At 40.2% G+C, this 114796-nt stretch overlaps 9 protein-coding genes across 15 annotated transcripts; 1 reads left to right on the forward strand and 8 right to left on the reverse strand.

Moving 5' to 3' along the window:
- Positions 1 to 499: 499 nt before the first annotated feature.
- On the reverse strand, positions 500 to 23176 carry LOC138626009 (glutamate receptor ionotropic, kainate 1). 3 transcript variants are annotated; one of them, XM_069707379.1, is made up of 17 exons: positions 22732 to 23176; positions 13984 to 14151; positions 13598 to 13855; positions 11061 to 11242; positions 10516 to 10569; positions 9912 to 10085; positions 8921 to 9064; positions 5262 to 5369; positions 4686 to 4727; positions 4228 to 4341; positions 3935 to 4138; positions 3622 to 3845; positions 2860 to 2978; positions 2428 to 2645; positions 1668 to 1893; positions 1327 to 1577; positions 500 to 1218 (listed from the first exon to the last, which is right to left on the reverse strand). In XM_069707379.1, exons 1-17 carry the CDS (start codon positions 22820 to 22822, stop codon positions 1024 to 1026), a joined length of 2772 nt encoding a protein of 923 aa, XP_069563480.1. In that variant the 5' UTR covers positions 22823 to 23176; the 3' UTR covers positions 500 to 1023. The 3 variants fall into 3 exon arrangements, with proteins under 3 accessions (XP_069563480.1, XP_069563481.1, XP_069563484.1); XM_069707380.1 differs by lacking the exon at positions 4686 to 4727 and having other exon boundaries at positions 22732 to 23175; XM_069707383.1 differs by lacking the exon at positions 4686 to 4727 and having other exon boundaries at positions 1126 to 1577; positions 22732 to 23175.
- A 1098-nt stretch (positions 23177 to 24274) lies between these two features.
- On the reverse strand, positions 24275 to 26695 carry LOC138626010 (claudin-4-like). The gene has a single exon (XM_069707384.1). The coding sequence runs from the start codon at positions 26435 to 26437 to the stop codon at positions 25346 to 25348; it is 1092 nt and encodes a 363-aa protein (XP_069563485.1). The 5' UTR covers positions 26438 to 26695; the 3' UTR covers positions 24275 to 25345.
- Positions 26696 to 26783: 88 nt separating this feature from the next.
- On the reverse strand, positions 26784 to 29157 carry cldn8.1 (claudin 8.1). The gene has a single exon (XM_069707385.1). It carries the CDS (start codon positions 29080 to 29082, stop codon positions 28309 to 28311), a length of 774 nt encoding a protein of 257 aa, XP_069563486.1. The 5' UTR covers positions 29083 to 29157; the 3' UTR covers positions 26784 to 28308.
- Positions 29158 to 30195: 1038 nt separating this feature from the next.
- Positions 30196 to 31410, reverse strand: LOC138626013 (claudin-8-like). The gene has a single exon (XM_069707389.1). The coding sequence runs from the start codon at positions 31362 to 31364 to the stop codon at positions 30498 to 30500; it is 867 nt and encodes a 288-aa protein (XP_069563490.1). The 5' UTR covers positions 31365 to 31410; the 3' UTR covers positions 30196 to 30497.
- Positions 31411 to 32329: 919 nt separating this feature from the next.
- Positions 32330 to 33417, reverse strand: LOC138626016 (claudin-17-like). The gene has a single exon (XM_069707394.1). The coding sequence runs from the start codon at positions 33413 to 33415 to the stop codon at positions 32726 to 32728; it is 690 nt and encodes a 229-aa protein (XP_069563495.1). The 5' UTR covers positions 33416 to 33417; the 3' UTR covers positions 32330 to 32725.
- Positions 33418 to 36915: 3498 nt separating this feature from the next.
- LOC138626014 (rho guanine nucleotide exchange factor TIAM1-like) lies at positions 36916 to 77435 on the reverse strand. 4 transcript variants are annotated; one of them, XM_069707393.1, is made up of 28 exons: positions 77257 to 77435; positions 59572 to 59659; positions 58543 to 59461; positions 57193 to 57649; positions 56614 to 56786; positions 56150 to 56374; positions 55007 to 55192; positions 53482 to 53628; positions 53244 to 53318; positions 52880 to 53050; positions 52104 to 52208; positions 51559 to 51640; positions 51243 to 51329; positions 50163 to 50375; positions 49562 to 49662; positions 46735 to 46788; positions 44101 to 44286; positions 42880 to 42948; positions 42466 to 42591; positions 42263 to 42371; positions 41337 to 41516; positions 41110 to 41228; positions 40920 to 41028; positions 40114 to 40172; positions 39861 to 39966; positions 39640 to 39727; positions 39343 to 39515; positions 36916 to 38620 (listed from the first exon to the last, which is right to left on the reverse strand). In XM_069707393.1, the coding sequence occupies exons 3-28, from the start codon at positions 59449 to 59451 to the stop codon at positions 38067 to 38069; spliced, it is 4863 nt and encodes a 1620-aa protein (XP_069563494.1). In that variant the 5' UTR covers positions 59452 to 59461; positions 59572 to 59659; positions 77257 to 77435; the 3' UTR covers positions 36916 to 38066. The 4 variants fall into 4 exon arrangements, with proteins under 4 accessions (XP_069563494.1, XP_069563491.1, XP_069563492.1 ...); XM_069707390.1 differs by lacking the exon at positions 46735 to 46788 and having other exon boundaries at positions 77257 to 77434; XM_069707391.1 differs by lacking the exons at positions 46735 to 46788; positions 77257 to 77435 and adding an exon at positions 68968 to 69081.
- Positions 77436 to 78082: 647 nt separating this feature from the next.
- LOC138626017 (SR-related and CTD-associated factor 4-like) lies at positions 78083 to 97123 on the reverse strand. Its single transcript, XM_069707396.1, has 18 exons — positions 96927 to 97123; positions 95854 to 95937; positions 94904 to 94948; positions 94648 to 94809; positions 94438 to 94555; positions 94210 to 94343; positions 93976 to 94122; positions 93804 to 93877; positions 93341 to 93434; positions 92963 to 93046; positions 92692 to 92771; positions 92169 to 92356; positions 91182 to 91282; positions 90967 to 91080; positions 90733 to 90889; positions 90537 to 90628; positions 79303 to 79441; positions 78083 to 79130 (listed from the first exon to the last, which is right to left on the reverse strand). The coding sequence occupies exons 1-18, from the start codon at positions 96954 to 96956 to the stop codon at positions 78697 to 78699; spliced, it is 2277 nt and encodes a 758-aa protein (XP_069563497.1). The 5' UTR covers positions 96957 to 97123; the 3' UTR covers positions 78083 to 78696.
- Positions 97124 to 98249: 1126 nt separating this feature from the next.
- mrap (melanocortin 2 receptor accessory protein) lies at positions 98250 to 99318 on the forward strand. 2 transcript variants are annotated; one of them, XM_069707398.1, is made up of 4 exons: positions 98250 to 98323; positions 98531 to 98646; positions 98725 to 98821; positions 98974 to 99318. In XM_069707398.1, exons 2-4 carry the CDS (start codon positions 98535 to 98537, stop codon positions 99020 to 99022), a joined length of 258 nt encoding a protein of 85 aa, XP_069563499.1. In that variant the 5' UTR covers positions 98250 to 98323; positions 98531 to 98534; the 3' UTR covers positions 99023 to 99318. The 2 variants fall into 2 exon arrangements, with proteins under 2 accessions (XP_069563499.1, XP_069563500.1); XM_069707399.1 differs by having other exon boundaries at positions 98310 to 98319.
- Positions 99316 to 112245, reverse strand: urb1 (URB1 ribosome biogenesis homolog). The gene is made up of 39 exons (XM_069707397.1): positions 112041 to 112245; positions 111780 to 111919; positions 111528 to 111679; positions 111298 to 111427; positions 111113 to 111209; positions 110945 to 111030; positions 110734 to 110859; positions 110497 to 110627; positions 110220 to 110415; positions 109974 to 110111; positions 109713 to 109886; positions 109525 to 109636; positions 109311 to 109433; positions 109106 to 109218; positions 108863 to 108976; positions 108245 to 108361; positions 107968 to 108106; positions 107723 to 107881; positions 107289 to 107488; positions 106958 to 107176; positions 106692 to 106877; positions 105750 to 106587; positions 105431 to 105635; positions 105169 to 105355; positions 105030 to 105088; positions 104755 to 104942; positions 104536 to 104646; positions 104397 to 104460; positions 104140 to 104308; positions 103712 to 103814; positions 103459 to 103619; positions 103208 to 103319; positions 102877 to 102983; positions 102532 to 102675; positions 102170 to 102279; positions 101829 to 102035; positions 101379 to 101620; positions 100477 to 101055; positions 99316 to 99794 (listed from the first exon to the last, which is right to left on the reverse strand). The coding sequence occupies exons 1-39, from the start codon at positions 112165 to 112167 to the stop codon at positions 99604 to 99606; spliced, it is 6756 nt and encodes a 2251-aa protein (XP_069563498.1). The 5' UTR covers positions 112168 to 112245; the 3' UTR covers positions 99316 to 99603.
- Between the last annotated feature and the right edge of the window lie 2551 nt (positions 112246 to 114796).

Raw genomic sequence — 114796 nt, forward strand, 5'->3', positions numbered from 1 at the left:
TTTAAACCAATGTTTTTAAATGCACGACTCATTACACTGCTTTACACCAAAGTTAAATTAATGCAAGCAAAGTGATTTGCAAATGTATAAAAGTTTGTTAGTCTGAAGTACTTAACAATGCAACAACAGGTACAGTTTGTTTGCCAAAATTACAACCCTGGAGATATACAGTTTAGTGCATTAGCATATAAAAATAATATGTGTAATAAAGTCGGTTTTCTAGAGTACAAGCCAACAACAATGACAAGATGACCTGAAGTTACTAAACTCAAAACGCCTTGTCTCTGATAACATGAATGTATAATCTTATGAAAATTGTTCCCGAGAAAAAAACAATCAGTCAGTTACAATATGAAAGAAACTAATTTTACAAAATCTTGACGCAACCCCAACATTTTATAGATGAAATCAAAAGTGCAAGACCTTGTCTCCATCCAATAAAGGAAACGACTGTGCATGCGGAGGGAGGAGCGATCAAAACCAAAACAAGCAAAAATGAAAGGTTAAAGGATGTAATGTTCTCACATAACTTTAGTCATTCTGAAACAATTCCAACATGACGGAACTTATACATGCATGTTCATTAACTTCATATGATACAAAAAGCAAAGCAAAAAAAAAAAAAAGTACAGCCATTAAGCAACTTGATGAATAAAATCTTGAGGGAGCACTCAGTCAAAAGCAAATTGGAAACAATCGTCAGTGAATAAATGAAGATATTTTTTTTTGAAATACATGACTACATACAAAAGTGGTAAGTAGTGCAGTTATGTCAAAGTTTCTGTGCGCTGTAAGTTTGAAAATGACAAATATTCCATGACAGAGTCCTCTCAAACCTACTGTATTGCAGTTATTGAAGTTAACGGCAATCGTGCCCGACAAGACACCACTTACCAACACTTACCCACAACATCATGGCATGAAAATGACATTTCTCTCACACAAAACAATCTTACAATGTTTTTGCCAAAAAGAAAAAAAAAACAGCAAGGCCAAGATGGTCAAGTGTCATGATGTCAGAAGTCAACAACCATCTGCCATCATAAAAAGGGTTTCTAATGTATTCTTCCAATCAAGACTAAAAGGTTTTGTGTGCTCTACATAAAAACTACTGAAAACACAAAACTCTGAGTTAAAAACATGTTTGTTTTGATTGTAACAAAGCAGTTCCACACATTCAGACTTCACATTTTTACTGGCCCAGTGATTACTGTAGTCCTGCAGAGACAAAGACAACACAAACGTGTGGTAGGTTCATAACAATCTCTGTTGGAGTCCCCCAATTCGTTAATACTTGTTGTGCCATTCGCACTGGCCGACACTCACCTCCTCGACGTCCAAGTTTTTTCTGGATTTGTAAATAAACTCTCCAATTGCTACAAAAACTGAGAGGACAAGTCCAGCTGCCAACACAATAAAGATCCCCCCTATGTTCTCCACACCCAGGGCACTGGCCTCTTTGCTGTCCTCTTCTGGACAGCCATTCCCTCGCCACCATTTCTCCTTCATCATGTGCAGCTTCCCTTCCTCCTGAAGCTGCAAGATGGCGATGGTGACTTTGTCTCTGTAAGGGGAGCCTACAGCAGGAAACACCAGGATTATGGTGACATCTTATAGACAGATAGGGACCATCTTTTGGTTAATAGTTTGTTACTCATCTCTCTTACCAATTGGGGTTCCCACACCATAGCCCTTTGAATCTATCAAGCCTCCAATCTGTGTGAGGTTGCAGTTGCGCTGGCTGATGTACTCGATGCTGGTGGACTCCATCAGAAGAGCATAATCTGTGGTGAGGACCCTCTGAATCCCCTCCCGGTTGTTTTTCACCAGTGCTGTGTTTTTCCTGCTGCTCATGAAGGCCCACATTTTCTCATAAGTGGAGATCTTAGATTTCTGTTGAGTCAGAATTAGGATTTATGGAGGATTAAAACAATGTGTCTTGATGGTCAACACAACAAACAACAACACAGAGTCATAAACATAACAGATAATGTTGATACATGGTCGGCACTTGTATCTAATATTTAAAATGAAACCGTATTTGCAGACTATCTAGAGCTATTGCTGTGATGCATGGCACAAATGGGATGTGACAAGAGAGAACAAATCTTAAGGTTATTCAGTTTGCACCAAACATTCAGATAAACTGCTGGCAGTGCTGCAGACAAAACAATAAATCCTTGAGATCTTTGTGGAACACTTGCTCTTGTTAAACTGATGTATGAGGAAGTTCCTAAGATAATCACTCTTTTTTTTTTTTAACCCAGCTCAATCTTCTGCCAACCCATCAAGGCTGAAAATCACTGAGGACAGATGACTCAGGGGTAAAACTTGTCAGGCAAATTGAAATGTAAAGTGGTATTTACATCCCTTCTCCACTGCTGGACTTTTACGTTCCCATTTCCTGTAGAATGGAAAGAAGGTTACCTTAAAAAAGGTCATTGTGGAGCCATCTCTTACGGCGCCGTACTCTATTTTGGTCTGCTTGGCCAGGTCATCTGCAGAGTCGATGGGTGAGTCCATTCTCTCCACAGTGAGGAAGGCAGCCAGGTTGGCAGTGTATGAGGAGATTATGATCAGTGTAAAGAACCACCATATTCCACCAACTATCCTTGTAGAGAGGGCTTTAGGCATCAGTTCGGATCCTGTAAGGAAACAGCAGAAGGTACGTTATCAATTCTATAATCATATATATCACGAGACAATGACGTCTACAGCGTTTGACTACTTTGTCTTTTTTTTTCCAGGCACACTTCAGACACTACTCTATACATGGATGGTTAAAGGAGCTCCACCCAAGGGAAACTCCTGCCAGGTATGAAAATAGCATTATACAATTACAATAGCAGTGAGCATTACCTTGCTGCATAAGTGCTCCAACTCCAAACCAGACACTATTTATCAGAGTGAAGTTGTTTTCAACTACATCTGAGTCTGGGTTGCAGGGGTGAGGGTTGTACCATTCATAGGGAGTGAATCTGAGGGAGATGAATTAAACAGAGTTACTCAGGAAATATTATACAAAGACTATTATAATACCATATTTAGATCCTTGGAAACAGCTGATTCATTAAAATGTACATTTAGCCTCTTTTTTCAGCTCTTGGTTATGAAACTAACGCAAACAGGGAAAACTCATTCTGACTCAGGGGAGCCCGCTGGTCTGAGTGGTAAGGCCCGTACCACATCGGCAAAAATGTCCCGAGTGGCAGAAGCCAGCTGGTCAAAAGAAGGTCATTCTGACACAGTGGTTATACTGCAGCATGTATAGATGCTTGTTGCAGTCCAAATTAATGGGTGACTATTCATGAATCCAAATGGCCTTTTACATACAGGAAGTCAAAAGGGTCAAACAATATGAAATTTTGCCTTTAGCTAAACAATATTGTTTGATGTGCAACCAACCAATTCATTGGCATCTGCTATTTATCCATAAAAACAGAATTATAACTACACATCCTAAACCAGCTTTCAACCTGTATGGTAACTGATATTCAGTATAATGTCGCTTTTTTGATACTAAGTGGCCAATCTGTCAAGTTTTAGAGAGCGAATAACATTTAACACGTGTAAGACAAATCAAATTATTTCTCTTTTTTCCCCATTCCTGTACAAGTTTACCTGGCAATGACAAACAGTACACAGCTGACACCAAGGCATGCCAGCAACACATACATCCAGATGTCAGGAGAGAGTGGGTTGAGGAAGGAGAACACTCCTGGATTGGTGCCGTTGGGTTTGTGGTAGAGGATGCTGATTCCCAGCGTCATGAAGGGCTTGGAGAAATCGATCACCTTTTCCCTCACGTACGTGATAGTGAGAGGAGCCACGGCGAGGTCAGCCACCTGGTCCAAACAAAAAGCACACTCAGCTGACCCTGTGGATCACATGAAGGTCTTCTCCCTTACAGTCAGATTGATTGATCAGTACTCACGTGATCAATGAGTTCTCGCACCATACCGTTCCACTCCCCCTTGTCATTCTGAGCTCCATATTTGCCATCTGACACCAGCTTTACCTCGTAGGAGAAGCCCAAAATGTTGGAGAGCTCTTTGAGCAGGTCGAGGCAGTAACCCTCAAAGCGGTCATTTCCATACAGCGGCTTGTCAGATTTCTTGTACATGACGTAAGGATTTTCCTGGTAGAAGACAAAGGACTCATCAGATTAGTTTATTAGTATTAAGACATGTCTCATCAAATGCTCACTAATGATTTTTCTGTCCCTACCAGAATAGTAGTGACAATGAGCGTCCTATTGGCCATTGAGTCTGTGATATTTGCAGATGAGTCCTTGTTGATTTCTGTTAAATTCAAGCCTGTCTGGGAATTCCAAACACCAATCTGAAAAGAGTAAAACATCCAAATAACAACACTGACTGTACATCAAAGATCTGTTGCCCCGAGTAACCTTCAAATGATCAAGGAAAATAATGTAAATAAGGGAAAAGAAACAAGAACTGGGAAGCAGGAAAATTACAATTGAAGAGCCGACAGAGATGAAAGAGTCGTGAAGGGAAAAAAAAGGAAAGGAACACGAAACTTGAATTGCCACATGAAATGCAACATTTCTTCTCTGTACCTGAACCTTTTTTTTTTTATGAAGGGCACACATCACAGAGAGCATCAGGTAGGGTAAATTAGTGTCAACGTTCCTTTAGTGTGCCGGGGGCAGCTAAAGTACCGACCTTTTTCCACACTTTATTCAGGCGGTTGTTGCCCGTGATTGTCTTGCAAAAATAATAAAGAGAGAGCATTTTAATCACAGAGCCCTGAACTTAATAACTACAACAGTGATGGTGACTTAAGGCAAAGTGGAAGATAACTCCTCAGGTAACATCTCGTATCGAGTGTTAGTTTCAGTTATTATTTGAGTATAATTTCTTTGTAGTGATGATAACATTAACAGATAACAGGTTTCTTAATGACCTGCCAAAATTGAGAGCAGCATTGTCAACGTGATTAAAGGATCATCTACAAACCTATGAGGGTTAAAAAGACAGCAGCGACTTACTTGAAAAAGTAATGTGTCAAAGCAGCTCAAGAAGTTCCTTTTTGAGGCCTAATTAGGACACCAGATTTCTGTATTTTTCTCAAAATTATTCTGTATATTCTTTTATCTTTCAGCCACCTGAGGTAAAAATTAGGTTTCAGTGAAAAGCGATGGCTTTGTTTGCCTATAATCATCCTATTCTACTTTGCTACGCTTCAATATCTACGAAACAGCCTGTTCTGTCAGTATAAACATGGGTCACATAATTCACCTTCTCCAAGCCATCCTCCTTGAGGCTGATGACATCTAAATCAAATTCTTTTCGCAGGCCGTCCGTCTTGTTTATGGTGATTTGTCCCGTCAAGCCGTTCCATTGTGCCTGTGGCAAAGAGAGGAAAAAATGTAAACAAACAAGTTTTTATTGTCATATACATGAATGCAAGATCAAGCAGAGGCCTGGAAAAATTACAACTGTTCCGAAGAAAATGAATAATTGATGAGTTCTCCATTAAGCAAAGAACGCTGGCAGAGGCTAACTGCATTGTAATGGACATTTTTGCATTGGCTGGATCCTCGATGAAAATATTAAGTGTCTCTGAGTCTGTAACATGGTGGACCGTGATGTAAATGGAGCAGGCAGGCATGGCCTCTGTCTGAACGGAGAGCAGCGGGTAGGCAGTAGTGCTCAGAGAAATCAGTTGATAATGAAGTGAGCTCAGTGGAATAACAGACAGGTTTTATCTCTATTACAGAGGCTTCATAGAAATGAGCTGCATCTCAGTTCTGCTCTGACAGAGGACAAAACCTTTTTTTGTTTTTTTGTTATATCCACAACTCAATTCACTGAATTTAGCTCTTTGGACATCCAGGACATAGTGTGTCATGGTTTGCTATTTTTCTGGCTGTAAGTAAAAGTGTACTGAAAAGGACTTCCAAACTAATTCTTTGTCTGTCAAACCTAAGAGATTAGTGAGCGGGGTAGACCTGAAACAGTTGCATTACAAATCTAATCATAGATTGATGAAAAGGCTTCAACTGCTCTTTATTTACATATTATCTCTGAAAAACCAGGTTACTTATGATATTCCATTTAAATTGCTTCTGCACTTCATGAGACAGTTTAGCTGGTGTTCTTTGGTATGCAGTTGTAGTTCCCAATAAAAGTGATCACAAAGAGGCTCGTGGATTATCGTGAGGAAGCATAACAGCGATAAACTGTTATGTTTTTGAATGGACGTGGCATTTTTCCCAGAGAACAGAACATTTATATAACAGGCAAACATGGGAAATAAAGTGTGGTTTGTAAGAGAAAAACGATGTGTTTTTTAGAGACTTCTATCGATGCTCACAGTGATGCACGTCACTGTGTGTTTGCGCTCAGAGACAGAAATTATCGGGGGCACCTTGAGTAACGCAAAAAGCTCTAAACCGCTACCAATCCTACAGAAACTCTAAAATCAAGGTGATTATGCTGATTTAGTGTTATGCTACGCCGTGTATTAGATATTACAAAATACAGCATTCTCAATATCATTAAATTAGCAATACATTTCATGTGTATTTTAGTGACGCCAAACAACACCAAGCCTGTGTGTTGCATCATCTTTTTCTTTCAGCTTTTAAACAGGAATTCAAATGAGCGAGCTTGTAAGTGAAAATAATTCCTTTCAGTTCAATGGAACTGAAACAAATGTTTCCTGTGCCATTAGTATGTGCAGCAAAAATAAAAAATAAAAAACAGACAGAATGTAATCTAACGTCGTCCTTCTGAAGCGCTACACTGCTTCACTTGCTTTACGCCCTGATTTAAATTCAAAAGAAAATTCATGTGGGCAAAGAGAAATGTATGGTGACGGTAGAAAGCACACATAAGATTCATGATGACTCTTCATCACACTTCAACAGCCCTCAATTTCAAATGCAAAGATCTTTAACATGTGTAGGAGGTTACAGGGTATCATTGGATGAAGTGGCACTTTGATGAGATCACTTCACACGATCTTATTGCTTACATCTATGAGACCTACTTGACAGCTAAATCCAGATTTATTCTTGTCATTAAGTCTCTTTTTAAATCCTCACCAATCAAAAGTGTCTCTGTCCCGGCTGACCATGTGTCGGTGTCATTACTGTACGTGTGGTGATGGCATGGATCTTCTCGGATTGGAGACACCAGATGATATTCAGGATAAGAATGAGATTTAAGCATTTATGCCAGCATCTCAAACAAACATGTTGTGCACAACCATTCGTCTGTTTTAGGAAAACAGTCGAAGTTCACCAAATTTTCTTGAACTTTGAGTTCTTCATAAAACTGTCTTTAAAGAACTAAACTTTCCCTGTTAAGCACAGCATTCATTACTGCAGGCAAAATTGTCATTTTACTGTCTCACCCACACAAGTGCAGAGTTCAGGCTGAGCTACAGAGCAGCACCCCGGATTCAGTGTCTTGCTCAAAGGCACAACGGATAACACTGGCTGTTAGTTCAGAACACAGTCTTAAAGGACCGTACCAGTACTTCTGCATGTTTTTACCTATTTAGATTCAATTCAGTAAGTAAGCTACTTCTGACAGTTTTTCAAAAACATACCGCAGTGTGTTTGTGAGGGAGTCATTGCAAAATAAAGAAATCAAATGGATAAAATTCTGAAATTGTCAGATCGAGCTTTGTCAGAATAAACGGACCACTTTCAGTTCCGACACAAACACAGTCAGTCTTTTTCATTGAACTACATTGTGATGCACAATTTGGGAGTGAGATACACAACAACATGATTCTTAGGTCAACGGATTTACTACTCAATGTTAACTGATTAAAATAAAAACCAACAATACATCTGAGAAGGTTTCAAACCTCTTAACTTGATTTTGCTAATGAATGGACACCAATTATTGAGATTTGTATGTGTTCTTAATATCAATTTTAATCATGCCAGACAATATTATTGCTCCACTGTCCAGCAGCTTTTAAAGCCATTCAGCTAGTCACCTGATTTTCACCTGCCCACACACACCAGCACCTCCTTCCTCTAATCAACTTCCAAGTACCAAAACCACATTTGAAACCCCCGTGTGTTTATGTGAAATACTGATCACAAGTCTAATGACGGATTCATGACGCTCATAAAAAGCTCATTTATTCACACTCTCCAGTCTTCGGGCTTGTGACTCTCAATATTCTGTCCCCACTTACGATGTAAAGCTCATTGGTCAAAGAAACATTTAATTAGAGAGTACAATATTACAAGAGAGTCAATCCAATTCAAATTCAAATGTCTTAGCCGAGATGAGAAAATCCGCTCCCACAATTAAACTGGGATAATTACAACCAACTGTCAGTGGTAGTGCTATTGGGCTTTTGTCTCATCTGCTGCTACATCAATAATTAATTCAGACATATATATATATATGTATATATATATGTGTGTGTTTTAAACAGAGTAAGAACCACACTACAGGATTCTTAGTGTGGAATTCTTCAAACAGAGAGGATGTAGAGTAAAATTGTGATCAAATCTGATTTCATTTTATTGGTCCGTTTTAATACATTCTCTCAAACCTTTAATAACCTGCCTGCATTAAGCATTCATACAAAGAGCAGCATCCAACAGCTCTCATCCATAGCCGTTTGACAAACCTTTAATCTGAGAAAGCTCAAACATGCAGGCACATGATGTCCAACCTTCTGAGAAAAATGATTTTGAACATAATGGTCAAACACACTCCTCATTCAGCAGATCTCATCTTCTGACTGTGTTTCTGCTCTTGCACCAAAGGAAACAGCACAGAGGCGGATGGATGGATGGATGGATGGATGGATGGATGGATGGATGGATGGATGGATGGATGGATGGATGGATGGATGGATGGATGGATGGATGGATGGATGGATGGAGGAAGACTGCCACACTTTCATAAACCAAACTCACGTCTTTAAGCAAGTTCATGAAGCGCGATCCAAAGCGCCAGGGTTTGTGTCGGTGGCACTGAAGGGAGCTGACAGTGATCTGGGAGGTGCGTTGCGAGGCAGCAGCCACCATGTAGACGGCATCGTACATCAGAGCTGCTTCAGTCTGAAAGGGAAACACGGCCGCTGTTAACTTCGTTCAGCGGGGATCAAAAAACCACGTCAATCCTATCTGGACTGTGGAGGTAAATGCACAGCAGCACCAAAACATACAAGCAAACCCCACAGAGAGCAATCAAACAAGCACCCATCATCAGCCACTATGAGCACAGTCATTTTACAATACAAGTAGAATACAATCAGAAAACAGCGTGGTGGATTCTGACTCATGTGTATGCGGTGTTGTGCTGCTTACCAAAACAGGCTTGAGTCAATACATATATCTATAATTACTAGTGTTTTAGAAAGGCATTTTGGCCAGCAAAAATACAACATACAAAGAAAGAAAATCACATTTGAATTCAACTTCATTTACTTCCTGTGCCTAACGACAAACTGTTTTCTGTGTAAACACTTACAGGCTGTCCATATACAGTATGTTCAATCCATCATTTAGCTGTGAGGACCTGTTGAGCATGTTGCTGTTGCTGTGTTTCCACCGAGAGGACATTGTCATATATTTATGTTTACCTTCAATAATTTGGTAATTTTGTCTGGACTGTAAATCATCTATGCTGCAACATCTATTAAATCTCCGTCCATCCAGAGAGAGGGCTGCTTCCTTTTTTCTCTCCCTGAGGTTTCTCCCATTTTTCTTCCCATTTTAATGGTTTTCTGCGGGATTCTTTTCCTTAATCCAAACTGAAAGTATGTTCTAAAATCTGTTGGGGGAAATTTGGGCTTTGCCACATGAGGCTTTATAAGTCAAATTGGCTTGACTTGTTTACCCTTGTTAGCCTTTCGACTTGGAAGACATTTTGTAATGAAGGGAAGAAGGTGTAAAGTAAACTCACTGTCATCATCCCCTCCATCATTCCAGTCTCAGCTTTGGAGGGAGCCTGCAGTCGCTCCATGGTCCACCTCTCCACCGCCGACGCCACCTGAGGATTGTCTATGTTGAGCAGCCTGAACCCCGTCATGTTGACCCCACTGTAGCGGTACGGCTCCAGGTCAAGGGCGAACAGGTCCTGTGGAGGAACAACGACATCGCTGCAGAATTAATGTGATTCTGCTTAAAAAAGACCTCACAGCAAAGGTAAAGTAACACTCGATTAAAGCAGGGGAACAACAGAAACTGTAATACCATGGAATTATGCCAAGGGCACCGAAACAACATCCAGCAATCTCATTATAAAACAAACCACAGATGTTTGAGTTCATCTGCATAATCTTTGCTTAACAGAATCTCCAGGTGAACACAGACATCTAAACTTGTGAAGGATAAAAGCACACTTAATTAAAGGAAAGGACAGTGTGCAATTATGTTGCCGTGGTTACCATCATACTTATCAATCTTTTTTCCCTGGAAAAACCTCTGGAGTGAAAGTTCCTGTGCACACTTGTTTAAAATACAACATATCTTTCATGTGTCCTTGAGAATAGAGACACATTTCTTACCAGTGTGGTGAAGAAGAAGTGGTAATATTCAGTCATCATTCCCATGGACAAGATCTAAACAGGATGAGAGACAGTATTTCAGAGTTTTTCCTTTAACTCCAGCCAGAATAAATCATGTGCTTTTCCCCCTAAAACCAAGGCAAAACTAAGCATTACATCCAACAATTGTATGGTTTGCATGGTTCACATTCACAAGTATCCGAGTGAGTATGTGTCACAATTTGCTCATGTGAGCGTTGTGTCTCCAATTAATCTTCTGTGCAGCTGTTGCTTCTAAATGTGTATGTCTGGCTCAGAAATAGGCTCTGCTTGGATTTGAAAATGAACATAGGATTTCTGAAGGGGATAGAATTTGAATAATCTTTGCACGTAGTGAATATTAAACCAAAAGCAATGCAGACAAGCCAAACTCACACACAAACTATTCTCCATTGAAAAATCTAATTTGGGTTTCTGACAGAGCAATATACATTTTAGGTGAATGAAACCTCACTGACTTGTGTGCCCGGTGGTACTACAAGCTGGTAGATGTTTGTGTTATTCACCTGCTTGAGGACATCAGCAGATGTTTGGTAGGAGCAGTCAAAGATGACATAAAACTCCTTTCCTTTCTTCATCTCTTTCAGCAGGGGACGGGCATCTTTACTTCCTGTCGGCAGCTGGCGGATCTTGATTTTAATGCTGTATCTGGATGGAGCTTTGATCAACTCTTGCAAACGAATCAGTCCTAAAGTCAGGAGAAGACCGTTATATATCTCAACAACCACATGTTTTCAAGAAACATAGCCCATCTTTTGAAGGCATATTACATTCCAAATAAAAAGATTATTCATGGTGCAGATAAGAAAGACAATCACGGTTGGATTGTGCTTTTGAGTTATTTCATTGTATTGAATTTTTAAAAATACATCTGCTTCTTTAACGGCGAGTTAGTCTCAACTTCTATTTACCTTTGTCACAAGGTTTAGGTGGCTTTAATGAAGATAGTAAACAAGGTGATTACTGAGAAATACAAAACAGCTTCAGACCTGTCGTCAGTTATTTATAGTTCAAATTCACCATATTAACTTGTATTTCCTGTCACATCATAATAAAAATAGAGTCACTTTAATACATTTAAAAAAAATTCTGCAGGATCACTCAGTTTAATGGTAGCTTGTTTGATTATATGCAAACATTTACATTTTTACGTTCAAATGTCTAAAAAAAATAAATAATAATAATTGTACAATACGTAACCGACTGTAGGTGGTAGACTACTGTTGTCTCGAACAGTAGCAGTTAGCATTAGCCTTTGTCATAAAAACCCTCGTTTAGTTCACTTCCAGTTGTTTTGGTTTAGTCCCTTTATTTTGAAAGTATTTGCCGGAAGTGGTTGTTGTCTGCACTAACGCTAATTTGACTAATTTGCTTTTGCAGTTTTCACTCTGACCACTGGAGGGCAGTAAACATTCATAATCTCAGCGGTCGTCTTCGCTTGGAATAAAAGCAGATTTGTGTGGCTTCACTGTTTTGTTTGGTTTTATCCGGTTTTAGCCGACTAGTACAAGTCGTGCTCACTGCCCTCTAGTGGTCACCGTGAGAACTTGTAATATTGAATTAATCAAGTTAGCGTCAACATTGGGTTATAGCGTTTTATCTTTTCCGGTAAGATTTTAAAAATAAAACCTTAAACTTTAGACTTTAAACCAGTAAACCAGCTAAGTTTGTTAGTCAGACAGGAAATGAGGTTAAGGTGCCACGAAATAGACATGGCGCGGGAGTTTGAACGCTGCAGTGGTACAATCTATTTCCCGCGGTAGAAGGATTCATATTTTTTAATCAGATTCTTGCTCCCTCTACAAAAGACCTTTTACAGTAACACCGGACGACCGGATGACCCTCTTGACCCAGAACAGGTGCTGCTGTCGGGCCAGGTGAGGACACTTTACTGTGACTTTGCAAACAAAACGTTAAAAAAAAAAAGTAGGAAGTCCATGAAGCCCTTTGGTTCAGGACTGCAGTATTTAGCTGCACTCTGGTATGATGTTTTGGTACAGAACCCTTTTGTACTGTGGGCATTATTATTCATAGGTTTTTTTTTTAAATAAGAGTAATCAATTAACACAAATGAAATGAATTGTCTTTGTGTGCTTTGTTGACTGTTGGTTGACTGTGATGAAGGCCACAAGTCATAAGTTGGTCTAACCTTGTTGCTGGAATTTTGACCTCCTGCTTCCCTTGACTTTATAATTAGTCATATCATTTTAGAAGTGTGGTGTAATCCACATGATTTTAGCTATTTTCATTTGGAAGAAAGATTTCAAATAAGGTCCAGGGAAAGTTATTACGATATCGACTGAAGGAACATAGGGTCAACATTACCAGATCGTTTCTTTATATTATTCTGGGGAAAAAAATGGAATATTGGTTTTCTGAAAGTTTTAAAGGTCTTGAACGAGGAGGTTCAATTCTAGATTTTTTTGTTTCTGAAGAATCTTCTGCTCAGCTTCAGTTTAACAGTGTGTTGCCCCACTTCAAGGTCTCTTCCCATCATTGCTCCCTCTGAAAATCTGATGTATTGCAATTTTCTGGCCATATGAATATGTACTGTACTGGCAAGTAGGATTTGAGCACCTTGTTATTTTGATTATTTGTAATATTTAGCCATTTCAGCTGTCTTAAAGTTTTGATTGATGTACAGTCTTTCCTGTTAAAGTCTGCGCTTATTTGTGTCACACCTGTCTGCTTTTGTCTTATTTCTGTGTTTTGACCTCAAATTTACTGCTTAAAATAGTAAAAACAACAGTTTCACTCGACTGTAAACATATATTTTTTGAGAGTAGTGTACATTATAACTCATTCATTTCATTAATAGGTCATTTCATTCAGGGGTGCTACTGCAAAGACTCTTGCAGGGGTTTGTAATAAACTGGCAACTGAGTGAAACGTATGCACACATGCAAAAGTAAAGTGTGCTAAAGTCCTGCTGGCATCAAATCGCTGAAGACATTTACTGATGTCTGTTTTCTCTGCTGTTTTGATTTCTGAAACTGGGATCAACAGCATCTCCGTTTTGTCGGAGAATCTCGTCTCGACTCACCAGTTGCATCCTCGTAGACCACAGTGACCGTCTTCCACTTGTAGTACTGCACTATGTCCAACACAGCTCGGCTTATAGAGGCATATTCGGGGTAGAGGTTAATGTAGAAGCTGTCTTTGTTGTCCACTGAGGGATGTTTCCAGCGTGTCTGGATGTGAGGGACCTCCAGGGCGTTACAAATTGACTGGACCGCACTGACAGACGAGCTGTGGGACGGGCCAAATACAGCCCCAACGCCAAGCGCCAACTGGTCGCAGGCTGAAGTGATGAAACAGAAAGTGGTGAGAAAATAAGAAATCAGCAACAGGAGAGACACTGGAGTCAACGGCAGTCTCTTTTATTGATTCTGAAAAGGCTTTTTAAACGTGACCTGAGATGATCTTTACCTCTTCTTGAGGCCTCAAAACTGTCAAATAGGTTTATTCTCTGGATGTCGTAGGTCAATGTGGTGTTTGGCATTAAGGTCCGGTTCCTGTTTATGTTGGTTACAGCAAATTTAAAGGCCAGTTCTTCGACACTAATGGGCTCATTTTCAAGCGTCTCAAAGATGCCGCCTGGTAGGAGAGAAGAAACAGGGGTGGGGACAGTGTTAGTCGCACCACACTGAGGGGACAGCAGAACAAATATTGAACGTCTGACCTCACACAGCATAGACATTCACATCCAGTATAGAGTTGTTGTTGTTTTTTTGAAGGTCATAATTTCCTATGTACTTTTCCCGCATGAAGCTACTGAGGAACCAGGCTGACTTCTCTGACTTCAGCCTATCTACATGGCCTGAACTTCACAAGTTGACACAAAAACTTGTATTTAAGTGTGGGCTGATTTAGCTCAGAGGACCTCCCACACATTCAGTTCACAGATAACACATCTAGGAGGTTAACTTATCCAGCTTTATATAACCTTATTAAAACGCATCGCTTACCATCTCTGCTTCTTTTAAAGAAAAATAAAATATTTCTCTCAAATTTAATAGACATAGCTGCACTCTTTCACCTCATAAAGACATATTTGTAATCTTTATCAATTCTCTTGACAACTTTCACCTTCTGTGAAATCACACTTACACAGCAGCGTTATAGTATCACATAATCAATCCCACAAACTATATTCACAGTAAAGAGGGTAAAAGACTAAATGTTTCTGCTGCCAAACATGACTGCCTTACAATCTAACTCTGATACTTCACTCTGCTTTCTTACTTTTCCTGTCTATCGCCCAGGTTTCGTTTCAACTGATTAGTTGCTATTTTTAGTGTTTTCAAGTGGCAACACTTTAGGGTTAATAGTTGTGCTTGACTGTTTTTTTCCGCAGCATCTGTGATTTTTACTGTGAAGCGTGTTTCTGCTGCGTGAGATGACCAAAGGACCGTTGTGGTGGTAATTTAGCACGGCTTCAAACGAAAAGTATTATATGTAAAGATCGCAGCACATCGGTGACTTGTGAATACCACAATGAAAATGCAAAGCTAGCATCTGAGGTTTGACTCTTAATGAAGAGCTTCTTCGGTGAAGACTCTCAGAAGTTAGAAGATGCTGTCGTGGATTAGCGTCGACTACTGTTGTTGTGTTGAAAGTCTATATTCTAAGACTAAAACACTTTCCATTTACTCAAACAGTTTTTTTTTGTATATTACTTGTTTTGTCTCACATTTTAAAACCCAGATCATCAGTTTACAATGAAATAAAACAGGAAGTTTTCACATTTTGGAGGCTGAAAACAGGAAATGTTTTGCATATGTGCTTGAAAACATTCCAGAAGTTTACAAAGTTTGTCAATTATTTGTCTGTCTCTAATCAATTAGTCGGCTAATCGTTTCAACTGCCCTTGTGCACACAGATAAGGGTGCACGAGGGTTTCTAGTCTGCATTTACACATTTGATTATTTTATACTTATATATAGCACGTTGTTTTCATCTCTGCTTTGAATCAGGAGCAGAATTAACTATTAAGGTTGCTTCACACGCTTTGGAGGAGCCGTAGTCCACCATAATTATTGAAAAGGCACCACATAATAACCTAAAGTAATAACTAAGATGGGATGACAGACATGCACAAATATAATAAACCAACATGTGACACTGAAAACGTGTGCTGCCTTTAACAGCTCTTTAAACAGTCTGACTATACTATGCGATAAACTCTGACCAATGTTTTAAAATGAGGTGAGACCACAACTGTCAACATTTCCTATAGAGATACATTTCTTTTTGAAATTCCCTCTTCAGCTACAGTAGCTGCGTGTGCCAGTGCCACAGATGATGTTTCAGAGTTGAGAAGATCAAACTGAAAACCATCCAACTCTTAATCCATCGCGTTGCTCCAGAAAGATGGCAGGTCTAGCCCCAGCTGGCAATATTGACTTATATTACTCCAGCCAGGCACGAGCGCTGCATATAATGTTCTCTAAAGCGCCGCAATGAAAACCATTAGGATTTAGACCAGAAAAATGCAGGAGATTGTCACTGCATTGTCACCACCAGGGCATAGTGCAGATCCAGTGCCCTTATCCCTGTTCATCGGTTTCAACCCGAGCCTTTCAAATGTAAATCTTTAAAACGTTTCGGCCTTCAGCGATAGGATTTCTAACGTCCAGGGTTAAATGTTTGTTCTCACTACATTGACATTCACAAGTGTGACAGACTCGAATGCAGTGCTGAACCGTCAGAGTAAGCTGGTTTCTTTATCCTATAACAAATAACAAATAAGCTGTTTTGGTCACGTGATTTTTCTTACAACAGAAAAGGAAGGCATTTTAAAAGCTTTGGCATTTTCCAGAAATGATTATCAATCATTATATTAATCATCAAGTCATAAAGATGCCATTTAGATTCTGCAAGAGTTTGCAAATGACCTCACTTCAACACTGCGGCTACAGATGGTAATAGGTCATTGCACTCTGAAACAGTCTTTGAAGAATTTCCTGTGAAATTGTAATTGATTTGGAAGGAGAAAAGGCCTTTAAAAAGCTCCCCTTGACACCCTGATTGTGAATGACCTTTTTCTTTGGAGTAGCATAGCCTCAAACCCCAAACTGAGAGAGCCTTGTCTGGACTCCCTGGTCACTAAAAGCATGCTTGAAAGTGCCAATCCTAATTATGGTTAGCAAGCCTCAGTGAGCAGCTGCTGCGACCTGTTAAAGTCCTTAATTCTACTCACTGGAATATAAAATTCTCATGCAAAAATACAATTAGCATCCCCAAAATATACCAAGGAAATATATTCCGTTTCACAATCTTTAATGTGATTTTTTTTTTCCTGTCTATGACTTTTAAGTATAAAATGGGAAATTAAGATGTATTTTGGCCTGCCAGTCCTGAGGTTGGTTTGCTTAAAGTGCAGAGGCTGCAGCAAACGTCAGGCTTTGTTAAGGATTCGCCAACAAAATATTCCAAGTGGCAGCATCACAGCATTTTCAATCAGTGATTTTGTTTTTCTCATACTTCAACAAGGCTGTGAAAAATGAGAGTCTCATTGATGCGAGAAGAAACAATTGCTGCTGTTATTTTGATCTGATTAATATATTTTGTTTTTGTTGACCTGTAATTAACTGCATTGTCCCCTTTAATGCGAGAATTCGGCTGTACTTTATGCAGCTGTGTATTGATGAACAAATACAAATGAAATAAAAGTTAGTAATTAAAAAAGCATAACTTCATAGAGCTCTATACTGCTCTATGGAATTATTGTTAGCCAAAGATGCTTCAGGTAAATAACAAATTGTTCTATTTATGTCTATTATTACATTTTCAGTGAATAATACTATTCGGTGCACTGATGCCAGTGTGGACAATAAACTGTAGAATAACCTCCATTATGTAGCTTTTCTGTGTCACAAGCAGGGATGGGTATCGAAGTTCGATTACAATTGGAACCGGTTCCAAAAAGGCGTTGGCGCATCGTATTGATAATCTCCAATGTAAAGGATTCTGCTACCAATACTTGCACAATCAATTTAAAAAAAAAAAAAATCGTATTTATTATTGCCTCACATTCGTTATCCTGCACATTTTATCTCACCAACCCAGCTCTCTCCGTCACCTGCTGCAGCTCCAAACAGACACCCGCCTGCTTTGACTGACAACGGTGGAGAGAACAAACTTTAAAAGTGTGGTCGCTTTTCACTACAGTCGATGCAACGATTCTTTTGCATATGAGGGTTGAAACATGACAAATCTGTCAAGACATTCAGTAAAAATCATCACAAACAGGCAGAGAGATGCAAAGTTTCCAACAAGATTGAAGTTCATGTGTCGGTGCTCCAATATGAAGGCAGCATGCAGACCACACACAGAGTCAACTAAATTATACAAACATGGTTAAACAATTAATAGTAACCATTAACCAGCTGATAGTTGTGGGTACTTTCATGAATTTGGTCTAAAATGGTCAGAGCATCATTCGAGCTGTCGGTTAGAAACTCATAGTTTCCGTTTTATTTCACTCAGAGCAGGGGCAGATTAAAAGTGATGTGGGCGGGTCATTAGTGATGTGGACAGATCATTAGTGATGTGGGCAGATCAAAAGTGATGTGGGCGGGTCATTAGTGATGTGGGCGGATCATTAGTGATGTGGGCGGATCAAAAGTGACGTGGGCAGAACATTAGTGATGTGGGCGGATCATTAGTGGTGTGGGCGGATCATTAGTGATGTGGGCAGATCAAAAGTGACGTGGGCGGATCATTAGTGATGTGGGCGGATCATTAGTGATGTGGGCGGATCATTAGTGATGTGGGTGGAACATTAGTGATGTGGGCGGATCATCAGTGATGTGGGCGGATCATTAGTGATGTGGGTGGAACATTAGTGATGTGGGTGGATCATTAGTGATGTGGGCGGATCATTAGTGATGTGGGCGGATCATTAGTGATGTGGGCGGATCATCAGTGATGTGGGCGGATCATTAGTGATGTGGGTGGAACATTAGTGATGTGGGTGGATCATTAGTGATGTGGGCGGATCATTAGTGATGTGGGCGGATCATCAGTGATGTGGGCGGATCATTAGTGATGTGGGCGGAACATTAGTGATGTGGGTGGATCATTAGTGATGTGGGTGGAACATTAGTGATGTGGGTGGATCATTAGTGATGTGGGTGGGTCAAAAGTGATGTTGGGGCTGCAGGTAAACTACTGTACAGTAAAAACACTGTCAAAGAAAAAAGTACAGTTCTCGCTGCTGTTTGCTACTCAAGAATGTTAATTTAGATATACTACATGATGTGGTGCTTATCCTCCTTAAAAAAAAAAAAAAAAAAGAACCAACTTGTGTCAGAGTATTTAATCAATAAGCAATTTAACTCATTCGTGCCAAAAAAAAGTGATGATAAAATATTTGTTGAATCTTATATCTTTTATTGTTATGTTTAAATTTTTTGTACCAAACTATGCAGAGAAGTATCGATACGTAATGGTACCGATAAGCAGTATCGGTATCGATTAAATCTTAACAATACCCATCCCTAGTCACCATTGATGTTGCCTCTGTCTATTCGGAAAGTGGATCACACAGTCTAGAAGTTGTCTCAGGTATTTGGAAATCAAAAAGCTCTGAATGCAGCTCAGTACAATAACATCATAAGTGCTTGGAATTGGATACTGATGTTGATTTTTTTTTTTTTTTTTTTTTTTTTTTAGTTTCCTGTCTATTCATTCTTTTATAGTAATATACAACATAAACAATTTGATATAGATCTCTTGGTGATGAAAGAACTGTGACAAACATATGTCCCAACTGGGACATTTTATAGTTGAAAAAAAGAATGTGTCAGAGGTTCCTCTGGGTAATTTTGATGATTGACATTGTTTTTACGCCAATCAAGACTCAGGGCATGATGATACTATATCAATCCTTTGTGAAATGATTTTAAGTAAGATTTGGGTATATGTTTATAAAATAATATGGATCTTGCATGGCTTGTGCAAACCGATGCTGTGACGTGTAAATAAACCTGCCTCAACATAAGCCTCTGAGCCACGCTTGCTTTTTGAGTATCACTCCAAAACGGGGTCATGGGATCGTGGCTCACTGCATCTTTATATTTTGCTATATTTACATTTTACGGATTCAAACAAACCAATACTGTCAATGAGATCCATTTTCAATACTGATGCAGAGAAGAGTGAACAAGCATATCGTGCCATCTGTTTGCAGATGACACATGGATCAGTGCACTCCCTAAATAGGCTTTTGGCAAGAAAATGACCAAAGAGACATGAAGGTAAGAGATGCCAAGGATAATTTATACTTCAGTAATTACAAGTTTAAACTTGGAGACGCAGGCTAAACTGTAAAATTAAAGCAGACATTTTCTTCCCAGCAATTTATTGTCCATTGTAAATATCCAAGAATGTAAGCATTCAAATGCAAGTCCTCAAAAAAAAAAAAACTTCAATAATTTCTCTACATTAAAACTCCACTTCCCTACGAGGAGCAAACCTCCTTCGTCACTCATTATTAGAACTCTCCGGGTTACTGTTTTTTGTATTACTGCTTCATGATTAACGTTACTGAGAGGAGATGTCTGAGAATTCTTGCTATAGCTACCATTAATTAATTAACTATAATTTTCAGGATCACTGAGCTTCCATCTCATCTTTAATAGGCCAGACAATGCTGTGGGGCGATGCATCCTAGGAGGTCAGAAAAACAAAAGATTCTGTTGGTGCTGCAGGCAAATTCTGATAAACCCTCAGGCTGTGCTTTTTATAGACTTGTGTTCCTCCCTTCGGTGCAGAGAGAAATAAAAAAAACAACTTCTCACAGGTTGTGACAGGTGGATCAAACTTTCTTTAATCCAGAACCCCAAAGGTTAGCATCAAGAAACTCATCTTCAGCTCATGAATTTTAACCTGTGTTTGTGATTTTTGTGATTCTGTGTAATTAACACATGAAGGGGAGTCTTTTAAGGCAAAGGAACACAATGACGTAGTGTTGTGCTTTCTCCCTTCTCCCCATCCTGTGCCAGTACCCAATGAGACCTCCCACCCCCCACCCAACAACACCACCAGCAGCACTCCAACCTGGGCCCATGCCAGACTGTGAATGAATGAGGAGGTCCTAACCAGTCTACTATGTTCGTTTGATGTGGGGCACTGAGGTTTCTCTGTTAGTAGGAGAGCTGCTTGCAACCAACAAAACATTTAAACTAAGTAAAAATCAAGATTATATTTTGGATTAATACGTGCAAGTAATTTCCAAATCCACTGGATGAAAAACTATTAACCAGGGAGATGCGAAACATCAAGTATTATTATATTTAGTGGCTGACTTAACATCACATGAAGTAAACCGTTAATAAACAAATCAAATCATATATCACCAAAACAAAGTATGAAAACAAGAGCAAAAATGAATTCAACAAACAGGGAAATATTGTGAAAGCCAAGCTACAAGCTGTTGCTTCCTTGGTCTCCCCAATGATGAGAATTGGTCGCTGCCTAAGTACCATATTTGGGGAAGAGACTTTCTGCAAAAAGAAGATTAGTGTTAGTTGCTTAAGGGCTTGGGAGAGAAGATTTACCATTATTACCAACCCCAGTGAAAAGAGTGGAAGTCAGTCACAATCTGATGACAACACTTGCCAAGACAGAGAAATGTTAATTGAGCCAAGCCACACACCATATGGGAGAGATTAGGATGTGTGCGGGTCATGAAGAGAATGACAAAGATTAGGTGGCCTCGGAGGGTGATAGATGATTGAGAGAGATTAACAATATGGAGCACAGATCGGGACTGATGAAACCAGGAGGTGGCACCAGCCTATTAGCCTTTAAAGTTATGCAACGCTACATTAATCAAATTGTTAAAGTCTTTAGAAGTAAAGGAAATTCAGAGAAATGTTGTGTTGCTGCGGGCAGTAAGCGGAGCAGAGAGTCCGGAGGCCTTGATTTAAAAAGTCATTTTTGTGATGCAATCTTTCTTACCCATGAGAGGAGCAGCGGATAACCAATGGGAGAGGAGCTCATAGCCAGAAAGCAAGCCAACACCAGCTCATTGTTACCAACTTACATCAGACATCAAAGAGGGGTGGATTGAGAAAGGGCTCTGTTTGTTTAATTACAAGTGATTGAGGTTGAAAGTCAACTCTCAAAAGGTTTAACAGACAGCTTTGGTCTCAGATCCACATTCACAGATGTCATTAAACATCAGCGAGCACCAAGCTGATACATTGAGTATGTAAGAAAGTTTCACTGAGTGTGCCCACTCTTTTTTGCTTGTTCTTTAGCGCTGTTTCCTTCACAACTGTTGGTACAGTGCAACTGTGTGCCAAAGACACCATTATGCCAACACTACACGCTTTGCAGATGCAGCAGTAGGCCAACTTAATCACCAATCTCCTTCTGGTCTGTGCTGTCAACATGGAAGGAACAGAGAGAGAGACTCAGGCATTGGCCAACCAAAATGGATTAACATGATTTTGAAAAAAACAAAAAAACAATGCTGTTGTTTCATTTGAACAACCCACTACTGTCCTCGCTAAAAGAAAATAATCCAATCATGAAATTTGTAAGGAGACTGCGCAAACATCACAACAAATAGAAAAAGTCACTATTGCATAATACAATTTTTAATAACATACTGTATGTCTGCGAAACTACAAGACACCGATTATATGATCACACGATACAGCAACATGGATGTGAAAGTGACACAACAACAGATAAACATTCAACACCTAAAAACACTGTGTTTTAGGTCCTATTTACTCGGTATAGTAACAATGTAATAGTACGTTTTAGTTGAAGGTTAAAGGCTTTTTTTGCAGCCATCGAAACTGTACAATTGCTCTGAATAGATGTCCTTGCATGGCATTCACACGTATAATCATTTATCACCTTCATTGTCTTTCATTAAATTGGATAATTATTCATTGGTCTTTAGAAATGAGTAACACAACATGCGGCATAAGTACTGAGACAGATTAAAATGCCATGCATTATGATAAAGCCACACAAATATTTTGTTCTTCTAAATTGCAGGCTAGATCTACAATATAATTAATGGGAAATGAGATGCAACCCTGACTGCATAATCATGTGGTCAAATATTAAAACAGCTAATGCGCTGTTTTAATATGTACATCAACAGTTAAAAGGATTGACATAAAAAATGTTAACACTTTTACGACTTACCAATTCTCAGGACTTGCTGTGAAGTGAGCCAAAAGTCTGCCATAAAGTACAGCAGGGAAAATAACAGTCCCTTCCTTTTCACCATGGTCATTCCTCCAGAGTTGAATTTAACATTGATCTAAATTTTATTTGGGTTTTTTTTTTCCTCAGTAATTCATGCCGATAACTTGCCAGTCCTTGTATCTGTCACGAAAATAAACTGGCATCCGACCCACATCCATCCCTCACACATTGTGATGAGGAAAAAAAACAAAAACACACTCCACTTGCACTTGTCACTGATCAAAAGAGCTCCAGTTTTCCCATTTTAAAATCCTTTATATACCAGTAAGGTTCTGCTTCCCATATTCACTGTCCAGACATCCTTCTTAACATGTTTTTCCCGGTGCACACTTGAATTGTAGGTTGCAACTGAGGAGGAGGACTGTGAGCGCTGCTACTGCTGTCAAGTGTCCAGGGATAGAAAACAGTCTCAGGCTACGACCTTTCAAAATAAAAGAAGAATTGGCAATCATATAGCGGTATCAAATAAGCATGTTAAATGAGAAATACATTATATATTCCATTAATCACGTGATTTTTAAATAGACAACTTGTTATTGTAAAAGTCTGACCCTAAATTAGCTTGTTCCAAGTGCATACACAATATATATATATATATATTTTTTTTTTTTTAAGCACAGCTAATTCCCATGTTAAAACCAAGTTTGTGTTGTTTAGGATTTTAATTTCCTAGTCCGAGAGGCTTTAGTTACACAAACCCTCTGTTAGATATTAAAATTAATCCTTCTCTATCCACTGCTGCTTAAATAACCTTTTATGCGAATGCTTTTACTGTGAAATTAGGTTTGCCTTCTTCCCGCATCACTCTCTGTGTCTGCCGTTGACTTGACTCAGCTGAACGTCCATCCAGTACAGGCGCTCAATTGAGGGCACAGCCAAGCCGCTGATCTGCAAACATGGATACGTCCTGAAGATTAACTTCAAATCTGGCAGCATTCGACCTCAACAACGTCTTTGCTTTGGTACACCGAGGAATGATTAAATCTTTGGTCCAGTACTGATGGAAACGCAAATCTAATCTTCAAACTGGTCGGTGTCGCTCCCTTGAAGATTAACTACCTCAAACTGTTTATCAGACACAGTCTTGTAGTTAAATAAAACATGTTCATGTTACCTTAACCCACCTTGCTTTATTCCTTGAAGCAGACTGGTTTGGGATGGATGTTTAAAAGTTACCTCGGTTGCTCTGTTGCACAAATTGGTATTGATGCTCCAAATCACTTCTCTCCAAGCAGGGGAGAAGCAGCAGGAGAGTTTGGGATTAATGTAATCTTACTATTATTTGATTCCCCAGAAATGAGCTAAATTAGAGACTGGTATTATTTTTCTAAAGTGGCTCCAATAATATCCTCATCTGGCATTTACTCAGAGATATCTTAACTATCAACAAGTTTTCTTTAATTTGAAGTCTCTTCACTTAAAGTTTCTGAAAATTCAGATAGAAGACAATCATGTAGTCGCTCCAACTATGTTTATTATTTGCTTGTACATTATAGCCTGAGGCTTAAACCAGATTTTTATATTTTCCGTTTATTCATTTAATATGAAGTTGATTATATCAATAATCTGTAAAAAGTGCCAGCCATTGAAACACAGAGGAAAGATGACATTATTCCCGTGGCACCTGCAGTTTAAGATTTTTACTGTCCAAATTTGAGGACTCTCATCACATTCTCTGGTGTCATCTAGTGGTGAAAAAACAAAAGTGTCGAGAACTAGAGAATTTTTGAAATTTGAACTGCCAGCCTGTTTACGTTTATCGAGCAATAACTGTCACATTCAAAGTAACCGCTGTTGTTGATCCAAAATCCTATTTACATATTCAAATCTAGCGTAGTAGGTCTCATTTTTCACTTCTGACATTAATAGTTTCACATCATCACAAGGTGCCTATCCAGCAAACAAAATGTAGGAAAACATCCTGAGTAGTTTACCAGCCCATCATACAGCTCATGCAGACTCTCAATCTTCCTCAACTGCGTATCTTTAGAAAACTGCTGCCCCTCTGGGAAACACAAAATCTATGCAAACCCTAAATTGCTGAGTTAACTACTGCATCATTCATAATGCATCTGCAATATTTCCCATTGCTATTAGTTAATAGTAATGACAAATAATTAGTAATTTTATTATATACTTGAGTGGTGGCAAAGACATCTTGATAGTCATGAAACATAAAACATTCTGAAATCCATACAAAGATAATTATGACAAGATTATTGACCAGATGATGAAAATATACCAAACATAATATGATAATGTTTCTGACAATTTCCCACAAATATTTTTTTTAAACTTTATTACACTAACAACAGCAGTCATCCTCAAATTGTCTACATTATCTGTATTTGTTTTTTGGTCAAATGCAAATCATGAAAAAGTTATAAACAGCAGAAAACAAATTCAGTCTGGGCATCAGGATAATATAAGCAGAAAGATACATTTTCATTTTCACAATTAATTTGTGTGGATAGAGTATAAAAAATAAAAAAAAAAGTACTTTGTGTTTGTAAAGTTTGATTAGCTACAAAACCTCACAGGCCATTTTTCTTTAGATATATACTCCACCACGAGAACTGCTCCCACTGTGAGACACCGGTTGAATCCTCGATTCTTTATATCCAATGAAAAGAGGAGTGTGTGGAAGCGGATGAAAGCTGGACTGGTAGGACGTGTTGGGATTGCCAGTGTACGTCAGTGAATAAGGAGTGGTGTTTTGGCTTATGTACAAGGAGTTCCCCGGAGTATACATGCTTCCAACAGGGATAGAACTCTGCATGGAGGAACGGTGAGCCACACTACCTTGATATAACGATGATGCATTTTCAGGAGGACCCCAGTTATAACGAACAGTTCGGTTAATTAGTGCTCCATCATTTGTCATCACCTGAGGGACATTCTGCAGCGGCACAGACAGTTGTTGTCCAACATTGTTCTGCAAAGAGTTGTGGTAAGAAGACGGACGGAGGCTGGAAAGACTCGAGATGGGATGGTACCTCATCAGAGTTGGTTTGCTCGGTGTTGGCTTGTAACTAAGTAAGTTGACTGGGTGGTACACGTCAAATGAGCCTTTGTCTGAGGGCGTCCGGCGGCAGAGAAACAACATGGCCGAGGCGAAAAGGAAGGCGCCGGTCACCCAACCGATGTAGAGAGCCTCTCCGAGCTCTCTCCTCTGGGCATCAATCAGCAAAGGATTGTAAAAATCCCTAATGATGACGTGACCTGTCCACGACACGGGGATAAAGACACATATGCAGGCCATTAACTGCATAGCACCTGCAACCATCAGGGTAATGGTTTTAGCCCAATCATTACCCTGAAAACAGGAAGTGCATCTCATCCCTGCCACAGCCACAAGGAGCCCGAGCCCCGACAGGGCCAGAGAGCAGCACATCAGACCCCTGGCAGCCTGTAGCTCCGGGGGCAGAAACAGAAGGGAGTCGTACACCTTACACTGCATCCTGATGTTTGACTGCCTGAAGCAGTTCATCCACAAGCCCTCCCAGCGGGTCTCCATCACAATTATGTTCTCTCCGATGAAAGCTGTCACCTTCCACATGGGCATCCCTGTTGTAGCTGCTGCGCCGATCAGCCCAATCAGGCCTATGCACATGGCAGCTATCTCAGAAATAGCTTGAGCCATTGTTTAGTATCCAAGAATCCGGCTCAGTCTAAAATTAGATTACCTCGTGGTCACAACAAATTCGGATTCTTTAGTACAAGTAGGAAAAAGAACTTGAGTCTGAGTCCTCACATGTCCAAGGCAGTGAGGAGCTCATCTGATGCAGTTTGTTTGCTGTTGGAGGCAGTTTGTTATGGGAAAGATGCTTCGCGGTCACCTGATTGGCTCAGAGGGATGGAGGTAAAGAGGACGTCTGCTTATTTTGTGTTTATGGTTCCTCAGGCTATAGTGGTATATCAGTGGCATCGGTTTCTCCAGCAGTAAACACACAAAACAAGGCAATACCAGACCAACACCTCAACCTCAATAAGGTTTTATCACAAGCTATGTGTTTTATTATCCATATTTATGTGATAGAAATTCAGAAGCAAACATGGATATACTGTGTAGTGGAGCAGAGTACTGCTCCTGCAGGTATTATATTGTCCACAGGGGAGCAGAGATGGCCTTTAAAGTGATGAAATGTGAGAGCGCTCACATGGCACAGTCCAAATACAGTTTGTTAAGTACCATATACATACGTTTACACTTTAACTCAGTTTAAAATTCAATATAACACATCAACATACATACTCAGTAAAAAACAAACAAACAATGAAATGGCTTTTACACACTCAAACAGTATGTTTTTTTTTTAATGAAGGTTGCAATTTGCTTTTAAAGGGAAATGAAATGACCGTTTAAGAGCTTATACACTCAAGCAGAGACCAAAATGTTCTTTCATTGGTCTGACATGGAGCTGGGATTAACACAGAAGTCAACTGTGAATGTTTTGGTCTGAAGCTCTCTGTATTTCCAGTCAAAGCAATTTGCAAATTTGGATCACATGATCATGCTGTCAGGCCGTCTGTTTGGCTTCTTCATGAACACTGAACTCTCTGGCCAAGTCGCCTCTGAGTCCACACCTTTACCAAGCAGTCATAGACCTGCTCCTGTTTATTCAGCCATTTGATCTGTTTCATCAGTTCCCAAACACCCCGGGACATCATACCAATCTTTAACAAAGACTTCCTGCTCATGGTTTTGTGACGCACACAAAATGTTTTCAGTTTTAGACACAAATATCTGTAATTCTCATACAGTCAGTCATCAATTTAGCATTTACTGGTCAAAGTCATCATGAGTTCTGTAAATCTACTGTCGCTATAATTTCCACACGTATTTAAAGTTTTAAGGGGAACCTTTTTCCATTGTTGCACACCTGCCTTAGCTTGGCTTTTGTGTATCATGGGTAAGGCTGTAGTTGATGAATAGATTGAGACAGAAAATAATATCTGAAAATATGAGGACTGTGTGTATGAGGATTTGGAGCCTGTGAGCGATTATTTGAGCCACACAAACGTGATCCTTTTCAACAAACTTTGCACTGAAATAACTAAAACATTTACTATATTTACAGTTTCAAAGATCTGTTATATGTACCAGCAATAGACTGAGTACACTCGTGTCACATTACTCAACAGATAAAGGTTGCATACATTGTTATATACAGTATACAACAAATGTTTTTTACCATACATATAAAAAAAAAAAGGCTTCGTATAAAATTTAACATACATAAAATTAATCCTATATTGGTTCACGCAGACAAGTTTGTTATTAAAATTGTGTAACTTGAGCTTTTTAACAAGCTATTAAGTACTCCTCAAATAACGTAGAGAAGAGTGAAAATTTCTGGAGTTATTCCAAACAAAATCATTTACATTCACATTAAATGTATATATATATATATTATTTATTTTTTTAACTGAAATGCATAGATTACACTGTCATGCCAAACCATGTTAAGGAGAAAAATTCTTGCATATAAGGACCATCATTACTTCAGGTGTTCAGAGATAAGCGACCCGGCTGCGTACGGAAGGGTAGCTGGATTGGTAGCTGTAGCTGGTTGATGGGTGTCTTGACAGGACTGGCTGAAGTTGTGGTTGGGGGAGTAGCACCAGCTGTTGAGGCTGTAGAGTCTGTAGAGGCTGCGGAGGATAAGCCATGTAGTCCGAGTTCCTGGAGTAAATGTACCTCTCTGAACCTTTGCTTTCGGACTGCAGATTACAACAAATAAACATGCATCCTCCAGCGAACAGGAAAGCGGACGCCACCCAGCCGATGTAAAGAGCCTCTCCGAGCTCCCTGCGCTGGGCGTCGATCAGCAAGGGGTTGTAGAAGTCCCTGATGATGACATGGCCCGTCCAGGACACAGGGATAAGGACGCAGATGCAAGCCCCTATGATCATGCTGCCTGCAATGATGAGGACTAGTCGCTTAACCCGGTCGTTGTTTTCAATACACGATGTGCACTGCAGTCCTAACAGACTGATCAGCAGACCGAGGCCACCCAGAGCCACAGCGCTGCACATGAGGCCCCTCGCCGCCTGCAGGTCAGGCGTCAGGGCCAGGAGGGAGTCGTAGACCTTACACTGCATCCTAATGTCGGCTTGCCGGAAACAATTCATCCACAAGCCCTCATAGCGGGTCTCAAACACGATGATATTCTCCCCAATGAAGGCCGTGACTCGCCACATCGGCATCCCAGTACTGGCTGCTGCCCCGATCAAGCCGATCAAGGTCAATAAAAGACCCACTATCTCCAGTGCTGAGTTGGCCATCGCGTCCTCCTCTTACTCATCCAAGCTCATAAATACAAATATATGCGCAGTGTGACACAAGTAGGAAGCAGTAGATTTCCTCTGTGGAGTGGCTTTGCATCCAGATGGAGGAGGAGTAGGTTGATGCACCCATACGGCCTCCTCTCTGTGGATATTACCCTCGAATGGGAGGGGGTGGGATTTGCGACCTGTTGCTGGGCAACAGCTTCCCCCAGGCCTTATTTTTTCTTTGCACACCAACCCCAGGAGCTGCTGTGAGCTGCCACTTTGTTTGTTTAGAATTCTCAATTTACATTCTCGGATATCACTTCCCAAGAAAATTGTGGGACGTTTTTAAAGTCAACCATGTCATCACGAGCTGTGTGCACATTGAAAATATTCTGTTAATGTGTCACCAGTTATAACTATAGAGGTCGTCGACATCAATCAGCCCAATCTAAACCTTTTTTTTTAATATTGTTGTTCAAAATCCTTCACTGTTTACATGGCATTGTTTAAAATTACATGTGTAATCGTACTGGAGACACGAAATAGTAGGAAAACTCTTATACATCAGTGTTTGCTGTCTGAGTGAGTGTTTGTTAATAGATGGAGGTAATACTTGTGTAACCATGTGTAATTATCAGTATTGAATTTCTTCTCTAGCGCTCCTGTGTCGGTCTGTGATCAGGAAAAAGCTGCTGCAGCTTTAACTGCGTTGAGATTAAATCTCTTGGTAGGTTTGTATTGTGGGTCGACCTGTGTGAACAGCCTGGTTTTACCAGTTTAGGCACATTTCCACTGACAACAATAGAGACAAAATAACAACTTTCCATTTGTATGCCAGCGAGTGAAACGGGCGCAGTTTCAATAGGACCTTCTGTAATCACAGAAAAACTCAAGAGCTTTCAGCAGGAGTTAGATAATGGTCATCATCTGAGCAATAGTACACTCTCTTCTTGATTAGCTTTGTCCCCCTAATTAGATCATGGAACACAAAAACAATTTTTCTTTTTAATATCAGCCTTATTCTTTTATTGGAAACTGCAACTGACCTAATATTTAGGCCAACATTTTTAGAAAAAGTATGCAACTATGCCTACGGCATCATTTTTTTCTCAAACAGAATGTCAGCAGAGGCTGTAAATACAGTAGTATCAACATATAACAAAAATACTCTGTCAGAATATAATTTAGTGTAAAGTAAGCATATGGAAACAAAAATGGATACAGTACTTTAGCACAATTCATCATTTAAAACACAAGCAGGTCCATAATGAATTTAAATCTCCGCAACATGTCTCCTTTGAGATCCTAAAGGGACATCTGGCCATTCCCAGAGACCTCCGTTGGTCTTATTAGTCATTTGATTCTCCTCATTCAAATGTGCCAAATCGTGGCTAGTTAAAAAAAAAAAAAAACAAGTCCAAGATCGTCTAGTACTGAGTTGGTGTGTATGCCACAGATCCAGGTGGGGGTGTAGAGTAGGGAGGCTGGTAGTTGTATGCTGGCTGGTACGTGTACGGCTGATATGTGTATGCGGGTTGGTAGATGTTTTGCCCGGGGTTGTATACAATTCTCTCTTCTTCGTCCTGGGTGCGGGGAGCGTGACGGCACAGCAGGATCACTCCGGCCGTGAAAAGCAAAGCTGAGGTCACCCAGCCGATGTAAAGAGCCTCCCCGAGCTCCCTGCGCTGGGCATCAATCAGCAGAGGGTTGTAGAAATCCCTGATGATGACATGGCCAGTCCAGGACACGGGGATTATGGTCGTGACACATGCAACTAAGAACAGGCATCCTCCAGCCACAAGGACAATATGCTTGGTGCGAGCCCGATGATCCACCACTTTGGTGCACTTCATCCCCACTGCTGACACAATGAGGGCGAAGGTGGCCAGAGCCACAGAGCTGCACATCAGACCCCTGGCAGCCTGGAGGTCCGGAGGCAGAAACAGCAGGGAGTCGTACACCTTACACTGCATTCTGATGTTGGCTTGTCTGTAGCAGTTCATCCACAAACCCTCCCAGCGGGTCTCCATGACGATGATGTTCTCCTCAATGAAGGCTGTTACCTTCCACATCGGCAGGCCTGTCACGGCTGCCACCCCAATTAGTCCAATGAAACCGATGACGAGGGCCACAACCTCACAACAGACGGCATCCCGACGTTTGCTCTTCTCGATTCTCTTCTTTTCCTCGTATACAGAGTCTTGGTAGTCTGCGTAGGTCTGGGCCTGCTTCTCATCGTAGTAAGAGCCTGCGTAAGATTGAGGTGGCTTGCTGTAGGCAGTGTACGAGGCCATCACGGCTAACACAGAGCCAAAGATAGACCTTCGGCCGTGCTCACACAGCTCAGGAAACAAATCTGAGGAGAAGATCAAGTCCAGGAACTTATACACCCACAAAAAAAAATGCGAACGATGCAATGCAGCTTTACTGGTTCAGCTGCTTTACAGCCATCACATAAATGGGGACACATGCTGCTTGTTTTTGAATACAAATGAAACTGCCACTAACAACGAATTATTTGGCTTTGGGTTTAAGTACTTAATCACACTTTAAGTACAAAGTCGCTGCTGATGCTCTCTTGTAAAGTTTAGGTAGGGAATATTTCAACACATTTATATTTATATTCAATTTATGCAGGAAATGAGAAAAGGGAAAATGTACTATTAAGATATTGTACATAAAATCTCATTAGTTTTAGCTTCAAGTTACGACGACTAACTTGAGCGTCTTTGAGTATCATGAAAAATCACTTCATAAATAAAATGTATTGTCATTATTATTATTTCAAATATACTTAAAATATTATCAGAGCACAAAATATACTCTTGTCTCTGAAAAGTCTTGGTACCAAATTAAAACAGCTACCTGTTGGAACACATTTTTTTATTTAAAAAACTTTTTATGTGGATATTTTTATGTTTAGTGAGCGGAGGCTACACTAAACATGTACAGGTGACGAATCTGTTTTCTCACAAACTGAAATCTGATAGGAGGATCACAGATGTTAAACTAGCTGCCAGCTGTTGAGTTGATAAAGAGATGTTAAGCACAGAAACCTGAGGAGGATTGGTTTCATTAACTGCCCACCTGCCAGCAGTTCTCACCTTGTTCCTGACCTACTGACGTGTTTCAGCCTTCTTAAAATGAAAACGTGTGCATACGATTCTACATCTAGTTTTTAGCTATAAATATGAAAAAATTGTTTCCATGTTAGAAATACACAAATGATGCACTTGAAAAATGCAATCACACACAAGCGAACAGAATCAAACTTTTATTGGGTTATCTGTTGACTAGTTTGACAAATAAACATGACAGTTCAGAGTTACATGAAAGCACTTTAACAATGGCCTGACAATACAGAATCACAAAAAAATAGTATTTGTATAAACACTGTTATTCTCAAAGTATAAATAGTTATTCATGTACAACATACCAGCAAAATATTATATATAATTGTGAAGGTTTTGGACAGGTGCTACAAACATTGAAGAAAATACCCATTCATAGTACGATACAAACACAGAGTACATGAGTCATTTGAACAGATACTGTGATTATAATATATAGTGTTTATAAAGAACTCTTAGCATTAGCTTCTGACTCTCCTCAGGCAGCATCTTTTAAAGTTCAGAGACATGTAAAGTATAGTTGTTTATACATATTCTTGGTGCTTATGAAAGCTGGACGGCGTCCTGGCCAGGTTGGCAGTGTCCTCTTTCTGTACGTCCCTTTCCAACATAAGATAAGCCTCGTTGTAGGGCTGTTCCTCCTTTGCTCTACGTTGGCTGTACCTGAACAGGAGGATGATCCCGGTGATCAGCAAGATACCAGAAGTGGCCCAGCCAATGAAGAGGGCCTCCCCGAGCTCACGTTTCTGAGCATCTAGCAATGTTGGGTTGTAGAAATTTCTGATGATGGTGTAGCCCACCCAGCTGACGGGGATAAGTGTGGTCAAAAAGGAGAGCAGATACAAACTCCCACCTACGGCCAGGGTGATGTTCTTGTTTTTCATATTGTCCCCACAGCACTTGCTCTTCTGGGTTCCACACGCTGTGACGAACAAGGAGATGACAACCAGGACCGTGGAGACGCACATGAGGGCCCTGGCTGACTGCAGCTCTGATGGGAGAATCAGCAGTGAGTCATACACCTTGCACTGCATCTTGATGTCAGCCTGCCTGTAGCAGCTCATCCACAAACCCTCCCACAGTTCCTCCATGACAATGAGATTGGCACCAATGAAGGCCGAAACTTTCCAGGTGGGCAGCGCGGTGACAGCTATGGTTCCAAACAGGCCGATGAAGCCCAGGACCAGTGCGACGATCTCCAGCTTTGCTTGCATGGTTTCGATGTAGAAGTGCGGTCTCGTGTCTCGTCTGACGTCTAATGAAAACCTCTTAACCAATCTGCTTTACAAAGCTCTAAATCTGTGATAATATCACCATGCCTGAAATGTCATCCTACTGGTTTGAGTTGACTTGATGTTAATTTATACAAATGCTTTCGGTAGAACTAAAAAAAAAAAAAAAAAAAAAAAAAAAAAACCTGCCCTCTATTTGGTTTTCGACAAATGTAAGACAGGTATTACACATGTTTCATCACTGCTTGTCAAACATGTCAAGAGTTTAGAGATAAAATAATTCAATGATGGGACTGCCGTATACATTCCAAATTTGATCATACTAAATTGAACAAATTCTGATAGTGAATATGAGTATCTGCATGTTAATGTATGAATTTATGCCATAGTTAGTTAAAGTACTGCGATAGGTTGGGGCCATTGTGCGTTGTATTTTTTGTTGCATTCAAATTTTTTCATTATTAATTTGAAGTAAAGGCTAATGTTTTTTTCAATGAGGGTGTTTCCAAGGCAGTTACATCTGCTTTATCCTCCTGAAATGTGTGTCGGATAGTTCGACAGCTTCAGAACAGACATTTTCTGTCTGTGTGCTACAGTTTCTGTACCTTTGAGATGATCTGACATTCACACCCACATCACCCCATGTGACAGCTGTCTTTTTTTCCCCACACTCCTTCAAGTGTGGCTGTTGCAACAACTATCAACACTTCTGATTTTTTTTTTTTTTTTTAATGTGGTCAGACAGCTGATCTCACAACATAGTTCTGACAGACCATAATTCAGCTCTCATTTGGTTTTAACTTGCTTTAACTTAGGTCTAAAATCCTTTAAACATAACTAGGTAGTCTGATTGCAGATAAGCAGGAAATGTTTCAAAACAACAGAATTTCCTTAAAGACAGCCACTCCTTTATTTAAACCTTAGTTGGTGTTGGAAAGGTAACGCCCTGCTGGTCACCCTGTTTACAAAGACTAGAGACAGGAAAGGAGAGAGAGAGAGAGAGAGAGAGAGAGATATCGCAGGAAAAGTTACGAGACAGGAACAGAAACTGGAAAGCCTGTTGAACAGGTTTGCTGAGTGATACTCTCGTCACATCCTCGTCTGCTTTGAATGTAAACAGACTCATGCTGAGAAACCTTTGGCTGTGAAGTCAAACACGTCGAGGCTGTGCTGTGAAGTCACTTCTGTTGCTGCGGTATTTTGGAGGTGTGAATTAAGATGTGAGATGGATTTGATTGAAAATGTCATGTGATTGAATTAACATGAAATGGAAGTGACTGAATACACAGTGAAGTGGAAGTTAGTGTTGGTCGTGTGGAACAGGCAAAGAAAGAAAAAGTACGACGGACATTGTGTGCCACCTGCTGTCTGCAAATGTCTCTACACATTATTAGTGGGCTTCATTGAGATAGTTTTCATCATTAATTTAAATATTTAAAAGAAATTTAATTTAAATTTATTCCCATTTTATTCTCCTGCCGACTATCACTTGTTATTCCTGTTGTTGTTGTTTTAGGTGTAAGACTCAGAAGAAGTCTATTTAGAAAGAGAGCATCCCATAAATCACGTTTGTGCCATTTTATCTGTGGTAAGACATGCATCTGCTTCTTCAATGCATTCTCAGGAAACCTGTCTCAACCCTCTGGCGTTCACAACCATATCGTATTGCTGCGCATCAGACAGCATTAAGGCTGCAGTGATCTTTGCCCTTTATCTGGAGGTGCGCCAGAGCTTTTGTGGTGGGGGGGCGGTGATTGACAAGAATGAGAGGGGGGGGGGTGTGTGGGTGACAGGATGTCCACAGAGCTCAGAGATAAAAAAAAAAAAAAAATTAAAAAAAGACAAAGAGGAGATAAGGTTGTGAGAAGCATTGATTGTGGTGTCTCGGTCATGTGCCGCCGTGCTTCCCCTGTCAGCTTGATTATTCTGATGAATGTGGTGTTTGTCGTACCAGGAAGTTGAAAATTCAGCAACAGCAGAAGGGATGACGAAGAGGAGTGTGTGTAGCTTGTCTTCTGTAGTGGCACCACTAGGGGGCAGAAATGCTAAGTTTGGACAAATGGAGGAAAGGAAATGTTGTTCCCTACCGAGGGTTGCCATTATAGGACATCTCAGACTCAGCTTCTCAGGCTTAGCCCCACTGTTTTCACACGTCTTTCATTCATAATATTTGCATTAGATAAAGGACTGACTAGTCTCTTCTACTGCTTGTAAGTTGTACTACCTGCAAGAAAGAATTTTAAACACAAGAGTGATGAGATGCTCTCATAATAATTTTCTTGGTCTTTTTCAGACATATAGTAATTGTCATGAACACTGACAGTATGTGAGAGTGTTTTCATTGTTGTTGTTTAAAATCTACGCATATTTCAGAGCCCTGGTTGTTCCACCTGCTTCCTGCAGCAGTTTGGTATCTCCCCTCCTGCTAGATTGCCTAAATATCCAGTACCATTTAAAAATCTGTGGGGGTGGAGAATATAAAATAAGTACTTTATAACACAATAGTACTCTAGTAAATACCAGTTTGGTGAAGCTTGTGAAGTTCCAATTCTGCTCATGATTTGAGTCGATGGTCTTTTTTTTCCCCCCCATATTTTGAAGGGTTGTGAGCAAATATCCCAGTTGAGTGTCTTTCAGTAGGTGCTGCTGGTGAGGATATGCTCACCACCACTGTTCATCGTTGCTAATGCACTTTATCTCAGTTTGGCTTCCAGATTATTGACACTGTTTCTCTTGTCGCATTATTGAGCAGTGTTTATAACAGCTGCAGCTGCAATTTATCTCCCCAAAATCGGGATGACATTTGATTGACAAGGGGAAACACTCACTGAAGGACACGTGATGATACAGTAGCTGCTCAACACACAAAATGGTCACTTCTCATGACAAAGACAATAGCTCCAAATTACCCCCCCTGAAAAAAGCTGGCCTGAGCTCAGCCAAATTGTCATGGTAATTTATTGAGGGGGTTTTGTAGTGTGGTGCTAATATTGTGTATCCATGGCTCTGCACAGGATTATCTGATGTCTAACTGACTGATTACAGCAGAGATAAAAAAAAAAAAAATTAAAAATAAATCTGATCCTCACTCCCTTTTTCTTCCCCAGTGTTCACTTTAATCTTCATTCGTTTAATTCTTGTATTAACATCTTTCAGCTGCTTCCTGAGCGTGACTTTTTACCCAAGTGAGAGGGTTAGTTGGTCTCAAGTGAAGACTGCAGATGTTCTTTTATCTTGTCTGTGCTAATATGGGTTTAGCTTAATCAGCCGCAGTCTTCTGAAGGTCCAGGTTTTAGTTTTCGCCCTTTGTTTTGCAATTGCAGTACCTCTGTCTGGGTTGTTTGTGGCAGGAGAGCATCGATTCGCCGTTTCGTTCCGTTTTTCTCAGGCATGTTTGTGCACATTGGACACGTGGATGTCTGATGGGCTGCAGGGAGTGAATTAGCGTGTTGAATAAAACCACACAAACCTCACTACAAAGATGGGTTTTTGAATTATAAGTAGGAAACAACTGTATTTATTATATCATCAATACATTTTCTATGTACACACAGTAATAAAAATGCAGTCTTGGTAGCACAATGAGTTGTTTACAAGTATGACTTCTTTCACTGTTCAGGCATACTCCAAGTCTTTCCCCTTGATTGCTTCAGCAAATTTGGACTTTCTTCGTGGAAAAATTATTAAAAATGTTCGTCACTAACAAATTAAATTACATATGAATAAATAAAAACACTGCTTTGTAATCCATTACCAGTGAATAATCTTTTTATACACACAAGACTTTGTAAAGAAGCTGATGTGTAAATTATCTACAATAGAGACTGTGCATGGGAAGTGATAGGAATGAATGTGCGAGTAGCAATGCTGAAGAGCGAAAAGGTAAAACTCAACAAATTGGTTTCACAGTAAACAAAAGCACATAAAACAGCAAATACAAATTCAAGTAAAACAGGAATATGTTATATTAAAATTAATTAAAATCTATTACATATTTCTGCTATTAAATGTAACAAACAAAATATCTGCACAACTAAAAAATGGCTTTAAGTCTGTAAAACAAGAGATCAAAATAATATTATACATAAGGAAATCAGTTCCAAAACATGTCAGTATGTTCTTGTGAAAATGTACAAGTATAGTAAACTATGCAAGACAAGACCGTCATTTGCAATTATTTATTCTATTTCTGTAAAGACACATAATTTACAGCCCTTAACTATGATAATATCTCTGAGTCACACAGACAAAACAAATATTAATGTTCTCACAATACCCAAATTTGGCAACAGCAGGCAGGACTATAGAATGCCGCCCAAATGTGCAAACCATGCCAATCAAAGCAACTGATTAGACTCCATGATTGTACCATTAGCTCGTCTCTCAAAGCTTACACTTGACTTTTATTTAACAGCATTTGTTTTGGGATAAAGCTCCCTCATCCTGGATTCCTGTATTGCTCCACTAATGATCTTACTTGTACAGAAAGCATTCAGCATAAGTAAGGTAAAGAAGTATATAACTTTTACTAGCTGTGCGATATACATCAATGCTCATGCATTGTTTGGGATGACTGATCTTGATGGAGCTCATGTAAAGCCGTCAGACACTGTCTGCCTGTTCTCGTTGGCTTTTATGTGGCACAGTCTGGGGATGAACCCGAATGGTTCCTTCGTACCCAGATCTCATCCTTCTCCGTTTGATTTTGATCCTCCACGTTGTCAGCGGTCACGACACTCTGCTTCTCCACGTCAGATAGTTTCACATCATCAGGTGTCTCACTGACTGTTGGGGATTTGAGGCTCTCGCTTTCTTCTGTTTCCGCCCCCTCCAAGGACAAAGCCTTGATGGGATCTTCCAAGTCGGCCTCAGTGGAAGGAGCTCTGGGTGTCTGGCAGTACTCGTCATCTTCATCACTGAGGATGTCTGTCTCCTTCACCTCTTCCTGGTCTTCGTATTCTTCTAGGTCGAACTGTTCTTCCACCCAGCGGTCTGTGTCACCTGCCAACTCAGACTGCTGCTGCTGCTGATCTGGTTCATCCTTCTGCTGCAGCTGTTTAGCGTCGGGCTCCTGTGGTGAAGAGGGATCTTGCCGTTCCGGCTCCCCATCAAAAACAATGTCGGTATCTATGGTGAAACGGTTGCGCACTAACTTCCTTCTTCCTAGGGTCCTGGTTGGGGCGGATGCTGCAAAAACAAGTATATAAAAGAAATTATGAAAGGGGCAGTGTGTAGAATTTTGTGGCATCAAGCAGTGAGGTTGGCGATAGCAACCAACTTAATACCACTCCCTCAACCTCCCCTTCCGAATGTGTAGGAGATTCTAAAAACGCAAATGCCTCTCTTTTCCCATTTTAAGCTGCTGCAGGTGAAGCATGCAGATATGAAGGGCTCATTCTAAGTACAGATGGACATTTAAAGCAAAAATACTATTTTATAATCGCACCTAACTATTTGACTAGTAAGTGGAAGTGGACTATAGTCCCATAGCAACGTCTTCTTGCATCACTGCCACCTTCTGACGAGAGTAACTCATTACAACCAGGTGAGCAATACAGATTACATGGTATGAAAAATAACAAAGTCTGTCCTCTCTGGTCAGGGTTAAATATTTGTATATCATAACAGTTAAAGTATGAATTCAAATTATTAAAAAAAAGTTATTAATTTGAAGAAAAAAAAAAGTTTTAAATAGTGGCAATGTAACAAGGACAGTTATATTCCCTTGTCCAAAAATTACAATATTACCGGTAGTGTTATTTGGATGCGGTTGTCTCCCCACACATTAATTAAATCTATAGATGTGGTGTGAACCATAAATGAAACCAAAGGGTTTTATCTGTGACAGTTAAGAAGGAATTGGGACACTTGGAGCTGGAGGGTGAATGCAGCCACAGACTGACATTTACCTGCTCTATTTATGGCGGGACGGGCTCCCTTCAGGGCGCAGAGTCGTTTACCTCCAAAGGGCACATACTGCTGGTTAAGTGGTAAACTCTCTGTTTTCAGAAGCTGTCGGCGGTGCTTTTCCCTCAAGATGGAATGGACTGTCTTCAGAAAGTCTTTTCTGCTCTCCGGAGAGCTGAAGGACATAAAAGATCACGTTATCAGTTTGTCACTTTGGGAGATAGCAGACAGGACGGTTTTAGTGGTACACAGGCTTCAATCGGCGGTGGAATTCAACCTCCTTCATGAGAGATCCTCACCTACAGCACAGGTGAAATGTCCTCTCTGGCCTTCCCTCTGACTCCGACTTTGTGTGGACAATCTCACACACCGCAGAGCCTTCGCCATCTGAGAGACAAATTAACACTCGCATATGATCTCATCCACAGAGCAATCTACCTTTGGAATCATAATTTCTGGCGGTAGTAGGAAAAAAACATTAGGATTTCAATAGAAGTGCTGTATTCTTTATTTGATTTACCTGCATTGGTCAAGGATCTGACTTGAAGAGCATCAGTTGGGATCATGTGACGGAATCGGTAGGGGTCTTTTTCTTCTGAAGATACAGAGGCTCGGTGGGAGCCACCCTTCGATCAGTCAAACAAATAATTTATGTTAATTTCCCCCGACAAGCATTTTAATGTTGCTTTTATCTGCGAGTCATTGTACGGTTCTGAAAATGGTGAACTTGTTACCATTCTAGAAATTGGGATGTGGTACTGCTGAAAACCTACCATTTTCTTCTTCTGCTTGGAGCCCTCCTTGCATACAAAGACGACTGCTGTTTTGAACACTGAAAAGATTTGAGAGAAAACACATAATTTAGTGAGAGCACAGATCTTTTCTACAAGTTATTTTATAAAGTTACCGTGCTGCAGTATCTTGGAAATATCATTCAATCTTGTTTTTGCATTAAAATAATGTAACAATATACCACCACTAACCAACCTCACTGGTTAAATGGTTTTTATCCCCCCCAAAAAATAAAAAATAAAAAATTGGTGTGTATTGTGGACTAAAGATGGGAAAAGGAAGAAAAGCATCTCTGCTGCAACACGACTACAGAGAAAGCCATTGTTATCCAAAAGCTCAGGTTATTTTCTTCACCAGAGTGGGCTGAAGTTTTGTAAAGTGCTACATTAAGTGTTGCTCAGCTGGTCTTGTCAGTGCTCAGCTCCACTAGTCTGTCACTGATGGGGTACAAAGTACTCTCACATACTTTCTACCCAATAATTTTGTCTTGCAAAGCTAATTACAAAGTCATTAAATCTAAAATGTGCCCAGCTTTGAAGATAGACCTTTTATGGGTTAGGGTTATTAGCATGCACATTTTCCCAAGTATGTGCACACTGTACAACATGGTGCTGCAATGTGCCATCACAGTTCGTTTCTGCCTTTTTTATTCCATCAACAAAATATTATATACTAAACATTTTTTACCGTTTGTGAATTGAGTCAGAATCCTAGAAAATAAAAAACACAATTGATTTTTTTCCACCTACCGATTATATGTATTTCATAATCATCATCACTGACATACCAAATGTAGCCATCTGGGGTTCTTTCTTCCATTTTCCCAAAGAGGCGGGTGGGTTGATCCAGGTCACACTGTTGTGGAGCAGCAGGTCGCCCATTGACAGATCAGCAACCTGGCAACAAAATATCAACAGTCACCCCACACGTACGCTTTAGTTGACAGAAGCGAGGTAAACCACATTTGTCCAGCCGACCTCTTTCTTCTCACTGCTCTGCTCAGTGATGAGCTGATCGAACACGGCTCCAAACTCCTCATGGATCTTCTGCATCTCATTGATGTGGCTGGCAACCTTGTTCATGGCTTTCATGGCAACTAGAAAACAAAGCAGAGAGCAGCAGGGTTAGGGCTGCAGTGTTGCGACTGTATACGTATTCACGTAGGTTCTCCTCTGTCAGAATGATGTTATCTATGCGGTCTTACCGTCCAGGTGGTAGTGTTCCTCACTGTCTGGGTCTGTGAGTGAGTAGAGCTCCCTAAGCAGGAGGGGATACTTCAGCACCCTCTGTATGGGTTTGATCAGGTATGACTCCAAGGTGGAAGAGTGCTGCTGCTTGGGGTTCCGCTCATCCAGGAAGGCCTTGAAGTCAGGGTCAGTTTTGGCTGGAATAACCAATTAACAACAATCAATGCAAGTCATCCACACAGCTTGGCTATTAAACAAAAAATAATAATAATTGTGCTTTGCGTAATTGATGTGTTTGCATGCACAGCTAACTGTGCTCTTTAATAGTTTACTTAATTACTTTATTTACAGTCAGTAATTCAAAACTTGTTCTCTGCTCATTTAAACTGGATATCTTTGTTTGGCCTGATATTACTGTATTACCGGTTACTGTGATATAAACATGTTGTCAGTCAGACCCAGTTAGTGTTGAAGTTTCACTCTTGCACAGGCCAAATGCACTGTTTCTTGTTTTTGTAGAGGAATCATTGATCAAGGAGCAGGGAAGTAGAAGTGGGCAGAAAAAAATAATCTGTTTACTCCTTTAAAAAGCAGCTTTATCCTAACAGCACCTCACCAAATTGTTTGGCCAACAACCACTTCACTCATTAAATGCAAATGCAGCAAACAATGCGGTCCTCTCAAGTCTTAAGGGAGTGGGTGTACGAGCTAGAGAACAGACTGTATGATGTATAATGAGCAGTTTTGAACAATGTTGCAGAGCTTTTAGCCCAGGGAGCCTCCAGCTTGAAAGTATGCAGGGGTCAGATGGACAACCGCATGGCTGACAACTTCAAAGAGCAGATTTATGATGCCTTGCAATATATGGCAGATGGTTGATGGATAAATACGTCCTCTCATTTGAGCCAAGGAGGAATGTCAACCTAGGAGCACATTTACTCACCCTTTACAAGAACCTTGGGGACTTTGGTGTGGCCGGCGCAGAAAGCGCTGTAGATTTTAAAACGGTCTGCATAGTACAGGAAGGAGCCTCCCAGGGAGAAGAGGATTTTCTGTAAAAACAAGTTACCCAACCAGCAGTTAAAAACAGTTCACGTGTGTTTTAAATGCATGGGCATGTCTTTTGGTGCATGTTTCACAAAGTACCTTAAACTGATCCACCCTCTCCAGCTTCTCCAGATCTGGAACCAGTCTGGTCCCGTCCTCCAGGGTCTTGAGAAACTCAATTTGGAACTCCACCATTTCCAGTAAGTTGCCGAACAGTACATCCAGCTGAAGGAAAAGCAAAGTTAAAAATTTCAAAGCATTCCCCAAAATATTTTAACATCTCAGTATTAGTCCTTTGCCACAGTTATAATACAAGCTAATGACTTCCATTTTTGTAAGTGCATGTAAAACATCACTGTGCTTTGCAAGGCTCCCATTCTCTCTCATCATCCAACCCTCTTGTACTCTTACACAGCTACACTTCGCATGATTATGTAACCTCCTTTTCTTAGAACATTTCAGCAGTGTTCCCATTGAAAATACAAAAAGGCTGGGGGGGGGGGGTTGACATACCTCATCTTGAGTGAGGAAGGTCTCTTTCTGCAGTGGGGTTAAATATCTTCCAATGAGGCAATTAAGATCCTGGAAGACAAGAGTAAATTGTGTTGGATTCAGGTTTGCCCTATGGCACTGTGAAGTACGGACATGAAAAACACAGTTTTACATTAGGCTTACAGATCTGTCGCAACATAACAGGTATGACATGCAGGGTCTCTGAAAGAGTCGGGAATATAGTTCATATAAGATCAAAGCCAGAGAAGCTGGTGGATGCTTATCTGCATGCATTTTAATGGGGAAAAAAAAAGAAGTTATGGAGAGACCCAATTAAATAAGTGACTGTGGCAACAGTTACCTTTGCGTAACTGTAGAAATCCTATGAGATTAACACCCAAAGAAAAAAGGACAAATTTTGAGGTACCTTAATTACACAAACAATACAAATACCTGGCAATCAAAAGTAACATGAGACTCTAAACAGCACAAATAATCTGTGTCCAAATTGGTTGAAAAACAAAAAAATATTAACAAGAAGTAATGTTTTAAAGATTTACAACAGTAATGGCAAACGAACTCCATGACCAACTTCAATCACGAGCTCAAACTTACAAACAAGGATATCATAATGATGTCCATAAATTACTTACAATATATGCTAGCACACAAATGAATGACTAACCACTGCGGCATTCCTGATTTAATAGTTAATTCAGCATTAACGTCCTTTCTATTATTTTGTCCATGGCTTATTGTATTAGCAATTAAATGCAAGTCCCACCACTGCACACAGAAACATAAACGGCAGCTATATGTCTGGTTGATTTGCAAGTAATTAGGCCCAGCAAAAATCAAACTATCTTTTTTGAAGGTTGGACTATACACCATCAATCATGCACAATGTGATTTCTATAATAAGTATAGTTGTGCGCCCTGTAATGAGGTATAATATTTTAGCTAGCCATGACATTATCCCATTACATACCATGCCTAACCCAATTATTCCACTGAGCCATATTTATACCGGGCAAAAAAAGATGAGGCAATATCCAGGCAAGGGCACAGCTGTGTCCCCCTCATATCTCTTGGGACACATAAATATGGATTGGTCATGTGGAATAGTTAATGCACAGGGCTAGCACAACCAGAGGCAGACAGAAACACAGATTGATGGACAGGAGGATCACGAGCACTCACAAACACCATCTGCCTCTTACAAGCGAGATGACTGATACTGACTTTGACATAGGTGCGTTCCGTCTCCACAAGTTCACAGATGACTTTGCGGAGCTTGTCGGCATCAGAGAGCTGTCGGAGAGTTGCAGGAGGTGGAAAGGGGGAGTCCGGGCTCGGCGACGAGGACACGCACTCCAAGGGATTCATATCATGGAGACTGCGGCAGAAAGCAGCGACCTGCTCCGTACTCTGCGAAAAGAAACAAGAGACAGATAAGTGTTGAGTTTAAATATGATTACATTATGTAATTCCAACCTGAGGTCATAAAAGGAAATATGCAAATATAAAATCAATCAGCACAGCAGCAGCAGCACCTCAAATATGTAGGTGCCACTTCGCACTGACTGATGTGCAGATTCATGACTGTGCAGAGAGTCAGCCTGGAAAGAGGCAGCTCTAAAAAAAAATCATTTGCACTAATTTGGTCTATTCTCAGTCTGTCATAACAATGACTTTCCGCCTCTCTCTCTTTCACTCACATCCCTCTTTTCCCTGGTGTTTTCCTCCTACTGGCGGATCGCTGGTGTAATGATTCATCTCTTTCGCAGAATCAAAATATACACACTACAGTGTTTTTGCACATACGGTATCTGTTGCCGTGGTGACCAGCCCTGATGTGCATTAGGCTATCATTTAGGACAGAAATAAACCCCACTCAGAAACAGTCTCCATGGCTGAATTAATACAGCCTTCCAAAAAAAAAAAAAAAAAAAAAACATTTTGGCTTTTTACATCAATACAAACGGATACCTCTGTTCATATCCATCACAACCTTATTGCAGTTTATGACGTCTTAAAGTAGATACAAAAAATATGAACTTAGAAAGTCGCACAGAGCAAACGTTGATGCCCTCATTGATATCTACACCTGCTAGATGTCCCGGTTATTTGGTTATAACAGGGAGCTGAGAATCCCCTGGTTCGTAATAAATAGAGTTTTATGGGCCAGACAGAAGCAATTTATTCTGCCACACCTACAAGCTCCTCTGGGAAATAATAATATAGCATGCAGGCAGTTGCACTGTATCCTGCAGATGGGATGTTACAATTCTCACACAAGAATAATCTTAATTAAGATCTGACCCACTGTCAGACTACACATTTAACGGCATCAAAACAACTTTGTGTTTTTAATATTCAATGTTTCTATGCATAAAATGAATGCAGAAGCAAAACTGCCTAGTTCATTTCACAGAAAAATGCTAAATATTGTGTTTATATTCACCACAATAAGTAGATGATGTTCCTGTCTATGATACTAAAATGATAAAAAAAAAATCAGCAAAATAGTCACAGAATATAACAAGAATACCTTGTTATCCAATAGCAGCCACAGCTCTTCTCGTGCAGCTTTGCAAATGGCAGTAGTTATCAGCGTTGTTATCTAATCAGACACTCAAATGTGAGGCATGAAAGCATTTGTCCCTCTTGACAAGGTTTCCCAAAATAATCAGGCAGCTCCCACAGCAACAGATGAACTAGGAAGTGCCATAATGTCTGCAAATGGATGCATTTTACACCAATACACGGGTAGAATGTCAGCTAAAACTGTAGTGAAAGAGCTTCCGCAACACAGGTGATGCAAACTGGTAAAACCATTTGGATGTAGAGTGGTTTTCAATCATAAAGTTGCCTGACAAATTTCTATTTCCCCAAAACATCAATTTATTAATAAATCTACTGCTGAATATGCGTCCACTATGTTTTTCCACCAAACAATATGCCTAAGAAATGAATTAAAACTTGCACCATTGGCATCCAACAAAAACATGCAAGGTCACAAGGTTTCTTCAATGTTTTACTGATGTGATGAGATACTGCATATGCAACCCAAACAGATGCAAAGAAACCCAAAATGCAAAGATAGAAAAACAAGCACACATTACAAGGGTGCAATGAATAAATAGATGGGAAAAATCTGCATTTAAATCTGATACTTTTCTACACATTTTGTTAACTGAATTCATCAAGTTTTACAGAGCGTAGTTAGGCAATCACAGCCCAGTCACAGTCTTCACAATCTGGACTAATTATCACTATGGCAGCTTTGGATGCATGAACTGTCATGACATAACAGAAAGAAGAGAAAGAACAGAGAAGGGGTGATCAAAGCTTTCAATATCACATTAAATAAACAATATGTAAATCAGTGGAAAAAACTCTGAGATGACAGATGATTTCTCCTAGAGGATAAAATATAGATTAAGAACAGTTTCAAAGCACGAGAGCACTGATGGAATACAGACAAGACTGCATGTCTGCCTTCTGAAGTGGACAGAAGCTTGAGATCACAGCCTGAGGTGCCAGGGGAGAAAGCTCTCCACAGTCACTCACTGCAACAACGGTCAGAGTAGTTTGTCAAAGTCCAAGTCCTGTGGGGTCAGACCTACAGAGACTCGGCTCCTACACACACTGTTTTTATTTTGGCATCTTGTGGAGCTCTCCAGTGATTACAAGGTAACTCTGCGACACAACGGTGAGTCACAGCTTCCCATTGTCTGTGTAGCAGCCGAGAAGATGAGTGAAACAAACGCCGAGAAGGAAACGTGTTTTGTTTTCTCCTAGTGAGTTAAGACAACAGCTATTACAGCAAGAGCTATCCAGGTAAAGAAAAGAGAGACATGGAAGTAATCTCACCAGATGCAGCATGTCATGGATGGAGTCTGAGGAGCGCTTGCTTTGTTTACTCCACTTCAGGACGGACATAACCGGGTGCAGGCGGACAGTCAGCGTCAGGTAAAGAGACTCCGGGCTTGGGAAAGAGTCAAGACTACACTGCGCCTCTCCAACACATTTCTCAGCCCTCTTGTCTTCCCGGTTTAAAAAAAAAAAGGAGAAGGGGTGTTTGTGATGAAGGATGAGTGAAGCTGCTCAGCCTCTTCCTCTCCGCCCACCAGTACTTACAAGCCTTCCAACTCCCCTTCTTTTGCGCCTTCACAGTCTACTGATATTCTGCCGTTTTCTCTCCCTGACTCTCTCTCTTCACTACAGGCTGGGTAAACTCAGGCACACAGTGTGAGTGTGAAGATCTGGCAAACTCTGGCAGCATTGTAAATGAGTCTTGATAATCCTCCAGACCGGAACGAGAGAGCATCGAGCAGGAGGGAAGGAATATCCTCCTCAAGGTTGCGGTGGAGCAGGATTGGCTGGGTAAGCCACACTGCAGTAGAATATAAATGCACGATTTTAGAAAAAAGGGGAGAAGGGAAGCTACAAAGGGGCAGGCTACAGAGGAGGGGGAGCACAGGAAAAACTGCTGTGGGAGGTTTTGTTGGAGGAAAATTAAGAGTGGGAAATACTTAGGCATACCCAAATGTGCTTAATAATAAGTAATAAATCAAATCGGAAAATTGGTTCGTGATTATATCACAAGCCAATGAAATGCTTCAGTGATAGCAAAAAAACCAAATAAATAAATATATATATATATTATCGCACATTTGGATTTAGAGACTCCAGGATTTATTTAACAACTGAATCACAAGACTTTTTTTCTTGTGTATCATATTTCAACTTTTCCCAGAATTCCTCACAAGAATACCCTGAAAAAAAAGACCACACATTTGTACATTGAGAGCATCACAGTGGTAGTGAAGGCTATAACAAAACAGAGTTGTCTAGTAGCTGCACTGAACTCTTCTCTATCCAGCCCAAACCCAGTGCAGAAATTGTCAGCCAGTACAAAAGTCCTTGCTCTGGCTATCTTTGATGAAAGCCCAACAACTGTACAATGTGAGGAGCAAAATACATCCCAGAACAAGTAAACAACAAGTAAAATAGCTTTATTACAACAAGATTATGATGAAATTTTGCTCTTGAGTGCAATGACAAAAAGATCGGTCTGTGTTTTAAAGCACAAATTTTATGGAAAAAAAAAAAAAAATCAACAAGGCGTGAACGGGGTTATCATTAAATAGCAACGACTCATTTACTTTGAGAGTAAATCACTGAAAGGGTACATTTTATAAGCACAATATCATATCGGGACAAAAAAAACTCCCATCTTGTTTAGGGTTAGTTTTTACCGACTGCAGAAACAGCTGTTGCAATAAGAAGTAATGCCACAGACGAGGCGGACACTTTTCAAACACAGCCCAAAACCAAAATCAATGAACAGACATTTGGATCATTTTGATCTGCTATTAACAAGCTGTTGGTGCCAATCTAGACATCATGACCACATCTCAGATACAAAGACTGACATCTTCACTCATCTCTGAGTGCTGCTCAAATAATTTGACTTCACAGTTACAACACTACAAGACAAAGACAGTCCCAATCTTAAAAATTAAACCATTAAATTCATAGTTTATTTTCAAACATCAGGCCACAGGAGCACCACCTGAACCACCACTATGATGGACTGATATCTTTTCCTTATTTTGCTCATATCCTTAATCCATACCCTAATTTGCTATAATTTCCATAATATCATTAATTTCACACAAGCAATTAACCAGAACTGATACAATGTTTGATTAATCGCAGCCCCTTAAATAAGAGAAGTTAAATGAGGAGATTAAAAGAGAACAGATAAACAAGACAGTCTAGAATTTGAAGGGCAAGTGGGATGATTAAGGACCTCACATTGATAATTAGTATTTTTCCCAATGAGCCTTTAAATGAAGTTGGTACAATGAGAAATAATGAAGGAATCCAATGTTGAGACACTAATCTACAAAAAGACATAATGCTTTCATACAGCCTTTCATTGTCAGGAGCCCAGTTATCCTTTTGAAGTCAGTTACAGAGAGGGAGGATTCAAATCTGCTGCTTTAATGACAGAGTTTTTTTTAATTTTTTTTTTTTACTCAACATAAAAAAATATAAAACACCTTGTTAGGAAAAGTCAGTCCCAATGTCAGTCGTTCATATTTTGTTGTTATTTGTTTTTCTTGACAGTCATGCTCTGTGCTTTCTTTTGTAATTTATTTCTGTGTTCATTTTGAGTGAAAATGAACAAACCTCCATTCATTACCTGATCTTAACAACCTCACATAATCAAGCAATTACAATGCAAGCTTAATCAAAGACTCATCCATCACTTGGCTGTTGTATTCAAAGGGAATGCACCGCTTTCTCTCGAGTCTCGAAGTGAATAAGATGTGCTCCTTTCTTAAGTCCCTCTGATATCATTATTTCTGAAGCTACTAAATTCAGTTAAAGCTGTGGGTCAAAAGGAGAAAAGAGAAACACGATACAGATTTGTGTTGAGAAGCGTGAAGTTAACACCCTAACGTAAAATATGGACAATGCAATGCTTTCCTAATGCACAAGATAAAGTGAGCCAGTAATGGATGGTGACTGAAACTGTGATGAAGCAAAATGTTCATGAATGTTTTTTTTGATGTGAAGGACAAGGAGCCAGCGTATTATATGAAAGACGTGCTTTCAGATGTTGTCTGCGATGATACTCAGACTCCACAAAAAAAAAAGGAACATATAAAATAAATTCTGCTCTTACCTTTCGACACTCATCAAGCTCACTGAAGATGTCACAGTCGTCATCCAGGCTGTCTCCTGAGCTCTCCAGCAACAGTCCCACTCCATCATCCAGGATTTCCTCTGCAACAAACAAAACAGTCACCTATAAACTTTTTTTAAACAGTATTTTGTCTCTAAAGAAGATATTTCCTTGCATGTTATTTAGACCTTTTCAAATGTATGCACAAAGAGGGCCTGCAATACTTTGTCTTAATTTGGGAGGATAGGAGGCTCTGAGCACTGTACATTCACTTTGTTTAAACCTAATGTAACTAACTATGATGGGGAGAAACCTTCTAAAAAAAATTAAAATCAAAGGTTGAGATTTGCCTGCTTTTGCTCGTCTTAAGGATCAGACAAGCAAAAGTAGGCAAATCTCAAGCTTTGATTTTAAATTTTAGCATCTTTTGGCTTTACATGATTACACTCCAGGTGGATTGATTCAGAGTTAAAACATTTTTTAGTCACCTCTGCTAACAAAATATACCCGTAGATATACCTGTCCCAAGTTACCCTGTGTAGATTTAAATAAGTAAGGGATCCAAGATATCAAGATGGCTGTATTTGACAGCTCTCTTCACCTTGACTCTGGGAGAAAATATCAGTGTAGAGATCTTCCTCTGCATCTGAGCGGCGCGGCGGCAAGTAGCAGAGCTGACGGCGCTCCACAGATGGCAGAGTGTTGACCGTTAAAGTCAGCGAGGCCTGAGAGAATGCCGCCTTCATGTCGGAGAAATTGAGACTGTGAGAGTCTTTTCCGTTCAGCTGGAGTATTTCATCTCCTGCATTTAAACCTGCAAAGTGGGAACACAATCAGCTTTGATTCAATGTACCACCTGCCATTCCTCCATCCACTAGACAAACATTCACTAACCCCCCTAACATGAGACAGTAACATTAATCTCTTATATTGGATATTAAAATTACATTATTGTAAGGAAGTAGAAGAAAATTCAAAGTCAAAATACAACTTTGTAGACCATTTCAGATCTGTTTTTTGTCCTTGCATTTCAGACACACGTCTGACCCTCTTCTTCATGCCTTGTAAAATGTCAGCTGCTGACACTGCAGGTATCTTACATTTTGCTGCACAGCATCACTGCATGCGCTCTGCAGAACCTGCACTATGACTAACTCCTCCATGATATTTTGACATTATTCAACCCTCTGGTCTTAGCTTGACTGCAGGGGTAGCAATGTGAAGCAGCTGTGGTGAAGTGTCATATTCAACATTATCCTTCATCAAGACCAATGAGGCAGTGTGTGTGTGTGTGTGTGTGTGTGTGTGTGTGTGTGTGTGTGTGTGTGTGTGTGTGTGTGTGTGTGTGTGTGTGTGTGTGTGTGTGTGTGTGTGTGTGTGTGTGTGTGTGTGTGTGTGTGTGTGTGTGTGTGTGTGTGTGATTGTAGTAATCAACACCCTTGAGAACTGCCGTGTCCTCTAAAACCTTCCGTATTTGTTGAATAAACATGTGCTGGTACATTTTTAAAGAGAAGCAAAGGAAAATGTCTTTTGACGATGGAGGGAGAAACAGTTTTGAGTATAACTTGAAAAGCACTGAAAAACAGCACATACAACCCATATTCTTTTAATTTGTTCCTCATTGAAACTCAAATTGAGTGTTTTAGAGATTTTCATTTGACAGAAATGAAGTGTAATGAACCTTTAGCGAAGGCTAATCCCCCTGCCTTCACGTCAGTGATGTAGAGCTGCTGTACTCCGTCCTCCTCCACCACCGAAATGGAGAAACCTGGGGAGGAAAAGGAAAAGGTTGAGAAAAAAGGAGTGGAGAAGACAGAGACAGTGAGTCATAAAATACATCAGAGGGATTTGTGCAGCACAAATGGGAATAGTCTGAAAAAACAGCGGCCATGTGTAAGTCAAAGAAAAGCCATTTCTGCGCTCTAAACACCACCACCCCATGTGAAATGTTTGATACCGACTTCATTACAGCATCTTAAAACAAAAATTGGACTTACCATAACCAATCATGCAGGATTCATCTCTGTCAAACTGGATTACTTTTGTTATTTTGGAACAGAGCTCAATTTCTTTGTAAAGCTGCGAAGAACAAAAAAAAAAGTTATTATATAAATCATGAACTCACAGCCTACTTTTTTCTTGTGGGTGGGTTATTGATGGCAGTAATTTTCTGTATTCTTAGACAAAGCAGCTCCAGCAGAGTCTTTCTGCAGAATGCTCTTTGCTGTGTCATGATTAAATGATGTAAACACAAAAGTCGCGACAGATATTGTTTATCAAGGCTCTGCATGAATACGCTTTGGTGCCTGGTTCTCTTAGGCAGCTGGTTCTTTACAGAGAACGGGAAATCAAAAGGCTAAACATACAAAGCTTAGTTCTAATTCTCTTATGGCTGTTTTGCTTATTGTGATTCCAAACACATTCTCATGCAAATTACTGCCATTTCTTTAAATTTGTTTCTTGAACTTTATAATCTTTAAATGTCTGGGATAAAAAGAGGGGGAGGACCAGGTTAAAAAAAAAAAAAAGGGCAGTTACTTACCAGGTCACATACATCCTCCTCTGGTTTGGGAATGTAGAATTGAACTTGGTTTTCGATAAGGAGTTTGAGTCGCAAGTAGTGTTTGGTGGAATCGAGATGATGAGCCTGTGGGATGAGAGCAAAAAGAGAAAGGATATTTATCAATCATAATAAATGCTCGTTTTTAAGAGTTTTATTGCCATGTTATAACAAGCCAGACAGTAGCTTTCACTTCAGAAGGCCTATCTATGAATGCATCTTTATGTTTTACATCGCATTAACTTCATGTTCCCTCCCATAGTTTTTTCTTCTCGTTTGCTGCCTCTCTATGCAGTTCCCCTCACTCATTTTCGATCCGAGCTTTCTTTTGCTGATATCTCTGGTCCTGCACGTCTCTGGTCTGCAATTTCTGGCCCCACCAACAGTTCATGCCTTGGCTCTCTATGCTGTTCTTTTCTCTCTCTGCTCTCCCCTCACCCCAACCAGTCGAAGCAGATAACTGCCCGCCTCTGAGCCTGGTCCTGCCGGTTTCTTCCTGTTAAAAGTGAGTTTTTGCTTTCCACTGCTGAAGGTTTTTCTTCCCTCCCAGATGCTCATGTGGGAATTGTTTGAATTGTTGGGTTCTTCTGTATAATGTTGTATAGTTGTGTTGTAAAGACTTTACTCTGTTAAGTTCCCTGAATGTACCTGTTGTGTTGTGATTTGGTGCTATATAAATAAAATGTCATTGAATTGTCGTGCAAAAAATGTGAACCGTGGGTCGTGTCGGGTCAGATCAGGAGGCTGGGCGCTGTTACCTTGCAGATGGTTTCAAGGACACACAGTGCAGACTCCCCTGGCTGGATGATGGTCAACACTGGCTGGTCATTTGGGAGACACACCCAGGAGGGAGTGAGGTGGTCAGGGACCCAGATGTCACTGTCCGTGCTGGGTCGTGGAAGGCTTTTCACAGTTCCCTCCTCGCTTTTCTTTGAACATAGACATTAAAAGTATGTAAACACAATCATTTTCCAAAGTGAATTATCTTTACCTGCACTTTGAGTAACTGTCACGGTTATAACCTCCGGGCCTCTGTTCTGTTGCTGACTCAGGATGCATAGTGGGCTAATATGTCATTGACATCATATTGACTCAAGATTTTGTTGAGTAATTTCTCCTTACTGTGTTTTCCTTTGCAGGATCAACATACATGCCTTCCATGGACTTTTTCACTGGCTCATCACCATCAGCAAAGACCTGCCGATGGCAAAATGAAGGTAAAGTTGTCATGCGTCATACAGAATTGTTGAGAACGGATATTTGAAGAAAGTGCAAAGAAATCTTTGTGTGGTCAAGTTAGTTCTATTGATGCTTGAAAATGTTAAAAACTGTTGGTATGACATTAGAAAACCTCACAGACCTGGCTGACAGTGGGGTGAGCTTTTGTCTTTTTCTTTGAGGTAGTGTCAAGACCCCAGAGGGAAGAGAACCTGCTCTTGCGTTTGCTGCAGGAACGAGACATGGCCTGTGTTCGCCTTCTCACTCCGGTCTCAGTGCGAGCTGCCACCTGCGAAAACATAACAGGTCAGTTGGGGCTAAAACTGATCAAATGGAGACATGCACAACAATCTCTTTAACCTCACGTCAACTCACATTTTGTAGCCATGAGTGCACAACCATTAAGGATTTAATAAATATAGCATATAAATAACATAAAAGAACAACGTAAGCCAGAAATAAAGGCAACATGAAGGAAGGGATGTTTAAATTGTGTAAAACATATAAGCACAAACATTACCACACTACAAAATATGGTAAAATATTTATTATCATCAAGTTTTCTGTGAAAAGAAAAAAAATGCTGTAAGTGAGAAATTACTTGCAGCTTAACTGATCTGTATGATTAAATAAAATGAAAAAAGGGGTCCTTACTGGGATAAATAGTGAACATATAGACAGAGCGGTCACATCTGTTACAGACATGAGCACTGGACTTTTTACAAACATGGCATTTAATCTACTCACCTGAGAAGAAGTAAAAGGAAAGCGTTTTTTTTTTTTTAAATATGCTGAAGTAGCCATCATAACAGCACTTTGCCTGCAGAAGCAAGCGGGCTCTTAACTTCAAGGGGCCCTTCATTCTTCTGACTTGTCAACGCTTCATAGGCCTTTTTAGACATAGTGCTGATACAAGTATTCATGAATGTGGAAATGGGCAAATTACAGAGGAGTGAAAGTGTAGGAAAGCTTTCCACAATTGTCTTTTCTTAGAAATACCAAACTACTATCTGGCAGCTCAAACACCCACCTGCTCTGCAGCACTGTGTTGGTGACGGTGTGGGAAAAAAGTATCTCGCTGATCTGTGAAAACATCTCTAAAAATCAAATAGATGTTTTCCTCTATTACCAGTGCTTTTATATGGGAAGCATAGAACCTTGGTGCTGCAGTGGGAGGCCAAAACTGACCTAAAACCTCACGAATGGGTGCCCTGTATGAGACCCAGGCTCCAAAATAACAGTCATTGGGGAAAAATGTGGTTTGACACGATGCATTTTAGTTTCTGGAATCAATTGTCCTGCCAGGAGAGCCTGGAGATGTACGCAGTGATGCAACAGTATATTTTGAGGAAGATACAATATGTTGCTGCCCTTAAAATCCAATGAACTTTAATAAATAGAAGACCAGCACAGTGTTCAGAGAGATCATCCCACAGGTTGGATCCCTGCAACAGCTACAGTTAATGTTGCTGAAGTATATTTGAGCCAGATATTAGTCCTTTTAAATATTTACCAATTTTACCAATTTGTAATGGCTCATCCTAAAGGCACAAAAATGTAAAAGCATCTTAACTTAAGATGTTGTATAAAAGAAAATCTCAATGGTGTTTTACCAGATTAAATTAGGGCATTTAATAAACATTAAAAAGCAAAGAGAAGATATTTACCAGTGCATGAAAGGAGGAGACTGAGAATATACCCAGTCGGCCCATTGCCAGCTTTGTGGGGCGAGAAGCGAACGCCAGGAGGCGTTTGGGGTTGGGCAGCTCTCCACCTTGCAAGCTGGCCAGGTAGCACCTAAAGCGAAACAGATCCATGTGAAAATGCTCTAGGTTCTGCTCCCACAGGAAGATCTACAAGGCGAAAGAGACACAACAACACATCCAGTTAATAGTTCATCAAGGCTCTCATTTGTCAAATTCAGACCAAGATGGAGCATCCATTCTCCTCCCCAGAAGCTCTGTTAGCAGTTTTCTCAAAGTGTTGCCAACCTGCTCTCTCTGTGCCTAATGGTTTGATGTTTACTGGGGCAGTAGAGCAGGATATTGTGATTATTCAATGGGCCATCCCCTCCCAGTCACGGTCCTGCACTGGTTTTTGGAAGAGGTGGCAAGCGCCATAGCGCAGGGCTCTGTATTACTGCCAAGTAGCCCAGAGACGAGAAAAAAACAATACTGCACATTCCACTGGCAGATAGAGGCTGGGAGCGTTTCAGCTTCCTAAGGAGCAGACCTACATCCATTCAGCTCGGCACAATTTGAAACCTGACACTGCCAAACAGAACAGATCCAACCAGGCACTACCTAAGTGACCAAACAAAGGCCATTTGATCTCCCATCTCCCTTCTCTGTAAACAGACCTATCAAAGACAATCAGAGCTTTGCAATGAATTGCTAGAATGGCAAGCTATTGACTGTTGCCAACTGAACACCGTGTTAAAAAGGAAAAAAGAAAACAAAATCTGGTGGCTGATGAATGTGTAGTGTCAGCAGCGTCGAACAGATGATACCTCTGAAACCGGTTACATCTCTCTGCTTCTCTGGCTACCTCCTGTTTCTTGCATGATGACAACATGAGGATACTGATATTGAAATACAGACTCACATGTGATACTTGTAATTCAGCAAACAATACACAACTTGATCTTCTTAAAATAATTGGTATCATCTCTAAAGCCATGGACCACTATTAGTGGAAAAACATCTTGGGCATTATTCGCTTCTTAAGGGAAGCTCAAGTTCAACCTGGAGCAGAGCAAACAGGTTTGTTCCCACTTTAACTCTTAAGAAAGAAAGGACTATGAAACCTACTTGATCCAGGATCGTCTTCCTCTTCCTGGTGTCAGTGACAGCAGACAGTTGCATGTCTCCCATCTTCTTCATCTTCTCGTCCATGTCGATCTTCTGCTCCAGCTTCTTGATCTCGGCACGAAGCAGCCGAACTGTGTCCTCTCTGTGATGCTGCCGGGCGACGGCAGTGGCACATGCCGAGTGGATAGCCGTGATCCAGTTCTCCAGCTCCGTCTGGCTGCAGGTCTGCATGCGTACAGACAGTGAAAGGTCAGAGGTTAAACAGCACGCTCGCTAATTGACATTCAAAATAAAAAGTGCCTTATTTTCTTTTGCCGTTTTGATTCACGGCTTATTATAATAACAAGCCAGAATTTAAAAGAGCATGTACGGACAGAAAACACCAGATATAGGTCGAGCTATTGTTTGTCCACAAGAGATTTTGCACTTATTAAAGACCAGGTGACTTGTAAGCATTTTCTTACCTGGAACAGAAAAGCATCTCCCAGGGAATTGCTGAGGCAAAACACAAAGTCCTTTTTGGGATGCTCTGGTACAGCTTGGACAATACTGTTCTCTACCCAGATGGCATGTTTGGGAATACTGTTGTTGTCAATCCCCGAACGGCCATCGGTCTCATAGAAGAACAGAGTGCAACCTGGTAAACCAAAGAGATCCATTACTTGACAGAACAGACCCTTGCTGGCTTTATAGAAAGAATAACAACAATCCTCATGTTTTCTTTTCAAAAGCCAGGTTTTCTCAAGCTATTTAATTCTGCTCTCCAGTGGCCAACATTAAGAAGTGCAGCATATCTGACTCGACACCGAGAAAGGCATCATGAGCAGCAGGATATGAATTTGATTTCTGTCACGACAAAAACACTTTAAATGAGGTCTGTATCATTTACAATTACAGCTTGGTTGAAGTATTAATGATTTTAAGTATTTGTGCATAAGCTAATGTATATCATCAAAAAGATAAACGGCGTCAAAGACGTGTTGAATCACTGGGATTATGAAATAAAGCGAGAATGTTATGGCTATTTTAATGGCACTACACACCTTTGAGGGAAACCCAGTAACTCTTCCACTTGCGCCTTGTGGCTGACTCCACTTTCTTGTTCTTTTTATGTACAAGGAAGTTCTTGACAGCAAGCTTGCCAGCTTTACGCACCATCCCCTGGACAACGCTGAGCAACAGGTCAGACTGGTAGGCGGAGCTCATGGTGCTCTGTTCATCACTCAGGGCGGACCCCGCCTCCTCCAAGCTCTCCGTCTGGCAGGAGCTCATCTGGAGCTCCTGACGAAAGTTTTCGTACACTCCCTGCACGCACTCGCTGGCGCCGCCACCACTGCTGCTGCCACTGTCGCTGCCAGCGAACATGTTCCTGCCGTGCACCGAGCACACGGAGAAGGAGGCTGACATTGTCTTGTAGCGTCGAGACTGGTGCTCTGCCTCCGCCGTCACCCCGTCGATGCCGCTGTCCTCATATTCGCTGCCCTCGCCGGCTGTGACATCCTGAGTTGTGGCAGAAGCGCGAGACAGGTGAGATGGCATGGCAGCCACATTTTCTTCATGCCTACGATGGCAGAAGGTTAACAACAACTCCTACCCTGACTGACAGCTATGCAGCATCTGTAGATACAGGATAGAGCCATTCTTGCAATGCCCAAGTGCTGCAAAAACAGTGACTATAGAGGCCCAACGAGAGCCCATGGGTTGCTTAATCGTGAGCTTCTGCTTTAAAGCAAAATGTCTGCTGTTGTACAAGTACAGCCTGCCCTCCCTGTGGCACCGCAGGGTCTGCCCTTTCCTACCCACATGGCTAAAGGCTCCTGGGAGATGAAGGGGGTTACACGGCGCTTGGTATCTCCATCTGGTCACATGACCCAATCATGCGCTCCACAGCTCCATTCACCGGGGTTGACGGTGCCCCGTAGTGACAGGGCCACCATACACGTTTTACTGTTACACTCCTCCACAGGCCTCCCCTCATTATCATAACAAAGGACCAAAGCATTTCTAATGGGGAGTGACTTTAAGCAGTGCCCACCCCCCTCCCGTCACAGCGGTCTCCTCTCCCAAGAAAAAAACAACAGTTTCATCAGGAAACGAGAAACACAAGCATTCTTTCTACTCTTAATCTGTTTCAGCAGCTTATTTTCCGTGAGGTGAATGCAGCATCGGAAATGCTCAGATACAATGGGGTGGAAAGAAAAGTGAATGAAGGGAGCTGTCTTACTGCTGATGCCACTAGACTACATTAAGATTCAGCACAGCGTTTCATACCCATGACACATCTTAAACAGTTTGGGATTGGATGGATTGTTCTGTGTCTATTAACTGTGTCACATTTATATGAGCCAACTTATTGGTGTAAAAGAGCCCTGTGAAATTCCTCCAGCTCTTACCTGTATAGTCTGAGCCCTCCTGCCCTGCATACTGGCACACATTGCTGCTTGGTGGCTGCTCAGGCCTTCGGACAGGCAGTGGGAACGCCGGCAAGGAAGTGTGTATGCACCATAGGTGTTCCCGTCCTCCTCAGACGGGGAGAGCATCTTATCATCCTCACCCTCCCTGATAGCCCTGTTGGTGTCGTGCCACTTGGCATAGCGGCCATGGGTCTGCCTGCGGCCAGGACTCGTTTGGCTGTACAGCTCGTCCAGGGAGTTCGCCCTGTCTGCAGAGTCTGCGGGGCTGGACAGAAGCGCACCCTCGCAGTCAGTGAAGTCCCTTTCGTTGGCCATGTCTATGATCTCCTCCGTGCTGGTCAAGTGATCTTGACTGACATCAGACAAGGAGAACTCCAGGCTGTCATCGCGCCACATGTCTGCAGATTTAGACCTCTTCTTGAAGCTGACAGTCTCTTTGGAGCAGTCCTGGGTTTTCTGGAGGTACTTTACCTCGCCTGTGTACACGTCCTCATCCTGCATCTCCTCTGCCATGGGACCAGGTAGGGTTATGTGCATTGTATTCATGTGTACTGAGGGATTGGTCAGGTCATTGTGAAAGGACACAGGCCGCAGATTCATGGCCACACGGTCCACCCAAATGGGGCTTCCAAAGTCTGGGAGGATATTGGTTTCGTTGAAGGGCTCCAGGCCATGGTCAGCCAGGGACTGTGGGATGCTGGGGGTGCTACTTGAACGTGTGCTCGTCTCAGAGTTCCTGTGCTCTATTTTCCCTGATGAAGCATGGCGGGAGCGTCTGGACTGCTTGTTGGAGATGCGAAGCGACCGAGACATGTGCTTACGTGACAAATAGCCACGTCCGTTTCCGTAGAAGGCATGGTCCCCGTTCTGGCTCTCGGCATTTCCCATGATTCAGAGACTGAATGGAAGGGGAAATACAGCTTAAATAAACGTCCAAAGATCGTGGAATACAGGAACATAATGCATCATTTATAACAGACATCTAATTGTACCTAAATGTAGGCCTACCTGCAGGATTGTAATGATTTCTCTGGCATTTTGTCACTGGATCTTCAGACAGTTTGGTCCTTCGGCTGCTGGTACAATCCACAAAGCTCTGAAAAACACAAGATGAGAAATTATTACAAATTTGTGCAATGTTTGCTTCAAATTCTGTATACCACTAGAGTTAGTTATGGGCTTGTGTTTCAAGAAAATATCAATATGTAAAGTTGAGAAGTGGGCTGGTTGTTGCCAGCCAAGACTGACGAATGGTCACAAGAAAAAGAAGAAAATAAGGAAAGCAGAATAGTGGAGTAAATATACCTTGACTTGGCTTTCTGTGCTGCTTCTTCATCACTTACCATCCCCCAAAAAAGACAATATTTTGATGAAGTCAGATGAGCAAACACTACCCCTGGATTGACAGAGGAATTGACCCACTCCGCCCCTTTCAATATGCACAGAGGTTTGAAGTGGAGGCTACGTAATGACAGTATGAACACGGTGACAGCCTCACTAAACAGGAGTTATTCAGAGCTGAGGGGAACCTTCCATTTTGTGTTGTGTTTGTCTGTTCTCAGGCACTACCTCCTGCATTATAGAGAACCGGGAGCAGCAGGAGGGTGCAGAAGTTTTCACCATAGTGCACATTTGGACTCTATTTACCTCCCTTTAGGCTGGACAGCCTGTTTTAAAAACAGTCCTTTTCCATGCCTGGGACCCCCAACAGATGGGACAGAAGATTAACTAACCGCTGTTGTTCCTCCTGATGTGTTCTCCTCCTTTTAGGACAGATCCTTTGGGGGGGGGGGGGGGTGAAGTGTTTGTGTGCGTGGGTGTGTAGCTGATGCAACCAAGTGCGAGACCGAACCCTCTGTTGCTGCATGCACTCAGGCTTAGAGGGCCGTTACGTAAACTGGAGCTGACCCTGTTTTTCTGCCATGTTCCTCCCTTTCCCATCTTTTTTTCTATCTGCTCACCATCCCTCACTGATACTGTAATACACAACCTTTGATGTTGATGAAGTCTGCTTATTTTTCGTGTAACCCTGCAGTTTACTGTCCGTTTCATTTGGAGGAAAAAAATAATAACGGCAAATAAAAAAAGGAGGGAGAACGAGGAAATACCACTGCTCTCATTACAGGAAACCAGATTCACTGAGGGGCACAAACATGCTTACAAAATGCAAGAACAAACATTACACCATTGGCTACTTTTAGGCTTGTTTGAACCTTTCCCTACACAATACTCTTCATTTGTTATTTTTGTAAGGTTAAAGTTTAATGGCTCTGCAGTTGTCATCCCTGGACATCAAGCCCTGATGTAACAAGCAGTATTTATAGATGAGGTTTCTCCTATTATAGGAGAGTTCTGATATGTTAATATTATCTGAAGTTGACCAGAAATGAATATGTAATTAAGGCTTTAAGCAGTGATGAGGAGCTTCAGAAAGATGTGGTCTCCTCAGTTCAGAAACCACATCAATCATCATTTGTTCAGCTGTGAAGTCTAGCGGATTAATTTGGAGTCATGTAGAAGTGCAACAAAACTACCAATTACTGTGACTGTACATTTTCTGTTATTTACCTTTTTTTCTATTTACATGAAGAAAAGCAGTATCGAAGTCTGGGGAAACTCAAAACTGATCAGAGGAGTGGGAAGCAAAACTGTACACAATTAATTTACACTCAAACTCACATGAGACCACAATGAAATTAGTGGTGCAATAGATAGACTAATCCACTCAGCCACGACTAAATCAGCACATTAAATGAAAAACAGACTGATCAGTGGCTGTTTGTGTGGTTAAGTAGAATTGTTTTTGCAGCAGGATTCATGATGAATCAGCAAACTGTTTCTCTTTTAAAAGAGATAACAATAATGATTTTCAAGGAAACGTTTCAGACAGAAGAACACATTTAAGAGACTGTGGCCATGAGAAGTTCTTAAAGTATTAAAAAATAAAATCCATAAATGATTAAGCATGTATATTTCAATATTTGAAATACAGAGATATTGCGCTTCATTGCATTTGAGTTACCAAAATATCTGGATACAAGAATCAAATGGCCTCAATTCCCCAGCACAATGTTCTCTAAAGCTGCAATGCTTCTGGTGTACAGAATCCTTATTAATACATGAGGAAGGAACACCAGGGTTAGAAAAAAAAATACTCTCCAGCACTAACCCACCCCCACCCTACACCCAGTGGGTTCCTCTACGAATACCTTCTAACACACATCACAGACTAAATGCCCTTTCTAAGCCCTGCATTGCCATTCATTTTTAAATAAAAATAAAAAAAATGAATGGGAATCATCAATTTGGCTGCGAAATAAGACCTTGATTAGTGGGTCACCTCTCATTTTCAGCTGTCGGCAGAAGAGCACTGAACAGCAGGACTTGGAGGATTCGTCCGCTACGAGCCCTAAATAACCACAGGAAGTTCCAGCCAGATCAGGAGGAAGCTTTAAATGACTCAAGATTAGCAACACAACGGCTTCGAGGAAAGCTCTGAAATTCACCAACCTAACACCACTTTGGGAAGTCGTAAACAGCGAGTACATGAAAAGCATCAAGCTGCGTCGAGATGAGCGGCTCACTGATAAACATCCCATTCATTAAGTCCAGTGTCAAGACAATTTGAGCATTGTGTTTTTTACTCTCCAGGATGTGTTACACAGTAAATGCTCGTTGTCAAAAAGGAAATATTTAATTTCCTCAAAATTCTGCATTCTACCTCATCAGCTCTCAGGTGGGCTTATCAATTTAGTATTTACTGTTGGACAAGGGCTAATATTTATTCTGTTTGCATGCTACTTTGTGTTAATTACACAATGACCTTTTCGATTTTGCTCCGTCTCTGTGGAAAACGTCTGGATTTATGGTATAAAGACTTCACAAAATACCATGTTGAACTTGTCTCCAATATACTGTTTGCATGGCTGTATTGGAACATAAATGTCACACATTCTGATTTATGACAGAAACAGTTTTCACAACAATGCTGTTGATATCTGAAACCTTTTGGAGGGAGTTGTATTCATATTTCCATTCAATGTGCTGTAGGGTGGGATTTTGTCATCCCTGAAAAATGTGACAGGTAGATTTAAGGTCCTTTTGTTATTAAAAGATCACCTAAAAGCCCCAACTTATACTTGACAAATTCTTGGGCTTGCTGGAACAGGAACAAGGAGAAACAGTCCCTACCCCCACCTGCTCTTCTTCTCCTTTAGATCCTCAAGGACCAAATGTCAAGTTGCTTGTATCGTTTGAGGAATCAATGAAAATTCTTTCCCCGTGGCCAAAATATGACTGATGGTCTTTCAAAACAAGACGGAACCTACTGACAGTGTGAAACACCTGGTCCCACGGTCCTATAATCATGAACTCCACCTAAACACTACAATACTATTGCACAACACAAATATCTAGCGAAGCACATTGAAATCAGACGCATGATGCTAGAAAAGGTACAAACAAATTGAGCCTATATATATTGCTTGGACCCTTTGCAGCACATTCCTGCCATTAACCCGGCTACGCTGGCGAAAGGAAAGAATGTATTGGGCCGACTAGTTACAAGCGCCAACAGAAAACCCTGTAATCTGAACACTCAAGCCTCTCGAGATAATAACACAGGTAGCTGTATGGGGGAGGAGCCAGGGGGGAGGCTTACCACTGAAAGACACCACTCAAGACGGCTCACATTTCCCAGCTGATATGGTCATACGCTTCTGTGCAAATGGAAGTACCAAACAGAAGCTCTTGTTCTCATGACTCATTTTCTGCTCCCGAGTGTCCTCCACTGCATTTAGGATTCTATTAGGCCAGTGAGAAATTTAGCATCAGAAAAACTTGCATGCTCACTGAAAGGTTTCCATGTCGGTGAGAAACATCCATACCAAAGTAGTGTTCGTTTGGGCTGCTGATGAACAAAACAAGCACTTCCACCAAGTCTTCTTTTAATAGCTTAAATGAAAACTATATTCAACTTTTGTATGGCCAAGGACTATTTTTCAGACTTGAATCTGTAACCCTAGAAACCTTGAATAGCAAAAAGCTGGAAAAGGGAGCTTGCAGTGATAATGAAAGCTGCTCGTCTTGGAATACGTTTGTGCCAAGTAGTGGCACAGAATGTATCACGAGGCTACAGGCTAGCCAGCATTTGGCTCATCCAGGCAACATTAATGCAGCCTTCTTCAATACGTATCTGTAGTAAACACAGGGATCGGGGAAAAATTCGCAGGTATGACTGCCACAATTGCATTGACAAAGTAGCAAGTACAGTAAGATTACACACAAAAGATTAAACAACAATACATTTTAGCTACAAGAAAAACAAACTAAAGGCTGAACCATCCAGTCGTTTTCTTTTGCTGCAGTGTTGATTACATATTTCAGAGTAGGGTGGGAAATGCTGCTGCTGTGTGTGACCTGTCTGACCCCATCATGAGAGGCTCAGGTGGCCGGGTGTTATGGGACCTTGTTAATGTAGGGGAGCGATCTTTAGAGGGATGCCAGCACATATCAGGCACAATGATGGGTTACAGTAGACCTGGAAAGACAGCAGCAACCAGTGGAAAAGACACATTGCTGTTGGAGGATTGACAATTCACTATTGAAATGTTGGGTAAAGAAATAGATTACACCTGGGCAAAGTAAAACACCTAGTTTTCATCCTTTTCGTCCTAGTTTGACACCCAATATAGATTTTTGTGAGCTAGGACCCTAATTTACATGATTTAAAACGTAGAAACATAATTTAAGCTCTGCACACATCGGTAAGCTTTGTTGTCCCCAGATGACAGAGATATTGGAGGTTTGATGTAAAGAGACATTTCCACTGTTCTCTCTTTTAATAACAAATAGCTTTGAGCAGAACAACACACACAGGCTTAAACCTTGAAATCCAATATATTGTTATTTTTTTTGGCATTGGCAATTGCTGTTGCTGCACTGCTATGACTACATTTACATTGTTCAAAAATAACATTTTTGCATTCACATGGTTCTATTTAAGGCGGTACAGTAAACTGTAAAAGATTAACCCTAATTTTGCAAAACATGAATTTATCAATGCCTGAGGTCCAGCTTTTAAAAACAAAGCTAGGCTCTTAGGAATAAAGGCTCGCATTTTGAAGCCTGCTGTTGAGCAGCAGCTGGTGTTGTTTAGCCAAGTGGCACCTTTGGCAGGGGCCAGTGTTTTTTCTGGGGTATCACTGTGTGCAGAGGTCACCTCTTCTGCTGGTGTTTAAGCTCCATGAGGTTTGTGTCCAGCAGATGTTACAGGTTTTGTTGGGTCAATAAATCTTTTGTCCACTCTACAGATTTAAGGATTCTTTATAATTGTCTATAGCCACAGGTTTCTTTTAAATATGTAATCTGATTTTTCTCTTATTGTTTGGCAAAATAATAAAAATTAAAAAAAAAATAAATAAAAAAAAAAATATTGAACAATGGATTCTAGTACTGCCCTGGCAGTAGCAGGACATGTGTGCAATTAACAATAAAATAAGGTACAAATGTAAAGACACCTCAATTATAAAAAATGTCACAAAGTAATGCAGTTGGATGCAAAGATAAGAGCAACTACTGAATATTATCTACATTTTTTCACATTGAATTGTGGCATTATTTTGTTTTACTTTAATCACTATCATCAGTCCAGAGGGTCACAACTGAGGTGCTATCAGACCACATCCTGCTCACAGCTCTTTAGCTCCTCAACGACAGCCTTTGAAGTAGTTATAAACAGTTGTTAGTTGAGGCATATATAAAGCCACAGACCGCTGTTAAGACGTACGGGGCTGAATACAGGTTGTGGTTGTAGTGATTCCTGTGAATATAGTTGTTTGGGGGAGAGAATCTGTATTTTGGAATCTGGTGTAGAAACTTGGGTTACTTCGGTTATACAAAACTCTACTATGCCACTTTAAACTATGACTGCATTGAAAAATACATGTTAGCTACCCCAAAAACTTATTAACTTTGCTTAGTTAAAAAAAAAAAAATCCAAATAATTTTTCTCACACATTCAAAGGAAATTACCTTTTAATATGTAAATTAAGCTTAATTTCTCCTGTCATTTCCTTAAATTCTGTTTTTGTTAAAAATCTCTAAAGCAGTGCTTATTTAAAGTGGAGATTACTTGGGGCACTGTCAGAGATCCTTTTTACCTTAATATTGGTGGTTGTTCAAAAAGTGTTAGATATCTGCAGATCTAAGATTTGTACTCATTTTAGATCATTTGGATGAAGCAAAAAAAAAAGTCCTTTTGAAAAGTCACTTAAACTCAAGTCTTCATAATGTGGAACTTGATCAGAAGCAAAAGAAATCTTCACTGCCAGACAATGTCAGCAGGCTCACAGGAATTCAAGTTTAACACATAATAGTTTGTGATGGAAGTATTCATCTTCTGAAAATGGTATTAGCTGCTGTAATAAAATATTAAGAATTTCACAAGTTGACCTTCTCATATCCTGTAAGTGTCACTGTCAGTAAAAGGTTTCCCCCCTGGCTACATGAGCGTCAACACTACTCTGCATTTACAGGCTTCACATTCCAGGCTCGCAATTTGCCCCCTCACAGTCTGACTCCAAACATATCAAACAATGTTCCCCTCACACAAGGAGCAAATGTGCTTGGTGGTATTGTGATTATAGATTTGTGATCAACGGTATCAGTGCTGTAACCCAGAAGTTAGCTATGCACTAAGGGATATTATCTACCGAGACATAACATAGCATGATTAAAAACTGCTGTAAGCTGAAACTAGATGTAAACAACTGAAGGTAATCATATGTACTTGGTAATATAGCTTTCCTACAAACGCTGATGTAAAATTAAACTTTATCCACAAGAATAAGACTACAAAAACATTACCATAGAGACCAGGTAAAAATAAGGGAAAGCCAAAACACTGGGACAATATTTTGCAATATAGAAATTTGATGTCTGGTTTACTTGCTATTCACGCAGGCAATCGTTTGCCTCCAGGTCAGCAAGTGAGAATACCAAGCATGGCTTCAGTTTGAGTGTGTTTCCTTTTATAAAAGCACCACAAGTACACTCACCACTCAAAGTCACATCTGGGTCAACGTCAAGACCCATTTTTATAATTTTGATTCCAATATTAATGAGCAAGGAGCAGAGATTTCAAGTTATCTCACAAATAGATACTGAAGAAGAAAAGAGTCCTGGTACATTGGACAGAAGGGGAGATTGCATCTGTATGTTCCCAAACTCATCCTGGATGCAAGAACAACTTTTCAAAAATAACACTTAAAAAAAAAACAAGTGAACGCACTTTTGATTTTTGTGTTCCTGTTGGTAAATGTCCCGGTCACGTGTCCGACATTTACATGCACTGAGGAGATGTGATATTTATCATATCTTTGGATACATCTCATGAAGTCATCCCTGAGTACCATCTCAACCATAACACCCCTGAAGCTCCCAGCTCCCTGGCGTGTTGCATTGTGCACTGGAGCAGAACCGAACTGGATCCAGACACACATGACTAAACAAATGTGTTCGCCTCCTCCAAGCAATCCTGATCGTATTTTCCAGTATAGGTTTTTTTTTTTTTTAAACCTGTGGAATGTCATTTATAAAACGTCACAGTTTAGCTGGAGTCCAGTGCCTCCACGCATTTAACAGGTTTGAAACCTGGTAATAAAGGATAAGCTCAATGTATCTAAATGTTTCTAAGGACGCCGTCATGTCGGTGTAGTTGAAAAAGATAGCATTACTGCACTTTAGCAAAAGTTGGTCAAACTCTCAAATAACAAGAGAATAATGGCCGGCCATCACAGCATGTACCCATGACATTCACAGGGTCAATTCACAGTATATTTCTGTCCTTATCTCTCCATGGTTATTGGCACTTTATACTTTTAATAATACCAAATAAAGACAATTTTCAGCAGCTATCCACTCCCTGTTGAAAATGTTTAAAATAATTTATTGCCAATTTGCATACCATTAAATGTCTTATTTTTACTTAATATGAGGACATTAAATTGCAGACTGAACATTGAGTGTCTAATAATGAAAACCAAAGTCAAACTGTCAGGGAACAAAACAATTGGTGGCATGCTGTTCCAATTGACATGACTGGGCACAAACATTTGAAAGGAAATAAATTTGCATGCCCCAAATAAAACTTTAACAAAAAGCAATGTTAGGTGGTGTGGTGTTGTGTGGCAACAAGAGGAATTACTAGAAAAAACACACTGTGGAGCTGCATGTGCCATCATGCTGAATCCTGCTCCACATGTAAATTCAAAATGTTTATAATAAGTCAAGTATCTGGGAGACCGCATGATCTCAGATGAACTCTCTTGACGTGTAAATGTACAATATAACCTTTGTTCCACTGCACACTGTACCTTTCAATTAAGTGAAGCGTGTCACATAAGACCGTGCAAACCAATTGGTACAGTTATTTTCCTCTCCAAAGAATACTTCTTCGTTCAAATTTAGACTGAGCACTGCATGTGATTTTCATTTAAAGCTTTCAGATGAAACTCCAGAGCTGGTGTTTTTCAATAGCTTGCTCTCCTTCACTCATAACAGAGGCATTGTCAAGATCTATAAGCGTGAAAGCCAGAATCTGGCCTCTTGTCCTGCTGAGCCTCGAACGGTCAATACATTACCATAACTATGACACCAGATGACCATTTCTCAACCCTCTCCCCGCAGCAGGAGTCACAACGGGCTTTCAAACACAATGTGGGGATTTTAAATGAACTCAAACATCATGAAGTCCTCCAGCCCCCCTCCAGGATGCGCTCTGGGAATTCTCCTTGATTTTGACCATCTTTCACATTTGCAATTCATCATCAACCTTTCTCAGCATCACAAAACCACCACCACCACCACCACCTCCACTGCTTTGTCATTACAAAGGCACAGACACAAGCTGTATTGTTTGCATCTGGCAGTGAATGAAAGGCAACACAATGGCTCACTGCCTGGAGTTGTAAGTAAAGTTTGGCCCCCTTTATTAGTGCTGCAGGTACAAACATGGTGGAAAACCCACCCTAAACACAGGCTGTGAGGACCCCAGTACATGGTTACAAACGCATAACAACAACAACAAAAAACACCTATGGGAACTTGAATATTGCATTCACAGCTAATATATCCCACAAATACACATCTTTAAGACACAACGGGATTCACAAGAGTGTTGTTTGCATCTTACAAACCTAGCCATTCTCTGAAATACACTAAAACCTGCTTACAGACCACCCATTAACTCCAAGTGTGTCACAAAAACAGGTGATATTTAGCACCTCTTTTGTAAAGTGGGAGGTTTGAAGCTGGAGAGCCATTTGTCTCTTCTGACTGCTACCACACTGCCCAACACACATCTCAAGCAGCCAGAAATACACAGCAGCAAAAACAACAACTTACCTTCCTGTGTACTGCCAGAAAAGTGTTAATTCTGCATTTTCTCCCCACAGTTACCACAAGAAATGTCTCACATCAATAAGGCAGAACAATGTCCAAGATCCAAGGCAATTATTGATACTCCTCCTGCAAGTCCACAGCAGACTAACTCCTATATGCAAAGATGAGTAGAAGAACTGAGGGGAAGAGGGAGGACTGACTGTTAGCAACCCCCTCCTGCCCCTCCTCCTCCTCCTCCTCCTCCAGCTGATTCTTTCACACTCTTTGCTCCCTCCCTTCTTGCCCCCTCCTTCATTCTATAATTCCATCCCCCTAAACTACAACCTATTGCCAGCAGGAATGCGTGTTCCCTCCCTAGTCTCCTCTGTAATTGCCCCTCCACTCCCTGAGAAGCGTGATGATTACACTGAATCAGCAGCCTATCTATTCCAGAAAAACCGAGAAGAATAACAACTGTCAGATTTAGTCTGGATCAGAAGAAGCCCAAATATAAACTTTGCCTTATTTTTTGACTAAGGTGCAAAGTACCTCATGTTTGCCTCAGAGGCAATGAGGGCTGAAAGTTTGCAGTCTTAATGTGTTGCATCGTGTAATTTAGAATATTCAGTGACAGCCCACAGTGGACTTGTGCTTGAGAGGAAAGCAGAACTTGCAGAGCTGTTATGTGACTGCCACATTAGCAGTGACAGTGGTGCTAAATTCATTTTGAGATGATGGAACCGGCAGGCGACATAGGGGAGGGGGAATGGGTGAGGACGGAGGCGAGTGAGTACGGCAACGTCTGTTCAGCTACAGCCTGCATCATGTGCTCCAGAAGCAGCTTTGCATGCACACTGAACAGCGAAACATGCCCAGAGCCAGTTGAGAGTGTAGAAACCCTGACAACCGCACAGAGAGCACTGAGCTTTAGTCCGTCTGAGAGATTGGAGGGGGAGAATTGCTGTGTCTAGACTTTGTGATGACTATGACCAAAATAAAAAGCACTCAGCACTGTGGTCGGGCTGGCTTCCTCTTAATGTAACTTCATGTCCTGCCAAGGTTGCGACCCTGATATTAAACTAAACCACCAGGATTTCATAGTAAGGAAAGGAATGCCCGGTCTGCGGACGCCTAATCTGCATTCTTATCAACTCTTTGAGCACGATTTCTTTCAGGTAATCTGTCAGGATAACAGATTTGTCTTTGGGAATTCTAATTTCACACACAAAGCATGTTGTGTTCAGTTTCATCTTTTCAATTAGTGAAACAATTCACTGGGAAGTGATCCAACAAGACATGAAAGCACATGATACAGTCTGAAGACATAATGTCAAGAGAATAGTGCATGAACACAAAGTGATTGGAGAAATCCACTAATCTGCACGTCTCCTCGCCAAAAAATACAGAATACGACAGCAGAGCAATAAATGCATCTGTCAGTGAAATGTGGGCTAAATGCTGAATCGTTTCAGAATCGTAGATTGCTTGCATGGAGCTAAGCTAAACAAAATACTCTTGCTTTCTCATCACCGGCACAGGGCTATTAAACCCTGTGCTATCTGCACTCAATTTAGGAGCAGATTGAATTGGACATCCAGTACATTGACAGGCCACTCAATACCGCTGGAGCAATTTGGCAGGTGAGACTACAGTTACAAATCCATAGCAACACTTCAGACTGCTGATGCTGTCCAGGTGTCACAGCCAACCACAATCACTGCCAATCACAATCAGCCACTGTGAGAGAAAAAAAGAAAAGTAATGTCAGAGAAATATTTTGCCAGGAAATGCAGTAAGTTCCAGATCTTAAAACAAAATGTGAGTGAAAGGTAAAATGCTGTGTTTTGTCTTCAACAGAAACAGCCTCATTTAAAAAGGAGATTGGTTTTCCCAAACTTGGTTTTGGATGCAAAAAGGATTAGGTTTTCTTTTAAAAGCCATTTCGGGGGACTGCATGGAGCTGGGTCGCATAAATTATTTATTTGTTTCCTAGTAAGGTTGTTGACACCACAAGATGTCAAGTTAATAATTGACAACACATCGCTTTAGTATAGCAATTTTGAATGTACAACAGGATGGAGCATCATTCAAGAGGATGGAGCTGTGATGTTAAATTCCCGTCATGTCGTATTAATATGAAGGACACACAGTCAACAAAAACACAAAGTTGAAGTTCAGTTTCAGGGGTCACAGTGGGCCTATGTAGCTCTGCAGGACAGAGTAGCATTACTAGGCAACGGTAGCATCAGTTTGTATGTGAAGTAAGGCCTGACACTCAACCATATAATCTGAAAAATGCTGTGAAACAAGTCTAGTGCAATGACACCACTAATGTCTATGAGCAATATTAACAACAAAGCCAAGATGATTTCATGTCTCACACCAATTCATCTCTAAATTAGCATGGAGAGGATGAGTTGTACCTACAATTCTGCATCAAGATGTTGTTTTTTTTTGTCTGAGGGCTATAAACAAAGCTTCTTGTCTACAAACTGTGCATGCAAAACGTTGAAGTACATTTTACTCTTAAACAAGAGCTCTGCTGTGGTTAAGCAAACACATTGACCGCAATACTGAAAAGAACAGCCATTACTGCAAGTATTTGTTATTATTTTGGTCAGGGTCCTCTCAACCACACCAACCCCCACCCCTCCTATCCGTGTCCTTTTTGAAGAAAGAGATGGTCCATTGTACTGAGGCGGAACACTATGTACAACTGATATCTCAAGAGAAAAATGCAACTGTTACACAAGACATGAAAGGAGTAACCCCAGCCTGGCGAGAGATCATTAGCACAGGATCTAGTGGTCTCCAACAGAGAGTTGCCTCTCAAGAGTCGACATCAAAGGTGCCGCTATAGAGAGGGAACGAATTTAAAGTGCAAAGAAAAAAAAAGCTGGAATTGATTGGTCTGGACGGAACCTATACAGCATAGGTAGCTCTCCAATATTATTTATTAAAAAGATGCCTGGGAGCATATCAAAGTTCAAGGCCTGCACTTAACATGCTGCAGGGTGGGGTCAACTTTACCGGTAACACAAAACACCATAGTTTGACCTACAAGACGTTTAACTGTATGACAACAGCATGTCACAGTAAGAACATCTCGATGTTTAGGAGTTTAACTGGATTTACTTTGGTTGAAAGGATAATTGCGTTTTAATTGTTTCAATGGGAATGTTTTTGTTTTTTTATGGAATAACTGGTTGATTTTTTTTTTTTAAATAGGTTAGTGTTTAAAAAGAAAAATCCCACCAGATGACACAATTTACATCTTTATACTTACTTTGTCTGACCAATAAGGAATAAATCAATTGAGACATTCTTTTGACAATCTTATTAACTTCACCAATTATTATAGGCCTGATTTAAATCCGACACAACTGTTATAGTTTATGTAACCTTATGGCAAAATCCATCACACAACAATAACACTGTTGTCTGTGTTCTTGGTTGTTTGTATATAATATATGTAGATATATACTGTACTGTATATACTGTGCATTTTATATTTATTTTTTTTTTTTTTACTGCTATTTTATTGCTTTTTATTATTCTATTATTATCTTATTGCTTCCTGTATGCTGCTGTAGTGAAAAAAATGTCCCCTTGGGGATTAATAAAGTAACTAGCTAACCTAACCTAGACTTTTGATAAACTTCCACTTCTTTACGACAGTTTGACCTTGTTGTCAAGACATCTTTTGACTTCTTACCAAGAGGTCTAGCATATCCAACATAAGTAACTATTGCCACTTCAAAACATTTCACACAGCCAACCTACAGCAAACAAAAAAGGCCATGAGAAGTTCTTGGTTATGATTAATGGTGTGGTAAACTTAGCCTAACTCCAGTCTCCCTAAAGTGACTCAGCCTCAGCAGTTTAGTGCACTTAGTATCTATTATTCATCCAAAACCACAAGACTCTGCCAGCCACGTGAAGCTGATGAGCATCACAATGTGCATTTCTGACAGCTGGTCAAACGTTCCTGCTTACAGCACAGAAATAGATGGAACAGAGCTTTACATCACATGACATTACATTACATTTAGCTGACGCTTTTATCCAAAGTGACTTACAACACACCGATGGTACACCACCGGGAGCAATTTTAGGGTTCAGTGTCTTGCTCAAGGACACTTAGGCATGTGGACAGGAGGAGCTGGGATGAAACCACCAAACTTCCGATGAGTGTGCAACCCACTCTACCAACTGAGCTACAGCTTTTCTCTTTAAAAGGATCATTTCCGTGTGTACAACAGTTCCAGTGAATGCCATCCACAAGTCGGCGTATACAAAGACTTTGGAATAACCCACTGTAGACAGACCTGCAAATTGAAATGGAAAATCCCTATTCCGAGGCTATACCAACCTCAAAGGGGGCTTTGAAGCTCAAGTCAGTGCTAGAGCATTTGTTTGCTTGTTTCAAAAGATGTATGCCACAGCACAGTGTAATTCATTTTGACTTTGACGAGAAAGTGAATTTAGGCATGTAATAATTCACGAGAAGGCCGGTGTCGACATTACGTTTGGAAGAAAAGCTGAGAATCACACAAAATGCCTCTGCGGCAGTTTCTGCTTTAAGCTTGACCGTAGAGGGTGAAACTACATTGGGTTTGGTCCTTGCTCTCTAAGGTTAGTGGAACACAATCAAAGTTTTTCCTCGTATTATACGGAGTGTATCATAGTAACCCTAATGTGGAACGCTGGAGGTGTGGTCCTCTGGAAAGCATCTGGGATCAAATCTTGGCAAATCATCGAGATGCTTTTCCAGATTGTGCTGACTGTCAGCAGACCATGAATTCATCATACGAGTCTTCACTCTGGAAGTTACCACATATTCCAACATCTTCTGCAATCCGTGAAAAAAATTACAAAAACACGCCGGGCCTTTAAAAATGCACTTGAAGTATCGTTCAAAGATTCAATCAGTCACCCTGCTTAGCGGCATATGGTTCAGAACAAAACTACACGACTCTCTCTGATGTTTACATTGTGGGGAACAATGAGATTCCTTTTTTCAACTGTCCAAAGATGGCGAAAGACAAAGGGGTAGAGCAGCACATCAATGGTATTCCCTTATGGAGATAGATGTCCTGTCAGGAGGAACAAGGGAAGGCTGGGCTATTGTCTGAAACTCATGACGTGGATGTCAACAGAAGAGGAAAGGAAAACATGATTGTCCTTCATTCATCAACTTAAAATCCCTCGTACTCAACGTAATGTGATCATCTGATATAAATGTTATCTCACTGCATGCATATGGCTGTGAGATTGGAAATCTGGCGCGCTCTGATATAAGGAATGCGTTCATCCGTGCAGAAACAGAGCAGATAATTCTCACAAGACAAATTTGGCAACCTGCCTGTGAAGGCCACATTCAACACAGGAGTCTGAACTGAGAGACCTGCAGCTGCAACACTGTTACACAAGACAGCTGCATAATTCAACATTTGAGTTTAACAGGGTGCGATTCAGGTTTTAATTAGAAAGTGAACATCTTCGAGCTGCAAATACAGATTCTTTATCCAGTGATGAGACTCACTGTTATAATGTATATATTCATAAAATGGCAGGATTTTCTCTAAAACCAAAACATATTAAACTGTCAATAATTTAAAATGGATGAGGAGCAAAGTCTCATATTTGCTATTGAAAACCACAAATTTTGAAAACTATATCAATGAGTTAAATATTGTTTATCATAAATGATGGATCAAGTAATTGTTCCATCACTAAAATAAGGAATATTACAATTAATTATCACTCAGTATATTATCAGCAGTGTATTGGGTGATAATATTGTCCTACCACATCAGGAGCTATGTGTGCATGCCACTGAGGCTTTAGCTCAACTCATCACTCTCACTGTAATACCCAAAGTAAGCCTTTTACCAGGGAGACACAAGTTTTCTGTTGGGAAAGATTTGTGGTCTAATGGCTGTAATTCATATTTCCACAACAAACCTCCTCTTCTTCACTGCTGACTTTTGAAATGCATGGCTTGATAAGCCCTCACTGGGCTGCAAGTGATTTAACATAAATCTAACCAGTGTGGCACAAGTTATAATTGAAGCCATTATAAGTACTACAGAAGGTAGTAGAAAGTGTGTATTGTAATGAATGGTCTGTTAGTGTTATCACTCTAGGCTCTGTATGTTATTCACTTGGCACTAACCAAAACACTAACTGTCGTCAGTATTTACTTTGCACCACTTTGCAAATAAATGAGGAGTTATGTGCAAGTGGGATGGAAATGAATAATTTACAAAGGGCGCTTATGAGGCTTAGATTATGCGCATTTGAAGAAGTCGACTGGATTTGGTACTGCATTTCTGTACACGCATGAAGAACAAAGTCATGGATTGTACAAAAAGCCAACAGATTACCATATGAATGTGTAGACATTCTTTCATGAGAAGACAGTTGATCTAACATTTTATATCTTTGAGATGCAGAGTTGAAGAGTGCAGAGACAAGCCAGGAATGGGCAAAACTAGTTCCAACTCAACCACACACAAGACAGACAGGGAGAAGGTGAGGTCTCTGAGCAGGCAGGTCACACAGATGGGCTCAGGTTACCAGCTCGAGGACACATCACTAAACACTGAGCTCATTCTGCTGGATGCTCAATAGCAAAGTTGTTCATGGTTCCCCATTACAGACAAAGCATTCAAGTTGTTTTAATTGAATCATGGAACAAGACCACCTTCTAAACAACACGCATCTTAACACGTGCCTGTTTAAGCTTTGAGGTTCCCCATAAACAGCTGCTCAGTATAACAAACTAAACTTCAAAAGCCACTCAAAAGCTGCAGCAATAAGGCATTGATTGAAATTGTGATGTAAAAAATGACTGAATAGATCAATGGCAAAAAAAAAAAGTGAATTAGTGGGTATTGTAACCAAACATTTTGTGGATGAAGAAACAGGATTTGGTGCTATTTGGGCATGTTGTTGTGAGAACTAGTGAGGACAAAAAGTCCAGTTTGTGTACTAAATGATTTTGAAGACTTGTATGACTTTTTTTTTTTTCTCTGTGATGAAATTTTGTCACCACACACTTGTGTACATATAACATCGCTGTTGAATGGTCAAAAGCCAGATTGTGTTTAAGTGGTGCCATTTTAAAACACATTAATACATGTCATTATGTTATGGTGACTTCAATCAATAAAACATCTCTGTACTTGTTAACTGTTGCATGTTGTAGCAGATAATATCTGTTTTTTTCACCATGATATACACAGCTACCACGACTTGTTTGTGGAACAGGAAGGTCTTGACTCGCCATATACACAAGCTGCTTACTGGGAAACTGCATTCTAGCCTCCCAGGATTGATATTTATGGATAAAATTCTTGCAGCAAGAATTGCAGAAAGCACAAACGATAGCAAATACATATCTGTCCAATACTACATTTTTTTTTTGTTGTAAATAGTAAATTTATTCAAAATATATTTAGACAAATATATGGTGCAGAATGGTCGAGTCTTAACCTGCTACAGCTTTACACCTTCATATCATGTTGGTTTAGGGGCCTCAGTTAAATGGCAGGAAGACAACACTTTGCAGTAGACTATGGCAGTGACGCTGCAACAAACGTGACACCATAAGGTCACTGGAGTAAAGCAGCTGCACAAATGGGCTATCGCCTTTCAGTTGAGTCACCTGCTCGTGATCCGTTTACTTAGACAAGGTGTGAATACACCAACAACCGCGCTAGATCATCTGTAGCCGGCTACTACAACGAAAAGAGAGGGGGGGTGCAGCGAGTCCGATTAAATAACTCGGCTTCACGCAACAATTCGCCGCACTGAGGCCATGCGAAGCTCCCCAAACTGTACACGAGCTCAGAGGCGTTCAAACACCTCCAAGGTTTTAAGGCAGACATGCCTACTGTTCTGCGTGTCTTGGAAAATGTGTTCGTGGTGCGGCATTCACGCAATGGGATGAAAATGTGTGGACATGCATGTTAACCCAGCTGCGTGTCACCCCCCCGTTATTCAGGCACATGACTGGGTTTAGCGCCCCCCCTCCCCCCGCCAAAACAACTGATGTGAGACTGAATGAATGGACACCAGATGCACAACAGTCCGTGGACAACGACGCAGCTCGTCGGTATTGTCCTCCGGACCGCACAGACCTCTTCAGTGCGGCAGCGTCTGTCACCCCTGATAAACTTGTATGATTGAGTGACGCGGTCATGCGTTGGGACGGCGCTAGGACCACGCGGACGCACGGTTCGGCTATGGAGCTGATTTTTCCTTCTCATGTTTAGGAAAACATGCTTCCCGATCTCCTTTACATACCTGCCTCCGCATCCATCGCCATCCGCCTGCTTGCGTTCAGACATTGAAATCTTCATGTTTCACACGCCGGTGTTGCCCATCCGCGTCTGAGAGATCCTGCCGCTTCTCCAAGGTCTTTCCGTCCACGGACCATGCGTGATGTTTCCATACCGCTGAGAGGGGCGGAGCCCGCGGTCCTTGGAGACGGTGTGCAAGTGGATCACGAGAATGCCACTTATTTTAGCCTCAGAGCCAATCAGCTGCGGTTCACTTCGATCATGACGGTGTGAAATGCAGTGGCAGATGAGTGTTTTGGTTTATTATGAAAAAAAAAAACTGCAAAAAATAAGATCCCTTTTTTAAAAAAAAAAAAAAAAAAGATCTCATTGCATTATTTAAATGCCCTATTGGTGCATCCCATCTCCTGCACACACACACACACACACACACGTCTTTCTATCAATTTAAATGAATGCATGTGAAAAGAAATGTGATAGAGACAGAATTCAATTTAAACAACCAAAAAAATAAAATAAATAAAGATAGGGGTTGAATTTAACAGTGATAGCATTCCTTCTTGTTATCCTGATCCCACATCTAAAACATGGTAAATCACAATCACGCTTAGTATGAAACAGGTATTTTAAATGCAGATGATGTGGCAATTTCTGAATAAATAAACTATATGTTCTATAGAAGGTCCCTGGAATCTGTTTATGTTAAGTGGTGTAATAAAAACTGAACATAAAACCTTTTTTATAAAGAACAATTTATCAACTCAACTCCACTTTCCAAGGGACAGATTATAAAGTCAGTTAGACCAACACAAACAAACCACCTGATGAAATGAGAGTACCTCTTTTTTAATAATCACTGCACATGATCCTACAAGGTGTGACCTTTATGTCCATCAGAGCTTGGCTATGGAAACAGGGTTTACTCTACCCTCTACTGGCAGGACAGAAATCCTCTTCACATGAGGTCCAATTTCTCTGCTGAAAAATTATATCAGTGTGGTAGAAAGGCATCGGACTAAAAACAAAATACCAAAAAAAGGTATTATACATTTCTACAGTCTTCTTCCATACACAAAAACCCTGGAACGGGAATGAGCTCAAAAATACAGAAATGGCCTTTGTTTATACCTGCACCTACAAAGATTACACACTCAAGCATACACAACTTTAAACATACAAAAGAACAGCAACAAGCACGTACAGTATGTACAGCAAAAAGTCTGGTGTGTGGTGAACTTAAAGGAGCATGGACCACACTCAGAACGCAGTGGCTTGTTTTTGGACTCAAAGAAAAAGCTCTGGGGATATAACAAGTCTGAACAGACATTACTGCACCGCCAGTTGTTCAACAGAGTCCTTGTTGAACCAGATGTCCGCATATTTATTAGTGTCAGTCAGAGTGGATCAGCATCCTCCTCGCTCCGGTTCATCATTCAGCTGACCTCTACCACCTCCCTCTCTGGAAGGGTGGGCACCCAAACCCTGGCCTCCCGTTCGGAAAAGGCCTCCCTACCCTGTCATTCATGCCCTCGGGTCCCATGGAAGGATGCCGGTGAAAAGGAGGACAACGAGGAGGGAAGGGAAGGGGCATTCTGAACCTGTCTGTCGGAAACATGGGTCCTACGGGCATCATTTGCGGAGGCATGTGCGGCATGTTCGGAGGTGAGAGGAAAGGCGGTAAATGAGGATTCGGCATGCCAGGAGGAGGCTGCAGAGGTGGCATAACCGGTCTGGGCCCCTGCATGATTGCGGGGCTTGGCAGGGTCATCACCGCTGCCACAGGAGACCCCAGCCGGGTGGCGCTCACAGCATCTGAAGAAGGGCCTTTGTCACCTTTACAATCCCCCGTGGACGCCTCTGGAGGTTTCACACTTGCTGCTGCAAAAGAGGATGTGATCAAGTTTTGTTGATTCCTAGTAATAAAATTAAAGCATCTTGCATGCACACAAAAAAGGGAGTCTAAGGAATCTAAACAGAAGTTATTTCAGATCAATATGACAGCATTATGTTTGAAAACTACAAAGTATTTTATTCTATACAAATGTCCTACCTGCTGCCCGCTTTGCAGGGTCAAACTCGGGGGGGATGAAAGGAGCTCCTCCTGGAGGCACAGATGTAGGAGACAGCATGATCGGGGAAGGAAAAGCAGGTGGACTTCCCATTGGTTCAGTGTGTTGAACTGGTGGGATCTGTAAGACAAATGAACACAATGGCCTCTTTATTAAAAAATAAAGTTAAATGAGCAAGATGGGCTTCTAGAAGTGACCAGAAAGAAGAAACTGTTTTAGCATCTTCAGATTTCATATCATGAGGTCGTAAAGTCTCAATTACATCCCATCTGTATTCGTTTTGTCACACCTGAAAAATAAATTTTGATTCGTGTTGTAGTACAGGATTACTGAAAGTTTTCAATTGTATACAGAAGATAGACGTGACAGTACTTTACTCCAATCTGTCAAATCAAACAAAACAAATACAAACAAACATTGAAACAGATTTTGTTTAAAGTACAGAAGTGTGTGGTAGAGGATGTCCACCGATCAAAAAAGGAGTATGACACACATTTATCTCGCAAAGAGCAGCAGCTGTAAGCGCTGAATGGTAAACTGTCTTTGATCAAATCTGCAGCAATCTTTAATCAGGTGAGTAAACATGACTTTTACATCCAACTTTATTTGATGGGATGAAAATTTAAGATCCGCTGAAATGAATCTCAGTCCAGTTTATACAATTCGGCTTTGTCTGGTTTATATACAAACATACTTTTATAACGTTGACCTTTACATACAACAATGGCGGTGCCATGATATTTTTCTTAAGGGTACTCAATCCTGCAATACAGAACAATTAGGGTATGATGTACTTTATTCACAAAAACACTGTTGATAGTCAGGATGAGAATAAACAGCCCCTTTAATGACGAGGACATTTTCAAACGAATATGAAATGAAGATCCATTCTGAAATAATGCTGTATGAAGGACAAGAAGTTTAAGATCAAGTCTGATATAATAATTTAAAAAAAAGCTGCTTGGACAAATAATGGGCTACATGTGATTGTTTTTTTTACTCACCCCTTATATTCACTGTATTTTTGTTTTGTTTATTTTTTTAGGAGGGGGAGGGGGGGTATTTCTTTCTCTGCAACCCTCCTACCTGGTAAAAGCATCTTTGGAGGAGTTGCAGCTTTCGGGGGTTGTGATTGAACTCTTTAAAATTGTTTTCATCTTGTGCACATCACGGTATGAGCTACCATTGCTTTGTAAACACAACACGCAATTGTGAATGGATGTGAACAAACAAACTTCTGAAAAAGAACAACGACTGTAAACAGCATGCTGCAATGCTGTAACATTAAAGTTAAAAGAGTTTCAACTGGTTGAGATGTTGAAGACTGCTGAGGTAGACACTTGTGCTAAATTATTAAACAAAGGAATTCCAAGAGTGCAAATTACCATGCTGAACAATTCACTAGTTTCCTGTAATACCCCCAAGCAACCAAAATGTTAATTCAAATTGATTGTCCCAATGGGGGGAGGGGGGGAAACCTGAAAGCTGAGTAAAAAGCATGCCACATGAGCACATGCTCAGCAGTGAGTCCCCAGTCTGAGGAGAGCACATTTACAGGATTTGACCTGTGCAAGTAAGTGTTTAAAAACAAGTAAACCAGTTCACGTACTCACATACTACTGACTGAAAAACAAACATGTGTTATTTAACTTTAGTATTTATATGTTCTTTTGTTGATAAAATATACTGACCATCAAACAAATAGAAAAATAAAAACTATGGCACAGTCAGAGGTCAGGGGCTTTCTTTTGCTATATACAGTATCACCAAATGCCATACAAAAACATTTTATAAGCTACACTGCATACATATCACTTACTACTGTTTATGAATAATAAAACTGTATTTGTATATTCATATTGATGAAACTTGTGTTTTATATTGTAAAAACTAAAAAAAAAATTAATCTAGTAAATACTGTACAGTTAGCAAATAATTATATAAATAGTAATTTTCCTCACAGGTGATGTAATGAAAAGTATATCATTTTAAAACACAAGAATAGTTTATGTTCATATAATAGCATCAGACATATATTACCACTAATAATAATATAATCTTCAAATGACAGTAACAGGTTATCCTGTAGTTGGTTTTTCAAAGTCTGTAATAATGACAGCTAGTGATGACTTTGCATTGAAATTGAATAAAACATTTAAAATATTGAATAAATCAAGTTCTATTGTTAAAGGGAGGATACAGTATCCAACGTAAAACACATACATATGTGCCGTACTTGTTACTGCATGACTGCACTCTCTCAGGTAACTGTTTGATAAGAATCTGTGAGACACATAATAATTAAACCTTAATGTAAGCTTTTTGACTCTATACTTTGAAATCAATTCCTCATATTTTATTTATTTTTGCCCCTGATGGTAAAAATCTGTCATGTCAACCTACAATTCAAAATTCGAACAAATTATGATTCTCCCCATGAATACATGATAGCTGATGGCCACCGAGTCGCTGAACATCAAGTTAAAACTCAGCCTACCAGATGCTGTAGGTCATCACCTCAAGATCCTGCCCTGGCATTTTCTCTTTAGCTGGCTGGAGGCACACAGACTACAGAGCAAATATGGTTGCTCATACAGAATACTAAATACTGCTATCCTTCCTGTGTGACCTCCCATTGAAAAATATCAGGACAAAAAATGCATACAAATATCTATATTAATTCATCTGTCCAAAAATGAACAGCAACAACATTTGTCTAATGTTTGCAAGTCAAATCACTCTTCCTTCCCTTAGGTTGAAACCATTGGCTACATTTAATTGTTTAATGGATTAAAATGTTAAAAAAAATAAAATAAAATAACATCTCTGCAAAAATTATCTCAGCAGCTCTGCCCGAGTGAAAAATAAATCATTTATCAAGCACCAAATGATTTTCATAATGCCGTTCCTCTCGAAAGGTTTTCCTTACAATATCAAAAACCAGTGTCGGAGATAACATCTGGAAACAACCACATGAATCCTGTATTTAGAACAGTTTTTGTAATGTTTGGTAGGAATGAATTTTCATAATGACTATTTTCAATCAACTCAATACTCTGAGAAAAAAAAAATTAGAAGACTGAAACTCTCAAGAAAAAGAAATTCGTAAATATTATTGCGCCTAAACTTTGACTCCTAAACGGGAGGTTTTCTGCGAAGGTGTCTCCTGCCTGCATTAAATGCCATATGTAGACACAACAAATTCTATGTTGCAAATTTAAAAGCTATATTTGAATGAATTGAAGTAGTTTCAAATTTATTTGTTTGCATTCCTGAATATGAAGGTCACACAAATGGATACCTTAATTGCTTTTTTTTTTTTTTACCAACAGAAATATAATAATTCAAATCAATAAAAAAAAAAATATATATATATATATATATATATATATAACACTAATTTAAAAGAAGATGCTATGAGGGAAAGTAAAATGTTCTACATATAATAGTGGAAAGATTTAAAAAAAAAAAAAAAAAAGCCAAACAGGCACGTACAGACATATGCTGTGTTGCAGGAGAGAGTTTTAGCATTTTCAGTTATTCATTTTCCTTCTAGAAATAGCACCTAGTGGCCATCAGAAGAACTGCAGTCAATGTTTGGCCTTGGCAGTTATTGCGTGAACCATCAGGAAACAAACTCAGGTCAGTAAATACAACTAATAGCTAAGGGTTTGCAAATTTAGTCAAGGAAAAAGGCAGCTTTGTTTTCTTGCTTATATAATAGTAATAATAATAATATTAATAACAACAATGTCAAACAGTTATTAACTTTTAACACTCATACTCTTCAACGCAATCAATTGGTTTTCATACTGCCAACTTGTCTATCTTTAATGCCTGATTTGTGCTGCATAGTGGTTTAAAGATGTCTGCCACAGTGCCAGTTCAGATACTGCCATTAGGGGGCACCAAAGTTGGACATTTTCTAATTCTACACACAGGGGCTTTAAACGGTTAGTTTGATTGTTTGGTTGTATGAGGTAACTATAGTCAGCAAGTCTCTGGTTTGTAGAAGCAGACGGTTGTAACTGCACTCAAGGTAGAAGGAATGCACAGTTCTCCATCATAAAGCGCCGTCTGACAGCAAGGTGAAGCCGTGAAAAATCCTCCATCAACGTGCAGAAAATATGAACAAATGTCCCGAGTAATTCACCCTCTTTAACAGCAGGTTGACGTAAATGTATTAGAAGCAGGATGGTAGGGGGTCGTGTGTGTTCTGGTTGTGCCGGTTCTACTGGTGAACCGGCACACAATTTTGTTTTGATGATGAGGAGAAGTGGAAATTTTGCAAAGTTCCTGCAAGCTCCTGCAAATAATGCAGAGATGAATTTACTTTGTGTGTTTGCAAAGATTGTGATTTAGTGGCGTAACTAAGTACCTCGTACAACCATTTTAAACACAATGAACTGTCCCTTTAAATTGCCTACTTGGCACATGACTGAAACTAACCTTGTTTGAAGGGATGAAGCGCTTATGACAGACTGGGTGGATTTTTCAAGTCTTGTCATTGTTTTTCTGCCGTTCCCTAAAGCAATGAATGACTAAAGCTTGAAGGATACAATTCAGTTTTTGCCAAAAAACAAAGACACTAAATAATTACAAACAGTGATCTGAAAGTATTGGAATATAAACTATAATCTAAATACCTGCAGCAATTAAGTCTAACAATGAGGGAACACAATGATCACACAATAGATCATAAATCTAACCCTCTATCTCTCTCTCTCTATGGGCACACGTTCTCATGCTGTTTAATACTACTATAAAGATCCAACAGAGGCAGAAAAAGCAGTTCACAAGTCAAACAGCCTTGATGCAACATAAGGGTCTTCTCTTACCCTGGTGTGTCATTCCATCAGCAGAAAACAGAGGATAACAGCTGCATCATTTTCCTGCAGGTTAAATCCACAGAGGAAAACCCCACGAGGCAGAGCTTTGATCAGGACTCTGATCCTTGATGGGTATCATCTCAGTGCTTTCTCTCTAAACACTTACTTTGTTTTTTGTATACGCCTCCTACTTACGAGGCACGAGAAAAGTTAGTTATGGAGGTAGCTCTGCAATAAACTGCATTCAAGAACTAATTGCTTGAGATTATTCATGCGTAAAAAAATATATTTTTTTAAAATACGATTTTATTGTAAAAGAGCTGTTCATCACCTTTCAGCCTTCCCTGATAGCATAATCCATGAGGCGGATCCAAAAATCCAAAGATTCGTTTTATTACACTCACCTTTGTGAGGCCTCGTGTGAGTCTGATGTTCTCCACACATGGATCTAGACCACAGTTGTACTACTTGATGTAACGGAAGAATCCACCCACTCCTTGAAATGTCACCTCATTTGAAAATGACTGAAAGAAGAACACTGCTCAGATTTGACATTATAATCCATGTGACTGACCACTGACGACCTGAGCCTAATCAGTGCTTGTGAGAATGCTCTAAAGGGCCGATGTAAGACCAGTGATGAAAAGATAAAATAAACTACAATCAAGGATGACATGACACCATCGCACTCAGAAACTCCCACAATTCCAATTCCCTCTCCTGTCTCTATAGCTCACATTCACAACCACAGTATTTCTATTTTAAGCATACAAAAATGAGAAAACCTAAATCCACATAACTTAATGTGAGTTTACTATATTAAGAATGGCATTAGTTTAGCTATATTTTAAATCTAAATGCAATTTGTAAACATTCAGAAAATGTTGAATTTTTTATTTATTAGTCACAATTAAAACACTTAACTGAGTCACATCCAACTAAGACAAAATGGGCTCAGACTGACCTTGCAATTTCTATTAATCCTATAGCTCTTGGGTAGAAACATCATAAATATAATTTAGTTTTTATGTAAAATTCACTTCACTTTTATAAAATACATGACAAGTGGATTGCCTATGTCTTAAAACAAGTGCTTAATAAAAAAAAAAGAATATTTAATATAACATAAAAAGTGAAAATTGCAAGTCTGTATGCCACATTTTGAAAAAGATTTTACAAGGTGACCATAGAAGCTAGAGCTGATAGAGGCACAAAGGATTTTGTGACATTTTCAGTTGAGTTATTTAGGACTTGTGACGTGGAATAATTTCCCATCATTTAAATGCCTCTGTACCAGAGGAAGAGCCCTTCTCTTCTCACATGGAAGAAAGAAAAACATTTTAAAAACGAGCGTTCTACAGTGTTGCAAGTCCTTGTGAAACTGAAATATGTGGATGTTCTGGACTCACCACCTGGACTTGAAAGATGAGTCGGTATTTTTCACACCGTGTGCTTATTTGTCCATGGAAATTGATAAATATGCTCCGAAACATGGACACCAGGATTCAAACATTTTCACATACATGGAAAAAGTTGCTAAACATTTTTTGACTTTCAAATGAAATGCTGAGCTAATAAAAAAATTCATGCGCTTAGCTTTAACATCAGGGCCAATTATCTTCAAACATTAGTGACAGTGATGTTTGGCATCAAACACAAGATTAGGTGAAAGTTACATGCACTTTGCAAGGTAAGAGATTGTCCATGTGGCGTCGTGGTGAGGAGCAGATTCTTGGTATGTTAATCTACGGAAATGTTTACAAAGCTCAGACCTGACAAATGTGTCAACGGTGAAACTGACCTCCTGAAGAGGGTCCAGGAAGTACTTCTGAGAAGGGTTTTGTTTTTTTCCTCATAAAAAAAATAATAACCCGGTTAGTGTTGTTGGCACGAGTCCCAACAAACCTACTTTGTTGATCATGGTCTGAACACCTCAGTTCAACTGCATCTTTAGGTGCATAATTTCTACTACCTGGCACTGCTTTAGCCTGGTGTGTCTTCCTTGCCACTGTTTGTTCCTCGACCACTTCTCTCCTCCTCTCTGCTGCTGCTCTTGAAGACGGCTGAGTGTGAAACTCCCCACAGTTAGAGCAACATACACTCACCACACCACATCAGCTGGCGAGTCATTCGATGCCCGTGCCACACACAAGACATGCCCCACGGACAGACAAGCCTGTCGAAGTAAAATATTTGGGATGTGCTAATCCCAGAAGCAAATTTCACGAAACAGCAGCTTTCGGACAGCTGACGTGTATCGGTGTTAAATTGGTGATTTCAGAGACAATAAAGGTGGTACAGTTCAAAGTGTCTGATGATTCTCAATAATTCAGGTCACGGTAAGTCTAAGTTGTATCCAAAGACAACTAGACTTTCTTGAAGGCATTTCGCTTTGCGTCCGAGACGCTTAACGAGTTCTAAATTCCGTTCAGAACTGACCTGAGTGGTACAACTCAAAGTAATAATCTCCAGAGATTTTCTTTTGAATAAGAATCTGCTGAGTTACTGTTGCAATATTTTGAAATAAACGAGGTCGGTGTCGGGGGCGAAACTGCCAGAAAAACTCACGAGCAGCGTACAGCTAGTGATGCGTTTTCCATCACAGCAGCTGCTGTTCTGCCAAACTGGGTCGGCAGAGCTGACGCAACACGCACCGAGTGAGACTGACGTCGTAAAGGCGACACGATTTGGATCTCTCGAAGCGCAGTTGCAATTACAGCTCATTGCCGTAGTTACCATCAAAGAGATTTTTCCCTTCAGACTAAGGAGGCAGACAAATGCATTTTTTTTGGTCAATTTTTGTTATATTGCCTGGAATCAGATGGAAATTTATAAAAACCAACTGAGATTTCACTACCAACAATTTACAACTTAAAATTTTCCAAGGTTTCCAATCCTGACAAATCTAATGACTGGACAGAAAAGCAGCTCTCTGAAGGGCAATAACATCTAATAGAAAAACTTTCACACCAATATCAAGAAGAGTGGATTAATCACATCCTTCTTGAAAGACATTTCCTGAAAGTACTTAAATATATGATATATATATTATAATGTGTATGGGTAATCTTTCCTCCTTCAAGGTCCATTTTATATTTAATGGTCCAAAAGTGGCCATAAGATGGATTGCCAGATGGAAATGAGAGTTCAGTGTTCAAATTATTGCAAATGTTTGAAAGGCTGCGAGGCTGATCTGTTCGATGATTACAGAAAGAATAGCCTAAGAGTCAGAGAAAAACATGAAAAATTGTTAATTCAGTCACAAATTTGCAACAACAGGGTTGTGGGAATCAAGTAAGTGTAGAAAGGGATATCAGGGATTCGTTTGTTCCAAATTAACAAGAAAATAAATGAGTGGTTTGAGTAGTTTTGTTGTCGGTTAAGGTTGACGAGTTTTTCCACTATTAATTCGATCAGTGATGAACATCAAGTTCCATGTCCAGTGATGAGAAACAGATAACTGCAACGCCGAAACCTTTTGTATGATCTGCAGTGTATGGGCAATTAGTATAAAACATCCTAAAACTTCGGATTTTCCTCCTGCAAAAACATTCTCAGAGGACGCACATTTGCCTTCATTGTAAGCTGCCATTCACTTCGTGAACAAGGATCTAAAGCTGATTTTTTTTTTTTTAATTTTATTTCTAAAGTCCTAAATTCAAACAGCATGTCTCCTGTCCAAAATTCATCAACAATTGGCTGGTTTTGCTAACGTTGCCGTCGGCTTACCTTGTCTCCCACTTTGACTCTCTTCTTCACAAACGGACCTTTAGGTCCCATCAGCAGCCAACAGTCTCATACACTTGACTTTGAAACATGTGAGCAACTTCTTTCAAGTGAGATGCTCAGTTTCAGTCCTGGTAAGTATGGTAGTTTGCACACAGTCCACTTTATTTAGGCTACTTTGTTGACCATCAACTGGGCTCCCCTCAGTCATGGGAAGAATTACATTTTATTTTAAATCTAAACAAAAAATGCTGATTAAAACTCGGATTTTGACTTGACTGGATTATCATCTTATGTCATAAATACTACTTTTTACATTTACTTTGTTGTTTTAATTTATTTATTTCATGCGCACTATTAGTATGTTTATTCATGAGTTTAAAGTTCCTCTCCTGGCAATAATTACACTTACAACGTCATCTCTGCTCATCAAAATTATATTGTTTCCGCGGGAAAAAACATGCCCTGAAGTGGCTTAGATGCATGTCCACATCTTCGCCTTCTTTCAGTACAAGCAGATCTATGGTTATGTAAATCGCACCCACCTCGATCTCCACACCCCTTTACCGCTGCAAGCCAGATGATGCTGGAAAGCCCCATTCTACGAGTTAATGGAACCGGTTCTTTAGGTATGTGGCTTTAAACCGTGGCTACCTGAATCCATGTTTTTGAGACTTTCAGACTGTCACTGCAGTTGCAAACTGGAAATGCATCAGCCATGGTGTCGACTGCTTATTTCACTCGTACTAGTAATAAAGTATATGGAAAAACACCACAAGTGTAAAATCTTGATTTTACTGAAGCGGGTCCCACCCATTCATACCCCATTGCAACCCAATTATTCAACCATTTCTATATTTGGGTTGTCATTCAACTACTGGTGAATGGTTAGAAACTGTCTTTTGGAATTAGATGTGTAAATATGCCAAACTCTCACATTCTGGAAAACATAGCTTAGTTACTGAAAATAAAGAAAGGATAACAAAAATGCTTCCCTCTGCACATACCACAGTAATTAAACGTTTTTGTAATGCCCACTTTATTTGAATAAGTTAAATGACACAGTACAAGGTGACTGAGTGAAGATGCAAATATTTTGCAAAAAAGAAGAAAGAAATGGATGAATAAGCACGGTTAAGTGTAATATCTCCCAGCAGAGGAGCTTATCTGAATTATGGCGAAGTGAATAAAGATCACCAAATTAGATTTGATTGGTCATTTGGTGACCCTGAAAAAAAAAAATACCGGTATGATGCATAGAAAGACATAAGTAACGTGCAGAAATACTCTTAAGAGAGTAGATAATCTGATATTCATCAAAGACAGAAACATGAGAATTTCTTGTTGCATAAAACAGTTTAATTCGTCACTTCAAAATGCTATCAAAAACAAGGCTTGGCCTGCAGTGATATTATGCAATCATTGCAGCCTGTCTGACCCCTTTGAGACTCAGTTCTCAACACCAAATCAAGACTGCACAACAAACAGAACTCCCTTCGAAGCCCCCAAATGCAATTGGAAAGGTAAGATGATCAAAGCAGGATTTTTTTTTTTTTTTTTAATCTAAGCATATAAAGTGACAACTTTTAAGCATTTATTAGGCATTTGTCAACAGCGTTGGGTGGAAAAATTAATACACTGCTATCTGCATCAGGCTGAGTTTAATGAATTTATATCATAACATAAATTCAAGATTTCTTCATCTCGCAACACTATCACACTATTAAATGTGCTTGGCTTAGCACAGATTATCATTGGTAACTTTTCCATTCAAAAGATCTATTGACCTCAGTCATAATTGTATTGTGAAATTTTGAGAAACGGAACTCTAAAAGCCACAAGTATTTGCAAATATACATAAACCCACAAATACCAGCTAACAGGTAAATGTGCGCTTTTCTGGAAACCAAGATCAGCTGGCTGTTAGGGTACATGTTAACCTACTATGCACCAGACCAGGTAGTGCAAATCTCTTACAGTAAAAATAAGAATGTCACTAGTAATACTGAGATCAGTACTAAAAACCAAGCCAGCAGGTATAGCATCACGACTAAGCCTTCACCTTTCTACAAGAGCAAAGTGTGCTATAACAATCAAAGGTTTTTTTGTATTATTCAACCAGACTTTGTCAAGGATTCTCTTACCCTGACACCATGTTTACACCATAGCTGAAACACGTAATCTTCTGCTTTGACTGACATGGCCCCAGCAGCATTGTTTGAACTGTCTGTTAGATTAACCATCGCCGGGACCTTTCACTAGCAATGTTAAGTTAAGTACGAAAGTAAAACAGTCATTTTACTGTTGACTGAAAGTAGCTTTCAAGTGTGCTACTTAACAATTCTAAAAGGCATTTAGCAAATTAGAACAAGATATTGTTGATGAGAAAAGTCCTCATAAAAGCTTTCTGTTGCCAAGCAAACCATGGACAGATGGCATATTTGATTTGGAATATTTTGTCTTTATATTTGAGAACTGTTATCATTTTTGAACTTTAAGTCAATTGACTTTTGAAAAGAGGATGAGACAGTAATTCAGATAGGCTCCACTACTAGTTAATTTTGTGATTGTGAAGTAATTTTTCTTCAAAGCCATTAAACCAACAAAGTACGCATACTCGTAGTATTAAAAAGGTGTTTAAGGACTTGTGTTAACATTACCTGAATGTGAGCAGCGACGGTCCCATCTGGTACACTTTCCAACGCTCCATTTACAGCTGCCTTGTTGTTGAGGTCCTTTCCATTATTCCACTCTGTACACAATGACAAATACAATGGCAACATCAGGAAAAAAATGGTTCTTTTATCCTACGGCAGGTGAATTATGCCCATTTTAAAGCAATAGCAAGGTGTTTACCTGGATTTAGTGTCTCTGCATCCAGCATACCCCCTTCCCGATAGCTCTCCAACTCCTCAACTCTGACTTTGTTCCATGGAATGTATGTAACGCCCCGCTCCACATCCCAGAACTTTTTGTGCGCTGATTTTATACCTTTGTTCAAAGCCCAAGCAATCTAGAAAAAGAAATACATTAAGTATAGTCATCAAAGCATAAAATAACTGGAAGCAATCTGCAAAAGAGAATATGTACCTTCACTGGCTTCTGATTGACTTTGTATGACCCTTTACTTAGTCTGTTCAAGGCTGTATAAGCATCCTGCCTGTGAACCATAGCAATGTAGGCACAACCCCTCGGAGGAATCATCTGGACACAAAGAACAAAAGGAAATAGTGAAATACAGGATAACATTAGTTTTAGATCATAGAGGCTCACAAATATCTCTGACATGAACTGTCAAGACTTACATTGATGGAGTCAATCTGGCCAAACTCTTCCAAAAGACACATCACATCAGACTGCTGAGTTTTCTTGTCTAGTTGTCCAACCCAAAGTGTAGTACTACAAACTAGAAGAAAAAAAAAGAGAGATTAAAAACACACTGGAAGTTGAATGAACTTAAGGTTGTTTTCTGCTTTACATTTTACAGGAGTATTTTATGGGTATATGTTGGGGTGGAATTTTGTACTATTTTACAAACTTAAGACTTCTGAATATTAACTCAAGACAAACTTCCAAATATATTTTATGCAAAACGAGAACAATGGATGTGAATGTACTCCAGGACTTCCCGCAGGCAGCTGACGCCATGTGCATGTGATTCTATACAGTCTACAGTCAGGGCTGTTTGTATGTGGACACGTTCCACACGTCAACTCCAAAACAGGATCGACGTACAGACAGCAAGAAGAGGAGGTCCTTTGTTGATCTTTTGTTTGTCAATTGTGTGCTAATGCTTTAAAAAAAAAAAAAAAAGAATAGAATGGGGTAGGGTCCACGCGTACAGTGAACAAATGAGTGTCCAGTTTAAATTTCAGGGGCATGCAGAGCCAGCAAGCATTATGCGTGCTGATACACGAGGAATACAAATCCATTAAATAATCCACTTTCACACAAAATGCATGTTGAGTTCAACCAAATCAAGTGGAAGTCATTTGCAGACATTACTTTTGGTTCTGCTATTTTCATCGAGAACTTATCTGAAGAGACTAAACTTGTATTTACCCAAAGATTTGTTTTCATTAAACTAACTGATAATGACAACTATACAGTACATGAAAGAAAATGCAGCTTCAAAATATTATAATTATTCATTTTTAAAATCGAAACGGTTCCTTTCTAGAGCTAAACTAGGTAGATCTGTAGCCACAGGTAGCATGTAGTGGTGATTTCTGCACTTCTGTGTGCGGTATCATTCGTGACATTCACAGGTTTGTTTCAGTCAAAGCACATACCACTGAGTGTCTGGCTTTTCATGGTGGGGAGACCTTTCTGCCGGCGCTCTCGGTCCCGCTCTCTTTCAATCCTCTCCTGAGAACGAGAGCGAGATCTCCAGCGCTGTTCTCTGGAGCGAGAATGAGAGCGGCGATGCCTTGACCTTTTGGAGCGAGATGAAGATCTTGATCTTCTTTTTCTAGGAGATCTGAAATACAAAGGATTGATGCGGATGAACATGAAGTCAACAAATACTGTTAGTCCCCAGAGGAACATTACCCTTTTTCACAATTAAGATGTGCGGGAAATGACAACATGATCAAAGAGTTCTAGGAGTTCACCTTTTTCTGATGCCTAATCCTAAAGGATGCCCTGACTACTGCAGCAGATTATCAAATAACTTGCTTGTCCACTGTAACATTGGAAATTGTTACAAACGCTCTGGTAATTCTAACATATATCCCAATGAAAATTTGACAAACACAACCAACAACAGTTTAAAAAAACAACTGTAAAGTTATCTGTGATGAACACAGGTCTTACCTGGAGCCAGATCTGGATCTCCTGCCATGGCCTCTGTGTCTGCCCTCTCGCCTTGAAGAGGAGTCTTCTCTGGAGTTTCCCTAGAAGACAGTAAATATATGATCATTTTTTCATTATTGTGCCCAAATTAAAAAGCAGATGGTTTCATGTTATAGTGTAAAGAGTTTACAGCACTGGTCAAACATGGAATTAGGTCTAATTGCTTCAAATGTAATAATCTAATAAAAGATTAAAACCAAAAAAATGATGATATTTGAACATTAATGCTTACTTGTGATTGAGAGTAAGTCTCATTTATGGATTGGAATCCGTCTGGTATCATAGGATGTTCACCATGTCTCATTACTCCACCGTGCTGAAGGATGACAGAGAGAAAGCCAAAGGGAAAATTACAAAAAAAAATAAGACGATTTTAAACTAAGGGTGGCAGCTCCGCAAAGTTGCTTCTTCACAAAAATCGACATATAAATCTTTTAAGCATACAGCATTGCAAGAATAACTTTGGCCCGACCCCTCAGAGGACAAAGTCTAAAAACAACAACTTCACTTTCTTGCAACAAACTAAGAACAGCATGCTGGTAGTATAATAAAAAATATGCTATATTTAATAGTTAATAGAGTGCTTAAATGATGCAGTTTTAACCGATACCTTTATATCCGCAGTTTGTCCTATCGTGTGCAGATGAACATCAGTGTTGGGAATCTGACCGAGTAGCTGGTTAAACACATTTTCAGGATTGCCTCTGTCATGAGAAAACACACACAGGGTATTACAAACTCAATAAGTACAACACATTCAAATCAAATAACAACAATTTCTGGCAGGTGTTTCACTGCAGACATTTTGACATGACATATTATTTTAACTACATTCAGATGTCGTCAAAATAACACTACAAACATCTGCATTGATTTGGGAATTTTAACCTTTAGGTTGTTTGCTGTAGTTCAAGTGGAAACTCAAATGAATGCTGTTAAAGGTAAAATACCTACAATGCTTTGATATATGCAACATGCCTAGTTCAGACTATATAATTATGTACTTTTGTCCTTGCACTTTCATACAAAACATACACACATGTATCAGCGTAACTACATTTTCCAAGACTTACTGTGACTGAACGTTGCCCTCTGTAGCCATTATATCCTCAGGTTCGTCATCATAGTCAAATCGGTCAAGGAGTTTCTGAAGAAATAAGTATATATACACAGTTGGTCAAATGAAACAAATAAATTGTATATAATCACAACAAGTTATTTTGGGTCACTGTGATATGCTATTACCTCAGCCAAAGAGCTTTTCTTTTCAGTGTGTGTACTGTATGGGTTGAGCTGGGCCACTGGCATCTGGGGTGGGTTTGGTATGTTGTTTGTAGTGGTGGCTGCCAGGGTCTTCTCTGCCTGCTGGAAGTTCTGAAGCATCCTTTGCAACTGGAAGAGGGAGAACAAGTTGCCATTGAAAAAAATAATACAACATGAGTAGAAGTGCTGGAGTACTAAAACCAAGTTATTGCTTACCTCCTGACCATGGGAGGACTGAAACAGCTGTGCCACAGCAGCTAAGGCATCAGGAGTGGGTAGCTGGGGCACAGTAGGCCCAGCTGAGGCATTACTGACAGGAGGTTGTGTCCCTGGTTGGGGGTCAGCAGGAACTGTTCAAAAACAAAGGTGTGTTTTTTCAGGTAATGAACAGGTGCATTGTTATAAACATAGCAATGTTGAGGAGAACTGCATGCATTTCACTACCTTCCACTGCAGCAGGAGGTACAAAGATGCCATTGGCCATATCCATCAGAGGCTGAATGATGTCCATGTCAAACACACCATTCTTCTGCCACAGGTTTAGGACACGGACAATTTTATTCTGATAAAGGAAAATAAAACAATCCCATCCATAAGATGTTTTAGTCATTCATTATAATTATATAAAGCACTAAAATCACAAGCATTAAGTACCTTATCATCCTCTGGGCAGCGGTAAAGGTTTTGGAAGGTATCTGTGAAGTTCTTCAAGAATCTGGGTCCAAAGACATCCTTGTCAACACCAAACTGATGGCGTGATTGTCGAACAATGGAATCAACCACATATAAACCAGGAACTTTTAATTCTGGCTTGCACTGAAACAAACAAACAAAAGTGACGGCCATTTATTCCTATTGGCTCATGACAAAATGTATTTGTAAAATACACTGTGAGCTCTATTTTACATACCCTCTTGATGAACTTTTCAACAATCTGGACAACATGTTTGTAAAGCTGATGAAAGACAAAAATGAGCATCAGTCACAACATACCGGACAATACTTTAAACAGGCAGGATATAACCAAAACACAAGAACAGCAGTTCATCACTTATGATGATAAAATTCTCATTCACTACATGGTTTCTAAAATTCTGTTAAAAAAAAGGCACCACTCGTTCATTTTTGCGTGATGAAAGAATTAATAAAATAATACAGAAGACAAATAGTGACAATTCTATTTTTTCAGTTATGTAAATGAAAGACGATTACATAATCCATAGTGGCTCAAATCACAAGTCCCAATACCTTGGGTATAATGTTTGTGTGGACAAGTGTAGGACATCTCCATTCACATTAGTGACCTCTTTGTAACCCTCCAGACTGTGACCATCACCTCAGACAACAAATTTGCGACTACTAAAACTAATGTGAACTTTAAGAGTTTTTAAAAAGAGAGTCAGATGGTTTTGACAGTGGTGAAATGGGTCAGCTGGCTGAATATTGAATTAGAGGAGCAGGTAAAAATAAATAAATATCAATTTCACAAGAAACATTTCTTGCATTCCAGTTGAAAGTTGTTGTCACGAGATATTTAAAGCTTCCATATATTTTACAATTGAATGAAGAAATAGGTAGATATTTTATTGTGTTTTTATTTTGTAATACTTGTTGCCAAGTCATTTTCTTTTATTGTACTTGTACAGCGACCGCAATACATTTTGTCAAACACCAAGCTTGGTATAAATTTTGTTCATGAATGAGAACCACTTTGTACCATCAAAACCATTTCGCTTGTGCTGCCAACGTTTCCGCCACCAGTGCCACATAAATTGAGGTTGGGAGTCGATGTGCTCCAAAATTAAGAAATCCAAGTCTGTAGAGTTCTTTAAATAATAATACAATTTACATTTACTTTACCTTGATAGCTTTGATGGCTGATTTGGTTACAGACATCATTTTAGCACGGGATATTGGAGGCTTCATGTCAATCATGGAGAACAACTGATGGATTAAAAAAATAATAATAATGATATCAGTTAATTTTAAAAGAAAAATCAGTATATATATCTACATTGTAAACATGCAGTACCCTGCTTTATATTAAAAGCGTCACCGTAGACGTGACTAAACTACAGCACTACACATCCCCCCCCCCAAAAAAAATACTCACAAACACAAAAATCATATACAGTACAAGAAAACAAGAGACTTTTGTGATGAAGCACGACATGTACTGTTTTTATATAAACCTACACATCCACACTACCTGACACGGGGGGGGGGTAAGTAAACTGGATTTGTATGTGCAACAGATTCAAAACATCTTCTCTGGAAACAACACAGCTGGGAGGTAAAGTGAATATCAGATCATGTTGAATGAATAACCTAACGCTCACCCACTATACATAAAGAGGCAAGCGAGCCAGTTTTGCCCCCTTTTGCAGTAGCTTGGATCTCAAAATACACAACAATGAAGAAGAAGATATAACAACGACGTAACTATAAGATATAACAAAGTCCACATGTGTTGATTTACTCGTGACCAGACGGTGGCCACGCACACACACACACACACACACACACACACGGAAAACACAGCAATGCAGCCCCATATCATCAGGTGTTGACGGTTTTTACCGGGTGAAGGAAGCATCGACGCTGCGGCATTAAATGAATAATTAAACAGGCTGTTTGCTGACATCAAGAGGCCGAGCAGGATTAACGACTTGACGCTGAAGGCTGAGCGAGTCGCATTAGGCCGTAATTACGTTTGAACGGGGGACACGTTCAAACGAAACTTCAAACGTTTCCCCCCCCTCCCCCCACCCTCAAAACAAGTCAAACCGGGTGTTCGTGTTGGAAATAAATACTGTTAGCTGTCAAATAAAGTCAACTAACTTTAGAAAGAAGAAAGAAAAAAAAGGAGGTAACGTTTGGTTAGCATCGACGTTAGCGTTAGCTCTGGGAAGTGAAACACGAGTAAACTTTACCTCCATGTTGAACGCGTTCACTGCATCCATGTCGGTTTGTTCTGCTGGAAACCGACTGACTGGGCTGTATATTTTGTCTCTCTACCGAATCCTAACCATGTGCGGTTATATCGCTGACAACATAATAACTTGTCACGTCGAAAGGTAGTATGTTTGCTCAGCTAATACTTGCTACGAGCTTCACGGTCCCACCCTAAGAGCCGACGTCAACGCATGACGTCACGAACTGGTGATGCCTTCACGGTTATCGGAAAGTTTTTCCTTTCCTTTCTTTTTTTTTTTTTAAATATAATTCACTTGCATTTTTGAAAGTTACCAATTACACATAACCCCATTCAGTTAACTGTAAAGAATCATAAACTAAAAAACATGAATGCTTCGGCCCGTGTCCTCAAATTGAGCATTTTACATTTCATTTTGGTTATATTGGCCGAAGTAACATTTGATGATTGAATGCATTTGAGTGTAATCGTTAAATAGGACTACATTTCTGAACATAGTTTTTTTTTTTTTTGTTAGATACCTTCACTGTTTAGCGTTCCTGTCACCGATGAGCAAGTATGTCCACCTGCAAGTACCCTATTTACTGGACCACTATGCTTTTTTTTGACGACGTGTGCGTTATGTGCCATCTGGGTCCTGTAAGGCTGGCCCTCTGTGTGACTAATATACAGTATTGGTCTATGATTAAAGCAAAAGCCTTGCTAATATAGGCAAAGGTCATTTCTGCAAGCCTTGATGTGGGCTACCTTTGGCCCAGCCAGAAAGTAAACATGAACTGTGATCCCTTTAGTCAGATAAAATTATTATCACTGTTTTTTGCATGTTGGCCAGTGCCTGTTAATAATAAATAAATAGAGTTGAGTTGTATTTTAAAATAGTTACAGAAACATTTAAACGCTGTTTGACTCAATAACCACAGTTGCATCACTTCGTCGCCAAGTCCAACTTTACGATTGAATGACAAAGTGTTTTCGCTCTCAAAAAAAACAAAACTTGAACATACAGTAGGCCTACATGCCATCGATTTGCCTTCCAATGAAGTGAGTGTCGCAATTGCTGCAGCTTGAAGATCACAGTCGTACCCATAGCCTGTAGGTCGTACCTTACTTTACACTAAAGTGTACCGGAGTGTGTAGGACATGATTTCAACCTACTGAATCTTATATAAAGTAAAAATGTGTTAAAAATTATTCCCTTCATTCATTCGTCACTCTATATACCCCCCCCCCCGCCCCTCCCCTCTACACCCACATTATTATTTTTACCCTATTAATCGACTCTCACATGCTGCCCCGTGGTTAATCCCGCAAGCTGCAGGATGTACTGAGATATAGTCAGCAGACCTGCCAGAAAGAGAAACTGGAGTGGAACAGATGAGCATACAGAAATTGTGGGTGAGGATTTGATTGGTATTTCTCTAGAAGACTAACTCCATAGATTTTTACTGTACTTTTGTGTTATTATGAATGAACCACAACAATTTTCTCTGCTTTCTTTTTAAATAAGACACACTTGTGTTTCTATGCTGCTGTGACAACAAAATTTACCCACTGGGATTAATAAAGTCTAAATTTAATCTAATCTAAATGTTTTTCCTAAAGTGAGATGATGGCTGTGATAAACAACTCTACCAGCACAACACTATATGAATGGGAATACTATTATGGTTATCTGGATCCCCCGATTGTGGATGAGCGCAAGCTGAACTACAATAAATGTAAGTTTTTATGCTTTACAGAATATTTGTATTTGCCTTCTTGTGCTAAACAAAGATAATTTTCTTCTTCCCTTTCAGACTTAATAGTTATAATATTTTGGATAACTCTGGCTGCCTTTGTGGGATTTCTCTTTCTCAGTTTGAATCTAATGTCTCGCAGTGGTAACTTGCCAAAGTAAGTGTGTGCATTATCTTTTTAAAAGTCTCTCAGCTTCAAATGGAGAAGGAGGAAAGAGGGTTGTAATCCTGAAATATGTTTATATTGTAAATTATGCTAAAGCCAAAACAAATTCTACAATAACCCTTGAAAATATCTTGTTATTGTAGGAGCCACAGATCCCAAATGAAAAGAAGCCACAAAGCATCAACTGCTTGACCTGAGGCTTAATCTGAAGGAAAACACTTTTTAAAGATGCATTTTCAATTAAGGTGATGGAAACAAACAAAATCACTATGGGACTGCAGCTGTGGAGATGATGCCAAGGAAAGCTTCCAATCTGAGGATTTGTTTGCAGTATGACGATGAAGCAAATTATTTTTGTCCCCCACTATTTCACTGAAAACCCACAAAGTGCAAGGCTACCTTTTACTATTGAACACGTTACATCAGTTATCTATCAGAAAACTCTGGCCTAGATATTAAAAGAACAAGGACAACATGGGTATATTATTGTGCTTCATTAAGAAGGAAGCTTCATTACTTTTAATACATGTTTTTGTATGTAGCCCCGGACACCTTTTGTCCTAAGTCTGCACATACAGAAGCAAACACTTAAAAATAAAATTAAGTCACACAAAAAGAATGTGTTAAAACAATTACAAAACAGTAACCGATTACAAAATCAACACTGTTGACACAATAACAAAGTGGGTTTTTCAAATGTTTTACAAAATATTGTAACTCGGTCTACAAAAACTGTTGTCTGTTTTAAAGAACACAGTGTTCAGGTTTGATATTTAACTCTTGGTGGTGATGATGTCATGACAGATGGCTCTGATGGCTGCTCGAGTCTGCGAGGATTTGGATGCTTTCTGTCTCTTGCACTTTGTTCTGGTCACCAAACTCACATGAGACAGGAATAGTTCTGCTGATGTGGCTCCACTCCACAATTCATGGATGTACAACGACAACAGAGACAACCCTGCTTCTGGAAAGAAGAAAACAAGAGGTTTAATGTAATTACACTACAACTTGTGATTTTTTTATTTTTTTAAATACTGTAGTTGGAATGCATTGTACTTCATGTGCCACATAGAGTTGACAACTTAAGGCAATTAAAAAAATCTTTACATTATCCATATCAAGCAAGCATATTTTTTTTTTACTCTCAGGGTTAGGGTTAAATGTGGGAAATAAAGTACTGTGTAATGTTACCCTTCCAAGTAATGTGATTCAGCTAATCGACTCATTGCATTGTTTTATACAAGTACCTCTTCGCTAACACTTTGTATCTGATGGGGACTAAAGGAAATATAAAACATTTATTTGAAATTGTCCAAAGCTGAATTGGATGGATAAATCCAATTGGATAAATGTTTTATACTCTAATGAAAGACAACAAGGATTTTAGATTTGCCACATTTCTTTCATTCAGTAAGTTTAGGTCATTAATGAAAAAATGTGTGAAAACTTCCTACCTCGTAATATAAATTGCTTGTTACATAATTTGGTCTCAATATCACATACCACCTGATGGCATCCCCATCAAGTTTAATTTGGGAGTTTTTTTCAGTAGTATGGAGCAGACAAGTAAATGTGTTGATATAGTGTTGTTTTGTAAGCACAACAGCAGTCACAGAAACAGTGTGAATAAGGTGGCAGGCTCTTACCGAGTCTAGACTGATCATGGGTGGCTTCTGACATGCAGGTCGAAACAACTGCATGATGCAGCTCTGGAAGGTGGCCTCGGGCCTCCAGCAAGCAGATCATGATGTTGGTAAAACGCTGGAAGGTTTCTGCTCTTGCTGAAATGCTGGTGTGACTCTGAGCTTCAAAGGCCTGATGGTAGAGTCGAAGGAGATCTGCTTTCAAGCCATGGTCGAGCAGCATGACATCCACAATTTCCCTGTGTTTTATCACAGCCTTTTCAACCCAGTGCAATAATTCTTTTGCTCTGTTTTCATCATACGAGTCCTCCACCAAGCACCTCAGGGACCACTTTGTAAGCAGGAGTGCTGTATCACCGGCCAAGAGACCGGGATCCGGTTTATCTATTGGCAGAGCTGGCTGGGGTTCAGAGAGGTGGAACACTGGCTTCCAGTGAACAAAGATACCGCTGAGGTAAAGTTTACACTCTGTCAGGATTTTCTCTTCTTGTTTCTCAGTCTCAGTGTCGTCTGTCAGGTTCTCTTTTCGAGTGCGGGCCTGGGAAACAGAGCCCTTACCTCGGGCCTTTTCCCTCCCCATTCCTAGAGGAAGACAAACAAAAACTATGTTTATCCCATTAATGATACAAGGATTGATTTATTTATATGAAAAAGAACAAAGCTCTAAATGTTCCACCGTTTGTAATGGAAAAACTATGACATGAAGTTGCATCCTATGTAGCATCCTCAGCTGCAAACACTGCTAAAAGGTGGGTCATACGAGGTTTGTCAACACCTGCACACAGTGCTGTAGCTATTTTAATATTTGTGACTGATACTCTTGCAAATCAGCCACATTATCAGTTTGGCCTCTTTGACAATTGTACAAGCTTCTCCGTGTGACAGAATTTGTTGAAGGCACTCACCCATCAATTCCTTCACTTTGTGCTTTACAGACAAGGCTTGTATTTGGGTTAGTAGTGCTGTGTTGCGCGACAAGGAGGCCCAGCAGAGAAGCAGGGTGAGCGTTTCGGTGCAGGAGAGTGGCTGTGGGTGGAGCGTGAGCCGGTCAGCCTGTTTGTTTACATTGAGAGCTGTCCCACGATGCTTCAGTACAGAGCAGAGAGTCTGCAGAAAGAGGCCGAGCTGAGCAGCCTTCACACCCAACCTGACAAGAAGGAGGTCAAACAAACACTCACATCCTTGACCAAAAGAGTTTTCATTTATTACACGGTGGACAACTGAACTTTTGTCAACTGTAAATCTTGTGATAACAAGTTTAGGCCCTGAAGCATGACTTAAGTTCAATTGCATTTATACTTTCAGTTATATTTCAAGCGACTGCTGAGTGTAACTAATAGTTATGGGGTTTTTACCTGAGGTGTCTGCTGATAGTTGACGCCACACATAAAAATTCACTGACGAGTGGGAGTGGGAGACATTTCATGAAGCTCTGAGGTTTCTCCTTGGTAGAATGGGAGGTTTTGTCTCCATCCGCCTGATTCTCCTTCTGCCCGAGGTTGGTAAACCACAGCACATGGAGCAGATCAATGAGGTCACCTAGCAGCTGCTGGTCGAGTTTCCTGAGGAGTATAATAAGTAAATATTTATGTAGCAAATACAGAATTGAGTGAAGACATTGTCATAAAAACATGAATGATAATATCATCAAGTATAGAGCCAAAAATTGAAGACTGGACCTGATTCTTAAGCTTACCTTTTTTCAACTGCCTGTATCATCCAGGTAAGGAGCCCAGAGCACTTTATGAGGTTGTAGGCTGCTTTGTTTACACGGGCAGCCTGGCAAAACACCCTGATGATCTGTGCCTGTGTAAAGACATACATGTGACACAGATGTACATCAGGCATGACTCAAGTTGTTTGTTTTGTTATTGGTGCATTTCAGAGAGTCAGTCACATTGCCCTCTATAATGTTTAATTTTTTAGGCTTAATTTTACACTGGTGTTTATATTTTTGGTCTTACGTTTTTTTTTTCACAATTTAGACCATTAAGATCTGTAATCTGTCTTGACTTCAGTGCTAATATGTTGAATAAATGTGTTTCCAGCTGTGTGTACCTGGAAGTGTTCATCACACAGGGGGCTGCTGCTAAATCCTAGAAGGATCTGAAAGAGGCCTTGTTGGTTGCACAGCTCGTAGCAGTGCCCATCGCTTATCCCTTCCTCCAGCACACTCAGGATCCACTCACGTTCAACCTTGTGCTGGAGAAAAAAAACAAAACAGTTATACTCCCACGGCCGACACCCCTTCACAGAAACATCCGTCAAAAAAAAGGTGAAACAGATGAAGGTTAAATGTTGTTGATGCAAGAATAGTTTATTTGTTCGGTTAAGATTCACCAGTCATGATTAATGACCAGAAAACAAAAACAACATTTTTAAAAGTTTCCCATGATAGTTTACCTCCAAATCAAAGCTGTAGAAAAGCTTGAAGAACTCAGGGACTCTTCTGAAGTCCAAACTCTGATGGGATAGCAGAAACCTGTTTAACACCACGTACATGTGGTCCTCTGGGAAAACAGGAAAAACAAGGAAAAGGTCATTGAACCTGAAGGCAAAGTTGGCTATAAAAGTAGTGCTATAAAAATGCAAGAAAATAATCAAACAAAAAAAGTACAATTTTGACTGCAATTTCTCATCACTTTGGATCAATCTCCAACAAGTTTTGAACAAATATTTTCAAGGGTTAAATGACAGTGCGCAGGGACTTATTTAAGTTTTCCGGATTACTCACCTGGTTTGAGCATCTGCTGAGCAACTTTGGTGATGTAAGTCGTCAGGACAAATGGAAGTCTTTGATTCTGCTGTCGAATTCCATTCTTCACCGTGTCCATCAAATACAGCAGCTGTTTGACGAAAATGAAACGAGCATCAGTGTTTCTGGAGGTGATTTCCAAGCACACAGCATTTACAAACTCGCACACAGCATTTACAAACTCGCACACAGCATTTACAAACTCACACACCGCCTCCCTGACAATTTACCTGTCTCTTCTCTCTGAAGCGAGCGCCCTCCAGATGTTGGTAGAAGCAGCTGAGCACATGGAATGCTGCCGCTCTCACCTTTGAGTCATAGCTACTTAGAGCCATTACGGTTACTCCGAGAGCATGGCTGGATACAAACTTGAAGCAGTCAATGACACACTCTGTCACATAAAGGAAGAAGTATGAAACTGTTATAAACACTGATGATCCAGACCGATGATTCGGAGTGATGACGAGCAGTGAAATATGTTACCTGGCCGCAGTATGGCGCTGAACAAAGGCAATAGAAAACAGGGATCATACAAATTCTCAAGGTCCTTCACTGCATTATTACTGTACAGTAGATCCATGCCATCCTATAAGAGAGAAAAACAAATATCTCAAGGGAAAGCTCATTCAAATTTAAATAAAAACATATTGTTGACAGCATCTGAAATTGCACATTTTAGGACTTGGTATGATAGGACCTTGCTGTGGACAATCTGGAAATAATGTTAACCAAAAAATAGTTGATACAAAATTTGAAATATCTGAAAAATAATCTGTGTAACATCAAAACTAACTACACAACTAGACATCGGAAAGGGTATTTGAGAAAATATGGTTCATGATTTGGGGGACTAATCCTTTACAGTAATTCCTTAAAAGTGTAGATCTGAATTGTAAATGTAAAACAGTAACCTGTGGGACGATTCTGCGCTGCTGTGGAAAGTGTGCAACAGTTTGGAGCATCTTGTCAGTTTTCAGCAGGGCCAGCAGGTCATCTGAGCTCGCCTGCTTCCACAGAGAAGCTCCCAGGCTCTTCCTGGTCTTGTGGTGCTCCACGGCTGCTGAGCCCCACAAGAAGGATCTGCAGTCGAAAAGTCACGCTGAGTGTTTGCATGAAACAAGTGCGCTTGTTGCAGGTACAACATTAAAAAAAAATAGATGTAACTTACTGAAACTTCAGCAGGCTGACTTGGTTTCTTTCATATTCCTGAAGAAGCAGCAACAGTTTCTGATCTGCAAAATAAAACACAAGATGAAAGACGAACAAACACATAAATAAAAAACCCACGTGTTGATTTCCTGTTTTACCTGAAGTACACAGTGTAGCTCCGTATGCTCCCAAAAGTATTGCAAAGTGATTGATGTTACAAACATTTGGGCATTTCTTCACCAGACCGAGAAGAAGGGACACTAACTCCTCTGAAATGACAACAAAATAAATGTGTTGGTGAAAAAGAAATCAGCATTTGAGGGATAAGGCTTTGTGAATGTGACTTGATCTTTTTTGTTTTGTTTTATGTATGCTACCTTTGGCCTGACACATGCCAGACTCTTCATTAGAGTCCAGCATGGTGGGCAGGAACAGAGAATGGCTGCTGGTCATCATGTGAAGAGTGGATAAAGGTATCAGGTCCTTCTGGACTTCACTGCCAGCGTACATCAGGTCCAACAGGCTGCTCAAAGAGTTCAAGAAGTGGCAATCTCTGTAGCGATACCTACGGTGGTTAAGAATATCTTTTAGTTCATTCATTAAAAATTATGTGACAGTGTTGTTAGCAGAGTGGATTTAATACATATCTTACTTCAGTCCATTTTTGACAAAACTGTTCCACTCAGATGCTGTGATGTCTTCAGCAGATGTCTGCGGAAACAGAATATTCATTACAAAATGCAAAACCTATGGTCATATATTTTAAATATGTATTAGGAGAGTGCACCCACAAGGTGTCGCTGCAGTCTTTTTAAGATGCTCTGCTCCTGGTCTGATGGGGAAGCAGCCTGAGATTTAGAGTGACTGTAAGAGGCGATGAGACACTTGAGGGCTGCAGTGGCGATGGACTTCCTCCATTTTTCTTGTTCCTCTGGGCAATCAGCAAGTTTCTCAGTGATAACATCATCAAGTTGCCATCTAAAAGAGAAAGGAACATTTAGCCAACAACTTCCGACAGCGATAATTTACTTTCTTTTAGGTGTTATTATTTACCTTTCAAAACTGTCCACATTTTGAAGAGCATTGGGAAGGTTGTCGATCAAATCCCGGATGTCCTTCGTGTTTGCAGAGAGCTTGATCAGACCCGCAAGTGCTTCTGTAAACTGGGCTCCGGAGTCCTCCGTCAGGTTTCCCAGAACACATTGGGACAATTTTGCCAGCAATGCTTGCTTCAGGGCTTTTAAAACTTCATTTTGCACTATGAAAAAAAAACATATTAAGCATATCTAAATTATTGGGCAGGTGGCAGTGAAAGGAAAAAGAATGAAATAAATCCTTGTGCTTTCAGATGTCAGTAAATTTGGTTTATTACCATCTTTGGGTCTGGCTGGATCCTCTCTACTTGCTACCTGTAAGTAGGTATTAATTAGAGAAAGGAAGGCTTCTGTCTGGTCTGAGATCTTCTCCATGTTTGCAGGCTCCAGGCACCACACCTCAAAGCAGAGGCGGTGAGTGGAGCAGTTTTGTAGCAGCAGACTACTGATAGCCAGAGTGTCTGGGAGAGGTCTCTGGAGACAGTGAACCAGCACATCTGTGTGGATGAGCTTGGCACTGCCTGGCTCACTAGACAAAGTCTGGAGCAGGAAGGCTTCCAGCGCAGGGCTGGAGCAGGACAGCAGCAGGGTGCCCAGGCCGTGGAGGTGCACCTGTGTCAGAAATGTGCCATGGTCCTGAGAGGAGGTAGATTTACACTCCGTGAGGATCTGCAGGGCCGCATGACCGTAAAGGCTAAGCTCAGGCTGTGTCCCCTTACTGCCGGGGGAGATGAGGTTGTCATGGGGGAGGAGTAGCAACTTGGAGACCACCTGCCTCAGGTTACAGGAATCCATGTAGCTGTGCAGAGACAGGAGGGCCTGGAAAGGTCTGGAGTATGTCTTTGCAGGTTGAGAACCATGCTCCATCAGTTCTTTGAGAACAGCTCTTTCTAAAGCCCCCATGTAGCTACGAAGAATCTCCAGGTGACTCAGATCACGAAGAGTGGGGGCACTGATGTTCAACAAGGCCAGAATGTTATCGGTCAGCTGGGCACACAGGTGCTTCAGTCTAACAGGGTTCAGAGAGTGAGGAGGCAATGCAGACAGCTCCAGGGCCAGAAACCACTGCTGCAAACATGGATGCTTGAAGATGGAGCCAAGAGCTGAAACAACAATCTAAAGACAGAGGGTGCCTGAATCAGTTCTTCATAAAATAGTCAAATTAAACGTGATGTTGTTGGTAGTTTGATCAAACTTTAAAAGCTTGTATTTTTTCTAACCTGCTCTTTATCGGCTTCGACTGGGGAGGACTGGTCGAGTTCCAGAAAGAGGTCCGATCCTTCTGGGGATTTCTCTGCTGCTGGCTCAGTGTTTTTGGTGTCCTGAAAGCCTTGCAGCTTGGTCACCATATCTTGCAGTATTCCCATTAAAGTCTTCAGGAGGGCAGCTCCTTTGTCTTTGGAGAACTGTGGAGAAGTATATGGTGCATTATGTATAACTTGGCCTTCATAACTTACTAAGTTGTGAGCTTGTTTTGTGCTCTTACTGTGCCGAAGTTTTCCACTGTTGAGGTGATGTAGAGTAAGATCTGCTTGACTGCAACGGGAAACTCCGCCATTGACATCAAAGATAGAGCTTCTTCTACATTTTTTCTGAAGGTTTCCTCAAGCAAAGTGCGTGGTCCTTGGATGTACGCAGCTTTCATCAGAGCAGTGAACGAAGTGGGGATTGGCAACCCCTTTGAATGGCATTCAGAAGACTTGAACTGCAAAAAAAAAAACAAAAAAAACAGCCTGTTATTTTCTGGATAAAAAAAAAAAATTACAAGTACATGACGCTTATGGCTAAACAATCCATTTGTGAGACTAAAAACTGACCAGTTCCTCATGGCACTGCTGCGGTAGCCATTTGGAGTAATACTGATGAAGGTGTGTAACGGATGGATGAGGAGAAGCATGGAGTTCAGACGACACAAGCTCTTTATCGTACTGCAGCAGAGCCAGACAGAGTGGGAGCGGATCTCTCTGACAGTGCAGCACATCTGAGAGCACTGCAGACATGTATTCATATACCACCCCTGAGGGAGGAAAAAACAGACCACATCATATATTTGTTTTTTATTTGAAATAAACTAACAATAAACGGGTTTGGAGAACCACTTTTCAAATTTAAAGAATGGGATTCATTTTAAAGTAAAGTTACACTTTTCTATGTTTGTATTTTCCACTTTGCCCTAAAAAAGTGACTTCCCCTCCCACTTTCTGATGCAATATGTTTACTATTTGTCCTATTTGAGATAGAAGAGCTTTACCTTTGTCTGCTGGCAGTTTTTTTCGGGCCTCCAGAGCAGCAGGTACCACCGCGCTGAAGGGGAAGGTTTGGATAATGAGGTCTTCGCTCAGAGATGGCCCGAACTCTTCCATCTCACCATCATTACCCTCCATAATGACATCCAGCATGTCTAAGACATCTACAAGGCACAGTCAGCTTTATAAAAAAACAAAACAGGTTACACATACATGCTTGTGGCTTGATGAAATTAACCTAAATGCTCACCATCTATTTGTGAGACTGGGATACTGGCTACATCGCTGTCCTGGCTGCTCAGGTTAGCTTGCAGATAACCTGCCTCCTGAACCAGGCTGGCAACTTTATCCGTGTATGCGTAGGAATTGCACACCAGTTTCACCAACACCTACAATAAGAAACCGGGAGTTTATCATTAGATATACTTAAAGGACTCAAAATGCTCAATTTTGGCAAACCAACTGAATGAAATTAATATACAGAAAGGTTGGGATTAAAAAAAAAGATTATAAAGAGGTGAACGTACCCTCTCCAAAAACTGGATAACAGTCTCTTGTTGGTTTGGTTCTAGTCTGGCCAGCTGGTCGAGCCAGAGCTCCAGCTCGGTCCAGGTATGTTCAAACACCCCGGTGTCCTTTAGCACCTGAATATCAGACAGGAAATACAGAACAGAGGTTACTTTTCCCTAAAACTGAGTGTTAGAAATACTTTTGGAGGAAATTTTGTAACGGTAATAAATACATTTTCAAAACTAAATACAAGCAGAGATTTCTGCTGAGATGTTATGCTGCTCCCACTTCATTAACTTCATAAATGTACTATGGTATCATTATGTTTTAGGCTTTTATCAATTAATCTGAAGAAATTCCTTTTCTTACTGCGAGGACTGAACTGTTTCCTGACACAGCTGAAGAACTGCTAACATAGATATCCTATAGAAACGATGCTGTGCCCTCAGAATCGCAATCTGTTAACCAAAGTGGACAAATTTGGCATGAATTAGGGGTAAATAATTGTCAAGTTTTTTGCCTTCCTGGTTGGAAGATTGGAAGTTTAGTTAATTTAATTATCAAAATATCTATATCGCACATATAGTGCAGGGTCAAAGCAGTTGCACAGACGTAAAAAAAGAAACATTTCATACTTTTAGAACCAGCAACTGAATGGAGGTTTTCAGGTCACTGCTGCTGACAAACATCTTGAGAAGCAGGTAAAGTACTGACTTCTCTCCAGATGAAGATTCTGTGTCTGCAACATCCTATGAAGAAGAGCAAATATACAACACATCAGAAACATTACCGGTTACAAAGCGCCATGCTCGAAACAAAAGTCGCTGAAAATGGAGACAGTTAATGGTCAAATAAAACCAAGAATGTAACTTGTTCACCTGAATGCGGAACCAAGAGAATTTGCTTGCGGGTAGGTCCAAGGCCAACTGCAGGATCTGATACTGCAAAACAGGAGGGACTTCCTCCCTCATTCCTTTCTCTGACACAATCCCTGGACAGGTGAAAACAACTAGTCAGATTTAAAAGAAAAAAACATCACAACAATCATGAAAGTTAAAACATATCAACAACAAAAAATGTCACCTTTTAGGAGCTTGCTGAAGTCAAATTTGCACTGGCTGACCAGATGTGGGACCACTTTCTGATAAAGACATATGACCTGAAGAATCAGAGCCTTCCGTAGGATGACCTCAGGTGCCTCAGCAACTGCACAAAATAAAGTACATAAGACAGTCAACTCACATTGTTCCATTTTGTTTCTATATAAATAATGTACATGTACTGTAAATGTCAATACCAGGTATTTCTTGTTCATCATCTTTCAGTTCAGTACTGCCTTCAATTTTGATCTTTTCCTTTTTGTTGAGCGACTGCCACGTTGAAACTATGCTCGTCATGTCGGGCAAAATCTGGAGCAGAGCATGAATTGTTGAATTTGCATTGTTACAATATAAGTGTATTAAAATGTCATTTTCCTGAGCTTACCCTGCTGAGTGTCTCACTGTACTGCTGCACCAATTCACCCATCATGTCATGAGTGTATGCATCCGAGTTGTACCACACAGACTTATCCAAAAGATACTCCATGTTTTTATTGGCTCTTTTCAGGAGGAAGTTAATCATGGACAGAGTTGTAAGCTGCACTGTTGTGTTGGCAAACTGTCAATTCAAAGAGGAGATATTTAAAAAATGTTGACCAACTTTTCTCACACTAATGAATTTATTGTAGGAGGCTCAGACACTTACATTTAGGCCTTGTGTGAAGAAAGCCTTGTTACAGACTGGAGGAAGAGATATCACCATAATCATGGAGAGCAGGCGTGGTAGAGGGACAACCTCACGAGTTTGAAAGACTGTAGAAATCTCAGGCTGGGCCTCGTAGATCTGTTGTAAAAATGTAAAGAGGACTGTTATCGCCTTTTCAAAATAAACACAAAGCATATTAACAAACACTAATGTCTCTAGATTAACAAATATGCCTGGTATTATTACCTTTTTAAGTAACTTGACATTGTCTTGCCAAGCACTTTTGAGGCGCGGGCTGTATGAATACTGAGTCTCCTTGAAGTATCGGGACAGAATATCAGGGCTGGCCTTCAGGACATTCACCACCAGCTCCGCCACCAACTCATCCTCAGTCGCCTGCTTCAATCCCACCAAGAACTGAAGCAAGACAATGTTTCCAGCTCTGCAAAGAAGTAAAACCTAATGATCAGCATGAGGACTTTCCAAAAGAGCGTAAGGTCATCTTCACGTGTTAACTACTGACCTGCCAGCTGTGCCAAAGCTGGCATCATGGAAGCTGATGCCATGCTTACGGGAGCAACACAGGTCAAGAAGGAAGCTGTGAACAAGTTCCCGGACGACTGATGCCCCAGCAAGCTCTGAGTCTTCAACCATCTTACAAAGAAAGAAAAGAAAAGAAAATGGAACTATAAGTTGAAAAGTCATTTGGGTGACACAGCCTTTGTTTCAACAGACACTGGGCGAAAAGCAAGTAACCTACTGTGTTATCGTCAGTGGTTGCATCCACAATCCCATTCCATTTATACAGAGAGGCGATGGTGGCCAACACAGCAGGTGTGAAAAAACGCACTTTCTGTGTTTTACTAATGGCCTTGTTTAGTATGACCTAGAGAAAGACAAGTAACAATAAATATATTGAACAAATTCATACACTGACTTTAAATGAAAAATGTGAATTTCAGAGCACTTACTCTTGTCTTCAGTGTGGACAAAATCAGATTGACTGTGGACATCCTGTCTTCTTTCAGACCTGTACTCAGGATCTTTGGCAGGAGCTCTAACACAACACACTTCCATGTCATCCACACACCACAGACACGAGGATACTATACAAATTGAAATCTATATCTAATTGTTACCTTTGATTTCTAATATCTGTCCAACTGTTGCATTATCTCCAGACACCAAAAAGGACAGCACAAACTGGATGAAAGCCAGGCGGACATCAGGTCCACCCTGCAAAAACATACAGAGAAGAATGTATGTCTGCAGTATCCGAAAAATCCGATAGAAGTGAACTGAAAAGAGAAATACTGCATCCCACCTTCGTATTCTTCCTAGTTACCAGTCCAGACAGAGCTTTGTTGACGTGAATGTTACTAAAGACCTCTCTGGCAGCTTCTGGACCCTGAGCCACCAAGGCGGACAGGAGGCAGAGGCACTGACGGACAAACCTGTACAACAGCAAACACAGCATTGAAGTCAGGGGCAGAATATTAATGTTAATATCTGCTGAGCGTTGACATTTCCCTGCACCGAGATAAATAGACCAACCTTTGGTTTTCTGAATGGAAGGACCCCTGCAGAAGTTTCATGTAGCTAGAAACGGTCTTTTTCACGATCGAATTGCCAACCATGTTGAAGTGGGACAGGTCGCTGGCTGTCCTGAGAAGGATGACCTCCAAGCTCTCAAAAATCAGCATCATCTGGAAAGAAACAAGATTTCACTCTAGTTGAAGTTGTCCAATTACATGCAGCCAGCCAGCCAGCCAGCGGCAACCAATTGAGAAAATAACTTCAGCTTACCTCACTCTCCATGTGCTTTTCTCCTTCTAGCAATTTGAATATTTCTGCACACTCCATGGAGATCTTAATGTAACCTTCAACCGCATCGTACAGGTCAGAGCACGGCAGCTTCTTAGCGGTTGATATGAACGTCTCCAGACCTGCAGGCGATAATAGGAGACTGCTGCTTAAACACAAAAGCTGATAGCTGCGTAACGTGATTTAGTATGACTTCTGTTAAATGTTTAACAAACTAAACGCTGCTACATGTTTTGTATTTACCCTTTCTGGCGGTGGTGGGGTCCTTTAACATGGATTTAAATACAGTCCCGTTGAACTCCGGAACTTTCTCTTTTTTCACCGAAGTGTTGGACTCCACCGAATCTTCGTTGGGGCGTTTTTTACCCATTTTAATGTACTGAAAAACAGGTACTGTTATCGAGCGGTAAAAGTTTATTCTACTCCAGTGCCATGGACGCGCTGTCACGGCGGGTAACCCACGTTGAAGCGTAAACAGAATGCTTTCCAACGAAAACTGCTGTCCGGCCAGAAACGTTTGCTACCGAGCTTTAGTTCCGCTTACTATGTCCTGCTTACTTCTGATGAAAAGCCTTTGCTCCTGCTAATAGACTGCATACTGCATCCTTTACAGCTCGAAAACAAATGTTGAATCACAACTACATAACTAAAAAAAAAAAAAAAAGCTGTTAATTCTTTAGAATAGACCTGCTTTGTTCCATAGTGCGTGTTTAGGCCTAAAAGCCCATTGGGAAGCTATTTTCTTTGGAAACTGATGCAAAAACGCAGATGCTATAAATATATGCGCAATTAGGAGGTTAAATGAATGAGGGGGTGCCGCCCCCCATTTACAGAAGATAGTGTACATTAAGCTGCAATTTGTTATTTATTGTAAAGCTGCTTGATGCTCATTTTATAGATTTACACATGAAATTCTACATTCATTAACTACACATCTATAAATTGGGACGTTATTTATAGCATTAAGTCTGCAACCAGTAGGCTCAGCTGTAAAAACTGCTTTGTTTCTTAGACTTAAATATTTGTCAGATGAAATATGTCGAACAATACTCTTGACCCACATGTTTAATTTTTGATCATCTTTTAATAATAATCAGCTAATCAATTAATCATTCATTTCCACTTGCTTGTAACTATCTAGTTTAGAAGCTGTTTGTGTCTCAAAATGTGTTAATATTGTATGTAGTCTATTATTCTTGAATATCACAATAATTTCAATTAATATCAATGGCTGATTAATATTAATTGTTTAGTTAATCAACATGACTTAATGATGTTTTTATATTATATCAGAGATAACAGATTTTATCCAGTTTATCAAAGCGTCTCTCACATTTTTGTATTTACTCAATAACAAAAATTCAGGGTGTAGAAAGAGACTATCGTCTTTTTTATTTTTATACACATCCGTTTTCAACATGCCTCATTTTAGTTTCACTCAACTGCAGCATTATAAGTTTGGGAAAACACACATTTTGCTGAGACCATGTAGACATAGTTGTGGTTTCCCTTTGTAGCCTATTTGAAGAGTGCGTGGTTTTCAACCAAAGTGTAGCCTCTTCCGTGCTTCTCAGTTATTTTCTCAACAAACTTCTGCAGGCACGGCCCAACCAGATCTAAACATTGATGTCAAAGAGATAAGGGCACGGTGCAGCTCAGTAAAGCATTTAACTTTTTTTTTTTTTTATCTCAATTGTATTTTCATCAGTGCACTGTGATTTTTTATATTGAAGTTAAAAGCTCTGTTTTAGTCTTAACCAAACTTCTATATATTCGATTAATAAAATGAAAGGTAATGAAAAGGGAAAATCAAGCAGCTCATCTGGTGATTGAACTCAAAGCTCGGTCACAAAATCTGACAAATTATTTAATTAGCCATCACTGTGTTAGCTTTAACAGCAATAAAGACTGCAATTCCAAAAGGGACACATTAAAACTATACAACTTGTGTTCTTATGAATATACAGTTTTGACTCTTTTAGTTGTTATTTAATTACATGACCAACAGGGGTCACCTTTGCTTAGTTTGAGAGCTATGAGCCCAAACTGAAAACCGACTTGCAGGATGACTGGCAAACAGCAGTTATCCAGGTTACTCAGTTGTCCAGTTAATCAGGAAAAAGTCAGTTAGACAGACATGCTGATGTGTATTATTTTTGGAGGCTGGTGCAATATGTTGTTTGATGAAAGATAGCTCAGTCATCGCCTCCCCAGTTTTACTATGGTAAGTCATAATTATTTAGGATCCAATGTGAGGTTGGGCTCCACAGTCTGCTATTGTCAGGGATGTTACTTGGGATTCTGGTGACTTGATTACAGCTCACTGATCTGCATGCAATAAAACACATCTGCCTGTGGTGCAGAAACCACATAGAACTATGTTTATGTCGTTTTTGGAATAAAGATCAGATATAAATATGACAGGACATAACAAAACTTCACTTTGAGTTTATTGTTCAGTACTCATGATTTAATTATACAGCTCATGCTAATATCCTCACAGACAAACTAATTATTGACACATTTCATTAAAAGAAATAAGGCCACCCCTTTTTTTTTTTTTTTTAACTGCCAAAGTCCCTAGCTTTAAGCCTAAAAACTAATGTCGGACTAGTTTTTAGGAAACATCAGATGCCATTTGACCAACTCCTGTCTTGCCCAGAACTGTGGCCTGATTTTTCTTTCTTGTTTTTTTTTAATTTTTTTTATTTATTTTTTAATAAAATACACACTTTACAGCCTGAGTGTTCTGATGCAACAAGCAAAAAAGTAAACTTTATCACAGCCACCGACTCAACAGAATATTAAGCAAATCAATGTCCACAAGGCATGGCCAAACATTATCAAAACATATCTTTAAACATGGTACAGGTACGTAAAACGTTGTCGAATAATGTGGAACATTTTTTATTAAAAAAATGGAAAATTATCAGACTGAAACTAAAACCCAATAAACCCAATTAATAGTACGACAACATTTTACAGGTAAACCATCTGGC

Source organism: Brachyistius frenatus, unplaced genomic scaffold (assembly GCF_029030835.1).
Source record: "Brachyistius frenatus isolate BFR_SWC_R1_liver_20210118 unplaced genomic scaffold, ASM2903083v1 Contig_68, whole genome shotgun sequence".
NCBI classification, from domain to species: Eukaryota; Metazoa; Chordata; class Actinopteri; family Embiotocidae; genus Brachyistius; species Brachyistius frenatus.

Excerpts from the sequence above, each read along its gene's own strand:
- LOC138626009 (XM_069707379.1), bottom strand. The coding sequence starts at position 22,822 with ATGACCATGGTGAAAAGGAAGGGACTGTTATTTTCCCTGCTGTACTTT. Across the intron at positions 5,370-8,920 it reads TCATGAACTTGCTTAAAGAC|GCACAATGGAACGGCTTGAC; the intron begins GTGAGTTTGGTT and ends TCTTTGCCACAG. Across the intron at positions 3,846-3,934 it reads TGCGAGAACTCATTGATCAC|GTGGCTGACCTCGCCGTGGC; the intron begins GTGAGTACTGAT and ends TGTTTGGACCAG.
- LOC138626010 (XM_069707384.1), bottom strand. The coding sequence starts at position 26,437 with ATGGCTCAAGCTATTTCTGAGATAGCTGCCATGTGCATAGGCCTGATT.
- cldn8.1 (XM_069707385.1), bottom strand. The coding sequence starts at position 29,082 with ATGGCCAACTCAGCACTGGAGATAGTGGGTCTTTTATTGACCTTGATC.
- LOC138626013 (XM_069707389.1), bottom strand. The coding sequence starts at position 31,364 with ATGGCCTCGTACACTGCCTACAGCAAGCCACCTCAATCTTACGCAGGC.
- LOC138626016 (XM_069707394.1), bottom strand. The coding sequence starts at position 33,415 with ATGCAAGCAAAGCTGGAGATCGTCGCACTGGTCCTGGGCTTCATCGGC.
- LOC138626014 (XM_069707393.1), bottom strand. The coding sequence starts at position 59,451 with ATGGGAAATGCCGAGAGCCAGAACGGGGACCATGCCTTCTACGGAAAC. Across the intron at positions 50,376-51,242 it reads GGGATTAGCCTTCGCTAAAG|GTTTAAATGCAGGAGATGAA; the intron begins GTTCATTACACT and ends CCCACTTTGCAG. Across the intron at positions 41,517-42,262 it reads CCCCAAGGTTCTTGTAAAGG|CCAAAACTGACCCTGACTTC; the intron begins GTGAGTAAATGT and ends TGGTTATTCCAG.
- LOC138626017 (XM_069707396.1), bottom strand. The coding sequence starts at position 96,956 with ATGGATGCAGTGAACGCGTTCAACATGGAG. Across the intron at positions 94,556-94,647 it reads GCTGCCCAGAGGATGATAAG|AATAAAATTGTCCGTGTCCT; the intron begins GTACTTAATGCT and ends TTCCTTTATCAG. Across the intron at positions 94,344-94,437 it reads ACCTCCTGCTGCAGTGGAAG|TTCCTGCTGACCCCCAACCA; the intron begins GTAGTGAAATGC and ends GTTTTTGAACAG.
- mrap (XM_069707398.1), top strand. The coding sequence starts at position 98,535 with ATGATGGCTGTGATAAACAACTCTACCAGCACAACACTATATGAATGG. Across the intron at positions 98,647-98,724 it reads CAAGCTGAACTACAATAAAT|ACTTAATAGTTATAATATTT; the intron begins GTAAGTTTTTAT and ends CTTCCCTTTCAG. Across the intron at positions 98,822-98,973 it reads CGCAGTGGTAACTTGCCAAA|GAGCCACAGATCCCAAATGA; the intron begins GTAAGTGTGTGC and ends TTGTTATTGTAG.
- urb1 (XM_069707397.1), bottom strand. The coding sequence starts at position 112,167 with ATGGGTAAAAAACGCCCCAACGAAGATTCGGTGGAGTCCAACACTTCG. Across the intron at positions 105,356-105,430 it reads AATGTGGACAGTTTTGAAAG|ATGGCAACTTGATGATGTTA; the intron begins GTAAATAATAAC and ends TTTCTCTTTTAG. Across the intron at positions 101,056-101,378 it reads CAAAGTGAAGGAATTGATGG|GAATGGGGAGGGAAAAGGCC; the intron begins GTGAGTGCCTTC and ends GTCTTCCTCTAG.